Source organism: Berghia stephanieae, chromosome 4 (assembly GCF_034508935.2).
Source record: "Berghia stephanieae isolate SIO BIC M18660-M18661 chromosome 4, UCSD_Bste_1.3, whole genome shotgun sequence".
NCBI lineage: Eukaryota > Metazoa > Mollusca > Gastropoda > Nudibranchia > Aeolidiidae > Berghia > Berghia stephanieae.
This window is the reverse complement of record NC_088363.1, coordinates 41,534,320-41,651,819: the sequence shown is the minus strand read 5'-3', so window position 1 is coordinate 41,651,819 and position 117,500 is coordinate 41,534,320. Positions and strand designations below refer to the sequence as shown.

General features: G+C 35.7%; 3 protein-coding genes across 11 annotated transcripts in view; 2 read left to right on the top strand and 1 right to left on the bottom strand.

Moving 5' to 3' along the window:
• LOC144970597 (BTB/POZ domain-containing protein KCTD12-like) overlaps positions 1-10,638 on the top strand; it is a 139,890-nt gene extending 129,252 nt beyond the window's left edge. For both annotated transcript variants that reach the window (XM_078910385.1, XM_078910386.1), the window contains 2 exons: positions 3,064-3,298; positions 5,993-10,638. In XM_078910385.1, the coding sequence (XP_078766511.1) occupies positions 3,064-3,298; positions 5,993-6,743 (986 nt within the window). In that variant the 3' untranslated portion in view covers positions 6,744-10,638. The remainder of the gene's footprint in view (positions 1-3,063; positions 3,299-5,992) is intronic.
• A 30,138-nt stretch (positions 10,639-40,776) lies between these two features.
• On the bottom strand, positions 40,777-86,100 carry LOC144970595 (serine/threonine-protein kinase Nek1-like). 7 transcript variants are annotated; one of them, XM_078910381.1, is made up of 44 exons: positions 85,955-86,100; positions 83,991-84,156; positions 83,276-83,311; positions 81,950-82,010; positions 80,438-80,479; positions 79,786-79,841; positions 78,745-78,828; positions 77,400-77,467; positions 76,976-77,062; positions 76,600-76,654; positions 75,496-75,539; positions 75,078-75,158; positions 74,758-74,833; positions 73,608-73,692; positions 73,159-73,255; positions 72,253-72,316; positions 70,976-71,044; positions 70,508-70,558; positions 69,497-69,565; positions 68,829-68,888; positions 68,254-68,374; positions 67,130-67,346; positions 63,652-63,760; positions 63,256-63,301; positions 62,131-62,264; positions 61,772-61,864; positions 60,724-60,768; positions 59,853-59,921; positions 58,863-58,990; positions 57,768-57,851; positions 57,228-57,279; positions 56,408-56,636; positions 55,124-55,285; positions 54,180-54,413; positions 53,207-53,521; positions 51,853-51,907; positions 50,749-50,812; positions 49,723-49,869; positions 48,554-48,600; positions 47,756-47,949; positions 46,462-46,728; positions 45,778-45,926; positions 43,675-43,810; positions 40,777-42,974 (listed from the first exon to the last, which is right to left on the bottom strand). In XM_078910381.1, exons 2-44 carry the CDS (start codon positions 84,105-84,107, stop codon positions 42,967-42,969), a joined length of 4,407 nt encoding a protein of 1,468 aa, XP_078766507.1. In that variant the 5' UTR covers positions 84,108-84,156; positions 85,955-86,100; the 3' UTR covers positions 40,777-42,966. The 7 variants fall into 7 exon arrangements, with proteins under 7 accessions (XP_078766507.1, XP_078766503.1, XP_078766504.1 ...); XM_078910377.1 differs by having other exon boundaries at positions 67,115-67,346; positions 85,955-86,033; XM_078910378.1 differs by lacking the exon at positions 85,955-86,100 and adding an exon at positions 84,902-85,120.
• On the top strand, positions 85,949-114,016 carry LOC144970596 (mitochondria-eating protein-like). 2 transcript variants are annotated; one of them, XM_078910383.1, is made up of 12 exons: positions 85,949-86,139; positions 95,855-95,960; positions 97,525-97,759; positions 98,071-98,166; positions 98,937-99,122; positions 102,405-102,536; positions 106,870-107,068; positions 107,811-107,969; positions 108,445-108,620; positions 109,511-109,637; positions 110,455-110,616; positions 112,295-114,016. In XM_078910383.1, exons 1-11 carry the CDS (start codon positions 86,053-86,055, stop codon positions 110,611-110,613), a joined length of 1,662 nt encoding a protein of 553 aa, XP_078766509.1. In that variant the 5' UTR covers positions 85,949-86,052; the 3' UTR covers positions 110,614-110,616; positions 112,295-114,016. The 2 variants fall into 2 exon arrangements, with proteins under 2 accessions (XP_078766509.1, XP_078766510.1); XM_078910384.1 differs by lacking the exon at positions 102,405-102,536.
• The last annotated feature ends 3,484 nt before the right edge of the window (positions 114,017-117,500 follow it).

Below are 117,500 nucleotides of genomic sequence, written 5' to 3'. Positions count from 1 at the left end.
ATAAATCGATCGATATTCGAAGGACAAGTTTTCTGGCCAATTTTTTAAATACGTGTCTTTCCAGTATACGGCAGTTAATTGCTAAAAATGTTCAGAGATTTGACATTTTTTTCATTGGTCCCTTAATAATTTACTTTTTTCCCCCTTCTCAATAAAACATTTTTAAAATAAAAACTTGGCGCAAGTTCCTTATGTGGCTATGAATTCAATGTCGTCGTTTTTTTTATGCCCACGGAAACGGTGATTGTAATTTTGTTGGTGTCGTCTGACCATAGCCATCGTTTACTTTTAGCCTGACACTGACCAAAAAAATGACGTCAAAATGCCAGTCTTTGGTCACAAAAGAAAACAAATCGTGAGTTGCATTCAATAGTTCAACCACTTGTTTCCATGAGCACTACTAACGACAACTCACTAGGCGGTGCAAAAACCCAATAATGACGTCAAAATGCCAGTCTTTTTGGGTTTCAGTGTCAGGCTATAACTTAACGCTGACGCTGACCAAAAAATGACGCCAAAAGACAAGTCTTTGGTCACAAAAGAAAACAACCCGTTTTTAATAGTATTTAATAGTTCAACCAATGGGATCTCTTGTTTCTTGGACCACAACTAACGACAACTCACTTGGCGCTGCACAAACTTAAAAAATGACGTGAAAATATAATTAAGTCCGTGTAGTTCCTAGCGTCAGGCTATATAAGTTAACGATGGCTGCTGTCTGACCGTAGCCATCGTTAATTTATAGCCTGACACCAGAACCACCCTGGACTTATAGTTGACGTCATTTGTTAAGTATGTGCACCGTCTTGTGAGTTGTCGTTAGTTGTGATCAAGGAAACAATGGATTCCATTGGTTGACCTATTGAATACAACTCACGATTTGTTTTCTTTTGTGGCCAAAGACTTGTCTTTTAACGTCCTTTTTTGGTCAGTGTCAGGATATAAGTTAACGATGGCTACGGTCTTACTTTGTAAGTACCAGTATCAATAATACTGTGTCTCAGTATATATCTCAAATTCACATCAGACAGTTCACTATACATATCCAGATATTACTATATTATATATACCTTTAAATTCTATCACCATTATACTACGGATTGTCCCCCTTCTTTTAATAAAGGTGATTGGTTACAATGGATGTGACCCATTTCCGTCAGAAGTCATTTTATTGGGAATCAAAGGAGCTTCATGAAGCATCAAACTGGTTTCATTGCACACACACACACACACACACACACACACACACATACACACGCATACACACACACACCCACACACAAACACTTATACCGTCACGACATAATACCGTTTTGAGGCGATGGGTTTTATTTACTTTGTCTTTAAAAAGGAGAGGGAGGGTTGGTTGGTTGGTTGGTTCGGGGTATTTTTTTTTTTTTTTTCTTGAGGGTGGAAAGGGGGGGGGGGGGGGGGGGGGACTGATAGTCGGGTAGAATAATTGAACAAACACAGAAAACAGACAGGAGGGTATTTGAATGGAGGACTTGTTATCTTTGTGGTGGTGAGACGGTTTAGAATTTAGGTTAGTGGGTACGACGTATTTGGGGTGGGGGGGGGGGGGGGGGGGGGGGGGGGGGTGGAGAGGAGGGAAGGGGGTGGGGTTGTGGAGTTCTATTTCGTTACCGGCGATGTCAATCACTATCACAAGCGGCTGACTTCAATTAGTCTTCTTTGGAAAATGTACTCACTTAATTGGATTGGTGGGATAAGGGATGGAGGGGGGGGGGGGGATGGGGTTGGTAAGGGGTGGAGGGTGATAGAGATCTTGTTTATCGGTGTTTGTGGTATTGGGTTATACAATATTGGATGACAAGTGCACTTGACTGTTTTACCAGATAATTCAGTAATCTGAAAAAAATATATAATAAATAAATAATAAAATTCTCTTTATTCATCATCAAGGGGTAATTTGTCTTTAGGGTCTATTCCAAGGGGAGACTGTAATACCCCAGGTGTCAGCCGCAGTGCAGCGCCGCAAAGTGAGCTAGGACGAGGTGACTTGCTCAAGGCCACACAGCGAAACGGGTAGTCGAACTTGGTATCTTTTGGGTACGAGGCAAAGACCACGCATTTTTTAAAAGTTGGGCAAGAAATCTCGTCCTGAGGTCCCAGGTTTTGTGAGTTTTTGCCAGAATGAGGGTTATTTAAGTCGATCGATATTAGAATTTGAAGGACGAGTTTTCTGGCCAAAATTGCTGGCCAACTAACTTCGCGGGGGTTGTGTGTGTTGGACCCGCGATATCAAGTAGTCGGGAAGAGAGGGCTCTAATAATGACTAGGGTTAGAGACGATCTTTTCTGGGATCGTGGATAGCTCACACAGTAGAGTCACGCTCTCCCCGGCCAGGCGGAGTTGTCGTACCAGTAAGGTCGCGGGTTCAAACCCCCATCACCGCCACGAAACGTTTATTCTCTGTTGTCTTCTGACACTTTCCTACGCACTCAATCTCTTGTTATTATCAACATAACTGCCGGCTCCACTCATTTTTCTGAATATGTGAATTTAGAATCACATCATCTTGCTTGTTTTCTCCTAACATGTAGGTAGGTATATCCGCAATTTCTTTACAAATCTCAAAGACAAAAATATCAACCACAGCAAGTTTGAGGTGAGACTTTACAGACGATGAATCATACTAACCCATTTTCTTGTAGGCAGCCGGAAATAATAAAACTTGAGCGCAATATCCACTAAACGTGCTCAAAGCAATTTACAAAGTGTTCCTGACAAACAGCAACACGTAACATGTAGAAGGAGACATGACGCCTGTTAGGCGATTATACCTTTTTTTCGACAAAGACAACACTGTTAACGACCAGGTACTTATTTTACACTTGATCACTTTGAGAGAATGTGAGTAAAGAGCCTTTTCCAAGGACTCAATTATGCGCGAGCGAGGCTCGAACCTAGGACCTTCCGATCCGAAGGCGAGTGTCATACCATAAGACCACATAGCCGCACAATGCGTTAAATGCTATAAATAGATCAGATCCATGACATTTTCAGTAATCGAAAACTTTCCTATGTGTTTGTCCTTCTCAGGTTCGTATACGCGTGACTCCGCTTATCAGGTAGTGGGCGTGTCCATCAACATGGAGGACCCCCAATGCGTGGTGGAACTCAATGTGGGCGGGGTCCACTACAGCACGTCCCTTGGAACCCTGAGACGTGACCCGGACTGTTACTTGGGCAAACTGTTTTCCAGCGTGGGAAGGGCCAAAGCACCCAAAGATTCTGCAAACAGATATTTTATTGACAGAGATGGTGTCTTGTTTCGGTAAGTTATCTGTATGACATGTGGTTGGTGATAGTATTAAAGGTTGTGGTAACTATCTTCAGCAATTGTATACATATCGAATGTCCGCTAAACGTGCTCAAAGTGCTTTAAAGGATCCCGAGCCAGCAGCAACACTTAACATGTAGTAGGTCGTGGTGGTACTGGAAGTAAAAAAAAAAAGAAGAGAAATTCCCTTTATTAATCCCATAAGGGATATTTGTCTCTGGAGTAATCCACGCGTCAGCCGCAGTGCAGCGTCCAAATTGAGCTAGGAAACAGTGTCTTGCTCAAGGCCACACACATCGCAGCCGGTATTTGAACTCGGTACCTCTTGGGTACAAAGCACAGACTGGTGTTGATGTTGGTGGTGGTGGTGATGGTAGTGCTGCTGTAGTTGTTCCCAGTGGTGTTATGTGACCGTTGTGGTAGTGTTGGTATTGGTGTTGTTGTTTTGTTTTGTTTTATTGATTGTTATTGTTGTTGCATGGATGGTTGTGGTGGTGATGATGGGGTGTTGGCGGTATTGTTGGTTGTTGTTGTTGTTGGTGGTGTTGTTGTTGGTGGTGTTGGCGGTGTTGTTGGTTGCTGTCGTTGCTGTTGTCGTTGTTGTTGTTCGTTGTGGTGGTGGTGGTGGTGTTGTAGGTTGTTGTTGTACGTGGTGATGGTGTTGCTGGTGGTGTTGGTGATGTTGATGTCATTGGAGATGATGGTGGTGCTGCTGTTGTTGTTCGCATTGGTGGTGATGGTGGTGGTGTTGGTGGTGTGTTGTTGTTGTTGTTATTGTTGGTAATGGTGGTGGTAGTGCTGCTGTTGTTATTGTTCGCAGTGGGGGTTGTGATCGTGAAGTTGGTGGTGGTTTTGGTTGTATTAGTATTGTTGTTGTTGTTGTTGTGTTTTGTTGTTGTTGTCGTTGTTGCTCACGGAAACAGTGATTGTGATTTTTTTGGTGGCGTCTGAATTGTAAGTACCTGTATCAATAATACTGTGTCTCAGTATGTTAATCTCAAATCCACATCAGACAGTTCACTATCGATCTACATATCCAGATATTATTATGTACAGTACTTTTAAATTATATCATCATCATACTACTGATTGTCCCACTTCTTTAACTAAAGGTGATTGGTTACAGTTGATGTTACCCATTTCCGTCAGAAGCCATTTTATTGGGAATCAAAGAAGCTTAAAACATGAAAAGCATTTAACTGGTTTTCATTACACACACACACACACACACACACACACACATATATATATATTATATATATATATATATATATATATATATATATATATATATATATATATATATATATATATATGCAAACGCACACGCACACACGTAAAAGCAATATCTCTTTCTTCTATTTCTATATAAGACTGTGGCTTGCATGTATGTGAATGTGTTTGTATGAGTGTGCATCTCCCTTTCCTTCTCTCTCAACTCTATCTCTTTGTCTCTCTTCCAACTTTGACCATCCTTTTCTCTCTCTCTCTCTCTCTCTCTCTCTCTCTCTCTCTCTCTCTCTATCTATCCATCTACCTATCTATCTATCTATCTACCTATCTATCTATCTATCTATCTATCTATCTATCTATCTATCTATCTATCTATCTATCTATCTATATTTCTATCGATCTTGTTATCAATCAATCAATCAATCAATCAATCAATCTATCTATCTATCTATCTATCTATCTACCTATCCATCCATCTATCTATCTATCTATCTCTCAATTTTTTTTCACCTTCTGCATTTCCTCTCTCTCTCTATATCTCTCTCTCTCTCTCTCTCTCTCTCTCTCTTTCTCTCTCTCTCTCTCTCTAACCCGCCAGCCTGAGGCCACACAAAATCGAATTGATTGATGGAAACAATTGGGTGAAGTCGAGTACTCGTCAAGTCTTATTGGCGAGATGGGAATTTGCCGATCCCGTCAAGCCGAGTGTTGTCATCCAGTATCGAGTGGAGTCGAGTACTGGCCAAGTGTTATATCGTCCGCCGCAATGCAAACTAGAATGGACAAATGGACACTCTCGGTGTCCTTGTGTCTCAGGGGCAGACATATGGCAACGTAGAATTACTTGGAGGGCAGGGGGGGGGGGGGGGTTTAGAGCAACTACACGTGCTGATGCTGTTTTTTTTCATGGGTTTCAATTAAAGATATGAATAATCAAGGAGAGGGTAGCGATGCAAGATAAACGTGTGATAAGGTTTGTCTGTGTGATTCAGTGCTAGACAAAGCTGATAGAAAAATATGAGAAAACAAATGATTCTCCTTCAATGGCGATCAAACCACAGACCTTCTATACTCCTCAAAATAATCTCGAACATCCAGATTTTCTTGTCCTGTTGTCTCCTAATTTTTTGTTAATTTTATAGTGTGTGTGTGCGTGTGTGTGTGTGTGTGTGTTTGTGTGTTTGTGTGTGTGTAATGGGGAGAGGTAAATTATCTGTTTTTTTCTCGACCTCACACACACACACACACACACACACACACAACTTTTCACTCAAATGATACCAAGATTGAACTATCTTTCATCAACTGTGGCCAATCTATGAATTATGAAAGCTCTCTGGTCATACTCTGATGATGACGTCATTATGACGTCATCATCAGATATATGTAATACCTCTATTTGATATTCAGTGTTTTTGTAGGAATTCACACCGGTTTTATCTCCTTGCTCCACAGATACATCCTGGACTTCCTAAGAAATTCCAAATTGATTCTTCCGGAGAACTTCTTCGAAATGAGCCGTCTGCGGCAAGAGGCCGAATATTTTCAACTCCCTCAAATGGTCAAAATCATCGACACTTTTCCCCCGACCAAGCCCGTCTTTAATTTACCTTTTGACCCCTCTGACTTCAGCGCCATGTCCATCTCGACGGTCAAGCAACACCTCACGCCGATCCCCCACAAAACCCCGAACAACGCGGCGGCAGCTTCAATACCAATCACCTCCACCACCTCCACTAGCCCCATCTCCAACAGCAACAACTCCAGGGATGGCCCGTCCATCAGTCGATCAACATCACCGTCCACCGAGGGAAAAGTCTTCGGGATGATCACTCTCGGGTACAGAGGGACGTTCGCTTTCGGGCGTGACGGCCTTGCCGATGTCAAATTCCGGAAACTGAGCCGCATCATCGTGTGTGGCAAAGTGTCTCTTTGCCGGGAGGTCTTCAAGGACACGCTCAACGAGAGCCGAGATCCTGACAGGGGCGAGAATGACCGATACACCAGCCGATTTTTTCTCAAGCATTCCTTCCTAGAGCAGGCCTTTGATATGTTACAGGAGGAGGGGTTTATACTTGTCGCTAGTTGCGGTTCGGGGACCAACAGTGCCGGGGAGGTCAAACCGGGACTGGACACGGAGGAGGCAAAATGGCAACATTACAATGAGTTCATCTTTGAACGACGACCCCCTCAAAATGTACATTGAAAATCTTTGAACTTTTCATTCGGATTAGAAGTTATCGCACCTAGCGTGGTAATCGTTCCCGATATACAGGGACCATCTTTATTATATTATCTGTACATACTAACGCCTACGCCTATGAGGACTAATTCCTTGGATAATTAACGACATGCCCAAATTGAAAATCAATCGGCAGCACGAGATGTGACATGTTGGAAAAGAGTTGATCTTAAATAACGAGAATTTCATTTTTGTACTCATTTGATAAAACTGTGATGGAAACGATGATGATTAACAATGAAGGATTTTCATACAAGAACACTATACATGTTTTGTTTATCGTCAACATATGCCTGTATGTGGCAGTGCTTTGATCTTTCAAATGGAAGGCGTGTCTACGAGTATAGTAGTGTCTTAAAGATTGGACAGAGATTTAATTACAATAATGATGGCGATGATGATGATGATGATGATGATGATGATGATGATGATGATGATGGTGATGATGATGATGATAATGGTGGCGATGATGATGATGATGATGATGATGGCGATGATGATGATGATGATGATGATGATGATGATGATGATGATAAAGACGATGATGTTGGTGATCATAATGATGATGATAATGATAATAATATCATCATCATGATTATCATCATTATTGTTAATATTATAATTATTACTATTGTACTACAATTTATATCTCTACTACTATTACTACTACTACTAGTACTACTACTACTACTACTACTACTACTACTACTACTACTACTACTATTACTACTACTACTACTACTACTATCATTATTACTACTACTATCATTATTACTACTACTACTACTGCCACTCCTACTATTACTACTACATCTATAGACATTTTAGTGATGGTACAGACCAACTTGGCACAGACAATCCGTTGAGATGCTAAACAAAAACTACATCCATGGAGAGTGAAAACCACATCCGCCATTTTTGACTTATTTACCTCAAAATGATGAAGAGCTACAAGTCTTCATATAAAACAAAATGTCGGAATTTATCAATATATCTGTCAGAATAAAACTTTGGCCGAAACAAATCCGAATGATTACCAGATTGTAATATGTGTCTGATTCAGACAGAAACACACAATGGCATGATTTCTGGCAATCGGCAAAGAATCTGGGGATTAGATGTACATGCCACTGATTATATTCAATGTTTTAAATATTTGGTAAAGCTATTTTATTTCCTTTCAAGAGCGGAATTATTTTACATAACGTATTCACTCTTGTAACAAATAGATTAGTTATTTGTTGGTTTGTTGTTTATTTTTTGGATCGAAATCTGGCAAACACATTCTTTTTTCAATTTGGCCATAAAATATTTTTCTTCAATTGAATCGACTCCCAGCCCGATAGATATTTGAAGTGTCGGTTTTAGCTGTTTTTTGAAACGTTTGATTAATAAAGAGAGAAAGTTTCTTTGTTTTATTTTTCTGGCTGAAAAAGAAAAAGAAAATGCGTTTTGTCGGTGGGTTCTGCAGTTACTGATAACGTTATTGACACACTTGTGAAATGTGTCAAGCAAGATGTGTAGATATCTGCAGGTCTGACATCCAAACCCGCTTATGGGCCTAGTTTAACATTGTTGTAATGGGCAATATTTTGCCTCATTTTTAAAGATTTCCATTACAACAACGAGCCCATAATTAATTGGATTATCAGATCTGCAAATAAGTGCACGTCGGTCAAGCATCAAAGAGAAAAAGTGTCACAGAGTGTCTTGTTTGGTGTCATCAATAACTTTTTGGAGCCAGAATTCCTGTCTCCGCGGTAAACGTGAATGCTTAAATAACAATGCTATCCCTATTGTGAAGTGCATACGTCCTTTCAAAATATCCACGATATCGAACTTGAAGAAATAAATGTCTTTTGTCAGCTAATCAAATGGTCTGCGGTCAGTTAAATCCTATCAATTTGGTTGCTTACAATTTGACAATGATATTGAAATGGACATAAAAAAATATATGATGAAACTGTGTTCGAGAGTTGAATGCGAATGCACCCTGTTTGTGTGTGTGTGCGTGTGCGTGTGTGTCTGTGAGTGTAAAGTATAACAATGCCATAAAATATATTATCATTATAACATGTCCAAAGTAGAGTGCACTTCGTCCTGTAACCAAACACTTTAGTAAGTGATCACAAATTATTTTTGGTGTCATTTTGAATATCTTGATTACAACATTGGAATTCTAATGACGAATACACACATATTTTATGAATATCCATGTCAATAATCACATTTACATAATTATTAATGTCAGACTGAGAAATAATCATTTTAGTGTTTGAGTTTAAGATGAAAAAAGGGAGGCAAGGGCTATATTACTTGGGACGATTTATATTAAGGGCGACAGGGCTTTTGTGTTTGCATGTGAAAATTCTGTGGCCTCAGGTTGATCATGTGACTCTCAATTGACCTCATGGATATTAAATGAGTTCTGCAAAATGTTCCATGTGCTCTAGTGATTGGTCACATTGAAAAGGGTACTCAGAATGGTCTATTTGATAAAAAAAAAAGTGTTCACAGTTTTCGAAATAGCCAAGATCACAAATATCTATTCATTTTGTTCAGCTTGACCCATATTTATGTTTACAACTTTCATAAACAGAGAATTCCTTCCTTGGAACCAGAAGAGAGGAATGTGTGGCATCACGACTTATGCTTCCAATTAAAATAAAAAAGAAAGAACGATGAGCATATTTTTAGATGGGAGTCCCAAAAGCTCAGTTGGTAGAGCACTCGATTCATATGCAAAGTGTTCATGATCTATCACGGGTGCAGTCGAGATTTTTTCTGACCCCCCCCCCTCCCTTATCCACCCAGTAGTGAATGAGTAGCTGAGTTTGTTAGAATTGGCGGAAAGTACTTTGCGATAGACTAGCGTCCTGTCCAAAGGATAGCAAGCAGTTGATATTGTCCGTTTCGCGCTATAGAAAACGGGATAAACTCCGGCTCCATGGGCCAATTGGCTCTGAAGGACTACTTATATTTTTAGATGAGGGTCATTATGAGCACATTTTGCAATGTGACCAAGGACTCGAGGACATGAGAAAACGATACAGATCGTCCCAATTTAGATACAGAAAACAGGGCAGTGAAGTCGTGACGTCACACGTTCTTCTCTTCCGGTTCTAAACTCATCGAAAGTGTGTAGCCAACCAGTCCATCGGAAGATAACAATGGATAAGTTACATATTGAATCATAAGGTTTGCAAAGCCATAATTTTAGTAATAGGTTGTTTAGGCAGGTTTTTGATATGACCGAGCGTAAAAGAGTGAGGATGGATGAGCTTAATTGACGACTAGCATCTCTTTAGGCTAGAAAATAAGATACCATCACTCTGAAACCAGAAGATTAGTTGCTCAAGGTATGTACCCAGTCCTACGGGAGGACTGTTTTCACACTTCCAATGAGATTGGAACCAGTATTTTGACGTCATACTATTGTTTTCTCTTGAGCTCATATCCAAACGTATGGTATTCTGATTGTTAAAGATTCCATTGAGGAAGAATATTTTTGTTTCTTATCCTGAGAAAAGCTAAAATTCAGATATTGAATGAATGCGTTTGCTAATTAATTCAGCCCCATGAGTAGTGACCAAAAAACAAATCAGAGAGGCCCACACATAATATGGGACTTGTATCTCAATATTTTGACATCACCCTTTTGTTCTCTATTTGTATGGTTGGACACAGTTGACAGGATTAGGAGTATGTGGGTCAAGAATGAGTGTTGATTTTATTGATTTATTATTGATGATTGTGCAATAAGACTACTAACAATTTTAAGGACCTATCAATGACCTTTATTCTTTGGGTGATGGTGATAAAGATTGTGTCAATTTAATTGAAGAAATCAGCATCAGAATAGAATGTATTATTATTATTATTATTATTATTATTATTATTATTATTATTATTATTATTATTATTATTATTATATTATTATTATATTATATATTATTATTAATTATTTATCATAATTATTATTATTATTTTTATTAATTATTATTATTATTATTATTATTATTTATTATTATTATTATTATATTATTATTATTATATTATTATTATTATTATTATTATTATTATTATATTATTATTATTATTAATTATTATTATTATTATATATTATTATTATTATTTATTATTATTATATTCATTATTATTATTATTATTATTATTATTATTATTATTATGATTATAATTATTATTATTATTATTATTATTATTATTATTATTATTATTATTATTATTATTATTATTATCATCACCATTATCATCATCACCATTATTATCATCATCATCATCATTATCACCATCATCATCATCATCATCATCAACATCATCATCATCATCATCAGCGTCGTCGTCATGTTTATGAAACTCTAGAGCAGATTGTAGATTCTTCATATAATTTGATTAGATATCTATATATTTATTATATATATGTTGTCAGAAAGTTTAAATCCAAACAAATGGTGAACACTGATTCCAATATTTATCATGCCAGGGTAATAATTATGAGATTTTTGACCAATCAAAATATGGGAGTCATGAAACACTCTGAAATCCGCTCAGACAAACATTTATTTCCGAAAATAAAATCAGTAACTATAAGCGAAATACCCTTTTTTTATCTTGATGCTGGCGAATGGTTGAATAGCGTGCCGTTTGGCGATTGAATCCGGCAGGGAAGAAAAGTGTGATATCATAAAACTGGTTCCAGTGTCATTGGAAGTGTAAAGTCAATCTTCCAGATGACTGGATACATACGTTGTATAACTGATCTTCTGGTTTCAGAGTAATGGCATTGTAATTCTAGTCTAAGTAGTATATGCTGGTCATCGATGAAGATGACCCATCCTCGCTCTGTTGCGTCCTGTGATCTTAGGAATCTGCCTATACTTCCTGCTACTAAAATAGTTATGCTACCTTATGATTTAATGTGTAACATATTCATTATTTTCCTCCGAAGGACTGGTTTCATTCATTTACACATCCAAGGATTCCGGAACCAGAAAAATAGAATTTGTGATGTCACGAATTTTCTTCCCTATTTCCTTCACATCTTCATGATAATTATCTATTCATAACTTTAACCCGGGGATTTTTATGAAAAGTACACTGACCGCGATGCGTCTCGTTGTTGTTATTTTCTTGGTGAAAACAATTCATTCTGATTTCAACCAAGGCTAGACACGAATTTCGCTGCTTGGGAGCGATCAGTCCGAGATATCCCTATTCTAAGGCTAAGACCACACTGCGAGCGAAGCGATTTACTTATGTGGCTTCACCTAGAGCGATGGAAATCGAGCGATTCAAAGCAATCCATGCTTAATGTGTAATCATTTCTTTCGGATTCTGCTGTGTAAATTGGAGACAATATGTGCGTCGAGCGATGCGAGCGAAGAGAGACGATTAAATCTCTCGCTTCGATTTGCTTCGCTGCTGATTTGCCTTCACCTCTTTATATTTGTTTTGTTAAAAGATATTCTTGCTCCATTCCGTCCCACCCGCTTCGCTCGCAGTGTGGACTTAGCCAAAGAAAAAAAAACGTATTTAACCAGTTAACTGCTGCACTCTGGAAAGACACTTATTTGAAAATTTGACCAGAAAACTCATCCTTCAAATATCCATCGGTTTTGAGGTGTTGCCAAAATGAGGGTCATTTAAATCTATCGATAGTTTTCTGGCCAAATTTTTTAAAATGTGTTTTTCCAGAGCACGGCATTGCTTTGAATGAATTTCTTTAACACTCATTAAAGCGGGGTTCGGTATTACTAAAACCTACCATCAGATATAACGGAGTTTCACGAAAGGAGAACGAACAAACAATGCGACTCAAGCTTCGAAGAAGCTCCAGGAAAGAATTGCATCGCTATAACAGCTCCCTTGATGAAAACGGATAGGTCTGTGGCTCAAACCACGGATAAATAATTGAGGAAATTATAACTAGAAAGAAAGGAACTGGATGATTGTAAAAATATTATTGAAATCTTTATTTGTGAAAGTAAAAAATATTGGTGCCTGTTTGTTTCAAAATGGCTGATCAGGAAGTTGCGTGGATGAGATGCGTGGACGATCTTGTCTTAATTTTGATTCGTTTTGGAGTTTTGTTTTAATAGAAAGTTGATCGATTGTCATTGAAAGAATGCACAAGAGTGGTGAAAATTATTTGTTTTAAGCCATAATCACAATAAAAGTAGATGGATTATTTTTGGATGAGAAACAAATTCAATGGAAATACTTTCATTATCAACATTATCATTATGAAATAAAGTACATTGGAGAATATGTTTGGCTATATTTGTTTCGTTGGTTTGTTGTTTATTGTTGTCTATGATAGACAATGTGTGCCAATGTCTCATTAGTCACTCACTCAATTAATGATCAGTGTCGATGTGGCCTTACAACAGCAACTTAATCAACAAGGCACTTTGATAGCGATCATTTATTGAATGGGTAAATAAGGAGAAATATTGTCTATCATAGACTTTTAATTACTGCGATACTCGATGCTTCAAAAATAATCATTGGAAAAGACTCTTTACTCATATTCTCTCACCGTACTCAGGTGTAAAATAAGTACCTGGCCGTCAACAGCGTTGTCTCTGTCGGAAAATTTGTAATATCGCCTCACAGGCGTCATGTCTCGTTCTACATGTTACTTGTTGCTATTGGTCAGGGACTCTTTGTAAAGCGCATTGAGTACTTGTAGTATATATTGCTCTGTATAAAAGCTCTAGTTGTTTTCAAAGTTTCTCTCAAAAGTAACATGAATGTCTCCTTTTTGGTGTCAGTCCTGAGTATTTGTGTGGGACTAGAAAGGTCCGATGATGTGTGAGACTTTAGCTTGCTTTGCACTGGTGAAACTTTGGTAAAACCTATAAAGTCTGAGACTTTAACTTACCATATTCAAGAAATGAAGTGAGTAGAAAAGAATAGAGGACAAAAAAAAAAAAAAAAAAAAAAAAAAAACTCCGCCTGGTAAGGAGTGGTGGATGGCGTCGGATTGTAAGTAAGGTCCCGATCGTGGCCAGGCGGAGATGCCGTAACTGTAGGGGCATTGGTTGGGCTCCCCAATGCCACAAAAGTTTTTATTCTCTATTGTCTTCTGGCACTCTTCTACTCATTTCATTTCGTTGTTATTTTCAACATATGTGCCCGCTCCACTCACTTTTCCGAATCTGTATATTCCCTTAGCAGCCATACCTCTTCGTTTTACAAATAATGAATAACGAATGTGTATCTTCTTGAAGCTCAAAATAAATTAATAGTAATAGGAACTGAAACGGAGACTCAAGAATTTTGCAACCACTGAGCTCTAAATCTATTCGTTTAAATCATCTCCCTCCCGTGGGCGTTGAGCTCTCCTGAAAATATTTACCCTAGAAGTTGGATTTCTGATAAATTAATACCTCAGCATACAAATGGATCTAGTCACTATTTAATAAGTAGTAACCCAGATCCACGTACCAGAACAATTATTAAAATTATTGAAATTAAACTTTGCGAAGTCCCAGGTTTGAAATTTTTTGCTAAGACGAGTATCATTTAAATCGGTCGATATTTGAAGGACGAGTTTTCTAGCCAAATTTTCAAATATGGGTTTATCCAGAGTATGACAGTATAGAGTACTATAAGTAGACTCTGGCTTTAAACCATTCAATTTTACAGAATAAGTTTGGCCTTATGCCACCTCTGTAACAAACCATGTGTGTGTGTGTGTGTGTGTGTGTGTGTGTTTTTTATTTGAGGCTAAACTGGACACTGGCACGTTATAGATCTACTCCATTCAATTTTGCGGCTAAGTTAGGCCTTCTGTGTATCAAACCATGTGTGTATATATGTGTGTGTGTGTGCGTGAGAGTATGCGTGTGTGAGTATATAATTTGAGGCTAACTGGACCTGGGCACGGTATAGATCTACCTCATTCAATTTTGAAGAATAAGCTAGGGTTAGGCCTTATGTGTATCAAATTATGTGTGTGAGTGTGTGTATGTCTGTGTGTGTGTGTGTGTGTGTGTGAGAGAGAGAGAGAGAGAGAGAGAGAGAGAGAGAGAGAGTATGTGTACGAGAGTATATTTTATTTGAAGCTAAACTGGACTTGGGGACGGTATAGATCTACCCCATTCAATTTTACGGACTAAGTTAGGCCTTATGTGTATCAAACCATGAGTTTGTGTGTGTGTGTGTGTGTGTGTGTGTGTGAGTGTGTGTGTGCGTGAGTATGTTTAACGTCTGTGTTTGTGTGTGAAGATGGATAATAGGGAAGGGGGGGGGGGAGGTGAAGGGAGGTGGCAAGTTGTGGAATGTTGTGAGTGACTCCCTAGAGACCTTTGCGTGACTGTCCAACTCGCCTACGAGTGTCAATAATCATGTGATCAAAGAATAAAATACCTCCTGTCTCAGGCTCCCATCTCATCCTTGTCCCCAGTCTGTGTTCTGCCGTACTCTGGATAAAACCCATATTATTTTTTAATTTGGCCAGAAAACTCGTCCTTCAAATATCGATCGATTTAAATGACCCTCATTTTGGCAAAAAAAATTCGCGAAGTCCCAGGTTTGAGAGTTTTTTTTAGTTTGTTTGTTTGTTTGTTTTTTTTTTTGTTTTTTTGCCAAGATGAGGGTCATTTAAATCGATCGATATTTGAAGGACGAGTTTTCTGGCCAAATTTAAAAATATGGGTTTTTCCAGAGTGCGGCAGTATTCCTGTCGCACCCTCTATTTTTTTTCTGCTTTAACTAGTTTTATCTCGAAAATTTGACATCCAGTTGGAAAGGACAGAGTAGGTTCAAAACTAATTTTAAATTCAGATCACGGAAGTCAAATTAAATTCTTACTGGTACGTCGGAACTAACCAAAACTATTCTATTTTTTATCTAATAGGGTCTGCCGTACTCTGGAAAAAAAAACAACCCAGATTTGAAAATTCGGCCAGAAAAAATCGTCCTTCAAACATCGATCTATTCGAAGTCTCAGGTTTAAGAGTTGTTTTTTTTTTTTTGCCTAGATGAGGGTCTTTTAATTCGATCGATATTTGAAGGACGAGTTTTCTGGCCAAATTTTCAAATATCATGGGTGTTTCCCCAGTACGGCAGAGTTGGGGGTTAACCATTGTTCCGTACAGCCAATATTGCATTTCCGCCAACGAGCACAGAATTACTGGTAAATCCAAATATTATAAAACTATTTTTTTGTTATCAGATTGATATTATATACGAGTACCTTATTAACTTTTCTTAAAATAAGAGTATTTCTATCACCTAATGACTGAAATGAATGAATATTAAGATAATCTGCTGAAGCTTAAAACTCGATCTTAATTTGACCTTTGACCTGGAGGATCTCCATAATTTGACCCCCCTACCGGAGGGATCAAAATTGGTAGCTCAAAAGATTCGTCTCGAACTATGTTAATTTCCACAATACAATAGTATATTAATTACAATAGATGAGTGCCTTTCGTAATTAAAAGAAAACTTGAGATTTTATATAGCGCAATATCCACTAAACGTGCTCAACGCGCTTTACAAAGGATCCCTGACCAACAGCAACACGTAACATGTAGAACGAGATATGACCCCTGCCTGTTAGACGAGATTACACATTTTTTTCGACAAAGCCAACATGTTGACGGCCAGGTACTCATTTTATACCTGAGTACGGTGAGAGAATTCTAGTAGAGAGCCTTTTCTAAGGACTCCACTATGCGCCGAGCGAGGCTGGAACCCAGGACCTTCCGATCCGAAAGGTAGTGTCATATCACAAGACAACATAGCCTTTATTTCTCCGAAAATACTGCGATGGGGAAGCGTGGCTCAGCGGTACGGTATTTGCTTCGTACCCGAAAGATACCGAGCTAGATCACCCGCCGCGGCGCTGTGTGGCCTTGAGCAAGTCACCTCGCCTAGCTCAATTTGCGGCGCTGCACTGCGACTGACGCCTGGGTTATTCCAGTCTTTCCTTGGAATAGACCCGCCCTAGAGACAAATTTCCCCTATGGGATGAATAAAGGGAATTTTATTTATTTATTTATTCATTTTTATTTCACCATTCATTTAACTAAACCAACGAATTCTCCAATATTTTTTTCTTTTAAAATTAACTTTTCGTTTGGGACCAGACAGACAGGGAAAGTCCTGAGTAATTAAAAACCGATGTCAGTATCGGTTACTTTGTTGCTTGCGACACTACACAATGCTAATGATAAACCGTTTCCGTAAATTCGCCTTAAATTTAATGACTAGAATGAATGACGTCAGGTATCTGAACAGACTTGTATCGGTTTTATTCTTATAAGAAAATGACGTCAATAGCTTTACCGAAACCAACATCCATGACGTCATCGTTTTAAGAAAATTAAGAGATATGACGTCAGACCATCACCACCACCACCAATATCAACACCACCAACACCACCCGCAATACCAGCAAAAACAGCAACAACAACAACAACAACAACAGCAACAACAACAATGAACATCAACAGGAAAAGGGGCAACGAGACTCAGCGGTACAGTCTGTGCTTTGTGCCCAAAAGGTACCGAGTTCCAATACCCGCTGCGCTGTGTGGTCTTGAGCAAGTCACTTTGTCCTAGATCAATTTGCGGCGCTGCACCAATATACATGACGTCATTGTTATAATAAAATTAAGAGCTATGACGTCACATCAAATATGCGGCTTGCATGGGTCAAAATGAAAAATAAAGTATTTCGTGATTCAGTTGCAGTATAGAAGCCTGTTACCAAATTCGTCTATGAAATTTTGTAATAGTAGTAGTAGTAGTAGTAGTAGTAGTAGTAGTAGTAGTAGTAGTAGTAGTAGTAGTAGTAGTAGTAGTACTAGTAGTAGTAGTAGTAGTAGTAGTAGTAGTAGTAGTAGTAGTAGTAGTAGTAGTAAGTAGTAGTATTAGAAGTAGTAATAGTAGCGGTAGTAATAAAAGTAGTAGTAGTAGTAGTAGTAGTAGTAGTATAGTAGTAGTAGTAGTAGTAGTAGTAGTGGTAGTAATAGTAGTAGTAGTAGTAGTAGTAGTAGTAGTAGTAGTAGTAGTAGTAGTAGTAGTAGTAGTAGTAGCTTAACTCTGATAGCCTTGCTACACCCCAATGGGACTATGGCTAGCGATATCAACTGATTGGACACGTAAGATAAAACCGGAGTAGACAAGAATCAACCTACGTTACTTTGTTAACAGACCAACTCCCATTGAGCTACTTAGGGACTTAATGATCTGTTTGATCTCTTAAATACCCGGTGCGCGCGCGCGGGTGTGTGTGTGTGTGTGTGTGAGAGAGAGAGAGAGAGAGAGAGAGAGGGGAGAGAGAGAGAGAGAGAGAGAGAGAGAGAGAGAGAGAGAGGAGGGGGGGGGGGGGGCATCAGGTAATTTGTGGCACTTGAGGAGAAAGCAATGATATCCGATGGGTTGTGTGGGTGGTGAGCCGTGATATGAAATAACATCTCTTTGGTGGTGAGGACAAATGTTTGGTTTCTATGGTAACGGATATTCCATGAACAACTACTGTACTGGATAGGTATGCAATGCGTCGGTGTAACATGGCGCAGTCAAAACGGTCTTTATCACTCTAAATCACTTTGGATCACTGCACTGCGGCTGACGCCTTTGTTAATCTAAGCTTCCCTTAAATAGGAGAGAAGAAAAATAAATTCTCGTTGAGATGAAAAAAAAAATGCAACATACAAACTTCCACCAGTTGGTAAGGTCTCGCGAGGTCCCATGTTTGAGAGGTTTTGTCAAGATGGGGGCCATTTAAATCGATCGATATTCAAAGGACGATTTTTCTGGCCAAATGTTTAAATATTAGTTATTCCAGAGTAAAGCAGTTAACTGGTTAAATAGCATAGTCGAGTTTTCTCATTAATACTTCAGACGGATTGGGTAATAAAGGGATAAAGTATTAACCAATGGAATGAATACAGTCTACCCTCTATATTATTAGATTTCACCCAGGCTTAGTTTCCAATCCAACATTATACGATTCTTTCATCTCTTTGTATTTATTAAACGAGTTATTTTTATCGTATCCAATAACAGAACAAGCTAGCGAGTATGTGCTATTGCACGATAAAAATATAACGAGTTTAATAAATACAAAGAAATGAAAGAATACGTTTATTCTACCCATCCAAGTAAGATTATTAAATATTTTGTAACCAAATAGTATGGTATTAGTACTTCTATTCACCATAATTTGTATCTTTCTCCTGTTTGAATGACAATTTGACCCAAAACTAAAATCGTTGGATTTGTATCCATGCGCACCAAAAGATTAATTTTAATTACTAATCAGCTATCTTCCACACCTTCTTTCAGACCAATAAATATGCGAAAATATCTGCAATAGTTAAATAATTTTTTTCAACGCGTTCATCGCGTTAACTAACGAATACGTATTTACTTACAAATGATAAGGTTTTCCATTGAGAGGGGTGGAATAATATTATATGATTCTTACACTCTTGCTTATTGGAAATCCGGACGTGTTCCCAACCACTGCACCAGCTTGCGAGTGCACGTTGGGAACACAGTTCGAATTCAAAACCGCTAGAGCGTAAGAAACCATTTATTCTACCCCTCAATTAATTCCGATATCGTCATCTTTGCACAAAAGACATATTCAAAAACCCTTAAACAATACTTTTTTTAAAGAATCAATTTTTTAGTGAAATTTAACGATTTAAAATCTGACGTCATAAATTATTATTGAAAACTTGATAATATCATTACGCGTTACTATTTAGGGAGAGGGGTCTAGAATAAAAGTCGTCTTTATTCAACGTTGACCTAAATCTCACTTGCCATCAATACCTAATTCCAAGTGCTCCTACCGATATTATTGCTCCATCGAATTCCAATACGCATCTATAACATTATAGGTCAAAGGGCAGAGGTCACCCATGGGATCTAATCGTAGACAACTTGATTGGTTTTGGGATATATCCGACTGGGTTAACAGATATAAAGATGTATAGATCAATAGGGAGATTATAGGTCTCGTGCGTTTCACAAACGTGACCACGTTAACGTTAACGTGAATATCTTCACAACCTTCTGATGGATTTTAATGATAATTGGCTCGAACACTAGAATTGTTGGTGACATTAGTCCGATTTTTTTTTACACCGGTTAAAATACCATACTTAGGGATTTTCCTTCTTTACGGTATTTAAAACACGAAGGCTCTGGGATGAGTGAACAAATGTATGGTATACATTAACAATATTATACACAGTGAATTATGCTGTGATTACGATCACTGAACTCCCCACAGGCTTGACCAGGGGTTTACTTTTCACGAGATTCATTTGCGCTACTCACTAACATTTCCACCCTGGGTTCAAAATGACACAACAAATAGGATTCAACAGTCGTGACGTCACTTCCCTCGTAATGACGCATAGTAACCTAGTAACTGGTTCTAAACTATCGTAACAATGGCGGACGTCCTTATGAAATACTTCTCCGACGAGCATAAAAGCGTATCCAGAGGAGAAAAACATTATAAATCTGATCATGTTTCGACTTTTATACATTCTGATCACATGGCATGTGAAAATGTTCTAGCCAGCATGTTTAGAACGAAGCTCCTCGTTGTTGGCGGACGTGACATCAGACTATTGAATCCGATTGTACACACTTGGCATAATCAATTGTTACATTTTAAGAGTTGGAATCCAGAATCCTGTTGTGCTTTCTACATTCATAAAAACGCGCCATTACTGTAAATATTTTAAAGTTTGAATCATATTTTATTGCAAACGACGAAAAGATCAAAGGAATTCGGCATTGTGAGAAAAATGTTTGGTCTATCACTAGCGGTATTCAAAATTCGTAATGTCACTTAAAACATAAGCCCGCTTGAAAAAAAAATGGCGGCATCACATTTCGTAAATGTGGAGGAATTTGTATATATATATAATTTCATCTTCAATCCGTTCCATGTCCCGTGCGCACGGAAAATAAATTCTTTCACATTTAACGTAATGTGATGCCGCCATTTTTCTTTCATGCGGAATTATATTTTAAGTGACATTACGAGTTTTGAATACCGCTAGTGATAGACCATATATATTCATTTCTTTGTATATATATATATATATATATATATATATATATATATATATATATATATATATAGAGAGAGAGAGAGAGAGAGAGATAAAGAAAGAGAGAGAATAGATAGATTAAGATAGATAGTTAGATAGATAGTTGAAGGGTGAAGAGAGAGAGAGAGAGAGAGAGAGAGAGAGAGAGAGAGAGAGAGAGAGAGAGAGAGAGAGAGAGAGAGGTGTCGAGTGCTTGAGAAGGGGAGAGTTAAGATGAGGGGGCAGGTTAATTTCGATTGGTAAAAAAATCGATTGAGAGAAAATTTGATAAATCGATATCCACTGTCGGATATAAACACATCGAAAAGTTGGCAGGCATATAGAAAGATAAAAAGTCTACCCCCCCCCCCCTTCTTTCTCTCTCTCTCTCTCTCTCTCTCTCTCTCTCTCTCTCTCTCTCTGTGTCTCTCTCTCTCACTCCTCTCTTTTTATTTTCTATCTCTCTCTCTCACACACACACACAAACACAAACACACACGCACACACCACACACTCACTAACATCTTTCTCGACCTTCTTATCACTCACTCACATATTCCTTTGTCTTCTCCATTTGTCTACTTATCTTTCTTCCTTTAATCTATCTACCTCTAAAACTGTTTACTTATATCTAGTTGTCCGTCTATCCTTCTTACCACCAATCTATCTACTATGTTATCTATCTATCTATCTATCTATCTATCTATCTATCTATCTATCTATCTATCTATCTACGTTATCTATCTATCTATCTACTATGTTATCTATCTATCTATCTATCTATCTATCTATCTATCTATCAATCTATCTATCTATCTATCTATCTATCTATCTAACTAACTATCTATCTATCTACTATGTTATCTATCTATCTATCTATCTATCTATCTATCTATCTATCTATCTATCTATCTATCTATGTCTATCAGTTCATCCATTCTGTCTACATATCTATCTCTCAATCTATTTCACTATCTGTTTGTCATTCTATTTACCTACCTATCTGTCTTTGAATTTATAGATCTATCTATCCACCTATCTATCTGTCTATCTATCTATCTATCTATCTATCTATCTATCTAACTACCTACATACCTACCTACCTATCTATATATCTATCTATCTAACTACCTACATACCTACCTACCTACCTATCTATCTATCTATCTATCTATCTATCTATCTATCTATCTATCTATCTATCTATCTATCTATCTATCTATCTATCTATCTATCCACCTTACCCCCTTAGCGGGTGTAGAGGAGGAGTGGCGATAATTTATTGATGGACATTGACAGTCTACTGTGTGATAAGATTTAGTTGTAATGAAAGAAGATTCATGCTGTACATCTGTGTTTATATGTCTGTGTGTGTGAGTATGTGTGTGTGCTTGTGTGTGTGTGTGTGTGTGTTATATGTGCTTGATTAAATGGAAGGGATTGGATGGGTATATATGTAATGTGTGTGTATGTGTGTTTGTGTGTGTGTGTGTGTGTGTGTGTGTGTGTGTGGACGGGAGTAGATGGGTGCAGATTTAAGGTAAGGTCGCGAGTTCGAGCCCCCATCGCCGCGAAATCCGTCCATACATCCATTCGTCCATCCTTCCGTCCATCCATCCGTCCCTCCATCTATCCATCCATCCATCCCTTCCTCCATCAATCCATCCATCCGTCCATCCACCCATCAATTCATCCGTCCATCCATCCGTCCATCCACCCGTATATCCATCCATCCATCCATCAATCCGTCCATCTGTCCATCCATCCATCCATCCATCCTTCCGTCAATCCATCCGTCTATCCATCCGTCCATTTATCCATCAATCCATTCATCCATCTTTCCATCAAGCCGTCCATCCACCCTTCCATCCATCCATCCGTCAATGCATCCGCCAGTCCATCCGTTAATCCATCCATCCATCTTTCGTCCATTCATCCGTCCATCCATCCATCCATCCGTCCGTCCATACGTCAATCCATCCATCAATACATCCATCCATTCATCCGCCAATCCATCCGTCAATCCATCCATCCATTCATCCGTCCATTCATCCGTCCATTCATCCGTCCGTCCATCCGTCCATCCATCCGTCCATTCATCCGTCCATCCATCCATCCGTTCACCCATCCGTTCACCCATCCATCTCTGGCGTTTGAATATTGCATGAATTCCGTACAAATCTCATTAAATCTCTTTAGAAAGATCCACGTTAAACGTGACAAGATCTAGATCGTGTTCTTTGAGATGTGAGATTGGATTGACATGACAAGGGCGTTAAGTATAAAGAGAAACCTTGACTTATATATGACCAAATATCCACTAAACGTGCTCAAAGCGCTTTCATTCATTTTAAAGCCAACAGCAACACTTAATATGTAGCAAGAGACACGTGTATTTTAGTAGCAGAATGTATAGGCAGATTGTAAGCATTACTGGACGTAAAATGACGAGGATAGATGATCTTTATTGACGTCAGCATGTATTAAAACTAGAAAATATGACGCCATCACTCATGAAACCAAGAGGCCAATTGTATAAGGTATGTCCAGCCCTCGGAAGTGTGATTGGTTTTACACTTCTGAGGAGATTGAGACCAGTTTTTGGCATTACACTTTTGTTCCCTTTTGGAGTCCATGGAGTCAATAGGGAAATTTGGAACAACAAAACATTCAGAAAAGTGTTCTAGGAAAGAAAAAGATAATTATTTTCCACTTCCAAACAACTATAAATAAAAAAAAAAATAAACACCCAATAAACTCACAAAATAACCACCTATAAACATCATCGTATCGTTTCACACCAGTGCTGGATCCGTTTCATAGCCTCTAGGCTGTAGGTTCTTAAGTCAGAGTCAGTGCACATCGGGCCCAAGTTACATCCCAAGAGAACGTGTTCCATGGACTGCATTGGGTGTCCGCACTGACTGTCTCTCGAAAGTTTCCACTTTAACATGTTCTGTCCGGTCTTCCCCACTTTAGTTCTTGCCCTGGTTGGGTGTGACCAACTCTCTTCTGGATAGTTTTGTTCCACATGGGATGTTTTCCATCGGGCCGAGATAGCGACATTATTGTAGCTGTCCATTGTCTCTAGGTATGGACTCTGTACCTGGCTGCTTGGTTGGTGATGAGTGCTTTCAGACTCAGAAACATAAAACTACTCCTTGATTTTAATCTCTTGATTAGGACGGTATATGGTCATAGAGAGGGTGTCTGGTGTCACTGTCTTGTTTGTATTTTTGTATTTTATTGTGTGTGTCCACCCTGATATGTGGTGGTGCTATTCCTGAAAGCCTGTAAACTGCTGGTTAGGGGGTTGGTTTTAGTGTTCCTGTTATTATACGGCAGGTTTTGTTAAGTTCGGATTCAACATGTTTAGCATGGCTTGAGATTGATCAAACAGAAGAGCAATATGATTCAATAGTCTGATATCACGTCCGCCCAGCAACGAGCACCTTGGTTCTAAACAAAGAAAATCGGTCCTTTTGTTCTTCGTGCTGGCTAGAAATTTTTCACATATCATGTGATCAAAATGTATAAAAGACAAAACATGATCAGATTTATAATGCTTTTCTCCTCTGGATACACTTTTATGCTCGTCTGAGAAGTATTTCATAAGGGCATCTGCCATTGTTCCTATAGTTTAGAAGCAGTTACTAAGTTACTATGCGTCATTATGAGGGGAGTGACGTCACGACTGTTGAAGCCTATTCTGAGCCGAGGAGTCGTCCTCCGAATTTTTGGGTCCGTACCCCATTTGGTGTTAGCGGGTTTTCTCAGTAGTTTGTTCCTTGAAGTTACTTCTATTGACAGAACGATGGTATTTTAGACTTACGATCGATAGGACAATGTGTGTAGTTTGACATGTTTACCAATCACTGCCATTGCTTACATTATGACGACTGTCCGAGAAACGCGGCTATCTAAGTGTATTTTACTGGTCAGTGTAAAACAATCGGGAATATAGCTCATAAAATAACCATCAACAATAACAACCTCCTCTCTGCGCTTGGTCAGTCTTTATAAAATACATCATGAATAGAATTCATAATACAACAAAACATCACCAAACCCCCCAAAAAACGTGTCCAAAGGCATCGAAAATTCAGACAAAATCCCCGGATTTCGACACGATTGTGGCTCGCTGTCCGTGCACTGTGTCTGTTTACGTTTGGATTCCTTCCCTTGATTACATTCTTGAATATTTCGTCGTGCATCGACAAAAAAACCATTTTGTTTAATTTGACAAGAAATATTTTCTTCATTATATATTCATAGATTACGATGACAATTTTAATTTTTAAAAAGTCTTAAATCTGAGATTTTAATAACAAATCCTACATTTAAGAATCCTCGAAAAATTGAAGGTCATCATAGTCTAGCGATGTTTTATATTTTCTGCTCTGAATGAATTTTTTAAAGAATGCGCTCTGTGAGTTGCGGCCCAGGGGGATGGGGGGGGGGGGGGGGGGAAGGTGGAGAAAAAAAGAGCAAAGGGAAGGGGACGGCGGAATTAAAGCTGATGGCCTTTCTGTTCCTGCCCCCCCCCCCCTTCCCCCATTAATTCACCCTTATTATTCATGACCTTGTAATACCCCGGTAAGCTCCAGAGGGTTTCGGGTTTATCCTTGATTCAACACGACACAAGTTATCAAAAACCTGATTACTGCTCCGTTGTCCTCTGTCAGGGATGTGGACATCAACAAGGGGAGAAAACTGAACAGATTGTTGTTGTTTTGGTCTGGAAATAAAACAGACAAGGTCTGAATAAAAAGATTTGATGATGACGTTAATGTTATAATTACCTTTTTAAAAAATATACTTTTCTAATTTAAAGATTAATTGAGTGACGTCAAAATTGTCGGGAATAAATTTAAATAACCAAAGAAATAATCAAAATCATTTTAATAATAATAATAATAATAATAATAATAATAATAATAATAATAATAATAATAATAATAATATAATAATAATAATAATAAAAGAAGAAGAAAGAGAGAAAAGGAAGAAGAAGAAGAAGAAGAAGAAGAAGAAGAAGAAGAAGAAGAAGAAGAAGAACAATACTAATAATAATTAAAATTTGTCGTGATAAAACACTGGTTGGCTACGAGGACTTCTTAATTAAATTTAACTTTCTGGATAGATAGAATAAATTGGATTGTATATATCCAAATGCAACAAACCCAACAATTCACGTTAGATTCCAATGTAATAATATAACATTCAAATTTTCTTATATTCCAATGTAATAAACACAAGAATATTATGTGTTTTATTTCAGTGTAACAAACCCAAGAATGTGTGTTATTTTCCGATGTAAAATAATATAGAGAAATATTTGCTGTTGTAGAAACACAAGAACGCGTGTAAGATTATAATGTAACAACCACAGTACCGTTGTATTGCCATCTAATGGTTGTCTGTTATGATATAACTCCTGTAAATGTCGGTACTATTTCACACGGGCATAAATCATTTTGTTGTTGGAAGTCAAGATATTTAATACGGTCGGTGTTTACATTACAAAAAAAAATACATCCCCCATCCCCAACCTTCGTCCTTACCCTCCCCCCGCCCCCCCCCCCCCAACCCTCCATGAGACCGACAACGACGTCATGTTGAAGAAATACCCAAACTGGGAATTATTAATCTCAGGGAGGTCATGACTTATTGGAGTATTGGATATCAATCTCTCTCTCTCTCTCTCTCTCTCTCTCTCTCTCTCTCTCTCTCTCTCTCTCTCTCTCCTCTCTCTCTCTCTCTCTCTCTCTCTCTCTCTCTCATTACATGACATTTTCTGTCGTCAATTTCTGACTCTATTTATTGTCTATCTACTTGGATAGATAGATGGATGAATGGATACACACACACACTCACGCGCGCGCGCACACACACACACACACACACATATATATATATATATATATATATATATATATACATATGCAGATAGACAGATGTTAGAATTGATAGATAGATAGATAGATAGAAAGATAGATAGATAGATAGACAGATAGACAGATAGGTAGATAGATAGATAGATAGATAGATAGATAGATAGATAGATAGCAGACAAAGATGAGATAAATGTGGAATAGAGGGCCAGGAGAGAGAGAGAGAGAGAGAGAGAGAGAGAGAGAGAGAGAGAGGGAGAGAGAGAGAGAGAGGGGGGGGGGATTAAGAAGTGAAACCAAATTATTGGCCCAATCAATTGTTACCAGCCTTGCCATGGTTATAGATTTGTTGGGTCTTTTCGTGTGTGTGTGTGGGGGGGGGGGGGGGGGGATGTGTGTGTGTGTGTAGGAAGAGAAGAAAGTGTAGATAGAATACCCATCTAATCTTATCAATGACTTCATCTATTTTTATCCACCAATCAAAACATGTTCATCCAATCAGAGAGTGGCTACCAACCAGGTCGGAGAGAATAGACAATAAACCAGGATAATTCTGAATTCAAGAAGGACTAAATCGGGTTGTAAATAATCCACACTGTGTCCAGAATCTCACGTCCTCATCGGAATATCCTTTTTCCATTGGTGGTGATCTCTCCTTGCCGGAAATAAACCTTGTTATGGTCACGCCAGGTCAACGATGGGTCTTTTGTTTCTCTGTGTATTCTACGTCATAGAAGGGTGGGCCGAAGCAATTGATCTCCAAGGAAACAGGAAATGAAAACAAAACACACGAAAGAGAGATTGCCAAGGATTGCTGGGATTGAGGCCCCCACCAGCTCATTAGATCCACCAATCAAAGACCACAAAACCTTCATAAACTGCCATACTCTGACAAAACAGTTTTTGTGTGTGGAGATTTTGGCCAGAAAACTTTTTCTCCAAATATCGATCGAATAATATGCCCCCTTATCTGCAAAAAAAAAAAGTCTCAAATTATAGCCTTAAAAAAAAAAAGTCGGGTATGACACTTTTTTGAGAGGTCAAATGTTATCTTAACCGAAGGATAGTATTAGTTGAAGTTAAAGTTTTATGGCCGAAGTAGGAATTATGTTATGTCAGATTTTGGCAAAATAGCACGTACTTCAATATAACCGGCCAACCAATCAACGTGCCTTCTCTCATCATTCCACATCCGTCTCCGTCAAAGTCCCAGATATGAGATTATTAATTTCCATGTCGGGATGCATGTCCGTGGAGGGGAAAATACCCTTGTACACACAATAGATTTGATTGCAAAAGATTTGGGTTCTATCCAGTGTGTATCGGGTGGAATCGTGTTCATTCCAATCAAGGCATATTGAGGGAATTGAGGGAATGCGTTTGCTTCATCTTTCATTTCCTGATTTCTAATAATTAATCTGTTGATTTTATGCGTTTGTCAAAAAAATAATAAAAAACCCATTAAAAAAACCCAAAAACAAAAAAACAACAAGAAAAAAACAACAACAAAAAACTCACAACATCCACCAGCCAGATATAACAATCCAACGTTTATTTATGCTATGCGTTTAGTGAAACAAGACTCATAATATCCGCAAATATGATATAACGTACCAATACACCAAACAGTGTGTAAGATTAGACGTTTATAGTCTGATTTATAGATAGTTCGAAGATGACGTCACTAAAGCCTTTGTTGTTATATTTTGCCATCCGCGTTTGTGAGTTATGCTCACTGAACTGTATTAACCCGACTATAAAGGTTCATGGTTACACATAGTTTTGTGTGTTGGTCCGTTATACTTCCGGATGGCAATGTTATGAGCTTCTTAGCCAAGCGCATACTATCTATAGGATTTCGTGAGAATTACTCATAAAAATGGCTTGCTAAAAACAATAACAAAACGTTGAGTGACGTCAATTTCGTTCCTTATAGTATACTGCAACTCACGGATATGAAAATGGTAATATTGTGACAGAGAGGTTTTAAGATAGTCAAATATGTAATTTTTAAAAAAAAATTCTTCCTTATGTGCGGCCATGTTGTCTTGTGGTATGACACTCGCTTTCAGATCGGAAGGTCCTGGGTTCGAGCCTCGCTCGGCGCATAGTTGAGTCCTTGGAAAATGTTCTTTACTCACATTCTCTCACCGTACTCGGGTGTAAAATGAGTACCTGGCCGTTAACAGCGTTGTCTCTGTCACAAAACAGGCTATAAGTAGTACTGTAAGTATTTCTAAATTTTGCAGGGTCATTGTCAAACCATATCGAGCGTGATCGATATCCGAATGATTGGTGGTAGCCTCTCTCTCTCTCTCTCTCTCTCTCTCTCTCTCTCTCTCTCTCAATCTATCTATCTATCTATCTATCTATCTGTCTATCTATCTATCTATCTCTATCTCTCTCTCCTCAGTCCTCATCCCACATTGGGCATGGACCACCAACGAAACTTTTCCATCTTCTTCCGTCATTGGCCAGTCTTTCCATCTCCTGCCATCCCATTCCAGACCTTCTCCAGCTCTACCAGATGGTCTCTCCTCCAAGTTGACCTTGGTTTTCCTGTTTCCTCTTTCCGGATGGAATCCATTGCAGAGCTGTCCTTGTGATATTGTCCTTTGATTTTCTTAATGTGTGTCCTATCTATCTCCATTTTCTTTTGTATAATTGCCTTTCAAAGGCTTCTTGTCCTGCTATTCTCCACACTTCTTCGTTTTTAATTTTATCAATCAATTTTATCTTAAGGATTTTGCGAAGACATCTATTGACAAATGTTTGGAGGCGATGGAGGATGGGATTTTTGTTGTTTTCCACGTTTCAGAACCATACAGGAGGACATTTGACAGTCTTGACATTTGAATTGAATATTTTGAATTCCGTTTCCATTAATTTTTGATGCTTTCCAAATGTTGTTGAGTGAGTTGAAGGCTACTCTGGCTTTTTGAATTCGTTTCTTGACATCTGTATCTGTGCCATCGGTTTGGTCTTCAACACTGTCCAGATATGTGAATTCTTTGACTTCGTCTAGTTCTGAATTATCAAGAAGTATAGGGGCTTTGTTTTCTGTGTTCTGTCTCATTATTTTTTTCCAGTATGGATTTAGAGGCGATTTTCTTTGTTTTTATGTTAAATCTTTATGTTTTATCTTCATTTTGGGTGACATTGTGTGATAATAATGCTAGATCATCAGCAAAGGCTGCATCATGAGCCCACAAAGCACACAAAGCCCATTTCTAGTATTCTTCAGGCTTCTTCTCATAACAAAATCGACGGCAAGTAGAAATAGAAAAGGAGACAGCAGGCATCCTTTTCTAACTCCAATTTGGATTGGGAAAGAGACTGTGAGGCTGTTGTCGTGTATGGTTTTACGGCTTGTGTCCTTGTACTTACATGCTTTGCATAAGGTTCACCATTTTTGGGGGGTATCCCGTAATGTCGAGTGATTTTCCATAACGACTGGCTGTTGAGACTATCAAAAACTTTCTCGTAGTCAATGAAGTTTGGGTAGAGAGGTGAGTTCCGTTCATTGTTTTGCTCAATGATTATTCTGAGGGAACAGATTTGGTCAGTGCAGGATCTATTTGATCTGAATCCTGCTTGTTCATCTCTGAGTTTAGGGTTAACAATGTCTTTCATTCTGTCGAGCAGGATTCTGCTGAAGACATTCTCTGGTATGGATAGGAGCGTTATCTACATTTTTCTGCATTTCCTTTCTTTGGTATTTTTACTATGAGACCTTCTTTCCAGTCTTTGGGGATTACTTACGCTTCCCATATCTTTTAACCAAAGTGGGTAGTTGCGTGGCGATTATATTTGGATTTTATTTGAATGCTTCTGGTGAAATCCAATCTGGGCCCGCTGCTTTTTGACATTTCAATTGTTTTAGTGCTTTGAGAATGTTTGTCTTGCTTGGAGGGCTGCAGTTTATTGATTGGTCTTCTGTTGCTTCTTAGATATTTGGGGAGTTTTCAAGGGTCATCTCTGTTCAGTATTTCACTGAAGTGTTCAACCCACCTTTGTTTTTGTTCTTTGTTTGAGAGAAGGTGTTTTCCATCTTTACTTTTGACGGGTCTGTTAGCTTTTTAAAAAGTACACCTATAAACGTCTTTTAAATTTCCTTCTTGAGCTGCTTCCTCTGCTCTCTCTGCATTCAATGTCATCTACGTATTTTTGCTTGTCTTTGAATGTGGCCATTATTACTGTTTTACCTACTTTATTGTTGTTTTCTGTTGCATTATTCTTCATTGTTCTAATCCTGCTGTTCAACATAATGTTCTTTCATGTTTTCCTTTCATCGATTTTATGTAGCGAGTCTTCACTCAACCATTCCTTGTGTTTGCGTTTCTTTGGTCCTAAGACCTCTTCACGTTTCCACTATTGATTCTTTAAATGTTAACGAATGACAGTCTACTGTTTCTTGTTTAGGGAGGGTGTTAAGTATAGCAATTTTATTTTCCAGTTTAATAAAGAACTCCATTCGTGTTTCTTTGTCATTAAGTTTGCTGACATTGAATGATGTATGTCTTAGTTTTATTTTGATTATTGCTTCCCAAAGGTCGTGGTCTGAGGCAACATCAGCACCTCTGTACATTCTTACATCCTGGAGAATCTTCTAATTTTTTTATTGATACATAGATGGTCAATTTGATTTTTTGTTTTCTTGTCAGGAGATACCCATGTGATTTTGTGCATGTCTTTATGAGGGAATTTACTTCCCCAATCACAAAATCATTATCAGCACACAAAAAATGTCATTTTTCTTTCCAATGCCATGCATTATCATAAATTCCTCCAATCCGGTGTTGTCATTACCAAGTTTGGCATTCCAATCTCCAAGTAAAATGTTGATATCTTTCTTTTTGAGGCTATTCAGCGTACTTTATAGTAGTGTGTAGAAGTCGTCTTTGTCTTTGTCCTCCTTGTCATTTATTGGGGTATATACTTCTATGACATTGGGGTTTATTTTCCTATATGACGTTTGGAAAAAGGCATTAATCAGTCTTGGGCTCATGGCTTCCCAGTCTATAAGTGTTCTTCGGGCTTGTTTGGATAGCATTATTCCAACTCCTTGTGTGTGCGGTACGTCTGATTGCGCATGCCCTGAGTACAACAAGGAGTCTCCATTACCAAGATGAGTCTCGTTACTTTAAGTCCATTGTGTTTCACTCAGCCCCAGTATGTCGATGTTGTAGTGATCCCGTTCCATGGAGACTTGCTTTGATTCGGACGTTCCAGGTGCCAATCCGGAAGGTCCATCTAGTTGTCGCAAAAGATTTCGACATAGCAGTTTCCTTTCGGTTTTGGCTGTTGTACTTCATAGGCCTAGGCGTGTCTGGATTTTGTACTTCTAGAAGTGGCAGGGATGTGTTAAAGTTTCTTGGTGTTTCAGTAACGTTGCATGTTTTTACAATCCCGAATTGTTGGCCCAGCGTCCAACCCCTTATCACGGAGGGCCAGGATTATTGTTCGGGTATTCACTCCTAGACAAAAAGCCTTCCTAAGCTCATGAGCCTTGTCCGCCCATTGTTTTACATTAGAGTGTCCTTCTCCTAGACAGGTTGCCTTCCACAGCTCTTGAGTCCTGTCCATCCATGCTGGTGAAGGTCATTTTGCCATAAGTATAAGCTAAAGGTTTAGATTAAGTAAGAATAGGACATGTAGAAGACATCACACTACAGCATGGATGTGAGGTGGGTGAGTGAGGAGTAGAACATGTGCCACCCGCCAGTAGGTTCTGTCATCTGCATCTTAAGAGGAGGAGTCCCACCTACTCCCTAACCCGGTTATACCGCTGGGACTCAGTCGCACCCATAACAAACTCGGTGGAAACAATGAGCACCACTGGAAAGTCTTGTTATGGACACAATAATGAATGAAAGGCCATATGCAATAATCTCTTGTCAGACAGGAGGACTACATAGCGATCAATGCACCAGGAAATGAGAGGTGTTGGATTCGAAATGCACATCAATTTCCTTTCCCTAAGCGACATCCGGCCAGAGACTTTGCAGCTCCCCAACATGATACAGTTTTACACAAAACAAACTAAAATAATACACCAGACAAAAGCATCTCCTCATCCCCCCCCCCCTCCCTCCAAAAAAAAGGGGAAAAAAGTCTTTCTCGCCAGGGATTCAACCCTAAGTCCATACGATGGAGTACTCAAGTTCAATCCCCAGTCAAGATTTTGGGATTTTAAATTTCATTTCTATTTGTTGTTTTTTTTCTCCTTTATTCATTTAGTTATTTATTCATTCATTTATTTATTTATTTAATTAATTATTTGTCGATTTATTATTTACTCATTTATTCATATATTCATTTCCTTTTTGGTTTATTTGTTTATTTAATTATTTATGTATTCATTTGGTTATTAATTTATATATTTATAATCAATATATATAAGTTTTTGTTTATTTGTTTGATTGTTTACAATATCATTTAGTTTTTAAAAAATTATTTAATAATTTTTTTAAAAATATGTATCTATTCATGTATTTGTCATTTATTCATATCTTCATTTAATTGTTTGTTTATTTGTTTACTTGCATATTTTATTCATTTATTGTGCTTTCCTATCCACTGTGTAGCATAACAACATAAATATATTTCCAAATCTATCATGGACCAGATATTTTCTGAGAAATATATCAACCTTTAATTCTAAACAATGGTCGATATATCGCATTTCACCAATTAGATCCTTATCTCAGAGTTTGGAATTCCGGAACTTCCTGTTATTTCAGTTTGTGGCAGCCATTGTTGTTTACACCACGTGTCAAATGGCGACAATCGCCAGAGTCAATTTCCGGTTCATTCCAAGATTGTTTAGATTATCTCCTCCATCGAACTCAAACAAGATATCGAGGAAATGATCGATAATCTCAAATTTTTAAAAATCGATTTGACACAAATAGCATTTCACAATTAAATCATAATTTAATGAATTTTTAAAAATGAGGAATGAAGATCACAAGACGTCCTTGGGGCAGAAATATTACAAGAAATATCTTATTTGTCCTAATCAAGAAGATTGTGTAAGCTCCGTTAGTCTGAGATAATTAGGGGAAACAAAATAAACAGCGGGCGTTATCCATAGATATTAATAGACTATCAACACTGCACATTTTTGTGAGCGTTTCGCCTCACGTGATTTGAGTTATGAGACCGGAAGGAACTCTTTTTATCTGATGAACAAACAAGCGTGGCGCTATCTTAAATATTTTCCCTCGTTTCAATTCAAAGTAAATCGATATATTTCAAAGCATATAATTCGTATATAATTGTTAAGACAAACACACAGAATTATCACGGTACATACTAGATAGTTGCAGTTTCAAATGTAAAAATAAATAAATAAAATAACATTCCCTTTATCCATCTCATAGAGGAAATTTGTCTCAAGGGTCTATTCCAAGGTTATATTGCATTACATTTATTGTATCGTTTTATAGTTTATTTTGGCTGCTATGTGGTCTAGTGGTTTAACACTCGCTTTCGGATCGGAAAGTCCTGGGTTCGAGCCTCGCTCGCCGTATAGTTGAGTCTTTGGAAAAGGCTCTTTACTCACATCATCTCATGGTACTCAGGTGTAAAATAAGTACCTGGCCGTTAACAACGTTGTCTCTGTCCAAAACAAATTTGTAATATCGCTTTACAAGCGGCATGTCCTACATGTTAAAGTGTTGCTGTTGGCCAGAAATCTCTTGAAATGCGCTTTGAGCACGTTAAGTGGATATTGCGCTATATAAAAGCTCATTTTCAAATAGATTAAGAGGCATTCGACCCATGGAGCCGGAGTTTATCCCGGTTTCTATAGCGTGAAAAGGACAATACCAATCGTTTGCCATCATTTGGACAGGACGCTTGTCTATCGCAAAGTACTTTCCGCCAAATCTAACAGACTCAGCTACCCATTCCCTGCTAGATGGACAGGTGGGGGGGGGGGTCAATAAAAAATCTCGACTGCACCCGGGATCGATCATGGTTCTTTTGCGTGTGAAGCGAGTGCTCTACCATCTACCAACTGAGCTATCGGCACCCCCCCCCCCCCCGATTATTGGTAAGAATCAATCTCATACAAACCTTCCAACTGCTGTCCATTCTGATATAAGGCTGTTTTAATCAAACTCATTCATTCTGAGTTGGCTTACGTCCCCTTGTAAAAGGTTTTAAGCAATTTTATTTACTGGATATTGCGCTATAATAAAAAATTTCACACTTCCTCCTTCATTTGATCATGGAGAAATTGTGGACGTTGAAAGGGATCTATGTGAGGCTATGTGATCTAGTGGGATGACACTCGCTTCCGGATCGGAAGTTCGTCCTAGGTACGAGTCTCGCTCGCGCATAGTCGAGTCCTTGGAAAAGGCTCTTTACTCACATTCTCTCATCGTACTCAGATGTAAAATGAGTACCTGGCCGTTAGAAGCGTTGTCCCTGTTGTAAAAAAAAAATGTTTAAAAAATGTAATATTGCCTAACAGGCGTCATGTCTCGTTCTACATGTAACGTGTTGCTGTTGGTCAGGGTCCCCGGTAAAGCGCAATGAGCACGTTTAGCGGATATTGCTCTATATAAAAAAGCTCAAGGTTTTTTATATATATCTGTAGCTCGGCGGTATGGTACCTCGTCTTGTAATTAAAGTCAAGCAATGTTAAACGTGGTCAGTTGCCGGATGGGTGGCTATGGGCGTAAAAAATGCTGGTTCCGACATTGTGCCCTTGGGTAAGAAGGCACTTTACAAACATTATCCCACACGACTCAGGTGTGAATTATGTTTGTTTTTTGTTTTGTTTTTCAGGGTGTTACGGCGCTTGCAATACATATCAACACCAGTAAAAAGGAATAAAATGGGATGGAAAAAAATTCTAGAATTACAATTAAAACGCGTTAGAAAAGGTAAGACAAAGGTGAATTGGTTCAAATAGGGAACATGTGTAGATTTCAAGAGCATACCACCAATGTACTTAGTTTGAGATCACCTAAGAGTCTCATCCAGGCACCGGCACAGAATCTCACTAAGAGGAATATTGACTTGTTTTTGTTTTTGTTTTGTTTTTAAGGGTTTTACGGCGCTTGCAACACATTAAGGTCATATCAGCGCCAGTAAAAAGGAAGACAATGGGATAGTAAAAAGTTCCAGAATTACAATTAAAGCACCCACGGAAAAGTAAGACAAAGGGAAATTGGTTCAAATAGGGAACAGATGTAGATTCCAAGTGCACACTATCAGAGTACTTAGTTTGAGTTTGAGATCACCTTAAAGTCTCATCCAGACACAAGCACAGGTCCCCAATAAGAGGAATGTTTACAAATCATATATAATATGTAAACAAAACATAATACAATGTATAACAGAGATATGATTTACAAGACAAAAAATATCATCTCCCAAAACTCTATATTTGACTACTTCCCTTCAAGCCAGGGCATCCGGCCGAGACCAGGATAAAACCAGGTATTCTCATTCTAAGACAAAGACAGAAACCATATAGACAACAGATATAGAGCCCACTTATCGCAGTTTTCTTCTCTTACCCGAAGACAACGGTTAGTTTATAATTGTGACAGTGACAGAAATGTTTATATTCCTTGACAGTCACAACTTGTTTTCTTTAATAAATTGGGTGGTCTTCTTCTAGTTGTGATTATCTTTATACGATAAGATAAGATAAGATAAAACAAGATGAGATAAAACTTTATTAATATTGTGTTTTGTACACGAGATGACTCTTACAAAATATCACGCATGCACACATACACACACAAACATACATGAAATAAAAACGATATTTATCTCTTTCTCCCCCCCCCCCCTACCCCCTCTCTCTCTCATTCACTCTGCTCTCTCCATCTCTTTCACATTCACCTATCTCTTTCTTTCCTCCCTCTTCCTCTCCCCTCTTATTCTCTGACCCCTCTCTATCTCCCCCCACCCCCACACCTCTCGCTCTCTCTCGCCTCTCCATCGTTCTTACACACCTTCAGACACACAAACGTGCACATTCATCATTAGTCCATTAGAGAAAACAAATGGAAATTTAAATAATGAAAAGCATAATGTGAATTTGGAACCTCCAAATAGAAACCAATCTCCGACATGTGATATGTTTTAAACACGTTGGCCCCTGTGTACATTTTACGCCCTATTTCGTTCAGAACATTATCCGTCAAATGAGGAATTTGAATTCCAACATCAGTCCAATTATGAGTAACTGACCAAAGAACACCATTGGACTGTATTGTTTGTTTTTTTTTAAGCGTTTTACGGCACTTAAGGTCATATCAGCGCCAGTAAAAAAGAAGTAGATGGGATAGGAAAAAGTTATATAATTACAATCAAAGTACCCCTGAAAAAGGAAGACAAAGCGGAATTAGTTCAAATAAGGAACAGATGTAGATTCGACACTATCGTTGTGCTTAGTTTGAGATCACATAAAAGTTACAACCAGATACAAGTACAGGTCCCCTCTAAGAGGAATACACTCAAATGTTTATAAATCATATATAATATGTAAATAAAACATAATACAGTGCATAACAGAGAGATGATTTACAAGACAAAATAATATCATCTCCCAAAACTAACTATACATTTGACTATTTCCCTCCCAGCCAGGACCAAGACAAAACCAAGTAATCTCATTCCAAGACAAAGACAGAAAGCATGTTGGAAAACAGATACAGGGGTATAGAAGACACAATAGGTACCCCCCCCCCCCTGCCCACTATGGGAGGTCAGGAACCCCATCCAGGGACTGTATTGTTGTTTTTGTTTTTAAGGGTTTTACGGCGCTTGCAACACATTAAGGTCATATCAGCGCCAGTAAAAAGGAAGAAAATGGGATAGTATAAAGTTCTAGAATTACAATAAAAGCACAAAAGAAAAGGTGAGACAAAGGGGAATTGGTTCAAATAGGGAACAGATGTAGATTCCAAGAGCACACCGTCAAAGTACTTAGTTTGAGATCACCTAAAAGTCTCATCCAGACACAAGCACAGGTCCCAACTAAGAGGAATACACTCAAATGTTTACAAATCATATAATATAATATGTAAACTAAACATAATACAATGCACAATAGAGAGATGATTTACAAGGAAAAAAAAATATCATCTCCCAAAACTATAACTATACATTCGACTGTTTCCCTCCCAGCCAAGGAATTCCGGCCAGGGCCAGGACAAAACCAAGTAATCTCATTCCAAGACAACGACAGGAAACAATTGGAAAACGGGTTGGGGGGATAGAAGACACAGCGTGTACCTCCCTGCCCACTATTGGAGGTCAGGATCCCCACCCAGGGACTGTATTCAAAAAGCGGTTGACAAGTCAAGCCTGGTAAATATTGATCAATAAATTTATTGTCATTTCACCAATCTTACATCAATTAATAACAATTTAAAAAATGTATAATTAAAATTATTGTCAATAAAGAACATATTATTATCACAAGTAAATCGTAAAGCAGTTTGGGCACAAAAATAGTTCATGGTGTAAGGGAGGTAACAAATAATAATAAAAAAGATCCAAATAAAGGCTAAGGGAAATAATCAAACAAAAATCAACAAAATCGACTGGAACCACAAGTCATGGCACACACTGGGTTGTTCATTGTAATACTATGGGGAATTGGGGTCCACTACTAGTGTGTCCCCTTTTGGTATGGTCCACTTTCTGATTAGTCCACTTTCAGTATGGTCCATTCTTAGTATTGTCAGTCTAATACAAGACTGGACAACAAAATACATTGCCAATAATTGTGATTGACGGGAATAACCATTTACCTGGACAACATCTTGAGCTTGAGCTTTTATATATAGCGCAATATCCACTAACCATGCTAAAAGCACTTTACAAAGAGTCCCTGACCAACAGCAACACATAGAATGAGACATGACGCCTGTTAGGCGATAACATTACAATTTTTCCGACAAAGACAATGCTGTTAACGGCCAGGTACTCATTTTACAGTTGAGTATGGTGAGAGAATGTGACTAAAGAGCCTTTTCCAAGGACTAAACTATGTGCGAAGCTAGGCTCAAACCCAGGACCTTCCAATCCGAAAGCGAGTGTCATACCACAAGACCACATAGCCGCACAAAAAAAAAAGAAAAAAAAAAAGAAAAACAAAAGCTAAATTTAACAAAACAACCCCCCCCCCCCCAAAAAAAAAAACAAACAAACAAAAAAAAAAAAAAAAAAAAAAAAAAAAAAAAAAAAAAAAAAAAAAAAAAACAAACAAAAAAAAAAAACAAAAAACAAACAAACAAACAACAAAAAACAACCAAAAAAAAAAAAGGAAATACAAAACAAACAAAAATATTGAAATAAAATATAAAAACCCAGGGCAAAGGGATCAGATTTGTCATCTTCAAACAATTTTGGTTCCATCCAGACAACCAAAGTATAGGAACAAAAACTAATTGATTGTCAACAAAACCCAAATGATTGTCAACAAAAATGTTACATCTACAGAGTGATTTCTAATGCAGTCAGACGGATTTGAAAACAAGACAACCTTAATCCTTACGTAAAGCAATAAAAAAATTGATTGCGCATTTATATAGTGCAATATCCATTAAACATTCTCATAGGGTTTTACATAGGGGTCCCTAGCCAACAGCAAAAGTTAACATTTAGGACGAGACATGACAAGGCAATAATAAAATTTGTTGTTTGGTTTCTTTTGGACAGAGCCAATGCTGTTAGCTGCCAGGTACTCATTTTACACGAGCACGAGTGAGAATGTAAAGAAAAAGAGCCTTTTCCAATGACTTAACTTTGCACTGCTCAGAGCAAGACTCAAACCTGGAACCTATCAGTCCAAAGGCGAGTGTCATGCCACAGGACCACAAAGCTCAAACTCTAACCCTAACTCTATCCAACAACTTAACTTCAGACATGGAAGATGGGTTGTCAATGTCAGATATTCAAAATCAATTCGTCATGGGACAAACCCAATCCCCCCCCCCTTATATATGGAATGCGTGTAACATTAATAAAAACCTTCACATTAAAAAAAAAAAATTAAAATTCCCTTTATTCATCCCATAGGGGAAATTTTTCTCTAGGGTCTATTCCAAGGGGAGACCCAGGCGTCAGCCGCAGTGCAACACCGTAAATTGAGCTAGGGTGAGGTGACTTGCTCAAGGCATTTACTTCATAAATCATTAAGTAACGATGACCATAACTTGTTTCAAATGTCTTAAAACATACCTCTTTGGAGACTTTAAGTTTAAAACATTTCTGGGTCATTTTAATCTATCTACAGGGTCCCAATACTTCAGTTGGTAGAGCACTCGCTTCACTTGCAAAAGGGATCGGGCTCGATCCTGGGTGGTCAAGGTATTTTTCTGACCCCCCTGTCCACCTAGATCTGGTGGAAAGCACTTTGAGATAGACGTACCTATCAAAAGGGTAGCAAGCACCTGCTATGTCCGTTTCATGCTATAGCAACGAGGCTAAACTTTGGTCCCTGGGCCTATCAACAAAATGTTAACTTTGTAGTCAAAATGAGAAAACTATAATGCATGTTATTAATTTATTAATGAGCTGTTTTGAGGTTTTCATCTGAGTACAAATTCTTTTGACTCCGATACCCCCCCCCCCCCCCCCCCCCACCCCGATGAAAAAAAAAACAAAACAAAAAAAAAACAACTTTAGCTTTCATGTCATGCAATATCCACAAAACAAGCCAAAATCGCATTACAAACAGTCCTTAGCCAACAGCAACATATAGCATATACGACGAGACTTGACACCTGTTAGGCGATATTACAACTTTTTTCTGACAGACAATGCTGTGAACAGCCAGGGACTCAATTTACACCTGAGTACTAAGACAGAATATTATTAAAGAGCCTCTTCCAAGGACTCAACTATGCACTGATCAGAGCGAGATTCAAACCCTGGACCTTCCATATACACTCACACTCAAGTACCGTTTCCTCAAACACCTTCCTGGAACACATGATTTCCTCAAACTTATTCGAATATCCCAAATTTTTTTCTTTATTATTCTTTGCACACAATTTCGTCAAATTATAGTTTTCTAACCCTTTTTTTACAAGTCACCAGGAGTTCTAGGAAACTGTGCCCGAATGTATGACAAAAATTAATTTATAATAAAATTTATACAGATGAAATTAAATAATGCCACTTGTGTGAAATGTCTATTGCTGTAAATAATTGGATGAAATTACATTTAAAAAATAAAATACTGAGACATTCGTATCTATGATAAAAAAAAGAAATCCTATTTGATACTTCCATATGATTTTTCCATATTTAGAACAATTACATTTAATTATAGAAATTTTTCATGCCAGTATTTCCTCTCTTAAACAATGTAATAATTTATTTATTTTTAATTTAAAACAAAATGAAAAATTAAATTCCATTAAGCAGATATTATGTACCATTTGTCTATGGAGTAAAAGAAATGAAATTTATAATTAGAAAAATCTTGAATCTTAACTATTGAAATTGAAGGCTGTGGGTTTGTTTGTTTTTGCTTTTAAGGGTTTTACGGCGCTTGCATCACATTAAGGTCATAGCAATGCCAGTATAAAGAAAGAAAATGGGAGAGTAAAAAGTTCTAGAATTACAATTAAAGCACCCAAGAAAAGGTAAGACAAAGGGGAATCGGTCCAAATAGGAAACAGATGCAGATTCCACACACACTATCAATGTACTTCGTTTGAGATCACCTAAAAGTCTCATCCAGACACAAGCGCAGGTCCCCACGAAGAGGAACATACTCAAATGTTTACAAATCATATATAATAAGTAAACAAAACATAATACAGTGCATAACAGAGAACACACTCAAATGTTTACAAATCAGACCATGTAAACTCAATTTCAGTTGATGTTTGTTTACATCTAAAGTACTGTATGTGTTGTTAAGTCATAAATTAACTGTCATTATTTTTTAAGTAAACAAAACATAATACAGTGCATAACAGAGAACACACTCAAATGTTTACAAATCATAAATAATAAGTAAACAAAACATAATACAGTGCATAACAGAGAGATGATATACAAGACAAAAAATATCAGCTCCCAAAACTCTAACTATACATTTGACTGTTTCCCTCTCAGCCAGGGTATCTGGCCAGGCCCAGGACAAAACCAAGTAATCTCGTTCCAAGGCAAAGACAGAAAGCATGTTGGAAAACAGATGAAGGAGGATAGAAGACAAAGTAAGTGCCTCCCTGCCCACTATGGCTGTGGGTTTGTGAAATCCTGCAGTTGTGGAATGTTTAATCTTGTGGCTTACAGACTCAAAGCGGTAATATCTTGGGATGTATGCTGTTTTTGTTTTACGGCGCTTGCAAAACATTTAGGTCATTTCAGCCCAGTAAAAAAATGGGATCGTAAAAAATTCCACATTTACCATTGAAAACACGAGAGAAAAGTCAAAGGGGAATAGTTCAAATAGGGAACGGATGTAGATTCCAAGAGTATATTATATGTGTATTTAGGTTGAGATCACCTAAAAGTCTCATCCAGACATAAGCACCGGATCCCAATAAGAGAAAAACACCCAAATGTTTTCAAATAGAAAACAAAAAATATAACAGTACAAAACAGAGAGATAATTTACTATGAAAAAAATTATTATCTCCCAAAATTATAACTACACATTTGTCTGTTTCCCTCCCAGCCCAGGACTCCAGCCAGGCCATGACAAAACTAAGTGATCTCATTCCAAGACAAAGACAGAAAGCAAGTTGGAAAACAGAAATAGGGGGTAAGGAGACACAGCAAGTGTCCTCCCCTGTCCACTATGGGAGGTCAAAACCCACCTCCCAGTAGGTTGGGATGATCAAGTTGTCAAAAAGTGATTATAAAATATAAATGTCCAGAAATACAAGATTTTCGTTTTTGTCACTTTCAAAATCGATATCCATTGCACTCAATAAATCATATAATCACATCTGTGGAATGACTATTTTTATGTAATGTAAGCTTGCTGTTGTAAGTACTAGATATAAATAGTAAAGCAAATCGGTAATATTGGATGAGATGAAAACATAATTGGTGTATCTCCTTCATCGTCCATGTTGCCTCCTGGGTCAGCGTGACCCACAACATCGTGTAAACTGGGTCAATGTGACCCATGCCCCAGCGTCTGCTGTGATTTTTGGTGTATAGGATAGGCTGGATCTTAGCCACACAACGTCATCAATTATCTGTCAGATTATACGAAAAAGATACAGGTGAATTTAGGATTTCATAAAAGGGAATGTCTGTAACTGTCGGATCAAACACTCATTGAAAGACTTCGATTTTAGTTAACAAGCTCCAATCGTCATTCACCTCAGTCCAATGAGTCACGTGTTATTCTTACACTCTACAGAAATCAACAAATCAGTGGATGTTTGAATGGAAAGAATCAGTTTGCACCCATTTAAATTATCAGTAAAAAGTGAAAACAATGGACATCTAAGATGCCGGTTGGCTCAAATCCCTTTTTTCTCCACAAAGAAAGCAAAACCCAAAATAGGATTTTTAAAAATGTAAAAAAGCAATATAACATGTGATATCATTAGCCACAACCACAACCATCATCACCACATCACTATCACCAACACCACCATTACTACCACAACAATCACCATCAACATCACATCACAATCACCAATATTACTACTACAACCATCACCATCAACACTACATCACTATCACCAACACCCCATTACTACCACAACCACAACATCACTATCACCAATGCCACATCTACTATCACAACCACCACCATCATCACAAACCAAAACCATATCACTATCATCTGGCTATCATGACACTATATCAAGACAATAGCCAGTGACTGACACTACAAAAAAAAAAAAAACACCCCATCAACATTTGACCTTTGACCTCTATCCATACCTTCTGTAAAAGCAGCAGTATCCGACATGACCAACTGGAATATTTTAGGGAAAAGATGTTCGTGTTTCTTGCCAAGCATGTCCATGGCAATCTTGGTGCCTTCCTCCAGACTGCCGTCTTCGTCTTCTTGAAGTTTCTGATTCAAACACAGAAAAAAAATATAAAGATATTGAAATACAACAACAAAACACTTTTTTTATCTTAACCAAAAACTTTTACACCATATCTCAATAGATTAAGAGAACCCAAACCGAGCAATTTGCGATAGACTAGCGTCCTGTCCTGTCCAAATGGTAGCAAGCAGCTGCTATTGTCCATTACACGCTATAGCAACTGGGATAAACTCTGGTTCCATGGGCGTAATAGCTATGAAGGACTACTTACTTAAAAAATAATTCATATTAATAACATTTTCATAACATACTTTTTATTTTTAAAGTTTTGGACCATATTGATCTATAGATATGTAAAGTACAATTTTTCTGACCAAAATTGAAGAAAAAAAGATGTCACATCACAGTACAGTGTAAGGAGGCTTATCTCGAAAGGTATGTAGTAGATGAAAAAATAATGACAGTTAATTTATGACTTAACAACACATACAGTACTTTAGATGTAAACAACCATCAACTGAAATTGAGTTTACATGGTCTGATTTAGTCTTCTCCTGGAAAATGATTGTCAAAAAAAAAATTGTATAAACAAATAAAAAATTAATTTAATTAATTAATAAATAAATAAATGAATAAATAAATAAATAAAATATTTTAATTTTTTTTTAAAAAGCATATAAATAAATTAAAAAATATAAAATTTTCTTGTTACTCATTTCACGCAAAAATTTGTCCTGAGGTCTATTTAAACAACAAAAAAAAGATGAGTTAATTCAAGCACCAGCCAATGTGCGTCACAGTAAAGGAAAACAATGAGCTAACAAAAGCTGTGCTCGAAAATGGTACATTCTGATAATTGACAAATGCTTTATCCATTCAGCTCATTTTCCAAATGCAGACAACAACCATAATATTATGAAAATGTTTTGCTTTTCATTGCATCTACTCTTTCGTGCTTTAAAAATACTAAATCACAAGTTACCTCCCTTGCCATCACTATTCATCCCCCAAGACCCGGATTGTTTGTTTTGTTTATAAGAGTTTTACGGCGCTTGCAACACATTAAGGTCATATCAGCGCCAGTAAAAAGTTCTAGAATTACAATTAAAGCATCCAAGAATAAGGCAGACAAAGGGGAATTGGTTCAAATAGGGAACCGATGTAGATTCCAAGAGCAGACTATCAGTGTATTTAGTTTGAGATCACCTAAATTCTCATCCAGACACAAGCACAGGTCCTCACTAAGAGGAATAAACTCACATGTTTACAAATCATATATAATACATAAACAAAACATAATACAGTGCATAACAGAGAGATGATTTACAAGGAAAAAAATATCATCTCCCAAAACTAACTAACATTTGACTGTTTTCCTCCCAGCCAGGACAAACCAAGTGATCTCATTCCAAGACAAAGACAGAGAGCATGTTGGAAAACAGACATAGGGGGATAGAAGACACAGTATGGACCTCCCTGCCCACTATGGGGGGTAAGGAACCCAACCCAGAAGACCCTGATTGCCTTTAGCAAAAATATATTGAAAGAATAAATTGACGTCACTCAGCTCATTTTTATTGCTTTTAGATTCTCACTAACTTCTATCAATCAGACTTTAAACATTTTGTGTGTTGGTACCTTATATATCCGGCTGGTGGATGTTGTGAATATATTATCTAAATGCATGACATCAATAGTAGTAGTAGCGTATGGCTACACCTCCAAAATTATTTCATCAACCAAGCTTCTAAAGTCTTCCAATGCCCTAAGGACGGTTTCGTAGCCACCTTCAAGTTTAGTGACTGGACAGTGGAGGACGATGTGACCGCTGGTCTCTGGGGCTGCCTGACATCAATCAAACATTTTTTAGAAAGGAAGAAAATACATAACAAGAACCTTCTGGGATGAGGCCAGCCCTTCTGAGACCAAGACTAAAACATTATAGAAGTTTTGCTCTTGCATCTTCAGACAATTTCAGCCCTGACATTACCTGGATTGTGGCATAAACATCCAGAAGTTTCTCCAGTCCCAGTTCTGCCTCCAGTTCCATACGAGATTGTTCCAGACGTCCAAACCGGTCAAAGTCCTGGTCCTCTGGTGCTTCGTCTCCAAACGTTGTCTCATCATCACTGTCTTCCTCTGGAATAAAATAGGAAAATTAATGGCACAAAGCAATCCTAAGATAAAAATTCAAAAACTGGCTAATAATAATAATATAACAATAATAATAATAATAATAATAATAATAATAATAATAATAATAATAATAATATACAATACTACTACTACTACTACTACCTACTACTAACTACTACTACTACACTACTACTACTACTACTACTACTACTACTACTACTACTACTACTACTACTATACTACTACTAACTAATAACAATAATAATAATAATAATAATAATAATAATAATAATAATAATAATAATAATAATAATAATAATAATAATAATAATAAAAATTAGTAGTAGTGATAATATAATAATAATAATAATAATAATAATAATAATAATAATAATAATAATAATAATAATAATAATAATAATAATAATAATAATAATAAAATTAATATAAACAATAATGATAATAATGATGATGATGGAGACAGAATCATCACATTGACTAATAAGTGCGGTGATGATGCTTTATAGCTTTGTCTTACCATTTTCAAGCAAAAGGGCTGCTGCCAGTTCTTGTTGTTCTTTGGCAATTTCATCACTTTCATCGCTATCGTCATTATTTTCAACACCATCATCATCCTCATTATCAAGACTTTTCCTTGGACTGTCGACGTGGTCCTTGTCCTGATCCCCATCATCTGCCACACCTTTGGACATTTTCCCTTTTTTCGTGGACATTTTCTTCTTGACTGTCGACTTGGACGTCAGATCAGAAGCATCTCCTGACAGTTTAAAATTAACTTTTTTCTCTGGAAGATAGAAAAAAAAGTCAATATCAGACACAGTTAAAAAGAAAAAAGAAAAGAAAACCCTTTCAAAATGAACAAAATCACAAAGGAACATTTGCTTGTGTTTGTGTTGGCTTGATGTCTAACTCTAGGATTTCTTTGGAAGACAGGGGAAACAGGAACAAAATATTCAATATCAGTGACAATAACCCCCCTCTGTCAAATTTTGGTGTGAAATGCAGAAAACGTTAACACACACATATTAAAGAGGGAAAATGAACAAAACCACAAAGAAGCATTTGATTGCATTTGCGATGGCCTAATGTCTTAGACAGGTATTGAAGAAAACTGAGACATTTGTAGACATTAATATTTTGGAATGCGAAATTTCCAGGTCCTTGTATTGATTGAGGCTAAAGGAGGAAATTCCTATTCTGATTCCAAAATGCGGATTTCTTCAGATCCCCGAGGAAAACCATCAGCACTTTATGATATTGTCACAGAGCAATGCCTTACCCACTCGGCCACTGGATGGAAACATTATAAACAATGGATGTTTTGGGTAAAAATCTTTCGTTGATGAAGGGTTTGTACCTGAAATATCCATTTGTTTGTACAGTTTCATACCTGCCAAACTACGCTGAAAAAACATAGGAGTCAAACTAAAAAAAACGAGGTGTCTGGGGAAAAAAAAAGGGGTAAACCTAAATTTGGACAGGAACGTCGAATTGTCAGGTGATGTGAAAACGAATCAAACTGGCGATCCAGTGAATGGCAATCTTACAAATATTTCCTTTCATTTCACTGATACTTTTATGAAAGTTGCCAAGCATCCCTTAATGAATATTTGAGTATCATCTAGCACCGCAAATTTTTAAAAGTTGCACTCACCAACATGAAAAATCAGTTTCACATTTTCGAATGTTTTAAAACTCAAAAAGGAGAAAAAAATCGGAGTAAATCTGATTTTATCGGGGTCCTTGGCAAGGTATGCTGTTTCCATATTGTTGTAGTGAATACGAACAGAGCCCAAGTCATGTATTCCTACCTTGTTCTCCCTCGTCTCCACTTTCCACTAGAATACTCTGCATGGTTTCCATCATACTTTGAATGTCATCGTCATCATCATCTTCTCCGACTACCTCTATATCATCATCATCCTCATCATCTTTGCCCTCTTCATCATCATCATCATCATCATCATCATCATCATCATCATCATCATCATCATTTTCAGGATCACTGAGGATGTACAAAAAGTCAGGAGTAAAAACGTGAAATTAAAAAATGGATTGGGGATATTAAACAACTTGAAAATTACTGGAAAGCACAACCTTTTCTAAAGACTGACATCATCAAAAATGTTGACAATGTGAATAGTTAATTCCACTCTTACGAATTGTTATTTAGACTGCTTAAACTACAACCCATAAACACTTCATTTGTTAATCAACTGCCTTCAATCTCAATGATTTATTAACGAAGTTAACAAAAAACCATTGCAGTTCAATGATCAGACATTTCAAGATTTGATTGTTGCATCAAAAAAGGGAGAGTGTTTAAAAATAACCCTTGTGACACTGTCACAATTTATTGTTAATTTATTTTTTAAAAATGTGTGTGTGCAAACATACCTTTAGCCAAAACTTTACATGAAAATTTTCAGATATCCAGAAATTTATTTAAGGTATGTAACCAAAACTAGGCAATAATAACAAATGATTACATTTTTTTTTTTACATCCAGTCATTGTAAATATTAAAACTATAGAATGTATATCATCCTTCTCCCCCCCCCCCCCCCCCCTCCCTAACCCCACTACACAGACAAACACACAAAGACTTACGATTCAGGCAGTTTGATTTCTTCCTCCTCAAAATCATCCTCTATGTCCTGTCAATAATAAATACAAATACATGTAGACGCATTGGTTATTTGTAGTGGACATAAGAAACATTTACATAGAGCATCAATTTTAAAGACAATCAATTCATATGTCATCTATATTTGTGGCTCTAAAAAAAAAGTAGTCCTTCAGAACCATAGGCCCATGGAGCCGGAGTTTATCCCGGTTTCTATAGCGTAAAACGGGCAATAGCACTTGCTTGCTACCCTTTGGATAGGACGCTAGTCGATCAAAAGTACTTTCCATATGATCTATCATACCCAGCTACCCAATCACTGCTAGGTGGACAGGGGGGGGGGGGGGGGCAGAAAAACCTCTCGACTGCATCAGAGACTGATCTCAGTCCCTTTACTTGTGAAGCGAGTGCTCTACCAACTGAGCAAACTACAAATATGAAACTTAAATTCTATCTTTTATGATAAAGAGTAAATACAATTTATGACATTGCAAAAAAAAAAAAAACCCCTCAAAGTTCATATTTCTTGTTATTCTAATTAAAAATTCCCTTTTCTATTTCAAACTCATCATGACTCAATACCGTTCTGAAATGGTTGGTTACATTTATTTTCGAAATAATGGAAAAAAAAAAAAACAAATAGAGAAAATCTTTCACTTTTGACATAATATGTCCAGAAAATTTTTGTTGTTGGTAGTAGCATTGTTAAATTATTAAAATGTGTTTGTTTTCAACACACAAATACAAATACACATAATATTACATAATCAAAGATAACCATAAATGTGACCCCTCACCTCAAAATGATATTATGTCGGGATGGTTAACTAATATGTGGAAAATTTTATTTACAGCTAGAAATATTAGACATGGGTTGAGTTTTATATATTTTATTGAGGAGAATGAATACAATATTATTGACCAGTTTAGCTTTAAATTGACTTTTTAACATCCAGTTCTTCCCAACAAAACACCATTTTGAGACGATGGATCACAAATACACACACACACACACACACACACACACACACACACACCTTCAAAGACAGACATAAAGACTTGTGATGGAATCAAATAAAGACAGTCTGGATATTGCCAGATTGCTTAATGTGACAACATCATCAAATCAAAACATACAGGAAATCCAACCCACCTCGTCTTGTATGGCGGACAGATCCAGACTGCGATGTCTTCGTATCGGAGATGGAGGAAATTCCCCACCCTCTGCTGCATCCTTGACCTCTGGTTTGATGGTACGGAACAGGTTGGCAAGGTCAGGCTCTGAACACGTTCTCAGCATCTGGAATTGTAAATATCCTTATATGTTGATAGAATACACATTGAGTGAAACCAAACAAATACAGTGTGAAATCCTGATAAAGCCAAGACAGCCAGACTAAAAAAAATATTTTTTAATTGAGCTTTATATAGCGCAATATCCACTAAATGTGCTCAAAGCGCTTCACAAGGGGTCCCTGGTCAACAGCAACATTTAACATGTAGGACAAGACATGATGCCTGTTAGGCGATATTACAATTTTTCGGACAAAGACAATACTGTTAATGGCCAGGTACTCATTTTACAACTGAGTACGGAGAGAGAATTGAGTAAAGAGCCTTTTCCAAGGACTCAACTATGCGCCGAGCGTGAGGCTTGAACCCAGGACCTTCCAATCTGAAAGCGAGTGTCATACCACTAGACCACATAGACGCAGTAGACATATTGGTTGAATTTAAGCAAGCTTGACTTAACCCATCATCAATGGAACACATGCAGATAAAGAACAGAAACTTTGGGACCAACGAGACGTGTTGACTTTAAGCAGGAATTGGCTCTAAGAGTGTTGAATTTATGCTGATTCCATTGTATTTTAATTATCACTTTAAATTTTACAATTTTACCCTCAAATATTCAACAATCTTTCAGTAAAAGAGTTAAACACATATCACATACAAAATGCATTATTATTTGATGATTTTTAAAATCATTATAAGCCAATTCTCATAGACAAATCATTATAAAGTAAAAAACAAAAACAAAAACAGAACAAAATTTTTAAAAACCAAAAAACCCTAAGAGCCAAACATGAAAGTGTAGAGATAGAAATGAAAAACAAAAAAAAAAAAAAACAAAAAAAAAAAATAACCCCAGCAAATCCAATATGGCTGCCATTCTCACCGTGACGTTGTCCATGTCAAACTGACCCGTGGATAGATGCATCTGGACACTCTTGGCACCATCCCTATAATGGGATTGAGGGTGGTTGTTGGGGATGGGTGGGGGCGAGGTAGGGGATGAACAAGACACGTTATATGACCTAGATAATATTAAGATAATATCAAAATATACAAAAACAGGAGGAAAAGAAAACACAAACATTTTTCTGTTTGTTCTATTGTAAAAAAAAACAAAAGTTGATGATCTTAAATTGAGTCTTTATACAGTGCATTATCTGCTAAACATGCTCAAAGCACTTTACAAGGGGTCCTTGGCTAACAGCAACACATAACATGTAGAACGAGACATGATGCCTGTTAGGCAATATTACAATTTTTTCCAACAGAGACAACGCTGTTAACGGCAAGGCATTCATTTTACACCGATTCGAAAGCGAGTGTCATACCACAAGACCACATCGCCGTACATAAGAGATGGGCAACTTGGACCAACCTTTAGTATGTTAAGCATGCCTTTTATTCATCTGATGTATGGAAGAAGCAAAAACTCTAAATTCATGGAAGGTCAATTTGTCTTTGAAGCATGTGACCAAATCCTGCCATTTTGACAAATGTGTTGAATTCAATAATCACCGTCACACCTGATTGAGGCCATGTGACAAAAATTGATGTGGTTTGTTGTTGTTATTGTTTTGTTTGTTTGTTTGTTTGTTTTTAAAGAAAAAAAGAAGAAGAATTCCCTTTATTCATCCCATAGGGGAAATTTATCTCTAGGGTCTATTCCAAGGGAAGACTGGAATAACCCAGGCATCAGCCGCAGTGCAGCACCGCAATTGAGCTAGGGCGAGGTGGCTTGCTCAAGGCTACACAGCGCAGCCGCAGGTGATCGAACTCAAGCACTTAAAAACAAAAGGAGTTTTCTTAGGTTAAGATGGACCCATAACAAGATCGGCTCCTATTGGCCAGGGTGTTGGAAAAAACTCAACATAATAATTATCATGATTTCCACATGGCCTTTGACATTTCCATGGAAAGATTTAACCGATGAGAAATAACAAATTGACAACAATCAAAGGTAAAAGAAAAACATTGATGGAGGTTTTACCTGATACTTTGTTTTCCTTTATCTCCATCAGCATCTGGCACAGACAGCTTTCCATCTGGATGGGGGAAAAATACATGAATATATGAAATATTTATTACATATATATATATATATATATATATATATATATATATATATATATATATATATATATATATATATATATATATATATATATATATATATATATATAAAACCCTTTAACTTATAAGAGGTTCATGAAGTTTTATATCACGATAAAACTGGTTAAATACTGGGTTGCTTTATAGCTAACTAACTTTCTCTCTCTCTCTCTCTCTCTCTCTCTCTTTCTCTCTCTCTCTCTCTCTCTCTCACTCTCTCTCAATCTATCCACTCCCCCCCCCTTTCTCTCTCTCTCTCTCTCTCTCTCTCTATCTCACTCACTCTTCATTGTTCTCTCTCTCTCTCTCTCTCTCTCTCTCTCTCTCTCTCTTATTTGATAAGTAGCCTCTTTTACGCTTTTCTGGGTTTAGAACTAAAAAGCCAAATGACGTCATCATGTCCTCTCCTGCACCAGTTATAACATGACACCAACCACCATTTCAAATTTTGTCAGAACAATCTTAGTACCACATTAAGACATTACTGATGTAATTTACACTTAGACATTTACAAAGTCATTTGTCATCTATAAAAAGACACAGAAACTCCCTTATATTCGCCGCTAAGCCATTTTCTTTTCCTCTCTTTTTTATCTATTTTTAGGCATTTTATGCAATTTAAAGTCAAAACTTCCAGTATATCCCTTTCCTTTCTCCTTTCCCACTCTCCCAAAATTATATATCCCAATAAAACTGGTATAGTAACCAACATGAATGTTATTTGATTCTACCTTTAAATTACATATGTAGTAAAAGAAAAATGTCAATTGGAATTCACATGCAAATCAAAAGTAAAAAAGAAAACATCTAAAATAGAGACAAGAAAGAAGAGAAAAATTAAAGAAAAAAGAAATAGAAAATTATTTTTGGCGATTAGTGGAATGCGTTTGTCACCGATTTTGTCCCTTGGTTGTGTCCAACACAGTGTATACTATTATAAGGACAACTTAGACGTAAACGACATTTCTCAAGGTGGTTTCTACAACTGTATGAAACTCACAAATCGTACCAACTCATCGGGATGCTTAAATGACCAGCTCCGTGTGTTTCTGTGTTTGTAATTATAATTTCGTCACTAATCAAGGGGCTGAATTAGGCAGCAAATTTATTCATTAAAATAAACACAAAAATATCCCAGCAAAACAAAATAAAATACATTAAAAACAGTACAACAAAAGGATGTGTGTGTATGTGTGTATGTGGTATTAGTTTGTGTGTGTTTTTGATTCTACCTTGTTGACCCGATTCTTTCTCTTTGCCTTTCTGTGATTTCATCAAAACCAAATGTTCCTCAAACTCTTTTTCCACTTTAAGTTGTTGAGTCTGAGATAGGCTTTGACTCTCCGACACTTCCACCAATACTCCCATGGTACGATTCGGTGCCTTGGCCAATGGCACTGGTCTAGACTCGCTGTCCTCCTGGCTTTCCTCTTCATCTTGTTTGGACGGTTTGCCATCTTCTGGCATGCTAAGGTCAAAGACGGATTCCTTGTCTTTGTCACCGGGTGATAAGGGAGAAATGACTGGCACAGTGAACGGTCTGTTGGCTGTGATGATACGGAGTAGTGGTGGTTGTCGCAGTTGTTGGAGTAGGTCACGGAGAAGAGAAGCAGTGCAAGATTTTGAGTATAAAAATGGTACAATAGAATCATTCAAAAAAAATAAATAAATAAAATAAAAAATAAATAAAAGGGGGTGGGGGGTCTGGGGTAAAGTAAGAGACTAGGAAAAGAACAAATATTTTACAGGTACACCATCACAATTACGACGTTGTCAAAGAAAAAAATATTCATTCAAATGAAACGAAACAAACAAAAATAAAGAGTAAACAAAATGATAAAACTTAATATAAAGAAAAAGTGAAAATAAGATATTTTTTATTGACTTGTAAAATTATATTAAAAAAAAAATAAAAGCACAAGGGCAAGGCAGAGATGTGGGTGTAAATCATTTTAAATTAGGACTATGTCAAATCAAAATCTTTAAAAAAAAGTAATTGATGAAAATGAAAATTACTTTAGCTAAAATTGATACAGAAAATTATTAAAAAATAGAAGGAAAAAGTGTTGGAATGCGGATGGACGAAATGTGCGCTGTCATTGTAATGACAGGTTCGAAGCAAAATGGTAAAAGAGAGAAAGAATAATTTTTAAAAAAAGAAAGATATACAGACGGAAAAAAAAGAAGCTATGAGTGGAAAGTTACCTGTGTCATCTCTGGACAAGACGATAGTTCCAGACCGTTCCGGACCCATTGGAATTGGTAATGGTCTCTTGGTCTGACCCGCTCCTGTCGAGGCTGTGTTGGAATTGCCGATGGTGATGGTCCCTTTCAGAGGTTTGGGATGGGGTGGGGGTGGTTTGGACATGGTGATGGTTTCACCGATACCGACTGGGGGTGGGGGTGGGGTGGACACGTCGGCTAGGGATGATTTGGAATCTGAAAAGGTGTAAAAAAAAAAATGATGAATTATTTATTTGTGGACAATTGAAATCTTTAAAAAACAATTGATATCCTATTTTTAAAATTATGTCCTTTCGCAACGACACCATTAGGTCCCGTTGCTTATGCATTCCATGAAGGAATATAGATAACCCATCAAACAAGATGTTTGATGTCAACAGGAATCACCCATGTTGTCCAAGTGAGAAAATTGGGGGTTAATAATCTTGCCCAAGGAAAAAAAATGAAAGTGCCTGAAGTGGGGCTCGAACCCGGGATCTTCCAGGCCACAGTGCAATGTCTTAACCCCTTGGCCACCTCGCCCCCTCTCCCCCTATTATAACTTATCTGTAAATACCTGAACATCAGGGTTTGAGAACATTGACATTAGATTAAGAAAAAAAAAATCAACAATATAAAAACACGAACAATTTGTTGTGATTCCCGATTGTAAGTAAACAATAGAAAGAAATATATTCCCCCCCCCCCTCCCAAAAAAAAACCAGAAAAAAAAAACAAAAAAACAAAAGAATACGAAACAGAAAATAAACTAAAATTACAAAAAACAAAAAAAAAAATAAAAAAATAAAAAAAAACTGCTAAACACATTCTAGCTAAAAATTTTGAATGGAAAACAGCAGAAGTGGGTTTAAAAAATTGATGGCACGATTTCAAATCTAAAGATGTGACAAGAAACCGAAACTGACCTGTGAGATTGACAGTGTCCTGGCAAATAGGCATTTTGTCCAAAGCCTTGACCACACCAGACCCATGTCCCCATCCCTTCCTGCAGGTGTCCTTCACCTCATTGTCTGCACGTGCCTCTTTATCACCGGAAATTTTGATGACCTGGTCTCTGGCAGACGTGGCTGTCACGTGATGGGAATCAAATTGGAATGGATGGATAAGGGCGTGGTCAAATGAAAAATAAAATGATGGATGTAAAAAGCTCAATTTAAAAAGTGAGTTTTAAAATAAATAAAATATAGGAAAAAAATTTTCTTGAAAAAATTAGTCTTTCTCGGCTGAGCTGCAATCTAAAGAAACAGAATTGATTCTGTGAGAGTAAATTCTGAAAACATTTCTGGATACTGAATACATACTCCGAGCTATCAGATTTAATTTGTTCGTTTGCTACAAACAAGTGGAAGAGCATGCACCTCAAAATCAAACAAAACATGATTTAAATTCGTCTTGGCTATATATAATTTTTCTTTTTTCTTTTGGTCTTACCATGTGATAAGGTAGCTACTGTATTATCCTCATTAAGCCCACTGAATTTAATAAGTGCGCAATCTACTATGCCAAAGGGGTGGCAATTGTTACTAAAGACACGTTCTCTTGAAGCCCAGGTCAAGTCAATACAAAATTCGAATTTAAGACAAATCAAAAGACTTTTCATAAAATCTGAATGGATTTGTTCAAAAGAAAAAAATTGTTTTCTTTCAAATTATCACAGTGAAAATAATGTGATGTTGATGTGAGTTGATAAAATTGGTTAGCCTGATTGTGGTACCAGCATGTACAGGATAAGAAAACCTCTAGCTTTTTCATAAAATTTGAGCATTTTTATGTTTTCCAATATCCATTACATGTACTCAAAGAACTTTACAAGGGGTCACTAGCCAAAGGCAACACTTTACATGAAGGACGAGACATGGCGCCTGTTAGGCAATATTACAATTTTCTTTACAAACAGAAATAACGTTGTTAACAGCCAGGTACTCATTTAACACTTGAGTATAGTGGGAGAATGTGAAAAAAGAGCCTTTTCCTAGGACTCAATTATGCACCACTCAAAGCAGGACTTGAACCCTGGACCTTCTGGTCCGAAGGCCAGTGTTATACCAGAAGACCACAAATCTGCATAAATTATATCATATCACAGACAAACATTGATGTAGCTTTCAGCTCTAATTGCTCCTTTTTATACTGAGTACAAAATGAAATTGTCAAACTGGATAAAGACATATAAAGTCAACTCTTCCTACCTTCCATCTGAGAGGCTGTCTGTTCTAAGGGGACATCACTCAGTCTTAAATTCTTCCCCTCTCCCCACCGAGATCTAGACGAGGCTGGTTCATCCTCTGATTCCTGCTGTCTGGCCAAATTGAGGGTGGGACTAGCCGGGGTCCCCCACTGTCGTCTGATGGGATCCTCCTCGTCCGGACCTCTGAGTGCCGGTGAGGCAGGGGCACCCCATTTGCCACGAGAGGGACCCTTCAGGGAAAAATAATAACATGCCAATAACTAACTCAATTATTTCTCTCTACAGATTTCTATTATAAATTCAAACAATGACCACCAATGAAAACAAATTTGATACACTGTAATCTACAATAAGTTGACCCCCATTGAACAAAAAACAAAAACAAAAAAAAAAACAATTATCAGATAAGGGGGCAGTGTGGCTCAGCGGTACGGTCTATGCTTTGTATCCAAAAGGTACCGGGTTCGACTACCCACCTCGTTGTGTGGCCTTGAGCAAGCCACTTCGCCCTAGCTCACTTTGTGGCGCTGCACTGCGGCTCACACCTGGGTTATTACAGCCTTCCTTTGGAATAGACCCTAAAGACAAATTTCCCCCTATGGGATGAATAAAGGGAATTTTATTTATTACTGAATAAATTTGAGAAATAATTATATGGGATTAGAAAATGAAAATTAAAAAAGGATGCATTGATGAAAACCGACATGACAAGATTCCATTGTATCCATGTGCCCCCCCCCCCCCCCCCCCCCCCCCACACGCACACACACACAGACACACTCCCTCTACATTTCCAACCCCTCTCCTTTCCCCACCATTACCTTTTCATTGAGTTTTTTCAGGATACTGTCTTTCTTCTTCTGTTGGGCCGTTCTGAGGAAAAAACATAAACAAAACATTTTAAAATGTCAATGGGCCTCTAGAGTGGTTATAATATGAGTCGCAATCACTCACTTTATTTTTCTTTCCATTTTATTGGCTCATTTAGGCACCTCTAGCTGTTAAATTTACCTACGTTACTGGTATATAAAGACAAATGAAAAGGTAAAAATGGGAAGGCTTCGGATAGAATCAGGACAGACAATGGACGTTTCGGGTACAAACCCTTTGTGTTCAAAACAATAAACCAATATTCCTTTGTTTATTGTTTTGCTGATGAAAGGGTTTGTACCTGAAACGTCCATTGTCTGTGCTGTTCCCGTCAAAAGCCTTTTAATTTTCACTTTTTCTTTAGTATTTCCACGATCTCAGGCTTCAGGCAGCACCCTCTGCTCATTACTGGTATAAAAAGAGAAATTTGATGTCAGAACACCTTATTATGAAATGTGGATGTAGAATACAGGGGTTCATTTGTCACTTACTTTGGTCTTTCATCTCCATCCTCTGTACTGGACATCACACTGGCACCAATTTGTTGCATGGCATTGGTCAACGGAACAGCTGGTCTGGTTACACAGATGGACACAAACACACAAATGAATTTGGTAAGGGGTCATGGTGAAGTATGATGAAAAAAAAATAAATGAAAAAGTAGTCCTTCAGAGCCATTGGACCCATGGAGCCAGAATCTATCCCTGTTGCTACAGCGTGAACGGACAATAGCAGTTACTTTCTACCCTTTCTACCCGCTAGTCTATAACAAAGTGCTTTCAGCCAGATCTAACAGACACAGCTACCTGATCACTGCTGGGTTGACAAGGGGGGAGGGGGGGGGGGGGCTCAGAAAAGAATCTCGACTTCACCAGGGATTGATTTCAGCCCCTTTGCATGTGAAGCGAGTTCTCTAACAACTGAGCTATCGGGACCCCTGACAGAATTATATGGACTTACAGAATAATGTTTAAAACTTTTGTAACAAATAAACAAAATAAATGACAGAATAACATCCAAGTCAGCCTCGATAAAAAATTAACACACATACACATATAAAAAACAAATGCACACAGACACCTAACCACATACACAAGCAAACACAAACACAAACACACATACACTTTATAAAAGGTCGATTTTACATGTCCTTAAAATTGTCCACACATCATCATCATGGCTTTTCCTTCCTGCATGTGGCCTCCTCAACTGCCAATCGAAACAAGCTTCTGTCCTTTGTCATCCTTCCACATTCAGTCAATGGCTTATTCATCCATTTGCTTATGTCTTGTGACCATCTTTTTCTTGGTCTCCCTCTCCCTCTTTTACCCTCCACAATACCCTCTAGAATTTTTTTATAAAAGGTTTCGTATCTCTTGATATGTCCAAAAAAGGCAAGTTTTAGTTTCTGTATCATCTTGATGAGATATGACTCCCAAATGCCCAGGGACTCTTTCACATTTTTGTTAGTTTCCACACATACAGACACATGAACATTTCTATCCATGTTACACTACAATCCATCACTAGCAACTAAGGATGGATCTCTACCATCAATAATGTGAGGTCAACATCAAATGACTTACGGTTTGTTTTGGTCTTTGAGCAGGGGTTCTTTCTCTGCCTTCTCTGAGGCCCCTATGGCATGGAGGGCCCCGGTGATGGGGACGGCTGGAGAAGCGGCCACCACCGGTTGACCAGGGGATATTCCACGCTGAAAGAATTAGAATTGAGTGGAGGATTGGGAAGGGGAAGGCGTGTAGATAAATTTGATGTTAAAATTTGATGATTTTGTGGATGATACAAATTAATTGTCAAACAAAAAAAATTTAATTCTACTTTTTAAAAAGTTTGACTTGAAAACATTCTGCATTATCAGATTCATATCTAATCGTTGGTTATGGTTAAATCTCAGTCATTTTAATCAATTTTAAAACATCATGAATTGTAAAAATATTTATATGATTTGTTACTTCAATTCAATATCATTCTTCGCATTTTTACACAGTTAATTTCTTTATTTCTTTTTTCTTTTGGAGATTAAAACAAATATTCGATTCGGAGTAATCCATCAAACAAAAACATTTTAAAACTTTTTTGATATCTAGATAAAAATAAATTCCAGACGTCCAATTTTATGCTGTATTAACAAAGTTTTGTCATTTTGAAATCAAAAGCCATCAGCACATGATTATAGCAAACAGGACTTGTAAGAAAATAATCTGGTGAATGAGACATGGATGAAATAAATCAGTGACCTCTCCAACAACAACATTACCACAATATCGGCAACTACCATAATTTAGTCTCGAAAATTTTTTTTAACGTCAACAGTACAATGGATGATTTCATTATTGTCTCATTAATAAAAAAAAAATTAATTAAATTTCTATAATACTGCCTTGATGCACACATCTTATAAGTCTAATAAATAAAAGCTTATTTATAATTAGCACTTAATAATTTAACATGATTCAAACAATATAGAAGAATTGTAAGCAAAACACTTCAAGAAGTGACTTTTGTGGGCAAGTTTTAAATGCAAAGAAAAATTCCTAACAAGATAATAATCCTACTTTGATAAGTTCAGCTCTCTGTTTTTCCAATTCGTTTTTCTTTCTCTCTGCCCATTGCTCCGCCTGATTCTAGACGTTTAAAATAAAAACAAGAAATACAAAATGTGATTGGTCTATTCTACAGTGACGTCCTTACAAATCTAATAGGCTATCTAAAGTCAGTATACAGATCAAATGAACTATGTTCAAAGATAAAAAATATAGACTGGTTTATATTTTTTCAAAAAGCAAATATATAGTAAAAATAAAGCTATTAAATAAATTTGGTGATTTGTAACATGTAGAGATTGCAGTAGGAGACAGTCAAGATACAAAACCAAAAATTTGTCTTGGGTCAAAAATTGACTTGTGTCAAAATTACACATTATAGAAATCAAATGGGTTGGTGAAAACACAATTAAAAAAAAAAAAACCCATCAAATTCTGAAGAATATTGAGTATATATAGACACAAAATAATATGTGAGGCTGGCTGAGAAAACCCTGAAGGTTGTGGCAAGCTTCGATTCGAGATATGAGCCAAAATCGTAGAAAAAGTGAATTTCTAACAAAGTTTTTATTTTTGTGAATAATGCTTCTTAAACCATTTAAGAATCGATTCATGATTGTATTAAAGCTTGAAAATGTCAATTGCAAAATTCGGATTAAATAGCTAGATTTTTGCAGTTAAACTGAAAGTGGTAAATGATCACAAAGATGTTGTCGCACCGCTTGCATACATAACTCAATTTATGAAATTTGGTCAACCTTCCGGGTTCTCGCAGCCAGCCACAATTTATATTAAGACCATAAAAAAGTGCCCAGCATTGTGCAATGTAAATGACTAATTTTATCTATGACAGTCTACACAAATTACAAAATAAAATTCTTACTTTCAAAGCCTCCACTTTTTTCTTTCTGCTCTCTGCATCTTCAGACTGTGAAACAAAAAAAAACAAACAAACAAACAAATAATGACATCCCATTATTCAATATAACACAGTCCCACAATACATTAATTTGTGTTATGGAATTAAATTGTAAACATCATTTTTTCAAATCCATGATAAAAAAACAATCTTTTTTTAATTAAAAAAAAATGAAATAACGGGATTAATCAAGAAAGTCACTTGTACCAACTGGTCATTTTCCCATACCAATTCCTGGTCTTGCCTTCTTTTCCAATAAATGAATAATATGAACATTTATATCACATTTCCACAAATTCATCATGCTCAGTTCAGAACACAATAAGTAGTTAGTTATTCAGAGCTATAAAGCCCATGGAGCGGAAATTTATCCCAGATTCTATAGTAGGAAATTGACAACAGCAACTGCTTACTATCCTTTGGATAGGACACTAGTCTATTGCAAAGTATTTGTCACCAGATCTAGTCGACCCAGCTACCCAATCATTGCTGTGTGGACAGGGGGGTCTGAAAAAATCTCAACTTCACTTGGAATTGATCTCAGTAATGTTGCGTGTGAGGAAAGTGCTCAACCAACTGAGCTATCAGGAGTCCCTCAGAACACATAACAATGCGTCAATTCTGAATCAATTTTATATCTGTTTCTAAAAGAATATGTGAGGCACGTTCTGTTGATTTGGGTGATTGATCAAGTGGGCAACGCTTTCCATGGAACCATAGAATACCCATCAATAGTGTAACAGTAGTGGTAGTACCAATCTGCAGAATGAGTAACACTTGATGGCTTGTTATTCATTTTGTGGATCCATTCATTCGGTAATATAACAACTACTACTACTACTACTACTACAACTACTACTACTACTACTTCTACTACTACTACTTCTACTACAACTACTACTATTACTACTACTATCATCACCACAACTACTACTGGATTGTTGAACATTCCGTGGATCTGTGAAATTTGAGACAATGTAGACACATTTCCTGGACACGTCTGGATACTTACAGGATCTGGACTAGCCACCATTCTTGCCCGTCCTATATTGTGTCTGTCCTTCATGTTTTGTATTCGAATTTGACGCAGTTTTTCTAGATATTCCTGCAATATTCAAGAAACAATAAAAATTAATAATAAAATACACATCACAAACAGACATCGTGAATCACATGTGAAGGAATACATTAGTTTTCATTTTAGAGGGTTTGTATAAGAATTAGATGACTATAAAAAAAATTGCGTTGAAATGTGACTCATTATTTCACATTTAGAATTCATACACATTAAAATGATAAGCTCAACTGTTGGCAACAACTCAAATAACAACCATTAAACACTACAAGCAACAGTAAATCAATTCTACTCACTTGTTCTTCTCTGTTCCTTGCTAATGCACCACCACCACCACCACCACCACCACCTCCACCTCCACCACCACCACCACCACCACCACCAGCCCAACCACCTCTTCCCCCTCTTCCACCTGGACTAGGTCCTCTGTCTGTAAAAAACAAAACAAAATAATATAAGATGACAAAAAGTCAAAGCTGAAAAGTAAAGATCATATTTTATTTGGCAGACAACGAGTGTACTATTTTATACAATTATAAATGAATGTTTTTAGTAAGTTGTATTAATACATGCAATCTTACTTCATCTCGTCTTAGTGCCAGCATTGTGACAGGTTCAAATGGTAAATTTTCAAGTTCTCATGACAACAACTGACTTTTTCTCCATAACAGAAATATCTTAAGACCAATATGTGACTTAACGTGTCAAATCAGTATTAAGTACTGGCTGAATTGGACTATGAAAATTGAGTTTAGAATATAAATGATAAAAAAATGAAATCTTTGATTGTTTTGATATGTAATAAAATGTAATAATAATAATAATAATAATAATAATAATAATAATAATAATAATAATAATAATAATATAATAATAATAATAATAATAATAATAATAATAATTAATAATAATAATAATAATAATAATAATAATAATAATAATAATAATAATAATAATAATAATAATAATAATAATAATAATAATAAAATGCGATTATATAGCGCATATTCCTAGTGAAGGACTCTATGCACTTTACAATAAAATCTTGAGAATAAAAAAGAAACATGAAACCTAATAAATGTATTTATTCTCCCAATGACCACGACCAGACCTTAATCCCCACCCATATTCCAGTAATTGATAGTCACGCCAAATCCAAATTATTGTCAGCCCCACAAAACGCTTCAACAATGTTAGCATTTTACTGCGTAATAAAACAGCTTCCATTTAAAGAGAGAGTATCTGTTAAAAGTTACAACACCTGAATAAGCTATAGCTCAATGGCCTTATATTTTTAAATATATTCTATAAAAGTAAGAGAAGAATATTTTTTTTTTAATGTCCTCTAACAAGATGTGTTGATTGATTTGAGAAACTACTTGATGACTAAATAGATTATTTCAAAATACAAACAAACTCACTCGGTGCGGGCACGGGTGTTCTTTGACCAGCAGATGATGGGCGATACTAGAGACAAATAAAAACATTTTGTAACAAATAAAATACAAAATACATAGATAATGTGCGCGTAGCTAAGAAACTCTCAACATTGTCATCCGGAAGTATCAAGGATCAATACTCAAAACTATATGTAACCTTGAACGATTATAGTCTGATTAATATAGTTTAGAGAGAATTACTCATAAACATGGATGACAAAAAACAATAACAAAGACCTGAGTGACATCAATTTCGTTCAATCTATATTGATAAATATTATTGACAACTATTCTCAATGACAGAAATCAAGAGGTTTGCCGATGTAGTCAACTGGAATGTATTGTTCATGAATATCAAAATCTACAACCTAGACTTACTCCAAAGATGTCATGCTGAGCTCTTTTCTTGTTCAACAAGGCTGCCTTTTGTCTCTCATAATAATCTTCCACAACCCTTGCTCTCTGGGCTGCTTGGGCACCGAGTTGCCTGAGAAAAAAAATTGAGGTAAAGTTGGATGAAAACAATCGTATATGAGCGTAACACCGACATCAAGGCCACAGATCATTCATTTATACTGGCAAAATACACCAAAGATTTATTGAGTGTTGTTCAATTTGCCAGAGCAGAGAAGAATTTCATTATAAATGTCTGGTATTCAGACTTAAAACGATTTTTCCTGATTTCTTATTGCAACGTTCAAAATTTGAAGAATGGTTACAATCAATAATGATCTATGTTTTATAGGGAAAACTCATTCACATAATCAAATGTGGACAAAATTGATTAATCAGTTTCACGTTTATTTTTTCAATGGTTATTCAGCTAAGTAGACAATAATAGGATGAGAGAGTCGATATAATCCAAATACAAGGAAATTACAAGAGATTTGACAATTCAAAAAGTTCTTCTCGATGAATAAAATCTTCGTTGATCCTTTGTCAAAAAAAAAACAAACCCAAAACAAATTGGTTCTAACAAATCATAAAATCATGACTTTCAGACAAAATAAAAATTCTATATTATTTCCAAACTAATATAATATTGATCCGTAGATTGCTATCCAGGGCAATCTACCTGAAAAACATTTGTAGTTTTTGGTGTTAATAGAAGATTTACAGCAGTTCTGGCAAGCGTATCACAACGTAAGATTGGGTTTGAGTCTGTTGTGAAAAATGTATGAGACTTAAGACTCCCGTTTATCAATTGTTAATTCAAAAAAATTAAAAGCAATAATTAGTCATCAACTGTCTATCTACCATTCGATATGTCTGACTTACAATATAGGACTTTTACTGTTCTAGAGTTTAAACTAAATTTGTAAAATAGTAGCAAAAACAACATATTTAATAAAAACAATCTATAGAACGAAAATTAAAATATAGTTTAATGATAAAACAGAACAAGATTTTTTAAAAAGTATACATGAATTACAATGACTATTAATAGTATTTTTTTAAGCATTAAAAATTTTGGTTAGTTATGACTGAGTTGGTTACTATGAGTGGAACATTCTAGTAAAAAGTTGAAGACAATGTTAATATCACCAATAAAGTAACTGGAAATCAACATTAAAAGATTGAATACTTGACACAGGAAGCAACCAACAACACACAACAGACATCTACAACAAAAATAACACAATGAGGTAATAATATCAGTGCTAGGATGGCCCAGAAGGCACGTTTTCAGTTCAGCTCTCGCAAACGAATCCTATTACCATTTCATGTTGTTTTAATTGTTTGCTGTGGGAGACTTTAGAGTTGAAGTGTTCCCTGTTATTGTTTTGTATTTTTGTTTGTTTTGTTTTTGTCTTTTTTTGACATGGTTCTATTCATTTTCGATCAATACATTATGTAAATAATTTAGTAAGTTCATGCAATGTATCGTATCTTAATCTTCTTCTCTTTTCAAAATAACACAATTACTACAAGGTGTCATATTGATAATTTACTATGTTTTTGTTAATCTAATGTGAACAATTCATTATAGCATTCTGCAAATTATTAAACATTTAAAAAAAATCTGTATCAAAACATTTAGTCATCAATCGGTGTTGAGATGACACAAAAAGATACAACATCATTACCATGATTACCATGTGTATGACATATTTAGCCTTTCATAAAATCCTGACACAGCTAAATATTAATGACTTTCGGGTAGAGTTTTATTTCTTTGTGTACTTATATTGATTCAGCACAACGATGTAAGTACAACTATTAACAAAGATTAAACATTAAATCACACATACCTCCAGCAGAAATGATTGTTGGGCCTAAAAATCATTACAGTATTCTTAAGCATCAGACAATTACAACAACTCACGATGGGCATAAATTCATCATTATAATCTTGTACAACATTAGTGTTTTTTAAAGAGCAATTTTAGCCTCAAAAGATCCGAAATCCTCTCAAAATGTTATCAATGTATCTAAAATAGTGATTCAGAAAATATGTCATTTGCAAAATAGTGATAGTAACTCAATTGTCAATACTGGAACCCACTTTTTTTTTTAAATCACTCTCGCTCGAAGGAAGAAGAATATTGTTACGTCAGAGAATGATTCTAATGATGAATTTGGCTGGAATTAAAAGTTGTATTGACATTTTTAGAAAATCAAAAATAGTCTTGTTAGACACATTCAAATGGATTACACACTAATATATGAAATGAAACGAAATAAAGATGAAATATAAAGATATCAGAAAGAGTATAACTTGTCAAAAGCTGCAAAAAAGTGAATCATTCAAAGTTACAAGCTGCTAATTCTATTGCTATCAGAAATAATGAGAAGTTATTGGAATAAATAGAATCTTGTATAGTTGGTCAGAAAAGAGCTGGACTTCTGAGTTTTAATTTCTTTTTCAGCGTAAAAAAAAGCTACACAAAAAAAAAAAAAAACAATAACAAAAAAAAAAATAACACGAACCAAAAAAAAAAAAAAAAATTAATAACAGCTAGATCTAATAAACTGGACAGAATGAAAAGTCTTAACTGAAAGAGATGTGGCATATTAGAGGAAGATCTTATAACGAAATTTGTGGATAAATATTGGATAGTGACAGGGCTGGATTTAAATATCAATATCGAGTTATTGAGGTGGATGAATGATTGTGTGGATATAAAAGTGTTGTGTGTTATTTACTCTGATTGTTCCACTGTTAATTGTGTAGGATTTCTATCTTTGTATTAAATTCAAGTTGATCTATTCAGAATTGAGTATTAAGTACTGTCGATGCACATAAAATTTTAAAAATAAATTAATATTAAAAATGAAAAAAACAAACAAACAAAAAACATATTTGTTTTGTTGATTTTCGAACCTTTATAATATTTTACGACTGTAATTTTACGAGTTGAGTTGTTCTGGATAAAAAACTTACTCAAAATATTTCAATTGCTGAGACTAGCCTACTCTGGAACGAAAACAAAAAACTTCAGTAAAGTAATTGTAAAAGAAATAAAATAATTAAATATTAAGGCCTACATGTAAATAAAATTGTTTGAATAAAAAAAAAAAATCTATTGTAAATCAATTATGAAAAAAATGAGAAATTAAAATTAGTATTTCACTTATGAAGGCTATGTATCATGACGTCATCAAACTTACTGTCCATTGAGTAATATTTAGGCCTAATTCCTAATTCTGCCCTGTAGGAAAACACTACACATTCCAGCAACCCAAGTAGTGTGCTCAGAGATGACTACACACAGACAGCAGAGTGCACACACATAAATAAATACACAGCAGTCACCAAGGGTGGAAAGGAAAAGCGTCAGGCAGATAAAGTTGTCGATTCCACCCACCCAGCCACTCCCTGCGGACAAAAGACACTTACATATTGTAGCTATACCTGTCTCTCCCGGCCTGGTCCAGGGCCGCTGGCACTCCTAGCGGTGGGCCGTGATGGGCCGGTACAGGTGGGGCCCTCTCTGGTGCTGGTGGTTGCTGTATTTTATGATGAGGAGGTGGTTGATAATGATGATGGTTCTCGATGCGTGGTTGTGGTATTGGCACTGCCACATTCCTGGGAGCTGCTGGTAGGGGCCTCGCCTGGCCAACATGAACAACTGAAAAGATTTATAATTTCTGGTCAGTTATCAAATGTACTAATGCTAAATGCACAAAAAGAATTTTAATGCATTTAGAAGTTTTTGGATGCTTTAAAAACTCAGCATTGATTTGAAAGAATTAAAAAAAGAGTTGAACAGACATTATCAAAACAGGTTGAAATAAAAATCTAGTATAGAGATAAAACCAACCATCATTAACGACAAAATTCGACAGTTATTCTTTGCATAATTAAGTTGGTCGGTATATATGAAGAAAATTACATACATCACATGACCACACAATATATACATCATGAACAGTTACATCACATGATTACACAACCAATACATCATAAACAGTTACAGAGGAAAGAAAAGTAGTGACATCAAACCCCCTACTCTTTTGGTTCCTAAATCGTTGGAAAAGTGTTTGTAACCAGTCCTTCGGAGTACTAATAATGAATAGGTTACAGAAAGGTGACAAAGCTATTTCAGTTGTAGTATATATTGGCAGATTCTTAGGATTACGGGGTGTAAAAGAGCGAGGATGGATGATCTTTACTGACGACAAGCATATTATATAGACTAGAAAATATGATGCCCTCTGACACCATGAGATAAATTACATAAGGCACGTATCCAGTCCCAAGGAAGAGGTATTTTACACTTTCAAAGAGATTGAAACCAGTTTTTTAACATCACACTTTTCTTCCCTATTACATGACGACACAACCAATACATCACAAACATTTACATCACATGACCACACAACCAATACATCACAAACAGTTACATCACATGACCACACAACCAATACATCACAAACAGTTACATCACATGACCACACAACCAATACATCACAAACAGTTACATCACATGACCACACAACCAATACATCAAAAACAGTTACACCAAATGCCCATACCATCAATATTTCGATGGTCATTGCGTGCAGGCACAGCAGGTCCTGGTGAGGGCGTGTTGCGATTGTGAAGTTTTCCTAGAAAGTCATTGTAAGCCTCGTAATTCCCACGATCTCTTTCATTCTGCCATGAGGACAAAATGGAGACAAAATAAACATTGGGAGGAAAAAGTAAAGAAAACAGAATCTCATTGTATTTTTACAATATCAAAAAATTAAAAAAAAATAAATAAAGGTGTCAAGAGACTCAGTGACCTTGTGGAAAATTTTAACAAACAATGCCGGTTGTAATAGGGTCAAGGTCATAAGTAAGGTATGTGAAGCACAGCTAAAACCTGTTCAGGAGTGACCATTAAAAAATCAATGGTCAAATTGGGTAGTAGAGTGCAAGCTTTATGGTCTAGTGGTATGTCTCAACTTGTGACCTGTTGGTCAAAATTTCGAGTTGCAATGTAGGCAGCATTCATGAGAACAAAAAAAAAAGAGAGAGAAATTTGGATATAGGGAGAAAAAAGGGAGATTTTGATTAAATTTTCCTCAAAACAAATGCAATATAAACAGAAATTATTACAACTCACACTCTGTCTTGGAACAGGAAGTGGTCGTGGATGATTGTTTTCTCTTGATGCTGCTCGATTCTGTGAAGAAATTTTAATCAAACAAAAAAAAAGAAAATAATAAATGCTTTAAGACAACTAAAAAAGACAGAAGACCTGAAAAGAAATATTTCAAAATCTTTACAGTAACAATTTTTCAAAGCACATTTGGTCAGAAAAATTATATTTGAATTTGTTTTAAGGTTACTTGCCTTTTACCCAAGTCAACAATACTTTGATGAAAGGATGTAACTCTTTATTGTAAAAGACATTGATAAAATAATGGTTATACAATCCAATCCAATCCATACTGTTTCAACCTCAACATTGAAGATAAACGCATACTCTATGTAGTGTGGAACGGTGTTAGGTTATGGCCCTGTATCACCATAATTATGTCCTCAAGATTTGAAAACACAAAAGATGGAAAAAATGACATTCCATGTTTCCATTTTACAAAATCAATTTTAATTGAAATAAACCTGTTCCCATTTTCATCTTCATAAAGAGGAAAAGTTTACTAACTCCAGTTTTGTGTTTCTCAAGCTTCACATAATAATCTTTATATTCATTATCTTTTGAATCCATGACACCAGACGTTGGAAGTCCAATGAGGACAAGACAACCAGACACACCCATTAGTGACTCACCTCCTCCACTCTGTGTGGATCCATCAAATTCTTCCAGCCTTCCTCTCTGGCTTTATTTATTCTGGCTTGCTGAGAATGGAATGGACAACGATAGGAATGATGATATAAGTATTGTACAAAGAAAGAATATAACAGATTTAAAAAGAAAGAAAATACCAGACACGGAATGAACCCTTCTTCACCAATAACAAAATCAGTAAAAGCTTTAAAACATCACTTTATATGTGGACAGATGACAGACGACAGAAGTGTATAAGGCATGACTTGTAATCAAATACATTTCATGTGCCTTATACTCTTGTGCTGTCTGTCCATATTTAAAATGATGTTTTAATGTTTTCCTGGGATTTATGTATTTTATTTATTGGCTGAAGAAGGCTTTTGAGCCCAGAATATTCTGTGTTTGGTAATTTGTTCGTTTATGAAGCTGTTACATTCATTTTTTTAACAATACGTTTACAGTTCACAGCTTCCAGCAGCTTTGTATTCACTTTGAATGATGATATTGTCACATGGAGACCACGGGATCATAACGAAAATGATACAGTTTTTTAAAAAAAAGAGAAAACAAAGAATAATAGTCTGCTTACACAGCTTTGATTCATAGTAAACACCACACTCTAAGCACTTTACAATATTTTTGTTTCAACTCCTGATGACAGGGTATGTTTTTCTCACAGGACGAAAAAACACAGCTTGTGCTGTTCCATTCTTCCCTTGGAATAGCACTGGAGGAAAATTTCCCTTGAGGTTGGATAAAGGGAATAATTTTTATTCTAGGAGCCAGTATATTTTAAAAACGTTTTAATGTCCTTCTTTGATACAATGAGAAAATTATGTGAGAAATGCCTTTTTCGAGGAGCTTCAGTTGAAGTTTCTTATTGGTATATTGAACTCTTGAACCAAAATCTAGACCATGTTGTGAATCCATTCATAATATTATCCTTATACTGGACACAATAATAAAGATGATGGAGGCGATGACGATAATGGTGAGGTAGTAGGACTTACTTTTTGTTTATCTATAATCTCTTTATGTCTTCTCTCATTCAATTCTTGCTCCTATTAAAACAAAAATAAAGGAAATCAGTGTGCATTATATTACTGAATGAATCAAAATGGTCAAGAAATACAAAAACATGAGTCAAATTTCAGTGACCTAAAGAAACATTAAAGTAAAGTCAAGGGAGACTGAATAAATAAACTTTATCAATGCTTATTTACATTAAAAATAGGAATGGTAAAATTTTGATTTCCAAACAGCCTGGTCTGCATTTCATGGACCAAAATCTCACAGAACATTTCAGATCCCCCTTGCCTTGAAATCAACACAAAACAAATCACTAATAAATGTAAAACAATTTCACCATTAAGGGGCACTGACACTTTTACAATAAAGCTGACAGAAAAGACTTTAGTGATCTGTAAGACTTTCGGTTTGTTCATAACCCTCACACTGTCTGAATTCCTCACACTCACCCGTTTCTTCATTTCAAGTCGTCTCTTCTGTTCCAATTCTACTCGCTCTCTTTTCCTTTTCTCCCATTCCTGCATCAAAAAAGAGAGAGAAAATTCCATCTTATTTTGGGTATAATGATACGGATAACTGTAAAGAAAAAAAATAGAAGGGAGAAGTTGGGGAAGAAAAAGAAAGCCATATGCAAGAAGTCTCATTACAGATGTCGTTCTTCAGAGCCATCAGTCAGGCCCATGAAACTGGAGTTTATCCCCATTTCTATAGCATGAAACAGACAATTGCAATTTCTTGATACCCTTTGGATAGGACACTAGTTAATTTCAAAGTACTTTCCACCAAATCTAACAGACATAGCTAACAAATCACTGCTGGGTGGACAGGGAGATCAGAAAAAAATCTTGACTGCATCTGGGCTTGATCTCGGTCCTTTTGATTGTGAAGCAAGAGCTTTACGAACTGAGCTATCGGGACCCCCTGTATCATTGAGTGGATGACTGGATTGGAGGGAAAAGACCGTTGATGTTTGCAACAGACCTGGCACTTGATTGATTGTATAATTGTTACTGACAAAAAAAATTTCAACATGTGGTATTTTCCTGTCCATACCAATATCAGTTGGCTCCAGTGAATTCTTGTGTCACGAATTGGCAAAAGCCCATCTGACTGACTTTTGGTGTCATTTTCTAGTTTAATTTGAAAAGTTTCAAAGACCGAAATTTTGTTCATAAATCAGCTATTAGTCATTGTCATATTAATCTAACACTGCTAATTGTGGTGCGTTTCAAAATCTTTGGCATTTAAACACAGAGACAGACAATACTAGAACATACATCCAAAACATGTCAAATGACATATTTCCAATGCTTTAGACTAAATATAGGGGATGAAGTGGCCAAGTGGTTAAGGCACTGCACTGTGATTCAGAAGGTCCCGGGTTCGAACCCCGCTTCAGGCACTTTCGTTTTTTTCCTTGGGCAAGATTATTAACTCCCGATTTGCTCACTTGGACAACATGGATGATACCTGTTGACATCAGACATTTGTTTGATGGATTATCTATAATCCTTCACGGAATGCCTACAGCATTTCCTAATGCCATGTGGTAATTACTACTATACTTTAACAAACAACACAATAAATAACAAAAAATCATACGTTTCGGTTTCTGAATACTTTTGACAAATGAGACACTAAATGGCAGAGAAATGATTCCATTTATAAGATATTTAATCAATTTAGCAGATATCGATGAAGGACAAATGTAAAAGTTGCATCTTACCCCCTGTCCTGGAATGGGTCGACCTCCAGGAGTGCTCGGCCTTTTCATTTTGTCTCCAGACATTCTGTCCAAAAGTCACCAAAGATTTAAACAATTAAATGATGTCTCAATTTAAACAAAATAAAAAAATCTCACAAAAATACTTAATGACTCAGGCATTCTGCCCAAACAATCAATAAAGTTTTCACAGTTAAAAGACGCTTTACAAAAAAACAAATCATTTATACAAATAATGAATGGGTTCTGTGTTTCAAATGAAAATCTTTATGTTGAGGTGGTGGGAAATGCAATTTAGGTTTTTCTCATTACCAAAACACAAAATATATTGTTAAATTTGCATCAAAATATTTTAAAACATTCAAATGAAAATCTTTATGTTGAGGTGGTGGGAAATGCAATTTAGGTTTTTCTCATTACCAAAACACAAAATATATTGTTAAATTTGCATCAAAATATTTTAAAACATTCAAATGAAAATCTTTATGTTGAGGTGGGAAATGCAATTTAGGTTTTTCTCATTACCAAAACACAAAATATATTGTTAAATTTGCATCAAAATATTTTAAAACATTCAAATGAAAATCTTTATGTTGAGGTGGGAAATGCAATTTAGGTTTTTCTCATTACCAAAACACAAAATATATTGTTAAATTTGCATCAAAATATTTTAAAACATTCAAATGAAAATCTTTATGTCGAGGTGGGAAATGCAATTTAGGTTTTTCTCATTATCAAAACACAAAATATATTGTTAAATTTGCATCAAAATATTTTAAAACATTCAAATGAAAATATTTATGTTGAGGTGGGTAATGCAATTTAGGTTTTTCTCATTACCAAAACATAAAATATATTGTTAAATTTGCATCAAAATATTTTTTAAACGAAGTGAGCATCAACATTCACCTCTTTTTTGAGACACTGGCACCATAGACAGCAGCAGGGTCATATCGTTTGTTGGCCGACCCAGGGCGGGGTGAGGGACCCACTTTCTTGTTAGGATCTTTAATCGATGGTTTTCAAAAATTGAAGAAAATTATTGCTTTTTTAATATACAATTTTTGTCATTACTTTCTTTGGGATCATCACTATCATTACAATTCATCAACATCATAATCTCCATCATCATCATCATCATTGTCATAACCTTCACCATCATCATTATAATCACCACCATCACCACAATCGCCAATATTCTCATCAGCAGCAGCAGGAAAAACAGATACAGCATCTCTGTCGCACCAAAACCATTTTCAGCAGAATCATTATCTCGATATTATTGCGGTCATAACTATAATCTACTAAAAAACATTGTTTGATTTACATAATAACCATAACAAAAAAAATGTCCCTACCAGCCGACGGTTTGGGCCCAGCAGGCAAAGCCTTGGCAATTTTGTGTCCGTGCATGACTGTGTGACTGAATTCTTCTGCTAGATCCTGTAACAAAAATAGAAAGTAAACATAAACCATAAATATATTTAAACAAATAAATTTTATATCCTTTGTAATAATCTCGACAAAAACAAAAAGTACACTCTATTTAGTCATCCAATCTCATTCCCACTTTATGCAGATTAAACTTCAAGTTGCCTGCGAGAGCTTTTTCAACACAAGAGATAAAAATTGAGCTTTTATATACTGCAATATCCACTAAATGTGCTCAGAACACTTTACAAGGGGTTCCTGGCCAACAGCAACACTTAAAATTAGGATGGGACATGACGCCTGTTGGGCAATATTAAAATATTTTCAGATAGAGACAACACTGTTAACGGCCAGTCACTCAATTTACACCTCAGCACGGTGAGAGAATATGAGTAAAGAGTCTTTCCCAAGGACTCAACTATGCGCTGAATGAGGTTCGAACCCAGGACCTTCTGATCCCAAAGCGAGTGTCATACCACAAGACCACATTGTCGCATTATCAGTCACTGTCAGTCGAATCGTACTTATTGTAACCTGAGTAGAAAGAAGATTTTCCAAGGTTATCCATGAATTAGATTTCATAATTTGGTATTGGCTGTCATCCATAACTAGCCACGGCCTTCAAATAAAACATTTTTCTCTGAACATAATCCACATTCACATAACCATATGTTTAAGGCATTGCACTGTGATCCTTAAGGTCTTGGGTTCAAGCCCTCCTTCAGACACTGTTTTTTTCCTTGGGCAAGATTATTAGCACCTAATTTTCTCAGTTTGGACGAACATGGGTGATTCCTGTTGACATCAGACTTTGATAGATTATCTGTATTCCTTCTTTGCATGGAAGGGCATAGTTTGTAAAAAACATAATCCATCACCAACAAATTAACATAAAAAATTCTGACACTTTTATATCGTGCTATGAACAACCACCAAGATGAAAGCATCTAAATAAAAAAAAAAAAGAGAGATCTCTTTCTCTCTTGAAGATAATATTCAGTTTAATTGAATCGAAAGAAAATCAACCTGACCATTGATGATAAAGCTGACCGGGAAACATTAAAAAAAAAATCTTACCTGAGCCGATAGAAGCGTTCTGACTCTTTGCATAATGAAATTCTTTCTCAAAATGGAATTGACAGATGGCCGGTCCCTGAACAAAAGAATTCGGGGTGGTGGAAGGTGTGTGAGGGTGGGAAAGGGGAGGGGGGAATTAAATGATAAAACTGAATAATTCTTTAAAAACACAAAATGCAGAAATTCAGAAAAATTTTTGTTAAATACCAAACCTCTAACATATATAAAGATTGTTGAAACCAACAAAGAATACTTTTCAAAATGAAAAGAAAATTGATTTAGCTCCTTTTTCTGTCCCAAAACAAATTCCTCCAACCAACCTGGCAGACCGTTTGAACATCTGGGCAATCAAACCTCTCAAGTCATAACTGAACTGGGATGACACTGGTGGGTAACTTCCCCTGAAAATATAAAGCATTACATTGTACAAGGATCTGGGGTTGACATTCAAATCCAAATCGAATATTGACGTGTTGGCATAAATCTATTACTTATCATTAGTAAAATGGAAAATAAATTGAATGTCCAATTTTTTGCCAGACAAAATTTTTTATTTTGGCTTAAAAGGAAGAACTTGAATTTGGCATAATTAAACAAAAAATTAATTTCCTTGGTTGTTAAAAGTCATAAACAAGGTCTTTATACATCAAAAATCAAGATTAAAAAGTCAAATTTCCTACATACATAAATTTTTTAAAAAACAATATCTAACCACACCAAATGTCTTCTGCAACTTACCGGATAATTTTCAGGACGAGATTTTTCATGTTTCCTGCTTCAAACTGTGGAAAAAAAAGAGAATAAAAATCAACATTTCAAAACAAAGGAAACTTGCAGCTTGCTTACATCACCTGTCAATAAATTGTTTAATTATGGAGACCAATACAACAAGAATGATTTTCCTATCGGTGAAAATTATCCAAGGGTAAAATTTCAAACCCAGAGATAAAAACAAAATAAACTAAGGCCAAAAATGACATTTCCCATCATATGATTTGCATCATAAAAGTAGTTTAAAATGATCAGAGAAACCAAAAAAATGTTTAAAATTTTTTTATTATTATTTAAAAAAGGAAGAATTCAAACTTACACAGGTAACAGTAACTTATACGAATTTCTAAAAATATATAATAATTAGTTAAATTTTGATCAAATGTTCTACATTACTTAATTAGTTCCACACATTCTATTGTCATAATTAATTAACGGATTTGAAATAAAAGACAAATCAAATTAAAAAAGACTCAATGATTTTTACTCCACCAATCACAATGAAGATATACGAAAACTTACTGATTGATTTTGATTTTAAGTGTTTTACGGCACTTGCAACTCATTAAGGTTATATCAGCACTAGTAAAAAGGAAGAAAATGGCATAGTAAAAAGTTCTAGAATGACAATTAAAGCACCAAAGAAAAGGAAGACAAAGGAGAATTGGTTTAAATAGGGAACAGATGTAGATTCCAAGCACACACTATCAGTGTCCTTAGTTTGAGATCACCTAACAGTCTCATCCAGACACAAACTTAGGTCCTCCACTAAGAGGAACACTCTCAAATGTTTACAAATCATATATAAGAGGTAAACAATACACAATAAAGTGCATAACAGAGAGAAGATTTACAAGACAAAAAAAAATCTTCTCCCAATACTCTAACTGTACATTCGACTGTTTCCCTCCCAGCTAGGGTATCCAGCCAGGGCCAGGACAAAACCAAGTAATCTCATCCCAAGACAAAGACAGAGAGCGTGTTGGAAAACAAATATAGGGGGATAGAAGACACAGTAAGTGCCTCCATGCCCACTATGGGGGGTCAGGAACCCGACCCAGGTAAACTTACTGCATGTTTCAGAGTCGTCAATTCATACAAGACACACCCCATGGACCAGACGTCACTGAAATAATAATTAATATAATATCAGTATACTCAGACATGAATGAGATGTGACCTTTGGACTATAATAGAACACATTTTTCTTTGCATATTTGTCCCTATCTTAATGTAAAATTGTTTATATTTCGATACAGGTGAAACTTTGAGAAGAAAATTTTGTTTGCGTATTTGTGTACCTAAGGATTTAAAATTTAATTCTAAAATAATAGAGGAAATGTCAAACTTACTTATGTTCAATTCTCCAAAATTCCCACCAACATGGAGACTAAACCAAATTAAACATTTTATGAGGACCATGAGAGAGGACGTGTATTATAATTACCTTTTGTTGTTGTACGGCAAATTTTCTACAATCTCTGGAGACAGATAATATGGAGTTCCTATACATGTGTGGGCAAGCTGGGCTGTTCTATAAAGACAAGGGACAAAAATAGAGATCCCGTTAACAAATAAAAATTAAACATAACAAAATGCAATTTGATCCTCACAATCACTGTTCATTTATTAATACAATTATCATCACTATGACAATGACAACAATAATGATTATATTATAAAGATGGAGATGGAGATGGTGATGCTGCTGATGATAATGATGATAATTATGATGATGATGATGATGATGATGATGATGATGATGATGATGATGATGATGATGATGATGATGATGATGATGATGATGATGATAATGATAAAACTTATTAAACGAAGGTGAATAAGTAAAAATGAAAATATAAAAGTCATACGAGTTCAAAACTTTAGCAATGCCAAAATCCCCAAGCTGAACAGTTCCATTCTGAGTGAGGAAAATATTCTGAAAAACAAAATAAAGAAATTCATTAAAATGAATAGAGACGATGAGAGAAAAAATAAAGGAAATTTATTAAAAGAACTGAGCTACAACAGGTAAAATCTACAAAATATTGTGTTAGAAAGTAGCAGGACCTGTTTAGTTACAATAATAGAAATTACAGCCTGGTAAGTAAAACATCAATGACATGATAGATATATAGAGGGTGTCCACAAAGTATGGGTACATGCACTTCTTTATTATCTATCTTTCTTTATCAATTCAAGATTTAGATTGTTTTGTTTGTTTTTAAAGGTTTTACGGCACTTGCAACACATTTAGGTTATATCAGCGCCAGTAAAAAGGAAGAAAATGGAATAGTAAAATGTTCTAGAATTACAATTAAAGCACCCAATAAAAAGTAAGACATAGGGGAACTGGGAACAAATAGGGATCAGATGTAGATTCCAAGTACCACCAATGTACTTAGTTTGAGATCACCTATAAGTCTCATCCGGACACAAGCACAAAATCCAACACAGAGGAATACACTCAAATGCTTATATTATATATTCAAAATAACAAATATAATAATACATAACAGAGAGATGATTTACAAGGAAAAAAATATAATTTCCCAAAACAATAACAATGCATTTGACTGTTTCCCTCCCAGCTAGGACTCCGGCCAGGACAAAACCCAGTAATCTCATTCCAAGACAAAGATAGAAAGCATGTTGGAAAACAGACATAGGGGAATAGAAGACACAGTATGTCCTCCCACTATGGGAGGTCAGGAACCCCGCCCAGAAGATTTAGATTGTAAAGATTTGGCTGAAAGATAATTTTCGTCATTGAAGATGTCATATGATGTGAAACTATCATTCAATTAAATCCCAAGTGAATAAAAGAATTATTTTTAAGAGGAATTAAAAAAAAACAAAAAAAACTTGATCGTTTTAATAGCCAATATCCAATTACCGTGCGCAAGGCACTTTGCAAGCAGCAACGCTTAACATATAGGACGAGACATGATGCCTGTTAGGCAATATTACAATTTTTCCATCAGAGACAATGCTGCTAATAGCCAGGTACACATTTTACACTTGAGTACTGTGGGAGAATGTAAAGAGCCTTTTCCAAGGACTCAACTGTGCAACATTCAAAGTGGGACTTGAACCCCCGACCTTCTCATCCAAAGGCGAGTGTGATACTATTAGATCACATAGCCGCACAATTATTAGTCATCACCATGTACCCATACTTTATGAACACCCAATAGGGATGAGATAGATATTCACCTGTGACTTGATGTCTCTGTGTAAAATCTTTCTGTCATGGATGTGTTTGACTGCAAGACACAGCTGGACAAACCAATTCAAAATCTGGAATGGAAATCAATATAAGAAAGTGGATCAAATGTACCAAAAAAAATAAAAAAATAAATAAAATTGAGCTTTTATATAGCGCAATATCCACTAAACATGCTCAAAGCGCATTACAAAGGGTCCCTGACCAACAGCAACACGTAACATAAAGAACAAGACATGACTTCTGTTAGGCGATAATACAATTTTTTTTTTCCGACAGAGACAACGCTGTTTACGGTCAGGTACTCATTTTACACATGAGTACGGTGAGAGAATGTGAGTAGAGAGTCTTTTCCAAGGACTCAACTATGCGCTGAACGAGACTTGAACCCAGAACCTTCCAATCCGAAAGCGAGTGTCATACCACAAGATCACATAGCCACACAGTGGATAAAATGTACACCATTTTTTTTTTTTGTTTTTTATTATGAAAAACTCCTTACAATAAAACAACAATATTTGCTTACTTAAACCAGAATGAAACAAATGAGTTATCATGGTTGTCATAGATAAAAAAAATCTGACATGTAAAAGAGAAAACTTTTAAAGGACACCATACAGAAAATTTGAAGGTTGGTTTACAAATGAAGAGAAATTTATAGTGATAATATCAAAGATAACAAGCTCTGTTGAGACAGTGAAAAATTGATGCGAAGAGTAAATAAAAGCTTTTTATTTGATGTCCACAGAATACCATTTATCCTAAAATTGATGAGACAGAGAAGGGGGAAGGCACTCGCAACGTTTGAACTCCCATTATCAAAATATGACAAATAGCCACAAACTGACGATTAATTCTCGTTTGCACACAACTGGATAAAAATACATTAACCAAAATCAAGTCTAGGGGTTATCACTTGATATTTTAATGATTGTACAAAACCACAAATACTTATCAGATAAAAGCTAAATATTGACAATGACTGTAAGAAACTGGTTGAAGAAAGTATTTTGTCCTTGTTGTATTCTCACCTGATCTTCTGGAAATAGTATCCCTCTTCTTTCATTAATCTTTCCGTACAAATCACCTGTAGGACGATGAAAAACAAACAAATTACTGATTGGTTCTATCATTGCTGTTATTTTTAGAGTTGTCGTGGTGCTATCCATTGAATTACTTTTGAATTTTCCCTCTTCTTATCACAATTCCACCCAAAAGCCTTTTATCTGCCTGAATGTCTCATTGAAAAAATGTGTCCACATTTACCTAGCTATTGACTGCTGAAAAAGACAAATGTCAAACAGTCAGGGATCATTAAAATAAAGTAAATTTGAATGTTGCTATGAAATTTTTATTCACTATTCATCTCATTGTTTTTTTGTGGGTTTTTTTTTTTGTGAAGGATGACATTTAGTTCTGTCAGAACTTCATGCTTTTGACATTTAATGCTCATAATTTTATAATCCAACTCTAAGTCAAATATTGGGAATTGATTTGGTGAGTCTTCAAAAGAAAACGGAATTTGATACCAAAGGTCGTTGGAAATTAAGATAAAACATCATAAGTTATAAAAAATATAAAAAATAATATTATACGAGCTTTGATCTTGCATTACTAAAATATGGTGTGCATATTACCTAAAGTCACTAGAAATGCAATACAACTTAAGGATAGAGCCCTTACCTGCAGAACAAAAATTCATGACGATGTATAAACTTCCTCTCTCTGAAAATAAAATCAAGAAAGAAAATTAATAATGTTGTGTGACCAATGTTCATGTTACATCAGAAATGAAAAAAAGTAGCCCTTTAGAGCCGTAAGGCACATGGAACCAGAGTTTATCCCAGTTTCTAAAGCGTGAAATGGACAATAGCAATTGCTTGCTACCTTTTGGATATGATGCTAGTCTATCGCAAAGTACTTTCCACCAGATATAACAGACCCTGCTACCCATTTACTCTTCGGTTGACAGGGAGGTCGTAAAAAAACTTGACAGAACTCGAGATCAATATTAGTTCCCTTGCCTGTGAAGCGAGTGCTCTACCAACTGAGCTGCCTGGACCCCCAATTAGAAATTAACCATTTATAAAATTATCTATTTCTTTCATATTTTCTCCATAATTTTTTTCAATTTTCTGTAACATATATTCACAACAGAAATTATAAGATTCATATACAAACAGGATATTGACAATAACATTATTGATAATGACAATGATGGTCATGATGAAGATCGAAGTAGTATTTATAGTAAGAGTAGTAGTAATAGTATTAGTAGTAGTATTAGTAGTAGTATAGTAGTAGTAGTAGTAGTAGTAGTAGTAGTAGTAGTAGTAGTAGTAGTAGTAGTAGTAGTAGTAGTAGTAGTGTAGAAGTAGACCTAGTAGTAGTAGTAGTAGTAGTAGTAGTAGTAGTAGTAGTAGTAGTAGTAGTAGTAATAGTAGTAGTAGTAGTAGTAGTAGTAGTAGTAGTAGTAGTAGTAGTAGTAGTAGTAGTAGTAGTAGTAGTAGTAGTAGTAGTTTTTTAAAAATTGAGCTTTTATAAAGCAGAATATCCACTAAAAGTGCTCAAAGCACTTTACAGAGGGTCCCTGGCCAACAGCAACACTAAACATTTAAGACTGGACATGATGCCTGTTAGGTGATATTACAATTTTTATCAGACAGAGACGACGCTGTTATGGCCAGGTACTCATTTTACACCTGAGTACGGTGAGAGAAAGTGAGTAAAGAGCCTTTTCCAAGGACTCAACTATGCGCTGAGCGAGGCTCGAACCGAAAGCGAGTGTCATACCACAAGACCACATAGCCGCATGTAGCAGTCGTAGTGGTAGTTTTAGTAGAAGTAAAAATATTAATAATAATGATGATGAGAATAATAGTAATGATGATGATAATAATAATAATAATAATAATAATAATAATAATAATAATAATAATAATAATAATAATAATAACAATAAATATACTAATCATGGCAAATATGATGTTCACAACATACTACCCAGAAACAACAATTCTAGACAGTTCATTGATAGTTAGTGGCAATGCAAAGAAAAATCAATCATGACGAAAATTAGACACATTTACTAAATTGGTGCAAATTTAGATTTAACTAAAATACTAGACATATATAAAATGAGTATAAATCATGAATACAGATATCAGTAAAGATAAGATGCAGGACATGAATTACCTTCAAAGGACTCGATATACGATACAATATTTGGATGTTTTAACTGAGCCAGCACAGCCACCTACCAAACAGAAAGACATGCAGAATAAATCATTTCTTTTTAACAACAACAGCAGCAATAACAACAACACCAACAACATAATCACAGCAATAGCAAAATCAAATACAACCTTTTTTCTTCAATTAATTTTTCAATGTATTCTAAAGTTGTTTCATTTTCTCTTTAAGGCAATGACAAGGTCAACATTCAACCATGCAATGTTTAATACTTCATATAAAACAAACTGACTTACTGACTGACTTAATACCTTCTGCCTTCAATCCAACTTCACAGCTTCGGTCGTTTCTCTTTTCTTGTGGTGAAGATCTTCCAACTGTCTCTAACTTGCACCTCAATTCTTATCTTTAATAGCTCGGCAGAAAAATAGAGTGTCATTGCTTTATTGGAGGAAATTTCCGCCTTGCAACGTAGAATATGACTGAAAAGTTTCCACCTTAGCTCAGGAATTTGACCTTAGCTCAGGAATTTGAATTCACATAATTAGCTTTTCGCTGAATTTGTTTAATAATCTTTTATTATCTTTGTAGGATAGTGTATGCCAAGTACACGCTTTAATTGATTTCTATAAAAAGCATCCATCTTGATTTCGTCAGGTTTGGTTTATGCAAATGTGCCCGAATTATATAAAAGGACAGATTTTATTGATGAATTGTATCGTTTCATTAGAGTTTTCACCTTGGTTCTGTTTGTTCTGCTTCATAAATAGGAAAACTTATTAAGGGCTAACAATGAAAGATGTTATCAGTGTGAAAAGTCTTCTTTGTTTCCAAGCAGTGAAACAACTTCCTTGGATGTTTTCCTCCCATTATTATCTTTGTTGATTGTTGTTAGTTCATTCTTGTCTACATTGACTTTGAGGTTGTGGATTTGAAGTTTGCATTTTATTTCCTTTCACTCATTCATTCCCAAGACCAACTGATTATCGGGGGGACATGCAGGATTCAGACTTCACAACTTTGTGCCATTCGTCACAGTCTCTGGCTTTTTCCAGAAGGCTATTAAGATCCAGGCCTGTCCACATTTTGATGTTGTCTTGCCATAGTTTTATTATTTTTACCTTAAATTCTATTTCACTGTGAAGGTACTGAATGATATGAAATTCATTCACAAAATACAAACGACAACTTGAATAATATGTCTTAAAACTAAAAGGTAATAATATCTAAGTCTATAACAATAAAATGAACCAAACTGATATTGACAACATTCTAAAATTCTTTTCTTCAAATCTCGAATTTCAATAAAAAATATTGATAGAAAATTACCTCTTTTCTCGCCTCCTCCCTCTCCTTTGTACTCATCTGTCAGGAGAATAGAACATACCATATTGTTATCATGGCTTGAAATATAGAAAGTCAAAAGAAGTTGAATTTAATATACAGGACATCATAGACTAAACCTGTATGTCGTGTATTTGTAAAAGAAAATTGCTTGGATAAAATAGAACGTATTATATTATTGATGAGAGAGTGGCAAAGAGATTAACAAGTTTTTTTTTTTTAATTAACAGAAAAGTTTGTCTTTATAACGACGGCAGGAATAAGTTAAAATTCTTCACTATACACAAAAACGTTAAATATTATTGCATTTTCATCCCTTTAAAATGAATGCATCAAAAGAATGAATGAGAGACTAATTTTCTTACTTTACCAAACCTATTTCAAAGCATTGGAATTCAACTTACAAATTATCATGATCCAATCAATAAACTGGATTTCTGATGTAATAGTAATAGTATCACCAGGACTAGGGTTTTGTCTTGTAATGTACAGTCTTATTGAAGTCAATGTGTCAACTATCTTAAGTTGTAAAAAAAACAAAAAAACAAATTTAAACAAACAAAGCTTTTCTTATTGTTTTCTGCACTTATTAAATATGAAAGCCTCTGAATCTGAACATGGTGTGTTATTTACATGTGTGATATATTGTCATTGAAGAATAAATGCCGCAAACCAACAAAGTCTGAATCAATTTGGTTACCTTCGTGATATTGACTTCCTTGATGACACATTGTTTGCCAGAGTCTTTCTGTTTCATCAAAATGGCTTTCCCAAAAGCTCCCTCCCCAATCTGTTTCACTCGGCTGTATTTGTTCATCTTGACTTAACAACGATCTCCACCAAACTGAAATTTGTTCTTTGTAAATCTGTGCCGTTTACAGTGAGGACAAAAAGAAAGGCAAAGTAGTAATCATAGTAATAGTGATTGTCATTAAATTCTTGGTGTATTATTTATCATGGATATGATGGAGTTTGGCTGTGGTTGATGAATGGAAACTCGTCTCCTTTCTATTCATTCAATCTTTCGAGTAAATTTCACCATTACACACTTATCCCTCATATTCGTATCCTGTATTGGTCTCGCTGTGGGTGGCGCAAAGTTTAGTCCGTGAAAAAGGATTGTTACTGTTACTCACTCACATTTTCTCACAAAACTCAGGCTTAAAATGAGTAGTCTTACTTGGTAGGTAACAGTAACAGGAGCATTGGCATTGTCTCTGTAAAAAAAAAGTGTAATTAATAGTCTTTGGTCTGACCAAAATTCTTGTACAATCATAAAAGCACTAAGACCGGTAGAAACTTAAATAACAAAGACAAAGACGATGAAGAAATAGAATCCGGCGACACGGACCTGTGACCTGTGCTGGGAAACAATGAACAATCACAATAAGTTCAATTAAGTATCAAAAAGTAAACAAAAACATTTTAAAAATACGATGCAAAAAGGAAAAGAAAATACCAAAGATCACAAATTACACCATCTATCTAACTTTGTGAGATTTGGTAAAAACATTCGACAGAATCACAATTTTTTAAAACCTTTTGTCCTGGCCATTGTGATCATGATCAATCATTTTCATTTTCATTCATTGCCATTTTTATCTGACTCACCAATTCTTCTCTGCGCTGCGATTTTCACAGCTGTCAAGAGTTTTCTTTTTTAGTTCTAAGTAGGTCTTGCATTGCAAATTAATATTTCCACTTGGAATTTAGCGTTTTTTCCATTTTATAAAGAAGGAAAAGAATATTCGAAAGTAATCTAATTTGAGAAGCGTTCATGGATACCTATTGTTTAGGTATTCTGTCAGCCATTTTGGATGTCTGAAATTAAAAAGTTGGCGGATTGGAAAAGTTTCGAATAAAAAAAAGTGAACATTTTTTCTCGCAGGGTTAGATAGAATGATAATATTCAATTTAAAACCAAATTTATTTATTTTCCGTTTTCTATTATTTTTTTTTCATATTTAAATGCATCAGATAATCATTGTTTCAATATTATTTTTATCGAATGTCATAAATATAGATAGAATGCGCTTGGCCAAGGAGTTCACAACATTGCCATCCGGAAGTATAACGGACCAACACACAAACTCTGTGTAATCATGAACTTTTATAGTCTGGTTAATACAGTTTAGTGAGAACAACTCACAAACGCGGATGGCAAAAACAATAACAAAGGCCTGAGTGACGTCATCTGCATACTATCTATAGAAAATATTGGTCAATATAATTATAATAACAGTAACAGTAGCAGGCTAAATAGTAATAGTAATAGAGCTAAATCGAAAGATCAAACAGAATGTGGCGTTTTAATAAAGTTACTCTTGGCCGTAACCGTCCTAAACTTGGACTCATTAAATATGTATATGTAGTCCTGATTCACGCAATTATAGCTAAATCTAATAGATGTGCGCAGCGCGCACTTTTAGTTTACTTTTAACTTTAACCCGCTAATCCAACGCCCTTTCCACGCCATTCGATACACTCATTTATTTGTTTTTAAATTCACATGACTTGTGATTCTAATAAGTTTCTAAAATAGGCACGGCCAAAGTCGTGTTCCATTTTACGTATTATTAACAAGTTTTATAATTCATTAATTTATCTATTTGAAAGCTTTCAGGAAGTCGTTTATAACTTTCGTTTTCCCGTCCCTTTACCTACAGTTCGCGAAAGTCGATCATGTCACGTGACTTCAGTTCATTGGCTTCCTTGAAAAGGTCATCGGCCATCGGCATACAAACTGCGAGGAGGCGTCGAAAATGGCGGAGTCTTTGAGGCGTTTAGTGAACATTGGTACTTTTTCTGTTCTGCAGGAGAAAATAGAAAAATGGTTGAGCGATTACTATGTGAGTAAGCCTTAATGTAGCTCTTATAATTATATTTTATTTGGTTGAATCTTGCAGTTAAAATTTGCATATTTAGAAATGTGTACGCGAAAACCGTTGCTATGGAAATTTCTTACTGGTTTTGCTCTTGTTTCACGAGTGCACTTTCACTGAAAATGGTGTTAACAGCTGATAATGTCTTGCCATTTAGTTTTATATGTTGTTGTTTTAATTTTTAAGCATTGATGATAAAAGACTGGACAACTTTTCTCTGCCGCGAAAACACAAAACTCGTCCGGACGGGCATTTTTGACCTTTGCTTTTTTAAAGTTAAAGGGTTGCACTATTCACTATTTAAATTATCGAAGTGGTTATTCAGAGTCGAATATGAATAACCGCAGCCTTAAATTATAATATTCCTTTTCTTTTTCAGATTAGAGTTAGGGGGAAATAGTGATTAAATTCCTCTCTATGACGTTGAGCGTAATTTTTTCCCTTTGAATTTTAAACTCTTGGTTTTTCTTTTCTCGATTTGTTGTACCAGTCCAGTTTTCACATTGTAGCAGTAGATGGCATTCGGTGGTATTTGTTAGCCATTATTATTAGCAGCATCAGTCGTAGTAGTAGTAGTAGTAGTAGTAGTAGTAGTAGTAGTAGTAGTAGTAGTAGTAGTAGTAGTAGTAGTAGTAGTAGTAGTAGTAGTAGTAGTAGTAGTAGTAGTAGTAGTAGTAGTAGTAATAGTAGTAGCAGTAGCAGTAGTAGTAGTAGTAGTAGTAGTTATTGTTGTTTTTGTAAAAGATAGAGGAGAAGGCTATCAACTAATGAGAGAAACCATATATCTCAAGTAATAAATATAATTTCAATTTATGGGATGTCACCTTTAAGTTCATGGATATCACCTAATTTTGGCGGAACTGAATTTCTTACTTGCGTACTTTGTCATTATTTTGGTCATCTTTGTTTTCTTATTTGGCCCCGCTTTACAATTTGTGGAAATACTGATACTGTTTAGCTGTCTATGATTATAATTTTTTTTTTAAGTTATTGACGCGGAGAGAAAAAGTTTCCCTTGGTTTCCTGCAAAATCTCAACTCTAAAGTGTATCAAAGGAAATTTGAAAAGCTAAATAATTTGGTTACATAAATATATTTAGATGAACATCTTCACTGTTTAATTATCATTGACATGAATATGCATTTATTAATTATAGTTATATTAGCATATTTATGGTTTCACTGTTATCTTTGTTTCATAATACTTCCTCCTTTTCTTTTACATCTGACAACATGGCATAAAATTTTGATTTTATGTCATAATAGCTGCTTTTTAAGGCAAATATTTTTTCTAGCACTCTTGGAAGATCTGTCAAGACCGATACCCAGGTATTCTTGCACATCTGAGTAAAATATGCTTATTAAAATTCAACACTCAGGGACATGATGTCAGGGACAAAGTTTGATATTATCATATCTCTTATGTTGTTATTTGACTTAAGTCCAATTGAACCGTTGGTCAAATGAGTTCACATTTTTATTTTCTGTTTTGTTTGCATCTATTTAGTGTGTCATATGTTGGTTTCCATGAAAGTTCTCACAACCTGAATGCCTGCACTGCCTAAGTGCACTTTTTTTCTCTTGAATTAAAATTATTTCAATCAATTTTGTCACTCTAAGTGCCATGTTTCTATATCACATTTCACTAGAGTGCTGGAGTTCTCTCTTTTAAGTAATAGCAAGACTTTTTTCAAATTTTCTTAATTTTGAGTGCTTCATAAACATAATGGCCTGTCATCATACATAACATTCATAACTACATGCAACACGCTCATATATCATATCAATGAAGAATATAATTTTTGTGGTATGACAATCTCTTTCAGACATATAGGTCCCTGATACGCATCCAACTCTTTGTGATGCAAAGTTTGTTCCTTATAGAAGGCTATTTACTCACTTTTCTCACCCTTCTTGGGTGTAAACTAAGTACTTTGCTGTTGACAGCGTTGTCTCTGTCTGAAAGAATTGTAACATCGCCTTGTCCTACATGATAAGTGTTGCTGTTGTATAAGGACCCCTTGTAAAACAATTTGAGTATCTTTAGTGGATTTTGAGTTTATATAAAAGCTCACTTTATATTTTAGAGTTTTCAGATAGGATGATTGTGTCTTGGTGAGAATTTTATAAGATGTTTTAGTCCAGACACAGAAAGTGTCTGACATTTTGTATCTATCCGTGCCTTTCATCTTTTTACGGTGTCAAACACCAGAAATTATTACCAACCCAAGACTGTCATAATTACTTATATATCCAGAATTGTTCTATTACGTACTAATTGATTGTCTAGTCATCTGTGGCATTTCAGTCCTATCAAGAGTGGTCATGAATTCTTAGTGTTAGAACAGTTTAACATTCGCCGTGTAAGAGTATTAGACAGATTTATGCTGACAACTTTGTGTTGTTACTGCTACATTTATATAAATTTGTTATTTATTGTGAAGATGTTGTTAATGTTATTATTATTATTATTATTATTATTATTATTATTATTATTATTATTATTATTATTATTATTATTATTATTATTATTATTATTATTATTATTATTATAATAATTATTATTATTGTTATTATTATTATTATTATTATTTTTACTGGATCTACCCTTATTTTTATGACCTTGATTCTCAATTGCACCCCATTCTTCCCTCCCCACCGTTGTTATCTTACTCTCTATGATATTGTTATCAAATATACCCAGACAGGATCCGAACTATTTAAATGCTGGATTTTAAAAAAAAGTTATCACACCAAACATTTGATATTTGAATGTCACCGACGTCAATGTGTCTCCAGGGGTGTGGGGAGATAAGATGTGTACATTTGACAGACAGTGGCTTCGATCTCTGTGACACATATTGATATCGATATATTATTTATAAATGTGACATTCATAGACAGACTCTCTCTCTCTCTCCCTCTCTCTCTCTCTCTCTCTCTCTCTCTCTCCCTCCCTCTCTCTCTCTCTCTGTGTCTGTCTCTCTCTCTTCTTCTCTCACTCTCTCTTTCTCTCTCTCTCTCTCTTTCTCTCTCTCTCTCTCCTTCTCTTCTCCTCTCTCCTCTCTCTTCTATCCCTCTCTCTCTCTCTCTCTCTCTCTCTCTCTCTTCTCTCTTCTCTATCCTCTCCTCTCTCTCTCTCTCTCTCTCTCTCTTCTTCTCTTCTCTCCCCTCTTCTCCTCTCTTCCCTCTCTCTCTCTCTCTCACTCCTCTCCTCTCTGTCACCTTTTCCCTTTGTTCTCTGCTATTGCTCTCTCGCATCCATGCACTCTGATCACCTATATATCTACGTTGTACTTGGGTATGTTGTCGAAATGGATGATTACACATATTATTACATTCATTCATACTTCTTAAAAGATTCATTACAAATGAGAACAATTTCATTTACCAATCATAAAAGGGGTTCCACTACAAAATCATTACCTCATCACCATACGAATGCGTAGTACTACGTCAATGACTCTGTCTGACTTTATCCTTTGAAAATTGATCTGGTTTGTAATAATCCCGGAGCTAGCAGGTGTTCCTTAACTTATGAAGAGAGAGAGAGAGAGAGAGAGAGAGAGAGAGAGAGAGAGAGAGAGAGAGAGAGAGAGAGAGAGAGAGAGAGAGCAGGGGGGGGGGGTTCAGGTGATCTGACTCCAGTAATAATTTTTATTGGGAAAAAGAAAGAAAAAAAATTGTCATTATTTTCATAAATTTACTTATCACTTGAGACAAAAACAGTTTAGCTCAATCCAACTATGTTAACTTTTTTTTTATTTTTACCACGCCATCACAGTATGTCTTTTCCAAGGGTGTGATATATATGTCAGGAATATTATGTCAGGAAGAACTTTGAAAAGAAATATTTATGTCGTAATTGGACAAATTCCAGTTCTTGTGTATAACGAACATATTAATGTATTGAATTTCCTAAGCCTTCACGAAAACATCTAAATATATAAACAAACCGCCCGATGACCCGAATACAATAATATTGTTTTTATTCAAGCGGGCAGTATCAAAGGGTAGACAAATCATAACGGTTTTGTCACAACTGTTCTACGAAAGCTTGGCCCGGTGCCAAAGATTACAAGTAGTTCGAGTCTTGCAATAATTTTGTAATGGATCAGGGAGACGACTAGAAGCAAGTATTAATAGCCGATAGGCGTGTTATTATCTCGTTATTTCAACAAAGGATCCGGTGAGGGGACAAGGGCTTATGTCAACACAGACTCAAGAAAACTACAAACGTGTAGGTACTTGGTCTTTGTAAGAAGACAGACAGTAACGTGTGGCCGTTACAATAATGTTTGTCAGAAATGAGAAGGGGGATAGTCTCCTGCATGACCAATGTATATATTGCAGACGGATTTTAATTTTACCAAAGTACCGCTTGTTTTAAATAACCGTTAGATTTGGAAAAAGCCCTGAATTAAAATTTTGAAACTCCTGTGGACCGGACATCAGACATATGTGGCGTGTATGCGAGCGGTGTGTGTGTGTGTGTGTGTGTGTGTGTGTGTGTGTGTGTATGTGTGTCGAATAGGTTTCAATGTCAAAGAGAATTTGCAACATTTCATCCAGATCCAGTCTTACATTTTTATATTTAGCAGGTTGATTTGAAACTATCAGGTGAAATATAGGTATTGAAATAAAGTGATCGTCACTGATTCTGACCTTTCGTTTTGTATAGGCATTGAATACTGAACATTTTACTTTTTGAGGACAAGTTGGGGTTGGGCTTTTATAAAGCGCAATATCCTCTTCATGTGTTCAAGGCGGTTTACAATGGGTCCCAAGCCAACAGGAGCACTAAAATAAAAGAAACATTTTATAGCGCAATATCCACTAAACGTGCTCCAAGCGCTTTACAAGGGATACCTTGGCCAACAGCAACACTTAACATGTAGGACGTGACATGACGCCTGTTAGACGATATTACAATTTTTTCGGACAGAGATAACGTTGTAAACGGCTAGGTACTCGTTTTACACCTGGGCACGGTGAGAAAATCTGAGTAAAGAGTATTTTCCAAGGACTCAAATAATATGCGCCGAGCGAGGCTCGAACCTAGGACCTTTCGATCCGAAAGCGAGTGTCATACCACAAGACCACATAGCCGCACTAGTAATGCAGGACAAGGATTGACCCCTCGTGAGGCGATTTTACTTTTTTTCTGCATTGATAACGCTGTCACCCGACAAAGAGCCTTTTTCAGGGACTCTTCTATGAGCCACCTAGAGTGCTGCCACACAGAAAAATCGGTGTCGTACCTCAAAGCTGCATATAACTCTCGTGATGACTGCGCTATGATTCTGATACCCGTCATGGTTTGAATCATTCGACTAAATTATCGGGTAGCGTACGCATTCTCTCTATTCTGTATGGCGGGCAGAAAGTCTTGTTCCAACACGTGAAATACAATCATTTACCTTACTGTCAAGAATAGAGTATTTTGTGTTAAAAGTGTGGAGGTGGAGCGGGACATTCCGTGCTGGGCTGGGGTGATCGATGACTTTATCAAATTGTGACAAATCGATTTCTGATCGATACGCTTGAACATGTCAGACTATCGGAGACCAGGTCAGGACCTGACATTCCCGTCATCTTGTGCTGGTTTTACTAATTAATTAAATTATTGGTTATTTGTATAACCCACCTATTTTTTTATATATATTATGGTATTGATGCTACGCGTCAAGGTAAAATACTCAAAACATCCACCATACACTGTGTTTATCCTTGAACGTTTATTGTGTGATTGATCTAAAATACTGTATTACTACGAAAATGATATGATGCAGATGGTTGCTGAGAAAATCCGTTCGCTACTTTTTAGAGGGGACGTCTTTTAAAAAAAAATTCATGAGCACCTCTTTAGTCCATTCCGACATAATAGAAGGAACGAAATCGAAATCACCCAGCTCTTTGTTATTTTTATTTTTTTTTACTCAGACAACTAATTTGGAGATTAGTTCTCACTAAATTATATCAATCACCATGTTTTGATTGTCAAAAATCTGGTGGTTAGTTGAATAGATCTGATATCGTTGGTAGTCAGAAGAGTCAGGTCAGAAACATTTGAGATGGAAACAAAAATGTAATCGATTCGTAGAATTTTACATTGAGAAAGAAAAGAATCAAGAAGGGTTGAATCGAGAGTGGGTTGGTTCATGAGGAAATGAGGGGGGGGGGGGGTGATTTATAATTAATTGTGCTCTGTTTTTATCATGTGTGGAATGCATTTTACTTGGCGCCATACACTCCCCTCTTTGAGGAACCACCCTCTCCCCCCTCAGCAAAGTATGAATGACTTTATGTGTACACACAGAGTAGAATTCTTACTGTAAATTGTAAAGGCTCATTTATTGGACTACGTATTTAATAATTTACATTTCCTGCTCAATAACGTTATGGTGTATTGAATCGTTTTTCTTGAGTAACTCAATAAGGTGTCATTTTATAAATAGTGCTAGTGCTGGGTTGTGTTCGTATGTGTTCTGAAATGTTATAAATCATGTAGAATTGGACTGGAGATAAAAGTTCTCCAGTATTAGTCTCTTGACTCTACCCCCCCCCCCCCCGCCCCACCCTCCATTTTTTTTGCCAATCCCTTTACATATAAATACATACATTATCTGTGATTTAATTCAGTCAATTGATTCTAGCTCTTGTACCTTCGCCATTCAGACTCCGTGATGTTTGGACACAAAACAGGATCCAATCAATAGGACATTATCGCCACCATTTACAACAACGTCACACGCGTACAATATCAGCCTTCGTCTCGGTCCTCACGTTAAATCATATCAAACATGAGCGTATCACCAGATAACTTCACCCCCTAACCCCCACCCCCCGCACCCCCACCCTTTCCCACTTTTTTAAAATATATTACCGTTTCATGAAGGGGAAAGGAATTTCCCCCTATCGTGTTGAAGTGTTCCGTCAATCGATGACCTGATAAGCCCATACAGTTTTATAGGTTATCGATCTACGATTGGGTGTAATAATACAACCCCGCCAATCAGCGGTCATGGATAGAAATGGCATACGTTTACTATTGGAGTTTTAAACACCCGCCAAGCTTGTCGTCTGTGAAAACTGTTGAATGATTCATTTTGTTTTCTTTGTCACCTTTTGTATCTTTTGTCATCGCCAATTTTTAAGAATTATTTTTATTATTTAGATACTCTTTTTACGTAACGAGAATATTATCGAGAGGGAATAATTGAGAGTTGAAAGGGTTTTTTTTGTTTGTTTGTTTGTTTGGTTTTATTTTTTAGATAGGCTTTTGATATTGAAAAAAGATCAGTATCTTTTATTATATTTGTATGAAATTACAATATCGATTAATTATATACAGGAACTCGCGGGCTCCTCTCTCTCTCTCTCTCTCTCTCTCTCTCTCTCTCTCTCTCTCTCTCTCTCTCTCTCTCTCCTCTCCTCTCTCCTCTCTCCTCTCTCTCTCTCTCTCTCTCTCTCTCTCTCTCTCTCTCTCAATCAATCGCACAAACATACACTCAAATACACACGTAATATACGCATACACAATTTCACGGCAGCGAACTATTCCTTACTTAATCCTTCATGTCTACGAGTGCATTATAACAGTAGTGTGGTCGTAGATATCACTAGCATGTTTGTCATGAAAATAGAAGATAATATTGTTATGTAAGGATTTTAGAATATCGAAATGTCAAAATTCCTATTTAATTGAGCTTTTATATAGCGCAATATCCACTAAACGTGTTGAAAGCGCTTTACAATGGGTCCCTGGCCAACAGCAATACTTAACATGTAGGACAAGACATGACGCCTGTTAGGCGATATTACAAATTTTTTTTTTCGAACAGAGACAACGCTGTTTACGGCTAGGTACTCATTTTACACCTGAGTACGATGAGTGTATTGTGAGTAAAGTGCTTTTCCATGGACTTAACTATGCGCCGAGCCAGGCTCGAACCCAGGACCTTCCGATCCGAATGAGAGTCTCATACCACTAGACCACATATCCGCACATTTAATGTATTAGTATACAACGGTGTAGAATGCCGGGAAGATCTAAAATTACAATACACACGTATATATGGCATTAATATAGTGGAATATAGAATTTTTGGTTGAACGTATACCTGTAACTTTTCTATAATTTATTGTTCAGAGATTTGCATAAATTAGCATAAAACATCAAACCTTGATTTGTCTGCCGGGCTGTGTTCTAATAATGTGTAGAAATCCTTGGTTAACATTTTATAGAACTTACGGTATATTTCATACAGAGGAGTTGCTTAACCGCCTCTCTCTCTCTCTCTCTCTCTCTCTCTCTCTCTCTCTCTCTCTCTCTCTCTCTCTCTCTCTCTCTCTTATATATATATATATATATATATATATATATATATATATATATATATATATATATTATATATATATATAGCAATGACTATGAAAAATGTTTTTTTCTCTTTTTGATGAAAATTTTTGTCTAAAATCAAAGCCCTATCTCCACTGAGTAAAAATGTTTTTGAATTTTGAAAATCCATTCATAAATAAACAAGTTATGCAGTTTCAAAGGTGTCATTTATTTGGATGACCCGCAAAGAGGAAAAAAAACGCGAAAATATGGGACGCTTTTTCGGCATTTTTTTTCGACCTTTGGTTGTATCTTGCGTAATAAGTGGATTAAAAGATTGAAACTTGAAGAGCAAATTAGGATGGTGTTTTGTAAAATACGGGAAAAGTACTCGTCATATTCATATGAAATTTTACAACCAAAAAGAAGAAATGTTCATGTATTACCTTGTCAGCGACAAAACCTCCACGCCCGGTAGTTTTAGAAATATTTTACTCCAAAGAGTAAAAATCTATTTTTAACGGTCTTCTGGTAATCGCACGAGTGTTGTCGCTTGACATAATCTAAAATGACCTTTTTTCTAACTGTGTGCCAACTTTCAGTCATATTCATCAATAAACAGCGTCGTAATTAATTTTTTAAAATAGCACATACGAAACGGCTTCGTCCCATATTTTGTCGCGAATTCGGACACTTCGTGAGCGAAAAAGAGGCCCAAAGATTTGTGCGGGATAGTCATTGCTAATATATATTATATATATATATATATATATATATATATATATATATAATATATATATATATATATATATATATATATATATATATATTATATTATATATAATGTATATCTTTTATTGCCATATTGGTATAGGGAACATTACAATAACGAGTTCATTGTTGGCATGTTTCACTGTATGTTTGCTATCTTTTATACGATATTTGTGCAAACCGAATTTTATATTTCCACCCCCCCCCCGCCCCTTCCTTTATTATTATTATTATTATTATTATTATTATTATTATTATTATTATTATTATTATTATTATTATTATTATTATTATTGTTATTATTATTATTATTATTTTATTTTTATTATTATTATTATTATTATTATTATTATTATTATTATTATATAATAATAATAATAATAATAATAATAATAATAATAATAATAATAATAATAATAATAATTATTATTATTATTATTATCATTATTATTATTATATTTATTATTATTATTATTATTTATTATTATTATTATTATTATTATTATTATTATGTAAACAAAAAAATTGTCCTTCAACAAAATGTTCCAATCTATTTAATTTATATCACCAGCTCAACACATGTGACCAAAACACAGCCAGATGTTGTGAGATCATTGAGCTCAATGCCAAAGTTCAGGGTCAGCTGTTCAAACTACTCAGCCTTTGTGCTCAGGAAGGTTTGTTTTTCATGTGTTTATATATTATTATGGTCAAGTTATGGTTATATATTTATTTATTTAGTTATTTACTTATTTATCTATATTTTTTCTCTGCCTATTCATTGATTATATTCAAATTTATTTATTTATTTATTTATTTATTTATTTATTTATTTATTTATTTATCTATTTAATTATTTTGGTAGTTTCCTTTTACCTGTATTGATTTGAAATTATCTGTAAATGCATGGTTCATATTGGCAATTGCCTAAAATAAACCTTTGAATTGAATTTTTATTATATTTGTAAAGAATAGAGAGAACACGAGATCAGTTTCATACAATGTGCAAGGCCCAGACCTGCCCACTTGAACATTTACAAAGTCGTTATTTTTAGGAGATAAAAATAGCAGCTGCTATAGTTAACACTTTTCCCTCACAAGGATTAAATAACATTTCAACATCCTTAAGATAATGTAGTCTGGCTATCGACTTTCATTTTCAATAAGTTTTAATAACTTAAGAGATGATCATGAAGTTCTGAAATTGGTTCCAAAATTTCATAATTCTACGAGTTTTAATAGGTAAAGCCCTACAAATTTCGATAAAATTAAATAATTGAATTTTAATAGGGTAAAAAAAAAATTAAATTAAAAAGAATATTTAAAGATATGGTGGGGTGTTCCAATTCGGACCCCCAAAACTGCATTCTCAGATCAATGACTTCTATTGGCCACACACTGAGAGTATTGTGGAAATAACTGTTGCATATGTTGCAAACACCATTCATCTAAAGTTTTAGATACAATACTTGTCCATTTTCACATTTTATTTGTGTGTTTGCGCTTGATATATAGGCCCTAGTCACTTGTCCTAATCTGGACACCCTGTGTTCCAATCCGGACACCCTGTTGTGCCAATTAGGGCCCCCCTTTGAAAACTAAGACACCACATGTTTCAATTTATTTACATTATCACCATTACTATACCTAACAGGCAACATGTGCTGCGCAAGGTGAAAATTTGGTTTTGAGGTGAAAGAAATGAACCATGGAACTGTTTCATACATTCATGTTTTAAAAATTTTATTCACTGTATTACACTAGTCAAATATTTTTATTTTGTAACAACTGTTGTCAGTTATCAGTCAGTTTCTCTCCTCATCACGGTCATGCCAATCTGAATTCTCAGCTCAAGTCTGCTTCAAATGATTATTTTATTTGTGATTTATGAAAGCAGATCAGGAGAGTATTCTGTCAAAGTAACATGTGAAAAGAAATCCTGACAGAAAGATATTCTTCTTTCAAAAGTGATGAAAATATTATTTGCGCTTCGACCGTTCATCTTGTTGTTATAATGCGATAACGAAACAAAAGAATACAATCCATAGAAGTGAAATTTTTTATCCCATCTCTTTAGTTTTATTTTGATTTTACCAATCTTGATTTGATCTCCATGTCGATTTATAATGAGACGTTTAAATTTAAAAGAAGAAGGAGATGTTTAAAAAGAATGAAAGATATGGAGAGAAAGACATGGGTAGAGAAAGAGATACAATGCTATAATTTCTAATTCATCCCCAGGTGGAATGTATGGAGGTGCCAGCATCATCAAATCTCGACTCCTCCCATTCTTGGGCCAGAACTTCTTCACAGCTGGAGGGGCCGTCACAGCTGACACCACACTGAGTGTCCTGGCCGAAGCCGCTGCCAAAGACAGAGAATTATCTGACCTGCAGGAAATGTACGAGAAGTCTTTAGATGACCTCGACATTGAACTCCAGAATGCTCGCACTGAGAATGAGGATTTGAAGGATGAGTTCGTAATCTATTTGGAAATTCATTACATTTTTTAGTTTGTTTGTTTGTTTGGAATGTTTTTGTCTAAACTTTTGACCTCAAAACTCATCGATTGTTATTTAAAGAGAAAAAAATATTTCCTGTTTTGATAAACTCAAAATTTGTAATTCTGATAACAAAATTGTTTGTTAATAACAAAGTTGCTTTCGAAAGGCTTAGAACCCAAAACATTTGTTTTTATTTTGAAGCTGTTATGTTTATTTTTGTTTTAAAATTTTCCCCAGTTGACTGCTTCTTGCAGCTTAATATTCCCTTTAAAAATTTCCCCAGACTCTCGGAGACCAAACTGGAATTGGACCGAAGTATGCGAGTATCCAGCAGTGACAAGATGTTTTCTGAGCTGGAGGTCAATGACCTTAAACGAAAGTCAGTGGAAATACTTCCGTTTTTTATTTATTTAGTATGATGTAGTCAATTTCCAGTAAAATAAGATTTACATTTGATTTCCTACGCTTGATTCATTTGTTTTCCTCCATTTTCTGTGGAAATATTATTTCTAATTTATTTTATTCTAAAATAATCAGTGCATTCTTAATATGCGACTTTTTGGTGTTGTGGTATGATGCTGACTTTCGGACCTGTAGTTCTTTCATTAAAGTACTGCTGTGGTTGATGAAAATTTGAAGGTGGATGGCGTCGATTGCATAGCGTCCCTCTCACAGTCAGGTGGAGTTGTCGCACCAGCAATGTCCCGGGTTCGAATCCCCATCACCGCAAAATTGTTTTTATCTATTGTCTTCTGGCTCTTTTCTACTCACTTCATTTTCTGTCATATTCTCAAACTGTACATGGGTGTAAAATGAAAGACTGGCAGGTAGCAGCGTTGTATCTGTCGAAAAATAAATGTTATAATAGCAATAGCACCTTACATCCCTCATTCTTGCTCTACGTGTTAAGTGTTGCTGTTGGCTTGTGTCTCTTCTTAGACTGCTGCTAGTGAAACCATTTTAGTGTTTGCCTGTCTTTGATTTGTAAATTCTTTAAGCTCATTCTCTTCAACTTTAAGCTCATTCTCTTCAAACAATCTCTTCCGTATGAGACAAATTTTGAGACTGTTTTTCCTTAATAATAATACAATCCAATATGTATTTTACCCAATGATATTGACCAATTTTTTATTTTAAAAAATTCAATAGACTTGCAGCTGCAGAGGATGAGATTCGATCCCTGAAATCCAAGGCAGGTCTATTATCAAACTACACAGACGAGGTACAACGTCTGCGTGATGACATTGCCCTGCTCAGCGTCAGACGTGATGTGTTGCTACGGACACCAGAGAAGCCAATTGAGTCCATCAGAAGCAAACTTGAAGACAAACTGGAGTGAGTGCTAGCCATTTGAACGTGTTTTCTCTTTTATATCCTGCCTTCTTCACTTGTCTTCTGATTAAATTTTATTTCCCAAATTTGAAATATGGTTCCATATTTCCTTCACTCTACACCAAAATGCTGAATCTATGTCTGTGCCTCGATAATATCAATGTAATCTTTCTTTCTCATTTTCCATCAATCAATAATGATAGATATATTCCTTTTATATAGGATGATAAGTGAGTCAAATTGAGTAAAGCAAAACAAATGGGGAGAGAAAGTGTAGAATAAAATTATGAAGTGTGTCAAAACAGTTATAAGAATCTGGAATTCTTTCAGTATTTAAATTACTTTTCTGTTAAAGCTTAGTTCTAGATAATTTTACAGATGGTTTTATCTGTAAGTCTCATTTCATATTGTAATATGTCAATTTACATTTAACAAGATATTGACATATTTATTTTGCAAGACCAAAACTGTAGACTTTGCTATTTTTAATGTTTGATAAAGAATTACAATTGAATTTGCAAGGCTTTCCAAGTGAAACATCCAGCTATCGATGAAAGGTTTTAAAACTTTCAATGCAAAACAGTCGTAGTAAAACACTTTCACCTCAATTCAACACATCACCCTGTGCCTGTGTGTTCCTCTGTATAACGTCAAAACGTCAACCAGTGTGTTCTTCCCTGCTATTCCTTGTCACCTGCCACATGCTACCAAATTTATTACCCTGTGTTTTGAATATTCTTCATACATTACAACTATGATTTGGATGAATTCCATTTTACCAAAATTTGTCATTTTACATTTTAAAAATTTCATTCGTTTTTGTACAAATTTATACACAACATTATCATACAGTCACATCTCTTTAATCTGGATATCTCCATTATCCGAACAAATTACCTGGGGGTAGATTTTTTTTCTTCTTTATTTGCAAACTTCAGGGGCTGATTCCACTATCCAGATGTCTGTCATCTAGACAAAAGCTGGGAATTGGGGTGTTCGGATTGGAGAGAATTGATTGTACTTCTTTTAAAATAAAGGCTGGTCAATTTGTTGTGAAAATCATAAAAAAGTTCAAAGTTCGTTTTCAATCCTTAGCTGTTATGGACTTTAAGAAATGTTAGGATTCCTTTTAGCTCATCTAAAAGTCATTGAGAAATTGAGTAGTACGGCTTTAAAATAATAAAATCTGTGGTAGGGATATGAACTATACATTTACTCTACCAATGAATTTTATTCATTTATTCTTTTTCCTTGCTTTGTCTTTTGTCTTTTTTTATCTTGACCCCAGTAAAAGAAAGCTTTTGTAAAACGCTTGAAATATTGACATTATTAGGTCATAGGCTAAAGTTCATATGCTAGTGGCCATAAAATATATTAGAAGCATATTAGTCTATAGTAAATCATATTATATCAATCAAAGATGACATGATGTTTTTCTGTGCTGTTTATAATCTTTTTGCTAAGATCTGTCCTCCATTCTTTTGATAAAACTTGAGAAACCAATATCAGGGCTGCCAGATGGCCACGTGTGTGGCCAAAATGAGTTACGGAGAGATTCGTGTTTCTATTCCCGATTAGTCTTTCAAATGGGTCACAACACGCGAGGTTCTATTTTGCCACTTTTGAAGTCGAAATTGGCCACGAGGACCTCTGGCCACCTGGCAACCCTGAATATTTTTAATTGTTGTTGAAAGTAAGAATTTATCTAAAGATGCCGTTTTGAGGAGAGTCTTCTATTCTTTGTAAAAAAACAACAACTCTGTGTTGTGATATTCTAACCTGCACACTTCTGGCCTATATGTTAAACTGACATCTCCAGCCCCTAAAAGAAAATATAATCAACCAAACAAACAAAAACTAAAACGGGAGAATTTAAGTTCAATGGCGTGCAAAAAAAATATGTTGGCACATATTGTCACTTAAGTCACACAAATAAATAATTTATGAAGTCAAACTGTCATGCATCCACTTCAGCTGTTGTTTTCTGATTTACGAGTCTGATAGCCCAAAATTGTTACGGTATCATAATTGTGAAAGAAGTACTCTCAAATACAGTCACGTCTCTATTAAAAAAACAAACAAACAAAAAAAAAAGCCCCAAAAACTTGAGCTTTTATATTGCGCAATATCCACTAAACATGCTCAAAGCGGTTTACAAGGGGTCCCTAGCCAACAACAACACATAACATGTAGAATGAGACATGACGCCTGTTGGGCGATATTTATTTTTTTTTATGGACAGAGACAACGCTGTTAACGGTCAGGTACTCATTTCACACCTGACTATGGTGAGAGAATGTGAGTAAAGAGTCAAGGACTTAACTATGCCTCTCTATAATCTGGAACACCACAGTCCAGATGTCTCCATTATCCGGACAGGATGCCTGGGGGCAGATTTGTTCTCATTCTTGCGGCTATGTGGTCTTGCGGTATGACACTCGCATTCGGATCAGAAGGTCCTGGGTTCGAGCCTCGCTCGGCGCATAGTTGAGTCCTTGGAAAAGGCTCTTTACTCACATTCTCTCACCGTGCTCAGGTGTAAAATGAGTACCTGACTGTTGACAGCGTTGTCTCTGTCCGAAAAAATTGTAATATCGCCTAACAGGCATCATGTCCCGTCTTACATGTTGCATGTTGCTGTTGGCCAGGGACCCCTTGTAAAGCGCTTTGAGCACTTTTAGTGGATATTGCGCTATATAAAAGCTCAATTGTTTTTGTCGTTGTCTCATTTGTACACTTTAAGGACTGATTCCACTATCCAGATATCTATGTAATCCAGACAAAATGCTGGGAGCGGAGATGTTCAGATTGGAGAAACGTGACTGGACTCTATTACTACAATGTTATGACAAGCCCATAAAATTGCATTTGGTTATCAGACTTGCAATGCAAGACAGAGGACAAGAGAGATAAACAAAATGTTTAAAAACTGATGTTTTTCAGTCTTAAATAAGAAATTTGAAATTGTCTTAGGAGTGTATTGAAGATTTTTACACTTTTGTAGTTTGAATACAAAACTTCCTACTGCAGGTGCTTCCTAAGTTTTGCTGTAATTTGAAATTTGTATAGAACTACAAATGTGAGAAGACAAGAATATTTGGGGGGGGGGGGGGGGGGGGGATAGATGAAGTTGTTTGTTTTTTTTTTTGGTAAAACTTGCACCAACTAAATAGCATGGACTGAGTCTGTAACCTCTCACAAACATAACATTAGTTTACTCGATTAACACTCACCCTTCACCTCTGACCCCATCCTTCACCCTTCACCTTTCCCCTCCCTGCCCAGTGCCTCATATTCCCCCGACCCCAAAGACGACCTGGCTGTACTCAGGGCGGCGCGGGTGTCTGTACAAAAAGCCGACTATGATCGTAAGATTGAAAACCTGAGGAAAGAGTTGGAGGAGAATTCTGATGGGCTGTGAGTATTGGAGAGGCTCATGGGATTGCGTCATGCCAAACATTCACTGCACACGTTTTATTTCTTTTTCAGTTTATGCTAAAAATTCACCACAAAAATGTGACCTACAACTTCAATCTGGTATCGTGTTTGAACAAAGAAGTTATATCGACCCATAAGGCCCAAGGTTTTAGTTTATCCCAGTTTCTGTTGCGTTACATGGGCGGTAGCTATTGCTTTCTACCCTTTGAATAGGACTTTAGTCTACTGCAGGATACTTTCAACTAGATCTAACAGACCCAGCCACCCAATTACTGCTGGGTGGAAAAGAGAGAGGAATGGTCAAAGAAAAATATGTGATTCACTTGGGATCAATACTGGTCCCTTTACTTGTTAGGCTAGTGCTCTTCCACTGAGCAGTTGGGACCTCCATGTGAGGGTGAAGTACACATGCAATTGAACTGAAATTTAAGTATTGTAAATTTAAGAAATGATATTAATTATCCACAACATAAAGATTAAAAAGACAACGATTCAACTGAGACTTCATAGTTAGACCTCAAATTCTATTTTCTTCATTGTGCAACTTAATACTGAATTGAGATTGTATGTCACATATATCGTTAAAATTTTGGTCAGAAAATTCCTACAGCATCGTCAATATCATGGAACATTTTGGGCTCTAATCATTCCTCATCCAACAACAAAACAATAATATATACTTTCCTTATATTGTGAATAATTAATCGTTGCCGTCTACAATCGGGACATGGTAATGTTTCTCTTTTTTTCAAATTATTACAATTAAATGTTGTTTCTGTTATTGGATGAAGTAGGATTAGAGCCTGAGACATTCTTTCTATTTTGCATATTGTTCAAGCTGTTATAATCAGTTTTGTTCAATACGTCTTCAGCCCATAGCTTCAGGCAATCATAACACACCATAATATGTGTTGACACTAACAATGGGCACTGTTGCACCATGCTATAACTATAACATTGATGACACTAACAATGGACACTGGTGCACCATACTGTTGCATTGTTGACACTAATAATGGACACCATTGCACCGTGCTGTAACATTGTTTACACTAACAAACACATTTATAACAATTGGTGATATTGATTGTATCATCTAATGATTCCAGACTTCTTTATTCTTATCACCACATCAAGGTTTTTGATTTCTTCCTCTATCCCTCTTACAATGATTGACGTCAAACCAAGTTGCTCTTCCCATTTTTTTATATCTCTTTGCATAACCAAAAGAACACAGGCACCCCATAATGGGGGCAGTATATTTTATTATACTCACTCCCTAAGAGGGATAGAGTAAGCAAATACAAACTAGAATATGATGCGAGGAATAGGGAAAGATTAAATCATCTTACTGCTTTCATTCTGTGTATCTTTGTCTTAGCGGGTGGTTGGATGGGAGCATCACCCTTGAATCATATACCTATGATGTTCGCATGGGTGTACGATCCGATAGTGATGTGGTTTCTTCTTCTCTTTACTAGCCTATCCTGCTTCTTTGGTTTGTGATTGTATTTTTGACAGGGGATTTTTTTTTTCTGTAAATATTCTGCCTGTTTGTTCTTGGTTATTTATAATTTAGCTTATGATATCTTTAGGTTATGATTTTGATTTACATTTGTATTATTTTTGATAGATTGCTTGTTTTTTTGTTTCAGCGGTCTCTCATATAACCTCAATTGTGTTGGAAGAGACCTACAGCAACAAACAAACAAAATATCTTTGTCTTACCAACTCAATATTTATTGCTTTGCTTGTCATCTAAATAATTTGTGGAAAGGGGTAAATTTTAACATGATTGGCTATGTGTGGGTATGTGGTCTTGTGGTATGACACTCGCTTTCAGATCGGATGGTCCTGAGTTCAAGCCTCGCTCAGCGCATAGTTGAGTCCTTGGAAAAGGCTCTTTACTCACATTCTCTCACTATACTCAGGTGTAAAATGATTACTCGTCCATTGACAGCGTTGTCCCTGTCGGAAAAAAATGTAATATCGCCTCAAAGGCGTCATGTTTCATCCTACATGATAAGTGTTGCTGTTGGTGCCCTGTAAAGCGCTTTGAGCACGTTTAGTGGATACTGCGCTATATAAAAGCTCAACTATTTTTTTTATCTATTGGAGTTACAGTAAAACGTGTTCTGAAATGTTTTGGGTAAACAAACCCTTGTTAAGACATAAATTAAACAACACCAAGTGTTATTTTATGGTGAGATTCATACAAGTAAATTTAACTATGTGCTAACCAAGGGTTCACACCCGAAATGTTATCATTGAAAAGTTTTTCATATCATCGCAGTGTTGAAACATTAATCACATCCAGGCTCCAACTTCATCCCCCTGCCCAGCCTCCTGTTCCACGCTTTATTTTTCTCTTGTCTTATCGCTCTGTTCATACTTAAATGAACCACTTTGCTTGCCTGTAATAGATTTATGATAGAAGTTATGTTTTGATATATATATATATATATGTCTGAGTTTCTGTGTGTGTGTGTGTGTGTGTTTATGTGCGGCTTTGTGGTCTTACTCGCCTTTTGGACTTGCAAGTCTCTGGTTTTACTCCCAGGTTGGCAGCACAAAGTGGAGTCCTTGGAAAAAGCTCTTTACTCTGTCATCGTAAATAGGGTGTAAAATTATTACTGGGCTGGAAACAGCTTTGTCTTTATCGAAAAAAAAATGTAATTGCCTTACAGGCAGGATGTCTTGTCCTACATGTTAAGCATTGTTTTTTGCTTGGGCCCCTCTTGTAAAGCGCTTTGAGCTTATTTAGTGGATATCACGGTATGTAAAAGCTGAAGTTGTTTAAAGAAAAAGAATGCTGCATTGACCATATGACTCTTTGCACGTCAGTGTCATTGTTATTATTTGTAAGGTTGTTTTTGGATCATTCTAACATATTATTTTGAGGTGCAGAAGAAGAAATAACGTTTTTATTGTGTCCATGAGATTTAAACATTAATTTGAAAAATAAAAGGCATTTGTTGATTTCAGATTAAGATACCAAAGCACATTAACTATCCTGTCCTTACGCTTGCAAACCAATTTTCCTTTTACATCATCTTGCAAACTTAGATAATGGGTTGAATAAAAAATTATAAAACTTAGTGGATAAGACATGAAACATTTTTTTAAAAAACAAACTTCTGGATTAAATTATCTTTATCATAAAAATATGCGATTAACAAAAAAAATAAAAAAATACACACAATTTAACTAATTAGCTATATATAGCTGATTTAAAAGAAAAATAGGACTTATGATCATCATAAAGACGTTTATGGACTTGGGTTATCACTAATGATTTAGACGTTTAAAAATATTGAATTAGAGGGATGTAGAACTATCACTTGTCTACACAAAGTATTGTGTGTACACCGTGTTCACTCACTATTGCCTTAGGCCATCGTGGTGTTGTGATGTGTCTTATGTTACGTAATGGAAATGGGACAAAACTTTGTATTTGATAGTCTTTGAGTAGAGATAAATGAGTACCTATTGTACAATACATGTTTGTGTTTTTTTATTTATCAAAGCAATAAAAAATACATAATAACCATTTTAAAGGTGAATAAGAAGACAATAAGGATTTTAGCTTTTACAGTATTCAAAAGACAATTCATGCCTAATTCAACACATCTTTTTGTTTGATAGGATTGAATGTTGTATTTTCCTAAAATATATTACACAGACATTTTATTATGACACTTCATAATTTCATTACTGGCATCTGTCTTTTCTCACGGTTTTTATACACAGAATTTCAAGTCAAAGTCACAATTGAATTTCTGCACACTAATATAAGCTTTTTTGATATCAATATTTTCATCTAATCCAGTGCCATTCACAGTCGCTCCTCAATACAATTATTGCTAGTATGATAGTTTTCTTGAATTAGACAAATGCACACAATCATTAATGCAAATGTATTGGGATTATACAATGCTCTCATGTGTATTATCGTGATAGAACAAAACGATCTTCGGAAGAGTTTCATTTGTAAATAGGAATTACAACTAACTGACTTAATCTTCATCTTATTTTTAGTAACAGTCTACAGTTGCTTGACTGTGCTCGTTATCTCTTAACTCCTCATAAGCTAGTAATTAGTTCAGTTGGATATTTGACATGGACAACCTTTTATTCCCCTAGTATTTAATTATTACTAACATCTGACATTTACATGAAAACAATGCAGTTAGAATATTATTATGTACAATTTTTTTTTTTTTACTGACTTCAACTATAGACATTTATGAATTTTCCTACCAATCATTATGCAATCAATAATATCTCAATCTTCTCACCTTCCCATGGCCAGCACCCTGTACCACCGATACATCCCAGGACCAACTTCCCCTCTGTCCATTGATGACTCCATCCAGCGTATCCGACAACAGAACCTAACTGCCAGATTCAACGATATGTTTGCCCAGGACAGACTGACCTGTATGGACACACTTCGACGGTATTCTGATGATCACGAGAACAATCAGAGAATCGTCTTTGCCATCATGCAGGTAGGGATATAATCATTGTTTCTTGAAATCATATTTAGTCAGAGTTATGGGCCTTGTTTTTGTTGTCACTGCCTTACTATGTTTTTGATTTCATTAAAAAAAACCCAACAAATTATGACCAATTTTCAATCTCACACTTCCTTTAGGGACATAAATGTCTTTACTATAGCCAGGGCTGTCAATGTTCAGGGTCTTGAAAACGATGGAACAGAAAATAATCATATTTTTGGACCTGCATTACAGCAGCCTAATATTCTTTAAATTCTAATCGACCTGATAAAAACAATTAATCATTTAATACGGTTTATAGGAAGTTTTGATAATTTCATGTACATTTAATGTTTGCAATAAGTGACCATGGCAGATCCGTAGACACTGGAATTTAATTTAATAAACCCCATTATTTATTTGACAGTCCAATATTATAGGTTTTCAAGTCACAAATATAATATGGTATTTAAACTACAATTCATTACACCTCACAGAAGAGTTTTACTATGCGATATATAGGGGTAACATGGCTCAGCTGCACAGTCTTTGCTTCATACCTGAAAGCACCAAGTTTGATCACCCGCTGCTGCACTGTGTGGCCTTAAGCAAGTCACCTCACTGTACTGCAGCTGATGCCTGGGTTATACCAGTCTTCCCTTGGAATAGACCAAAAGACAAATTTCCCCTATGGGATAAATAAAGGGAATTTTATATTATTTTTGATTTCATAGTCAATCTGTTTTTCTGACAGGACGCCTACAATGTGGCCAAGTTGGAGTTCCGTCAGTTCAAGATGAAGACTAGAGCAAACCTGGCCAAGACCCACTATGGCCCAGACACCCTAGAGGAAGCTGTCCAGGATTACATCAATAGGAACATTGACCTCTATGACCTTCCAGGCATGGTTTCGGTATGTCAATGATTTTTTTTTTTGTTTTCTCAGACATGTCTGAGTCTGTCTTGATTCAATTTCAGTTTTGATTTGTGGCATTTTTTGTTTTCTGTAAACCCATCTGATTTTTGTAATGATTTTCTTTTATTTATTATTTTTGTACCTTGTTTGCCAGTGTAAAAAAAGAAGTTTTAAATGGGAAGAAATCGTTTTCTCGCCTTTGTAGTTTATTCAATGTATTTTTGTCCAATTAAATTAGTTAATAATTTCGACATCTAAGGATACACTTTATAAGAGTAATTTTTGATCTAATGTAAGTCTAAATATCTGAGAGGAAACTTCAGAAAAATTTATTGTGCACTAGAGTTAACTGGGGTAAGGTTGAAACAACTAGAAATGTGGAAATTGACTCATGTCAAATGTCACATAACAATTAGTGATATGAATTATAGAATCAAAGGCGTCAATTTTATTTGCACTTAAAACTTGACAGGATGTGATTCGTGCATTGAACCGAAACCCCAAGATCTTCCTTCCCCCTGAGACCAGCTTTGCTGTTTGCCAGCCATTCATCCGTGAAGCGGTCAAGCTGGCCTGGCAGATGAGTGCCCTTGCCCATCCACTGGACATCGCTGTGGCCACAGATGCTGAACTCTTTGATGACACCAAGTAAACATTTAACCTTTCATTATTATTCTATTGTTTTTTTTAACTGAACAGACTTTTGTAAATTGTGTAAATTACTCTTTTTAGAAGGAGAGGGTGGAGGTGCATATCAACCATCTAATAGAAACAACAATTTCATTGAAACAAATTCTCTTAAATGTGATGAGGCTTAATTTAACAAAAATGGAGATTAACCTCAAATTAGTCTTTTTCTAAAAGGATTTTTTTTTTCTGTTAGTTTGGTTTTAAAAAAATTTATTTTAAGCATCAAGCAGAAACATTTGCAATAACTTCACACAAATTTAATCCAAAAATTTTGACCCATAAAAATGCTGTTCTACTCATAAAAGTTAATGAAATGAATATATAGTGCAATCTTACATTATTGTCACTGTTCTTAGAGGTACTCTGTCATACCTGAGTTGAGTGGGGGAATTATTTAAATTGCCTTACCAAGAACACAGATCCTGTTTGAAATTATTGTTTGTGATTTTTCACTTATCCACTCAATGACCATACTAAACACCACTTGAACTTGAACTTGTTACAAGACTATATGTTTTGCAGCTAATGCTACATTCCTGTTATACAAAATCGCCTAATTAAAGGGATGCTCAATAGTTTCCTTGTCATTCATGATGAAAATAATAAAGGGACGATTATTATATTTTCAATAATTTGCAATTCTGGGTTTTTTTCCCCTGAAAGAGAATATTGACCATATTTTACTCTTATTATTTACTTACTTACTTACTTATCAGAACCAGCGACCACCTGAGCTCTAGCCCTTCGGTCTTTCTGATTCTTTACAAAAGATTTAGCTAAATGGAAGAAGCCACGGTTGTATCGACATCAAAATGGTTCACCTTTATAATTGTGCTTGTCACTTCCAGGTACAGACGTAGTTATGACTCGGAGTACACAGCCCCTCTGGTGAACCATCACATCTGGCCATGTCTTGTCCAGGGAGTCAGAGTTCTGGTCAAGGGAGAGGCTATGACACTACGAGGAGCTTCCTTGGTAAAGATTTCATGTTCTTAATTGGAGTGTTTTTGGGAATACTGAATGGAGAACTTTAAAAAAAAAAAAAACAGCTTTGAAAGAGTGTAATTTTTCATTTAGATCAAAAATCCTTTAACGTCATTTTTCACTGTAGACAAAAATCATCTACTTCAACGATGATATAGAGACCTCTTCTCCCAATTTTCAAAATTCCATCTATCACATTACCATCTCTAATTGTTTATTTTTTGTTTGCATGAGAGGAGTTGTATGCCTGACTTTGCTGATGAAGTATTTTGTTCTTTGTCCAATTTATGTTCTTTTTAAAATACTTTTTACAGTCAACAACTTCTAACAGTTAAGTTAGCATTCACTTAATGTGTCAGTGCATGACATAATCAGTCGAAAGGTGAACATTTTGGATTTGCAATTTTTTTTTTTTTTGGCAATTTATGAAAGAATATGCTTCCCAGAGCATTTTAATCTTTATTTAAAATAAATCAGGTGATTTTTCATGAAGTTATTGTCAGATGTAAGGGTAAGGTATCCAGCAACTTTTTTTCAAATTTCATACTTTTTCAACTTGAATAGCAGTAAAAAAATATTTAGAAATGAAATTAAGCTTTGATATTTCCGGAAGATGTACAAAAAGAGTTTATTTAATCGTTTATGAAAAGAATTCATTTTGGATAACAAATTTGACCTTGTAACTAAACTTGGCAATATCTCAGTTCAAACCTTTTCACAACCTGACTGAGTTTCTGTCATTCACTGTAACAACTTGTCCTGGTTTTCCTTTTTTCAACTCCATTTTACACATTACTTCTCCATCCAGGGTTCTCCCAGACGTTCCAGGAGCCCTGCCCGATCTGCCAGCCCTGTGAGAGCCCTGTCACCTGTGCTCCGTGCTCGGAGCCCCAGACGGTTTAGGAGCCGATCACCAAGCCCCTTGAGGCGGTCCCTGTCTCCATCTAGACATGCCAGATTCAGCTAGGAGGTAAAACTTTTTTTATAAAGATTTTAGCGCTTTTTGTCTCCGTGACGGGTGACAATGAAGATTTATTATTATTAATAATATTATTGTTATTATTATTATTATTATTATTATTATTATTATTTGTTATTATTATTATTATTATTATTATTATTATTATTATTATTATTATTATTATTATTATTGTTATTATTATTAAGAAGAAATTTTTTTTCCCTCTCTAAGGTCTCTTGTTGTCATTGAGAAATGATACAATTATGACATCTATCAATATTCTCATCTTCTGATATGAATTCAATGTTCAATCTGTCGTTACAACTGAGATATCTTGGTTGGTAGAAAATGTGACTCTCTGACAAATAACCTGAATTTTCTCATGATATGTGGGGGTCCCGATAGTTCAGTTGGTAGAGCATTCGCTTCACACGCAAAGGGACCGTGATCGATCCCGGGTGCAATTGAGATTTTTTTTCTGACCCATCTGTTCACCCAGCAATGAATAGGTAGCTGAGTCTGTTGGATTTGGTGGAAAGCACTTGCGATATACTAGGATCCTATCCAAAGGATAGCAAGCAATTGCTATTGTCCATTTCACGCTATAGAAACCGGGATAAACTCCCCATTCCATCAGCCGAATGGCTTTGAAGGACTTTTTAAAAATTATGTGGCCAATTGTCTCAAAATAGTATTTGTAGGGCAAGATGAACCTGATGGTGAAAATGCAACTTAAAGTTTAACCTGGCATGGCAGTTTTTTTAATCGCTTGCGACCGCAAAATCTGCAATTTTTTGGTGAAAATTTTTGCAAATTTTTGAGATTTTGCAAAGAAAAAAAAAAAAACAAAAAAGAAAAACAAAAAAAGAAAACCAATAATAATATTTTTTTAAGAAGGCAAAAGAAAAAAACAAAAGACGATTTTTTTTTTCTTTTAATTTGATAGCTCGTGTAGAACATGAAAGACAATTAATCAAGAGTAGTTTCTTTTTTACTCTCCCATTTTCTTCTTTTTTACTGGCGCTGAGATGACCTTACTTTTTTTGCAAGCACTGTGAAACCCTTAAAAACAAACAAATACCTTTCCCTTTCATGAAATAAGTATGGGTTTTTAGGAAAATTAACTGAAATTTTTTTTTCAAATTTTGCTGTTTTAGCTTGCAGAATTTAGGAATTTTTTTTGCAAAAAACCTCCATGTCAGTTTAACTCTGTTTAATCTGAGTTAACCCTACTCGTACGTCGTGTGTTTTACCCTTTAAATCACAAATCAGGGATAATTTTGATACCATGACAATGTATAGTAGTAAAATAATATACTAAAATAAATGCTTTCATCGCAGAGACCGAGTTCTTTTCCTTTACCTTTAAAAAACTTAGAATGTACTCATTCTGTCATTTTGACTTTAGACTCAATGTTCTTCATCCAGTTCATTCCAACACAATACCAGATTGACATGGCACGTCACATATGTTTCTCTTAGAAAGGTTCCGATTTCCATTAGGATTTATTTCATTTCCAAGTTTTTGTTTTTTTTTAAATTCTGTATCCAGCCGTTTTATTGAATCAAAAATGTATTTGTCTCAATTTGACCGCAACTGTCTGTCTTTCTATGACGAGCTGATTTTGAATCTTCAACCTCACATTGCTTTATTAATTATTTTTTACTCTTCCTGGTTTTTCAACAGGTGATGCCTTCACCAGAAGCTGCTTTCCTTACCACAACAGTCTGGAGAATTAAGGGAGATGAGTTAGGGGAGGGGGTGGGGGGGGGGGGCGGGGTCGGTATAAAGGGACTCATTAGAATATTATCTCCCCATTAATGTGTAGTTTTCTTTCAGAGATTTCCTTGGTATGGATACTCTATAGGTGAAAGAAGAAATTATGGGATGTTTTTCACACATTGTACAACGAGTTGAATGTATTCTGTGGTAGATGTACGTATTGAATATTATATAAATAACACCATTATTAGTGAGGTAACTCTTGTTGGGGTATTTGGTATTATATATATGAGTGACGTCATGATTGAAGTGTCTGATTTAGGTCATTTTCCAATATTGATTACCGCCCAAGAAATCAATTGCTTACCATCTGAGATGAGTGACAGTTTGGGACAACAAGGGTATATGAGCATCAAATTCCTACCACATTAAATCTGGTACCATCCATTGGGGGAGGGTATTTAAATGATAACAAAATCCCATCACGTTAACTTAATAAGATATCAGCTTTCCGTCCATTTTATGTAATTCATATTTCGTAGATTTAATGCTAGTTTATTATAGAGTAATCAATTGACATATCTTGTCTTGTCAAATTTGGAACCAACATTTTTTTGTGACTTGGAACACAATCATCCGTGACTTTTTTTTTTTATATTATATTTACATTTGTTTTGTTGTTATCATTATTTCTACAGTTTGTTGTTTAAAACTCTGCGATATTTCTTTGTGATAAAATCTGTGATGCACACACCCACACTATTCCTGTTTCGTCCCAAATCCAACCCAAATATTTTGGTTGGATGATGTAGACAATTTTGTCTGACTCCTGTGATATAAAAATGTTCACGAAGGCCTGGAACTAAAATCAGTGCCTCCAAATCCTGTCTCAACTTTTTTTTGTTTTTTTTTTTGATGCAGTAGGTTTTAATTTTCTTTTCATTCTTTATTTATTTTATTTTTTTCGTCTGTGTGCTTATCTATATTGCTTTTGTTTTGTTTTTCTTTTATTCTCTTCTTATTTGATAAATGATTAATTTTGTGTCCTACTTCGATGTGATAATCAAATGTCTGCAAACATGTTGGGAACAAGAGTTATTATTTTCAGTTTTATAAAAATAAGATAAATTTATAAACAAATTAGAATTGTACCATTGATAAAACATTTTACCTTCAATATATGTTTTTATATATTTCAATCGCATTTTCCTATATATCTGTGATTCTTTACCAATTTAAAAATTTTTTCCTTTACTCTTGACTGTGATACAATGGATAGATTATTTTAGAATTTGATCTATTCTTGTCTCTTAACTGTTGTGTTATTGTTGTCGTTATCATCATCATCGTCGTCGTCATCATTGTTGTTGTTGTTTGTAGTCGTCTTTGATGTTGTTGTTGATAATCTTGTCTTTGTTTTTGTTGTCGTATTTGGTGATGTTGTTGATTATGCTGTCGTTGTTGTTGTTACTGCTGTTATTTTCCTTTTTTTTCCTCACCGTTTCATGTTATATTTGACTGTCTGTCTCATCTAGTTGGTGGATTGTTTTATTTTATTCGTATTTTGCCTCATTAAGTAGTCAGATCATTAAAACCTGATATAATAGAATTTAATATGACATTTATTTTACTGTAAACTATTTATTGTACTGTAAAACATTTAACAAATAAACATTTAACATTTTACAGTTGGATTGAGTGAAGTGATGACGTCGTCACAGACGTATGAAATTTGTTTACATTTTTTTCCTATTGTGTCTGGTTGGCATGTTTCTTTTATTTATTTTTCAAGCAGTCGTAGGATTTTACAATTAACACATCTTGCCGACACGGCTGTATGCCATCATTTTAATCCTATTGTTTTTTATACTTTTTAATTTCTTGTTTTCAAAATTTTTCACCTTATCATCTTTGCACTTTTTTAATTAATTGTTGTGACACATCGAAGTTTGTCCTGTCCAAGGTGTGAAAATGAGTTATCTTGTCATGAAAGACTAGTATTATAAGCATTTATTTATTTTCTCCGTGTAGATCACTTGAGTGTGTTTCTTATAACATGTGAGGGGTCAGGTTCATTCATTTATTATGAACCACAATGTGTGTCTGCACATATAGTTGATTGATTGTGAATTGTGTTCAGTTTGTTTATTTGTCTCCCTGTTATAGATCAAATGACATGAATCGTAGCCTTTGTAAACTCGTAGCCTGACACTGACCAAAACATTACGTCAAAAGACAAGTTATTTTGTTAGGAAATATTTGATGGATTAGAACCAGTTTCCGTTTATGGATTATTTTTCATGATATGAACGTCTTGAGAATGTTTTGTGTATGACCTGTTATTGTAGCTTTGATGTTTGTATTGAAAAGGCGCCGAGAGCTGTTTGTATATGGAATAGCGCGATATAAATGATTTACATTATTATTATTATTATTATTATTATTATTATTATTATTATTATTATTATTATTATTATTATTATTATTAAGTCTATGACCACAAAAGAATACAAATGATGAATTGCATTCAATAGTTCAACCGATGGGATTATTTGTTTCCTTGAGTCCTACTAACGACAGTTTATCTATAAATGACGTCAAAAGACAAGTCTTAGTGTCAGGCTATAGGTTAACGAAGGTTATGCATGAACACTGTATCGTGTTTATTAGACCCTATAATGACATACTACAGATAAATAATTACTGGCTTGACCTATCTTCTATTCTAATTTTAGTCACAAACACATGTGTAATCTTTGTACTCGTAGGCTAAAGGTCAGCACACATTCACTGGAACCATCAAGGGTTCGCAGGTTGACTTTGTCAATAAATTTATTATAGAATTTCATTTCAACCTCTCTCTCCCTTTTTTTTTTACAAGCAATAATTTTGGGTCCGTTTACAAGCTGGTTTCCATTGGTCATTGAAAGGCGATCCTGATAGGGGGTCTGATCAGATCCTGTGGATGTGAGCCATAACAAGTTGTAATATGTGTCATCTGGCAGTTTAATATAAAACTTTATCTTTAATATGGGCAGTGGAAGATCTCCACTTATACATCTGCTCCAGGCATATCAACACCAACCCCAGGGCCTTTTGTTCAAAATTGGTATATCCTTGCATTATCTGGTTGGGGAGCCTGCCATGAATGCATGGACCCATTACAGTAAAAATAAACTTGAGTTTTGATATAGCACAATATCCATTAAAGGTGCTCAAAGCGCTTTTACAAGCGATCCCTATTATACAGTAACAATTAACTTGTAGGACAAGACATGACGCCTGTTAGACGATATTACAATTTTTTTTTCGTCAGAGACAATGCTGTTAACCGCCAAGTACTCATTTTACACATGAGAATGGTGGGAGAATGTGAGTAAAGAGCCTTTCCAAGGACTCAACTAATGCATCGCTCAGAGTGGGACTCAAACCCAGGTCCTTCCGATCCGAAAGCGATTGTCATACCAAACTGAATGAGATTAACCATCTTCTGTGGGATACCATCATGACTAAGTATCTTCCATAGACTGTCTCGAACGCTATCAAAAGCCTTTTCAAAGTCAAGAAATGCCGCCAGTTTGTCAGTGACTACAGGCAGCTAGCCCCAAATATACGAACCGTTCCACTTTCCACAATCTGTGGCCACCCTGGGACGGAGTTGGTCGTCCCGGGCGATGAAGGTATGGCTCCTGTGGAAGACCACCAAGCCCGACTGTCTGGTGGGAATAAATGATATGGAATTTTACGTAAATTCATACACCATCAACAGACCTTAATGTTTCAATGGTGTTTGTGTGACGGTTACAATTATTTGGGCGGTGTAACCAATGAGCATTTTACGCATGACTGCATGACGTCAAAAAAGCGTATATTTTATAAGAGTAGCATCGTTATTTTTCATGTACCCCCTCCCCCCCCCCCTAACACACACACACAAAATGCACACAACGCCGTTTACTGATTTATTTATTTATATATATTTTTTTTTTTTCAATCTGTAATATTGCTTTTTCTTACTTCAGTTTCTCAATTCATTTGGAGCGACAAGCACTTATTTGCAGGTAGGGTCTGATAACCCAAATGGATATGGGCTGTTTATTGTAATGGGAATAAAAAAATTCAAATCAACTTAGGATTTAGTGTATATGCAAATCAAACCCACAATCAGTATCAAACCTGCAAATATTAGGTGCCCGTTGATTGGGACCAAAAATATTGTACGCTTGTCGGTCTGTATTCAGGGGACATAACCATTGTCTTTAAAATGGTGTTGTTCTCTTATGTGGTAACGTCCCTTACCATGTTACAATTTTTTTTTTTTTTAAATCTGGGGCGTGAAGAAATTATATGTATTAATAATTTGACGGTTTTATCATTTTATTTGATGGCTGTTGTTGGGATTCGAGGACAACATAGCGTGGAGGCCGGTATTATTATTATTATTATTATTATTATTATTATTATTATTATTATTATTATTATTATTATTATTATTATTGGGGGGAGGGGGGGGGGGGGGGGGGGGGGCGAAGTGGCCGAGTGGTAAAGGCATTGCACTGTGGCCCGGGCTCGAGCCCCACTTCGGGTACTTTGGGTTTATTTTTCCTGGAGCAAGATTATTAACCCCCAATTTGCTCACTTGGACAACATGGGTGATTCCTGTTGAAGTCAGACATCTTGTTTGATGAAATATCTATATTCCTTCATGGAATGCCACGATATCTTATGGTGTCGTGGCGGAAGGGCATAAATTTATTATTATTATTATTATTATCATCATCATTATCATTATGTATTATTATTATTATTATTATTATTATTATTATTATTATTATTATTTTTATTATTATTATTATTATTATTATTATTATTATTATTATTATTATTATTATTATTATTATTATTATTATTATTATTATTATTATTATTATTTAAAACATTTATTTAGATATCTTATTAATTTTTTTCTATTGAAATCATTATATCAATTTATTTATTTGAGTTTTCTATTTCAGAAGAATGCGTTTTTGCCGCAAATATTATTTGTTTAGTAAATACACAGATCGTTCTCTGGGCATGTGTTAACACTGTAACACATGTGATAATACTGTAAATATCTATAGCATTAGGTTACGGTACCCTTTTCAATTTCAACTTAATAGGAGAATGA

Bases quoted from the DNA above. Each gene is read 5' to 3' on its own strand.
- LOC144970595 (XM_078910377.1), bottom strand. From the start codon at position 84,107: ATGAACAAATACAGCCGAGTGAAACAGATTGGGGAGGGAGCTTTTGGG. The intron at 71,045-72,252 runs GTAAGATGCAAC...TTTTTGATGCAG, and splicing joins GACCCATTCCAGGACAGGGG to GAATGGGAGAAAAGGAAAAG. The intron at 68,889-69,496 runs GTGAGTCACTAA...ATTTCTTCACAG, and splicing joins ATCCACACAGAGTGGAGGAG to AATCGAGCAGCATCAAGAGA.
- LOC144970596 (XM_078910383.1), top strand. From the start codon at position 86,053: ATGGCGGAGTCTTTGAGGCGTTTAGTGAACATTGGTACTTTTTCTGTT. The intron at 97,760-98,070 runs GTTCGTAATCTA...AAATTTCCCCAG, and splicing joins AATGAGGATTTGAAGGATGA to ACTCTCGGAGACCAAACTGG. The intron at 109,638-110,454 runs GTAAAGATTTCA...TTCTCCATCCAG, and splicing joins CACTACGAGGAGCTTCCTTG to GGTTCTCCCAGACGTTCCAG.